Source organism: Erpetoichthys calabaricus, chromosome 17, assembly GCF_900747795.2.
Source record: "Erpetoichthys calabaricus chromosome 17, fErpCal1.3, whole genome shotgun sequence".
In the NCBI taxonomy this organism is placed as follows: Eukaryota; Metazoa; Chordata; class Cladistia; order Polypteriformes; family Polypteridae; genus Erpetoichthys; species Erpetoichthys calabaricus.
In genome coordinates this window covers 27749606-27893784 of record NC_041410.2, presented here as the reverse complement: position 1 = coordinate 27893784, position 144179 = coordinate 27749606, and the positions used below count along the sequence as shown (strand labels likewise).

General features: G+C 37.8%; 3 protein-coding genes across 6 annotated transcripts; 1 reads left to right on the top strand and 2 right to left on the bottom strand.

Moving 5' to 3' along the window:
• The first annotated feature begins 26496 nt into the window (after positions 1-26496).
• Positions 26497-72503, top strand: LOC114667608 (prestalk protein-like). Its single transcript, XM_028822976.2, has 17 exons — positions 26497-26664; positions 33312-33437; positions 34010-34165; positions 35239-35346; positions 38710-38847; positions 40696-40815; positions 44107-44256; positions 46323-46427; positions 50136-50267; positions 53400-53519; positions 55560-55706; positions 62826-62930; positions 63154-63291; positions 64280-64399; positions 65565-65714; positions 66822-66926; positions 71761-72503. Exons 1-17 carry the CDS (start codon positions 26616-26618, stop codon positions 71955-71957), a joined length of 2166 nt encoding a protein of 721 aa, XP_028678809.2. The 5' UTR covers positions 26497-26615; the 3' UTR covers positions 71958-72503.
• A 1048-nt stretch (positions 72504-73551) lies between these two features.
• On the bottom strand, positions 73552-101929 carry haus5 (HAUS augmin-like complex, subunit 5). 3 transcript variants are annotated; one of them, XM_028822940.2, is made up of 20 exons: positions 101819-101929; positions 99683-99781; positions 98259-98321; positions 97873-97905; positions 96757-96781; positions 96082-96214; positions 95772-95931; positions 95366-95453; positions 94956-95044; positions 93565-93619; positions 90687-90814; positions 88151-88229; positions 87868-88013; positions 87536-87698; positions 83144-83224; positions 81279-81424; positions 80546-80660; positions 79586-79724; positions 77911-78043; positions 73552-76115 (listed from the first exon to the last, which is right to left on the bottom strand). In XM_028822940.2, exons 2-20 carry the CDS (start codon positions 99778-99780, stop codon positions 75989-75991), a joined length of 2001 nt encoding a protein of 666 aa, XP_028678773.2. In that variant the 5' UTR covers position 99781; positions 101819-101929; the 3' UTR covers positions 73552-75988. The 3 variants fall into 3 exon arrangements, with proteins under 3 accessions (XP_028678773.2, XP_051776324.1, XP_051776325.1); XM_051920364.1 differs by having other exon boundaries at positions 99683-99800; positions 101819-101914; XM_051920365.1 differs by having other exon boundaries at positions 101857-101898.
• A 10195-nt stretch (positions 101930-112124) lies between these two features.
• ncam3 (neural cell adhesion molecule 3) lies at positions 112125-134789 on the bottom strand. Of its 2 annotated transcripts, XM_028823383.2 has the most exons (16): positions 134535-134789; positions 132459-132533; positions 131563-131775; positions 130064-130207; positions 128999-129136; positions 127665-127779; positions 127153-127316; positions 125740-125864; positions 125223-125364; positions 122828-122992; positions 122031-122150; positions 120644-120768; positions 119022-119184; positions 115856-116069; positions 114716-114823; positions 112125-112999 (listed from the first exon to the last, which is right to left on the bottom strand). In XM_028823383.2, exons 1-16 carry the CDS (start codon positions 134578-134580, stop codon positions 112948-112950), a joined length of 2109 nt encoding a protein of 702 aa, XP_028679216.2. In that variant the 5' UTR covers positions 134581-134789; the 3' UTR covers positions 112125-112947. The 2 variants fall into 2 exon arrangements, with proteins under 2 accessions (XP_028679216.2, XP_051776907.1); XM_051920947.1 differs by lacking the exon at positions 114716-114823 and having other exon boundaries at positions 134535-134787.
• Positions 134790-144179: the final 9390 nt, after the last annotated feature.

Here is a 144179-nt window from a genome sequence, read left to right as displayed (position 1 = left end):
TGATCATGTGTCATTTCCTTAAGGAGCTTGATGCTTCACGAGATACCCCATTCCCCAGACCATCAACCAAGTGTCTAAGCTTCATGGGGGACACATTTACAAGATTATTGAGATTTATAAAGGAAAATTTAAATTTTATTAATTCAGTTTGTTCATCTGCAGTGCTGTATGTTGTTGATTGGAAGATGGTATCAGGAGTATTATGTGATTGAAGAATTAAGGTGAAAGTTAAAGGTAAGGTTTTTAAGACAGTGGTAAGACCAGTATTGACGTATGGAGCTGAGATGTGGGAAGTAAAGGGCGAGCAGGAGAAGAAGTTAGAGGTGGCAGAAATGAGAATGTTGAGATGGACGTGTGGAGTTACAAAAAAAAGGACAGAATAAGAAATGAGACAAGCAGCAGTACAGTAAAAGTGGCTGAGATAACTCAGAATGTACAGGAAAGTCAATTGAAGTTGTTTGGACATGTGATGAGTAGAGACAATAAATATGTGGGAAAAAGAGAGATGGGAATGGAAGTATTGAGGAAGAGAAAGCAAGGGAGGCCAAAGTGGAGGTGGATGGATAAAGTAAAAGAAGATCGGAAGGAAAAGAGTGACTGGGGAGGAGGTGCAGGACTGGGCTGTATGGACAAGGTTGAACAAGCACATCAACCCTACATAAAAGTGGACAAAGAAGAAGAAGAAGAAGAAGAAGAAGAAGAAGAAGAAGAAGAAGAAGAAGAAGAAGAAGAAGAAGAAGAAGAAGAAGAAGAAGAAGAAGAAGAAGATTGTGATGTTTTCTGTTATAAGCAGCTCCAAAGCTTCTTCTTCTTCTTTCGGCTACTCCCATTAGAGGTTGCCACCGCGGATCGTCTTATTCCATATCTTTCTGTCCTCTACATCTTGCTCTGTCAAAGTTGCTCCAAAGCTACCAAGCTAAATTTCTGTGCATTAAGTACTGGAAAATAAAAGTGGTTCTGATTCTGACCCTGAAAAGTAAAGAAGGTCAAAGACACAACATTTTGGCTGTCAAGCCTTTATCAGGTGTGCAACTGAAAAAAAGACCAGGTAACAGATATAGGAGAAGAAGGAGGAAAGAACACCAGGGCAGACTAAGGTGAGAAGAGGTGAGAGGAGGTGAGAACAAGCTGCTGTTAGGGAAAATGTTGGGAGAGATTAAAAAGTTAGTCAGTCATTAAATGGAGAATTATACGATCCCAGGCTGAGAATGAACTTAGATTCTTCTGTTTTTCTTTGAAAAGTGTCTTTGAAGCCCCATGAAAGAACACAAACAGAGAGACCACTGTGCCTTTGATCAGGGGATGGGAAGTAATTTACAACAGGCCTTGTAATGTCTTTGATGTACTCCCTGAAATGGCCTGCTAGCCGTCTCCATGTCTCAGCTATATACAGTAGGTGAAAACTAATGTGTATATCATTGTGTCCACATGGAAATTAGCAGTATCAGTGGTTCAAGGAGGAAATCCGTGCTAACAAGAAGAGCACATACAAGCTCTCTTCATAACGCAATCCAGACAATAATCAGGCTCCAGTAGTAATGAGGCATATATTCTACCTTTTTCATCACCACTCAAATCTAAAATATTTATGCTTCTTTTATAACTATGATAGATTCTCGTCTGCAACAATGCCTTCATCAGCACTTGAATTCAGAAACATTGGAAAACTGAGAAAAAAAGAAAAAACTGAACTTGAATAAAAGTGTAGAAATAAATGTCCATAGCAGTATCGAGAACTACTGAGTCATGTAAAGGGAAAAACCTCTTATAGCGTACCCTGGCCCTTGAAGTCACTGGAACAAAGGTACAACTAAATAACGCTGATCAGCCTAATGATGTGTGTGTGTGTGTGTGTGTGTGTGTGCGTGCGTGTGTGTGCGTGCGTGTGTGTGTGTATGTGTGTGTGAAATTAATGTACTTTCCAACATCCGATGGTACACAGCAACTTTTGAGATCATCTTTGGCAATCAGCCATACTAACTGTTGGAAAATATTTAAGATGGGCTTGTCTCAGTTTATAGTACATACCCGTGACTCTTCAGTATCTCAGAAGAAGAGACTTCTGAAATAGAGCAAAAATCAGTTGCATGACTCACCAATTCATTTAATGGATTGGCTTTGACCAAACTGGGTGTATTATGTTAACATTTTCTGCCATTTCCCTTACTCCAGTGGACAAAGACTAAATTGCAGCACTTCACTGGTTATGAAAGCTGAAAAGAGAATTGATTGGTCAGTCACTAATTCACTTAATAAATAAATTAATCAATTTACACTAAGTGTATTTTTTGTAACATTTTTCACTGCAGGCAAGGTTAAAAGTATACTGGTGGTGCAATTAGAAAGAACTACTAAGAAGAAATCAAATCACTGGGGTACCAGTCAGTCACTGGTGAGTGGAGGTCAGTCAGCACTCACATTTACTTGATGGCCTGTCAATTGTAAAGCAAAATGGAACAAATGGAACCTCAACTTGGACTTGAAACTTGAGGCATACTGGCTCTTATAAGAACTTTTAAAGCCACTAAAAGGAAAGTGTTGCTTTTTAAGACTTTGGAATAATAGGTGGCTAACATCAGATGATCTTAACTGTCTAACAGGCATACTGTATATGGTAGATGCAGTCTAGATGGGAACTATAATGAATGATAGCTTCATAACTCAACAGCAGAGATCTGATGATCATTAGAATTCAAACAGGAAACCAATGTAGATAAGCCAACTGGGAAATGTTAATATAAATGTATGAACAATAATCCATACAACACACATAAAGGATTTTTTGGAAGCAGTTAATAAGGACTAATAACAAAACATATTGACAACCTACTGTCCATTAAGTGAGCAAGAAATGATGACATGGATAACATAGCAATGTCTGGGCAGGGATACCACCTGAACCCCAAATACAACAGCAAATACACAAAAGTAACAGGAGCAGTATAGATATAAAAACTCTAGCAGAACTAGGAGATATTCAAGAAACACTGCTTTTCAACATATTGAAAAATCATCCTATTGATTTATAAGAATTCATTTGCATGGCACATTTCATAATATTCTGACGTGTATGGACAAGGGTGTGTGGGGACCCTACCCAGTACACAACGTCATCAAGTGCTACTGTGAGCAGTACAAGGAAAAGTGGAACATATCTTGATTTTCTCTGCTGTGTAAATAAAATGAATCACTCAAATGGCATTTAGAGGAGGAACTATTTCATTTCACTTGAATTTCTGAAACAGAAACTCTGTAGCTTTTGCCATTCGAGACCAAACACTATTGTTTACTGATTATTGTGAAACACCACTGGTACCCAGGATTACACATACCCCTTTTCCATTCTTGGGTATTCAGATTTTGCATTTTTTTCAATTAAGGGTAATTATCTTGTTATTTTTAAGTCAGTCATTTTCTAACCCGCTATATCATAACACAGGGTCATGGAGGTCTACTGGAACCAATCCCAGCCAGCACAGGGCGCAAGGCTGGAACAAACCCTGGGCAGGGTGCCAGCCCACCACAGAGCACACCCACACACCAAGCACACACTAGGGACAATTTAGGACCGCCAATGCACCTAACTTGCATGTCTTTGGACTGTGGGAGGAAACCGGAGCACCCGGAGGAAACCCACACAGACACAGGGAGAAGATGCAAACTCCACGCAGGGAGGACCCGGGAAGTGAACCCGGGTCTCCTAACTGCAAGGCAGCAGCCCTACCATTGTGCCACCATACCGCCCTTTATCTTATTATTGCATATTAAATTACCTTGCTTTTTAATGTTCTTTCTTTCTTTCTTTCTTTCTTTCTTTCTTTCTTTCTTTCTTTCTTTCTTTCTTTCTTTCTTTCTTTCTTTCTTTCTTTCTTTCTTTCTTTCTTTCTTTCACTTCACAGTGGAGAGATGAACCAGGTCTCCTTACTTTAATACTTACTGCCCCACCTCAGAAAAAAGTTAGGATGGTATGGAAAATGCAAATAAAAACAGAAGGAAACTTTTACTCCTCAAAGGCTAATCTTTAATGGCTTGTGAGACTTAACAGAGATTCTCATGTATGTTTCATGTAAGAATCAACTTTGTCACAAACGTTTCTTGTAAAATTCCGTAGGAGAAATAGCTTTAGACAGAAAGGAGACATGAGATACAACTGAGGTAAAAGGAGTCAAAATTGAGAATTTTGTTAGTAAAGCTTGTTAGGTTTTGCGTGATCTCTTTTTAGTCTTTGTGTTAATTTCTTTCAAGATTTCATATTTTTTTCATCCAGAATGAGTATGATCTAATTGGAGGGCAGCAACATAAATTAGGGCAACTAATAAAATTATTCAGAAGCAAGGACTACATTTATGCAATCACATGAAAGTGTTTTATTACCACAATCAACTGTTCATGCATTTCACTAAATATTCCTGAGTACTGTGAAAGGCACTATATAGGTGCCCGACCTGGCACAAAGAGACAGGGAGGCATGCATAAAAATAAAACAAAGATTTATTGTCTTCACCTGTGGGACACAGTCCCGCAAAGCACAAAACAACAACAAAAGGCACACTATTCTTCTTCCACTACTCCTCCAAGGCAACCTTGTCCTCCTCCTCCCGACTCTGGCTCCTTGAGTGGTGGCTGCTGGCCCCTTTTATCAGGCACCCAGAAGTGCTCCAGGTGGTTGATTGCCGAGTTCTGGCTGCACTTCCGGGTGTGGTGAAAAGACTACCCACAAGGGCTCAGGAGTCCCAGCTGCAGCACACCCTGGTGGCGCCTGCAGGACCCAACAGGGCTGCACCAAACTCCAATTTCCATGGAGCCCTGTGGGAAACCGAGGCACTGCTCTAACCCAGGGGGGTTGCTGTCTAGCGTCCAGGGGGAGGTATTGCACAGTCCATGGCTGCTCCCCCTGAATATATAGTGAAGGGGCGTCCTGGCCAGGCATGGACCCTGGCCATTCGCCACAGTGCACAATGCAAATATTTTCAAATTGCAACAAAACCAAGACATTGCTCAGAGTGCAACCGTAATAAATAAACCTGATTAATCAAGGAAGTTACATTATCTCTGCAGTTTTAGGCCACAAAATAAAACTCTAATGTTTACACAAAAACAGTGACAGACATTTTAGGATGCCTTTCCTGCTTTGGATATCTCATTCTACACTGCTGAAGGGCTACAACCTAAAAATGAGAAGGAGGGCCCACAAAATGCTTTTTTTTGGTCTATGTATTTTGAGCATTAAGTAAATAAAAAAATACACAACAAAAAATGTTAAAAAAAACCTATTCTTATCCAGTTCACATGTATGAAATGATTTTTCTGCATGTAAAGGTTTGCTCTTGTAAAATTGCCAAATCAAAATAAATACGTTAGACCAAATTAATGTGCTTAGGTTTATGCATCAATTGGGCATTGGGCACTGTTGTACAATAAAGACATAGCGTAGTAAGAATGATATGTTGTCACCCATTGAAGCCCAGGGGACATCTTCCTGCCACTGATGAGGTAAGCAAGTCAGAGAAGGATAATAAGGGAACATAAAGCAGAAACAGTTTTCTGTTCCCCTTAAGAATTTCTTTCACTACCTTCAAATTAGAAACTTTGTTAAACAAAATCTGCCCAATTTTCCTCACCTCTCACCTACCTCTATGTCGGAAAAAATATTGATCAGTCTTGAGGACTCAGACAGCATCTCTGTAATATCCAACCATCCATTATCCAACCCGCTATATCCTAAATACAGGGTCACGGGGGGGGGGTCTGCTGGAGCCAATCCCAGTCAACTCAGGGCACAAGGCAGGAAACAAACCCCGGGCAGGGTGCCAGCCCACCGCAGATCTCTGTAATATATTAAAACATTTTACAGTCCTTCCCTTTCAAAGATCCTAGAGGGACAGTGGGAAAAGGATCTTTTACTCAACATCTCAGAAAAGTAGTGGAAGGCAGCCATGCACAGAATCCACTCGAGCTGCATATGTGCAAAGCATACAATTATTCAACTAAAAATTATATATCGAGCACATCTTTCTCGTTTGAAATTGTCCAAAATGTTTCCAGGGCAAGGTCCAACCTGCAAACATTGCAATCAAGTTCCAGCCTCACTGGGTCACATTTTTTGGGCCTGCACCAAATTAACATCATTCTGGACCAAACTCTTTAAATGCCTGTCAGACAGCCTTGGAGTCACAATCCCTCCTAATCCACTAACAGCTGTGTTTGGTGGACTTCCAGATGGGCTTAAAGTGGAGAAGGACAAGCAAACTGTGATCGCCTTCACTACACTATTGGCATGTAGACTTATCTTGCTCAACTGGAAGAATCCTAACTCTCCCCTTTTAAGTCAGTAAGTAACTGATGTTATATATTATTTGAAATTGAAAAAAATCAAATTCTCACTTAGAGGATCTGTGCAAAACGTTTTCAAAACTTGCCAGGATCTAATGAATAACATTTTAGAACAAGCATTTAAATTGAGGAAGCTGATTCTCTCTCCTCTTTTTTATTCTGTTTATTTGTATTTATTTATTAGTTTATCTATTTACTTGTTTTTACTACTTTAAAGTTTTACTCTGCTAGCCTAGCTCTCTTTCTCCTGGGTGGGGGTTGATGTGTTTCGAACCTAGTTTTGTTAAACTTGACTTGTTTGTATGGAATGTTATTTGATTTTAATAAAATCAATAAAATACAAAATAGTGGAGGAAGAGAAACTGGCAGGACAGTGATATCTATGACACCCAGTTTCGAGAAAGCCTGACCCTACTGGTCCACCCCAGGATATAAGCAACCTGAAGGCTGGAGGTTGGTGTTCATTTGGGAACCAGCTTCTTAAGAGGACTGAACCTCCATGGGAGAATCAGTTTTATTTGTGGGACACACAGTCCAAAACATTTTGTTTCACAAACTCTGACTTATATTTGGAAGCAATACAAATCAGTCATTAAACAGGGTAACAGGTTGTCCATCCATCCATCCATTTTCCAACCCGGCTGAATCCGAACACAGGGTCACGGGGGTCTGCTGGAGCCAATCCCAGCCAACACAGGGCACAAGGCAGGAAACAATCCCGGGCAGGGTGCCAACCCACCGCAGGACACACACAAACACGCCCACACACCAAGCACACACTAGGGCCAATTTAGAATCACCAATCCACCTAAACTGCATGTCTTTGGACTGTGGGAGAAAACCCGAACGCCCGAAGGAAACCCACACAGACACGGGGAGAACATGCAAACTCCACGCAGGGAGGACCCGGGAAGTGAACCTAGTTCCCCAGGTCTCCCAACTGCGAGGCAGCAGCTCTACCCACTGCGCCACCCATAACAGGTTGTGCCCCCAACAATTCATATGATTATTTATCTTGCCTTCTACAATCGGTAACATGGATTGTATGATAAGAGCAACACCAGGGTAGAATATATTTTTAGATGTTGGAAAATCTGAGCCCCTGGGGTGACTTTGCTGAGATCTCAGCTGAAACTCAACAGGAGACACTGGTGACAATATTGGGGTATTTTTTTTTTCTCAGGTGAAAAATGCGAGACGTGTGAGACAAAAGAACATGTCTCCGTTTTATTTCTTTCTGATCTCATTGTTGTCTAGGAGAAACCAGAAAGATATTATGGAGATCTCTTTTTTTATTCCTATGGGAAGCAGTGATTAAGAAATTATAATAAATGATCTTTGCAACATATTCCAAAAAATGTTTGGACAGTGAAGAATTTACCACTTTGTAACATTGCTGTTAGTTTTCACATCACTTGATAAACATTTAGGTACCGAAGACACCAATTTGTTGAGTGTTTTTGTGTTTCATTTGTCCCATTGTTCTTGCAAACAAGTCTTAAAGTATGCAACAGTATGGGGTCTTCGTTGTTGTATTTTGAGGTTCAAAATATGCCAGACATTCTCAAATGGGGTCATGTCAGTACTGCAGGCAGGCAGGCCAGTCGAGCACCTGCACCCTCTTCTTATGCAGCCTTGTCCTTATAATGTGCACAGAATGTTGTTTTGCATCGTCATGCTGAAATATGTATAGGAATCAATGGAAGAGATGTCATCTTGAAAGCTGCATTTGTTGCTCCAAAATCAGTATGTACTTTTTGATACTAGTGGTGCCTTCACAGAAGTGCAAGTTACCCTTGACCAGGGCAATGACACAACCCTAAATCAACACAGATGCTGGCTTCTGAACTTGTAGTTGGTAACAGTCTGGATGGTCCTTTTCTTCTTTGGTTTGAAGGACACAACCTTTTCTTCCATTTCTTACAAAAAAGACTTTAAATATTTATTCATCCAGCCACAATACAGTTTTCTACTGTGTGATGGTCCATCCCAGATGCCCCCGGCATTTACGCTGTTACTTGATAAAGGTTTGTCAAAGTCCTCCTGAGCTCCTAATGATGAATGATGGTTCTTGATTCAGTGACATCTGAGGGATTGGAGATCACGGACGGTCAAGCTTTCCACTGTCAAAGGTGAAAAACCCAAATCCCTTTCTATCCATCTTTGAGAAACATTGTTTTTAAATGTTTTAATGATTTTCTCATGCGTTTGTAGGGAAAACCAGCAATCTTTGTTCCATCTTTGCTCCAAAAGGACTAGGCATTATCACAATCACCTGCTGAACATCTTCAGTTTCTACTCACATCATTATTTTCTATTTAAAATTCATTATTGACCCTATACTGCCTCATCTTAACTTTTTTTTTGGAATGTGTTGCAGGCCTTCAGTGTCAGGAATGGTTGAATATTTAAGAAAAAATTAAGTTGAGCAGACTAAACATTGAATATCTTGTCTTTATACTGCTTGTTATGTGTCAAAGTGAATTCTGAAGTTGTTGCTTTCTGTTTTTATTTCCATTTTCCATACCACCTCATGTTTTTCTGAGTTAAAATTGTAGGTTAGAGAGTATTATTTAAAAGAATGGAGCCAAACGAGGCTATAGTAAGCTTAATTTTGCTCTGCTGCACCTTCCTACATTGTTTGAGGGCACAAAATGCAAATTCCTTTATAAATATAAGGTACGGTCACTTGGAGCCACAAGATAAGATTCCCAGGTATTTCAAATGTGACATTCTCACTAACTTATCTGTGTGTTGTTTTCACCCCCAAGCCGCCTTAACTTCAAGCAACTTCACAAATGACTTTACCGTGCTACTTACAGTTACTTAGTTTCATGAATTTACTTATAAATTTCATAACTTATATGGGATAGGTTCAAAAATACAAAAAGTACATAATAGAATTTTATGAATGGCAAATATTGTAGCATCCTGTGAGATGCTGGGGGAGGAGGACTGGAATTAGTCTCTTTACGCCGATTTCTGGTGAGTGGCCCTAAAGAGGACCATTTGGCTTCTTTAGTGTTGTTTCCACCCACCACTGACGTGCTCCAAGCTGCTTTGTCCCTTCATGCATGTTGCCTGGATCCACCTCACCGTGCTCCACCTGGGGTCTGAAGCAGTCCACGTGGCACACTGTTTTCCCTGCTCTCTGTGAGCTGAACCAAGCCCAGGACCCAATCTGAGTCTCACTGGCAGTCAAACATCTGAGACAATGGGCTTCAGCAGCCGAGAGATTAAGCGCTCTTTAGGTGCTGCATCTGTAACCCCCCTTACCTAATGCTCGTTGGCTGTTTTATAGTGGGCTTCTCCATTAATTCTGTCCCATACAGGAAGTCCATGGCCACCTTTGGAGCGTGTCCCTCTCAGTGCCAAGCACGTTGGAAAACAAATTATGCAAGATACTGTTTGAAAATAGGACAAAAAAGTTATGCCTTTTTAATAAGCATTTCTTGAATAAATGAGCTTGGATATTTATATTTGATTCATCATCAAGAGTTTCACAAAGGAGCATAGGGACTTGAGTTCACTTGCCAGCCAGATCCCTGAATGTGTAACATTTGCCATGTTCCCAGTGGGGTAGCTGGGGGGGGGGCAAGGGGGGACATCTATCCCCGGGCACAGCATCCAGGGGGTGCCAAATTTTCCTTCCCCATTGCATTTTGGCAAACAGGAGGGGACGCTAAATCTTCAGTTGTCCCTGGGCGCTGAAAACCCTAGCTACGCCTTTGCCTGTTCCCATCAGTTATTCGGCTTCTTTCCACATCCTGGAGACATCTAATTTCAACCAATGCAAATAATTCATTACCCCCCCACCACCTCATACAAACTTGTTTCACACCCAACAAGCTCTGGCTCCCAATAACCGTGTAGTAAAAAGAAGGTGCAGTGGATGAATTGATGAAGTGTGGATGTGTGGGTGAGTATCCCGAGTGATAATCTCAAATCCCAAAAAGTGGTACCTTCGTTTCACTGTAATTCTACAGGGTTGGGCTATAACTTGAAATGACCCTACAATGGAAAAGCAGGTTTAGAAAATGAATAGAAAAAATACGGTGCTGTTTCCTTTTCGAGTTTTAAATTGTTTTTGACCACTGATTAAGGGCCATTATGACATTACTCCCTAGGAAAGACACTGCATGCAGTACAAAGTGTCTGACTAATATGTGGACTCAGAAGGAATTGTATATTACATTACAAATTTTGTCCTTGTTTCTAAAAATAATTCTCATATGTATTATGATTTAAAACATAAGAATATAAGAAATTTACCAAACAAGAGGGAACCACTCAGTCTGTAAAGATATTATTTCTGGCCTTAGTCCTAAATTCACATCCCCTTTATTTTTACTGCTGTGCTCAAGGATGTGACACCCACTTAAGTTGGCTAGATTTACTTCATCAATGCCTTTGAGGAATTTGAAGACCTGGACTAGATCCCCATGCAGTCTCTTCTTCTTGAGACTAAACGGGTTTAATTCTCCAAGTCCGTCAGAGTAGGACATGGCCTTAAGTCCTGGGGTTATGTGGTTATTCTCCTCTACGCAGCATCAAGTGCTGCTAAGTCTTTTTTGCAGCGTGATGGCCAGAATAGCACAGAATACTCCAGATGGAGTCTCACCAGTGAAACAGTGTGTGTGTTACCTGGCCATTCATTTTCAATATGTAATATTAAAGTTTTGTACTGAGGCTGAATTTCTGGTTCATGCATGGACTTTGCATATTTTCCTACATTTGATTCTGTTTTCTCATGACAGTGCCTTTTCCCTTCCATTTCCAAAAAAACAAAATACGTCTGGACAACTGGACAACTTTTTAGTTTGAGTGAATGACAGCAAATTAATCCTACACTGGTGTCCTATGTAGTTCCCAGAAGCTGCTGGGATAGACTCCAGCACTTCATAAACCTGTTATGGGAAACAGGGTTCAAGGAATAGATGGAAATAAATATTACAATTGTTCAAGCACATCCTCCTCCTCATCAGCACTGACCAGAACCACTTAAAAAACATCACTGTCACATTCTTGGAGATCTGTTTAATCTATTCGTTTGTGCATTGTTAGACTTCTTGTGAGTAAACAGGAAAGACTTACAGAAAAAAAAAAAAGATTTGTCAGAAAATGAGAAGTAAAAGATCCCATCTGGTAATGTTTCTGGAAGCACCATGGGGTTGTATGAATTTCCTACCGGATGTTTAGTTTTCCTTGAAGAAGTGACTTTCACTCGCTTATCAGTATCGTTCATTGTTGTATACACTGGAGTTGTGCTTTTGTTCTGTGCCTGTAAGTGCAAGAATGGACCTTATTCTTATCAGACAGTTAGGGAGTAGACGATGTGTCGCCTTTTAAAGCAAATTGTAGTGAAACATTAGAAAGATTGCTGCACTGGGTCATTTGAAAAGCATATCTTCCGTTCCTTTCCTATCAATATAAATAGTAAATACTGCTTCTTTCTTGACACCACCTAATAATTAATTCCAATACTATCATAACAATACATTTGCTGAAATATTTGATATTTATCTTTTTTTAAAGAAGGTTCTCTCTTTTTAGGGCTATAGAAAGAAAATGATACTCTCTGAAAAACATGTTTAGGGCATTTAATACATTTGCTGTAAGCTATGTTCTAGTTGCCCTTTCCTTAAAGTAATTTTTCTATAGTAAAGTTAAAAAAAAACAGAGCATCAGGTAATGAGAAGTCAAACAAAATGACGCCATTTATTGGCTAACTGAACAAATGACAATATGCAATCTTTTGAGGCAGCTTAGGCCCCTTCTCATTACATCTATTATGGCTTTACCTCCTCCCTGCTAAAACAGACATACATATAGCATCAGGTAGAAATACAATCAGCTCTGGACACAACACTTGTCCATATATATATATGTATATGTATATGTATATTGTCATGCATGTGCACATGGGAGGCAGCTAAAGGGCTTGAGTAAGGGCAATTCTGAGTCAGACCGGGATGTGGGTATTTAGGCTACCTGGTGGGTCGGGGTACTGTGAAGCCACAGTGCTCCAAAGTAGATGCCATTTGAAATGGCAGGTCCAAGCCTTTCTCGGGTTGGCCGAAGAGAGCAGCGCCCTTGACTGATTTGACAAAGATGAGGGCCTCAAACATTGTGCTATGGACTGAAAAGACAGGCGCTGCATTTAGTGACTTGATGCAGACCCTTACGTCCGCACCTATTTTTAAAGCACCTAACTTTCCTTTACCTATCATCCTTCAGACGGATGCTTCGGACACAGGCCTGGGGGCCATGCTAAGCCAAAGTGTCCATGGTGTGGAACACCCCATCATGTTCCTGAGCTGGAAACTGTTGGAATGAGAGACCAGATATGCGGCGGTGAAGAAGGAGGCTTTGGCGATTAAATGGATGATTATGCAGCTGAAGTACTACCTGTTGGGCTGGAAATTCACCCTTATCACGGACAATGCACCTTTACAGTTCATTGTCGGGGCTCTCTCTATGCCAATGCCGATGCTCTTTCTCAGGTTCACGACCTCTCGATCAGGGTTGCATGACCGATGAGTCTGGGCTGAGGGGGGATCTTGTCACGCACATGCGCATGGGAGTCAGCTAAAAGGCTCGAGTAAGGGCAATTCTGAGTCAGACTGGGATGTGGTAGAGTGCACTGATTCTTTTTCTTGCTTTCCTGCAGACCATCCACGGGAGATTCCACCTGGCCCTGTTGACGTCACTTCTAAGGGTCCGAGCCTATGAAGGAAGACCTTGTTGGCTCCGGCCCTTTTGATGTCACGTCCGGGCTCGAGCCAATAGCTGAAGACCCTTATGAGCCTGACCCATCTGACTTCACTTCCTGTCTTCCCCTTTAAAAGCCTCCACCTTTTCCTTATTCCCTCAGTTCTGTTTACATTTTGCAGCTTTGCAGCCAGGATACCAATATACGGATGGCTGCCCAAAACCTTTTTATGCAAGTCGGCTAACATCCGCCACGGTGCCCTCTTTCAGTTGCGAGAAGCAGATCATAGAATGGTTGAAATAGTTTACTGTTAAATAATATAAAGAGTATGCGACAATGTTTCGCCCTAATTCGACCAACCACAAGCGTTACTTGGTAGGTAACCACCCATACAATCAGATTGTGATTCAGACTACGAATGCCATGAATGTAATTACCCCGATCTACATGCTGTCAAATGAACAAACCACACGCCATGGCGCAACGTTAGAGGCTTTGCCTCTGGTGCTGACGTCCGAGGTTCGGTTCCTCGAGAGGGGAGTGCAGTGAGTGTGTACGCCTGATGAGCCCATAATTAGGGCAAACATGTGTCGCGTACTCTTTGCATTATTTGACAGTAAAACTATTTCAACCATTCTATGATCTGCTTCTTGCAACTGAAAGAGGGCACCGTGACGGATGTTAGCCGACTTGCTGACCAACCACAAGCGTTACCTGGTAGGTAACCACCCATACAATCAGATTGTGATTCAGACTACGAATGCCATGAATATATATATATATATAGTCACTGAGTAGGGGGCAGCCAAAAGGCCCAAAAGAGCGTGACAGAACAACAGATAGGGGGTTAGAATGGAGTACAGTAATCCCTCCTCCATTGCGGGGGTTGCGTTCCAGAGCCACCCGCGAAATAAGAAAATCCGCGAAGTAGAAACCATATGTTTATATGGTTATTTTTATATTGTCATGCTTGGGTCACAGATTTGCGCAGAAACACAGGAGGTTGTAGAGAGACAGGAACGTTATTCAAACACTGCAAACAAACATTTGTCTCTTTTTCAAAAGTTTAAACTGTGCTCCATGACAAGACAGAGATGACAGTTCAGTCTCACAATTAAAAGAATGCAAACATATCTTCCTCTTCAAAGGAGCAAACAAATCAATAGGGCTGTTTGGCTTGTAAGTATGCGAAGCACCGCGGCACAAAGCTGTTGAAGGCGGCAGCTCACACCCCCTCCGTCAGGAGCAGGAAGAGAGAGAGAGACAGAGTTTGTTTTTCAGTCAAAAATCAATACGTGCCCTTCGAGCTTTTAAGTATGTGAAGCACTGTGTAGCATGTCGTTTCAGGAATCAGCTTTACAAAAGATAGCAACGTGAAGATAATCTTTCAGCATTTTTAGACGAGCGTCCGTATCGTCTAGGTGTGCGAATAGCCCCCCTGCTCAATCCCCATACGTCAGGATCAGAGAAAGTCAGCGCAAGAGAGAGAGAGAGAGAGAGAATGAGAGAGAGAGAGAGAGAAAGAAAAGTAAGCTGGGTAGCTTCTCAGCCATCTGCCAACAGCGTCCCTTGTATGAAATCAACTGGGCAAACCAACTGAGGAAGCATGTACCAGAAATTAAAAGACCCATTGTCCGCAGAAATCCGCTAAGCAGCAAAAAATCCGCGATATATATTTAAATATGCTTACATATAAAATCCGCGATGGAGTGAAGCCGCGAAAGGCGAAGCGCGATATAGCGAGGGATCACTGTACTAACTCCTGTTCTCTTTTTTCAACAGACCAAAAGAAGAATAAAAGTCTCACTCTCCACAATTTTGTGACACTAAATCACTTCTGGCTCCCCTGTGATGATTCCACATGATTCCAGTTCCTTCTCCAGAAGACGAAATTTCACATCCTCTGATGACATCACTTCCGGCTCCCATTGAAAAACGTAGTTTCCTGCCAACTCATTTACACTTCCTCTGTATTACATTTCCAGTCATTTTTACATAAAAGTCCCAATGTGAAGAACTCTGGTTTGTTTCTACACACTTTAACCGCTGTATCAGTCCTTCGTGACTAGTCAGCCACCAAATGACAGTATATGGGGAATTTTCCCTAACCCTTGATCTTTTGAGCTGTTTTTATTTCTTCACTATATCTCTCTATTATAAAAAAAAAATCTTGGAAGGTTTGGAAGGAGATGAGACGTGATTTTCTTGGAGACGCTTTAACGTCCCGCGAGACAAGGCAGTGAGACAAAAGGACAGCTGCTGTACAGGCTTTTAAATGTTTGAAGAGCTGCGCGACATGCAGATCACACGGTGCAGCAGAAGTAGCAAGCCAGCCGCTGATCGAGCAAAGAGGAGGTAAAAAACAATGTATTTGTTTCCCATTGTATCACCGTTTAAGAGGGGGTTTTGGAGGAGCGACCACATCTCCTTAGCATGCCCCCCTCTTCAAAACGCAAGTTGCGGAGACACGAAGTGGCTGTTGCATAGCGCGCCCCAGGGAGGGGGGTAGGGGGTGGTCTCCCGTGTCCCTATATATAGTGAAGAAATGAACGCAGCTCAAAAGATCAAGGGTTGGGGGAAATTTTCTGTATACTGTCATTGTACATGTATATGTATACCAGTTTGTTCATTCATCCAGTTTCTAACTCACGCTTTTTATTATCAGGTCAAAGGATGAACCAAAGACCATTCATGTAGCATTGGATAATGTGCAGGACTCAACCATGTACAGGATGTCAGTTCATAACCGAGTTTGGCCATTGTTTTACAAATTTCTTGAATATGTTTTTCCTATTATACAACCAGTCATAAGGTGGAGACCAACCCTGTGAAGGAATGCCATTTCCCCATTGGACATAATGATGCACACGCTCTCCTTTACATTTGGTTAATTTAGATATTGCAATAATATGATCATTTTGGATGTGTGCAGTCATCCAAGTACACAGAGAGACCCCACACTACAAAGAGACAATGATCCAAAGACATAAATATCAAGTTAGCAGCAGGCTTGGAGGCCAGGAAAAAATCCAAAGGGACATCTTAAACTTTGAGGTTGGTATTAAAACATTCTGAGAGGAATGAAACTTAGACACAGCTTAGGCCCCTAAGAGGCGGTAAACAGTCATGAGGTATAACAACTTACACAGACTCCATGCATCCATCACATGGATTTATCTCAATAATGTGTCAGTAACAGAAAATTCTTTCATACTCAAAAGCACACTAGCTGTTAGCCAATTACAAATAGGTAAAGGACAATAAATATGTGCTGCATTAATGAACTATAGGAGATCAGTAAAAGTAAGTATCAAAATCACAAAATCTTACACTGAAGAACTGAAGTAGACTCAACAGACAAAGACATAACACCAATCACCTCATGTATAACACAATCAGTGAAGCTGCATTGTTATAGTGAGTTTTAGTTCATCAAAATTCCTTCAGACAAGAAGATGCCTCCATTCTTTTTCTAACCTGCTCAAACCAGTTTAAGGTTGTGAGGTTTTATAATCTAACCTAGCAGTACAGGGGAGGAGACAGCATTGATCTGTCACTGGCCACCATCTCACACACACTCACATTCACTCATTCTTTGCCAATTGTGAGTTGCCTGTTAACTTAATGCATATACAGTGGAACCTCGAGATACGATCACCTCTGTATACGAGAAATTCAAGATACGAGGAAAGTATGAGCGAAAAATTCGGATCTAAATACGAGCATTGGCTCGCATAACGAGCCACGAGCCAGGCTGTGGGTATGCGTGACGCGTTTCCCGATCCGCCTCGACTCGGGAATTCACCCAAGCTGACGCTGCCCGCCCGTCAGCTCACTCAGTGTTCCTTGTTCTCCCGTAGCGTGCGCTTGTGATTTCATTGTTTTTTTTGCATTTAACGTGAAAATAATTATTCCACGATGCCTCTCAAGAAGATTGTTGCCTCAGATAGTGCTGCAAAGAAAAAATTTTTTAGCTATGGCCGTTGAAATTAACTTACTTACACCCTATTGTCTCCCTCAAGCCAGCCAGAACTTTTCATAAAGGTAAACTACAGTTATATTATTTACCAGTGTTATTTATTAGGAAAATTGATTTTTATGTTGATATTTTTGGGGGTGCGGAACAGATTAACTGGATTTTCATTATTTTCAATGGAGAAGTTTGTTCTAGGTACGAGAAATTCGCTATATGAGCTCAGTGCTGGAATGAATTAAACTCGTATCTAGAGGTTCCACTGTATTTGTAAGATGGAGAATACAAAACCCCCTCAGACACAAGAAGACCAGCTCAAACTACACACCCACAGAGACCAGGCATAGAGGCAAAGCCAATACACAAGCTGTGAGGCTGCTGTGCTAATCATAGTACAACCATGATGACCGGAGTCATTCAGGATTATTTCTTAACTTTATGAACATTTGCTGTGGTGTTTAAGTTTGATTTTTTTAATGAACGTTAAGTGTTTGTTTACAGTTTTCATATTTTAAATCCTCAAACACTCGAGAATACTTGTAGAATGCAGTTTTAAAATAAAAATGTGTGATATGCAGAGCTAAAGGAGCATGAGTTATATATACAAAACAGTAAGCAATAAATTACAGAATTAACCCCTGGAAAGGATTTTAAAATTAAAATAAAATACCAAAGGCATCTAGAGGAGCTGGACATCCACAGTGGACTTCTCATTTTAATGCCAATGATCCTGATAAACTACCGTATATGCCAGTTGTGTCAAATAATGTACCATCTTGTTGTGTGTCCTGCTATTAACATCCTGGAGGTTGGAAGGATGGAGTTGCTGACAGGTCAAAGGCAGTCCTACTGTTAATCTTCTTGATCAAAGTCCTCCCTTCTGCAGAAGAAGATGATAAACAGCAAGTTCGTAGTGTTACTTCAAAATCTTTCCCAGATGTCTTTTGAAAATCACCTCACTGTAATGTTGAAGACAGACCCCTTCATAAATGTAATGGAGAAAGACACATTTTCCTTGATTTACCCCTCTACTTCACAGTGGAAAATTACAAATCAAACAATTCTGACATTGGGATTAAAGTGAACATTGCAAACTTTAATTTAAGGCTACTTGCTTACAATTTAATCACACCATGTAGAAATGACAACACTTTTTATAAACAACGCACCATAATGTTTAGGGACATCTGACATCACAGGTGTTTGTAATTCCTCAGATGAGTTTCGTTTCTTCATTAGTGCAGGCATAAAATCCATCCATCCATCCATTTTCCAACCCGCTGAATCCGAACACAGGGTCACGGGGGTCTGCTGGAGCCAATCCCAGCCAACACAGGGCACAAGGCAGGAACCAATCCCAGGCAGGGTGCCAACCCACCGCAGGACACACACAAACAAACCCACACACCAAGCACACACTAGGGCCAATTCAGAATTGCCAATCCACCTAACCTGCATGTCTTTGGACTGTGGGAGGAAACCGGAGCGCCCGGAGGAAACCCACGCAGACACGGGGAGAACATGCAAACTCCAAGTAGGGAGGACCCGGGAAGCGAACCCAGGTCCCCAGATCTCCCAACTGCGAGGCAGCAGCACTACCCACTGCGCCACCGTGTCACCCGCAGGCATAAAATACCTAGGCTAAAAAAATCCAAAGAATTCTTTAGTAATTTACCCATTGAATAAAAAAAAGAATGCTGACCTATTACCAAGAAATGCCTTCTCACTTGTAAAGTAAATTATGTTTCCAAGCTAATTAACTAACTAGCTCAGGGCTATATTTGTACTGAATTATTTTAAATTAATCAAATGAAAAAACACTTCTAACTTTCACATGCATTATTGTATGGCATCTGCAAAAGAATGCCATGCTCCTGCAATACATGGGGGATATTCACAAATGATGGGCACCTTTTTTATCCGAAGCAGGTCAAAATAGGTCATTTGATAAACAATCATGCTAATGAAAAACTAATTGAAGGCATTTTTTAGAGAAATGAAAGTTGAATTAACTTATTGCACATAAATCTCTCTGATAGCACACAGCCCAAAGACATGCAGGTTAGGTGGATTGGTATGAACAAACAGTTTATTTAAAAATGAGTAACTCAATATAGTGTTTATCAAAAAATATAACATGCAATCATGATTTCATTTACATGCCAAAAAGCATAGAACAGCAGAATTAATTAAACATGTATAAATCAGGGGTCACCAAGTCCGGTCTTGGAGGACCACCGTGGCTACAGGTTTTTATTGTAATCCTTTTCTTAATGAGTGCCCTGTTTGTGCTGCTAATTAACTTCTTGTGAATTCCTTTTAATTGAATTGCTTTTTTAAGATGTGTTCCCCTTTTTCATCGTTCCTCTGAATTGCTTCATTTCTTTCCTTAAATGGCACCCAAACAGAAATGAAATGTGAAGTGAGGGAGCCAACGGAAGACCAGCTAAGTGAGGGCCTCAAACTCCAAACCAATTTCACTCCAACTAGCTGCTTAATGAGGTGCCGATTCTTGTTGTTAATTAAACCCGTTCTTTAATTTCGTGGCTTGTTGCTGCTCTCGTGGTGCATTAGCAGACATTTTCGAAATTGTTGATTTTCTCTTTTCTCAGAGCACTGGTAAAATGTTTTGGGGAACTGAGCAGATCGACATTCCTGAGACCTTAATCGTTCTCTAATTTTCAGATATTGTACTTTGGACACCAGTTGTTTTGGCTCATTTTGTATCTTACTATTGTTTGGCTGCTAATTAAGGAAAAAGAAACAATTAAGGGGTCTGAGTCTTCAAGAACAAGTCAATTAAATTAGTTCAAAAGAAGTTAATTAGCAGCAAAAACAGGTCACTCTTTAAGAAAAGGGTTAGGATGAAAACCTGTAGCCATGGTGGTCCTCCAGGACCGGAGCTAGCGACCCCTAATATAAATAAAAGACCTGTGTGTTTGAGTGTATGGAGCTGTTCGCTCTGCTCACGCTCAACCACAGTCACTAGATGGCGCATGCATGCACTTTTAAATTTTTTTCTGCGCTTGCATGTACCTCACATCTCACTGCGAAAGACCTGTGTGCAGCAAACGCCTCCGCACAACAACGACGTAATGCTAATGACAAACATGAAGAGATACAATGTCGAAATGAAGCAATTGCCGCAACTCAACAACATTCAAGTGAAACACCTCAGAAACGGAGGGCAAGGCTTGAAGTTTTCACTAAAAACATCATCTATATGGAGATATTTTCTCAAGACAAAGATTAATGCGACTCATATCCCAGCAATATGGCTAAGATATGGTATCGCCAGTTTTTTCTTATGAAAGGCAATGGGGCAGCAAGCATAGGTGGGTCTACGTCTTCTGCCCTGAGTAATTCTTAAAAGTTAGCTGACACCTCTCTATGTTCATGAATATAGTAAAACTGATTGGAAGTCTATGGGATGTTTTTTTTCGGGAAGACCACACACAGCTAGTCATTTAAATAATCAAAATAATCATCAAAAGTAAGGACACTACCTAGAAACTTGTGCTTGTACTCCACTTCCTGATGAAGCTTGATGCTTTGGGAGTTATCATTGCACATTAATTGTTATACTGAAACATACTTGAAAGATTCAATTTTAATCTTGCAAAGCTCAGGCGAGAACATCACTGAACTCCCCAGGCTAACGGCAGCCCTTGATTTTGCTTTCATGCTCAGCTGGATCTCTGAATCTTCTTAGTACAGAAAAGAAAATTAACAGAAGAGACGCAGACTGCGGCCAGATGAGAATACAGCTGTCAGATGGCCATCAATCCCAAACCACTCTGACACCCCAACCAATTGAACATGAGCTTCGATTTGAGTGGGCGGGGCAATAATAGGTAGCAGTTGAAAGGGTGAGCATGTTGGCTATTGCTGACTTTGCTGTCATTGAACATTTGGGGAAAAGGTGTTAGGTATGAAATCCTGTTTCCACAGGATGGAAATTCCCATGAAAAAAAAAAATCCTCCTTATTTTTAAGAAATCTCCCCAGGTTATATTTCCATCCCTCCATAATTCCTACTATGAAACCCTTTCTCTCATCTTATCCCTATGTCTCTGATTTCCTCCCAAAATGGGGGGAAATTCCCCTGATCTGGCAATCCTAAGTTCAAGTTCAAGTTCAAATTCAAAGTTTATTGTTATGTGCACAGTAAGGTAACACGTTTCCTTGAACAATGAAATTCTTTCTTTGCTGTAAATACCAAATGACAAAACCAACGTATAAAGATAAACATAAATAATAAGTAGCAGATAGATAATAAGTAACAAAGGCAGAATAAAGTATAAAAACAGAATATAAATATAAAGTGTAATGTGCAGGTAGGTGTGTGATGGACAAGTCAAATACAGTTGTGTGAGGTAGATAGAATGAGATGAACCATAGTTATAAACTCCAGTCAGTTATTTAGGAGTCTAATGGCCTTGGGAAAGCTTTAGCCTGGAAGTCCTGCATTTCATACTTCTATACCTCCTGCCTGAAGGTAGAAGTATGAATAGTTTGTGTTGGGGTAGATGGGGTCCCTGAGGATCGAGGTAGTTCTCCTGCAGACTCTGCAGTTGCAGATGCTCTGCAGAGAGGGCAGTGGGGTCCTGGTGATCTTCTCAGCAGTCTTTACCACTCCCTGCAGGTGTTTGCGGTCCATAGCAGTAGTGTTGCCGTACCACACGGTGATGCAGCTGGTCAAGATGCTCTCAGCAATGCAGCTGTAAAAGTTGCCGAGGATCTTAGTTGACATACCAAACTTCCTCAGCCTCCTCAGAAAGTACAGCCGCTGTTGAGCCCTCTTGACCAGCTGTGTGGTGTTAAGTGTCCAAGTGAGGTCCTCACTGATGTAGACGCCCAGGTATTTAATGCTGCTCACCCTCTCCACTTCAAGCCCTCGGAAGAACAGTGGCCAGTGAGGTTTCCTCTCCTTCCTCATGTCCACTATCATTTCCTTCATCTTATCTGTGTTGAAGAATCATGCATTTTGTAAACATCTAACTCCATACCCGTGTCTGGTCTGTAGTTTCCGTAGCTTCTTTCAAAGGCACAGAGTTTACATTATAATAACAGCAATGTAAAGCTATTTCAGATTACCAGATTTGGTCTAGTGCTGGTATAGTACTGTTTTAAGTATTTAGGGTTTTAATACTCTTTTAGTACACTGTGCAACACTGCTCTTGAGTAGGTTATGAACTCAGCATCAGCATCAATCAAAGGAGAGCTCAGGTCATTTTTTAGGCTCTTGGCTTGTTACAGGCTCACTTCCCCAGAGCCCTGTTAAACAAATAGATTTCTAGTTCTCAGAAAATCACAAATTATATAACCAACAAAATTATCATTTATCTGTCCATTAACATATCAGAATATAATTTTTAGAACAGAAACTTTGAAAACAGTCAAAGAACGGGGAAGTGCACTTGAGAGGGTGCCATCTCTTTTGCTTTCCTTTGCAATGAATCCATGTCTGTAAAGTCAACAGTGCCAACCAACGAGTCACAGTGCCAACTCTCTCAAGCTACAGAACTACACTATTGGGACCCCATTCCTTCTCAGGGCAGAAGCACAAAACAAACTTGATCTTATTGTGCCAAATAGGGCCATGCAACACAATTATTACAGAGCTGTATAAATTATGGATGAAGATAGATAGCTTCTTTATGTTACAGATTTTAATTAAAAAGGGAGCTGAGCTCTAGAAATGTCAGTGTTTAGGTTTCTTGCTATTTTTGTAAATCATAACTCTTTTAATCTGATAATAAGATCTTAAAATTCATTATTAAATACTGATATTTTGAAAAAAAAGGGTAAAAAAAGCATATCCCAAGTTTTTAACTAATATAAAACATTCAGGAAATGTCATGCCAAGAATCGATGTGGTTACACTGTGAAGCATTAGTTGGCCACTTACCATAAAGGGCACTAATTACACTATTAAGTAGCAATTTCAATAAGAAAATAATTTACTTCTAAATAACATAGTAATATTAATGACATATAATACATAAAATAAGATCAATTAAGAAGATACGTGCAGACCCAGAATGTCAGAAATTCTTACATAAACATGTCAGTGCCAAACAATACCACAGATTGATTTTGACTGGATGAACTGGTGTGACTGAAAATTCTTGTTTGCCACTCCCTAGGATCTTTTTTTTTATTTTTACATTTACTAACTGTTCCAAGTTATGAAGCCTTTCACCCACTGCCTGCTTGCACACTTGACTTGCAATATTTTTTGTCACACATTTCACAATCAAAGGATCTTAGTGGCTTAAGGAAACCAGGCTGACCCAATGGAGGTGTGGGAATGAAGTGGTGGACTGAGGAGAGACGCTTGCACCCACAGGCCTTTTTTTACTCCTTCTCTGACTTTTCAAAATTATTCTGTAGATACAAGTATAGGTTTTTAGTTTTCAAACTTGAGAGCACCTCTTAATTGGTAAATAAAATGTAATCTGCTGGCCCCTGCCCTTAATAACTTTGTAATGCACTACTCCTGCTGTTCTCAGATTGTCAGTATGTCATCATAAATGAAGTGAAGACAACAATCAGCTTCCTACTCAAATATGAATTAATAATTTATATTCAGTAAACTGCAAGTTACAGTATAATGGCCCACACAGTAGGTTAAGCCTTTGCAAGAGGCATAGGGGATGGACAGGCATTCCGGCAGGAAATTGGGGAGATCCGTTACCTTGACAGGAGGCCATGAGAAAACAGAAAAGCATCCCGGCCAAGAAAGGGGAGGAAGTCGCACCCGGGCAAGGCTGCCCTAAGCGATGGATGGACATCCCAGTTGGACATGATTCCACTACCTTCCCTGGCAGGGATAAAAGAAGAGAACAGGGAAAGACTGCCACAGAGGGATATTTATTCCACTCAGAGATAGATGGCAGCAGCCCTCCATATTGGCACCCATTCAGGAATCAGCAGGGAATGCCAGGAGTTGTAGTCCGGCAGCACAGCTGTGCTGGGTTCCGTGGGTGCCATAAGGGGGCACTGCAGGGAGATACTGCTCTCCAACTTCTGGGACTTCCATATGCCCCTGAATTGCTTCTATCAGGCAGTGACCCTGGCACTGGAAGTACTACCGGGTCCTCAATAAAAGGGATCACACTCCCTTATCCAGGCGAGTCGGAGCTGGGAGGACGTGGAGGAGGGTAGTGCGGTGGTGAGAAGAAAGATATTGTGGAAGAGAGATTTCTTGTTTTTTGCTTGTGCTTACAACTGTTTGGAGGTTTTGTATAATAAAACCACCCAATATTTGAACTCAGGACTGTGTTTGTGTGATTGTGTTTATGGCTCACTGACACCCCGGTTCTACCAGATCTTCTATCTCACAGCTACATGCAGATTGTTTACAAAGTATTCAGACCCTGCGACCGGGTGGACAGAATTACACGACCTGCTTCAAAATGTTGAGGGCACCAACTGGGTGTTCCCGTTTTAAATGATGCAAAAATAACCAACAAAAACTGTGCTTCATGGCACTGCTAACAGGAAATTATGGCGCGTTGGCCAGCTCAACAAAAAAATGCTTTAGAGCATTTCTGACAAGGAAATGTAATCTTTTCTAAATTTAAGCAAAACTTCATCTCTTAATTTGTCCGACATCCCATTCTGGTATGGCTTGTTTCAGTGCCAGTGGGAGAGACACTACTACTATAGGTTATCATTAAAAACAGCAAACCAAAATGATCTCTGTGCACACCACACATCATTTATGAAATTATCTCCGTCCATCCTTAATGACCGAAAAATGCATATGACGTAGATGTTGACCTACACTGCACAAGAGGAAGAATTATCATTAACAAGCTAGTAACACTGGCCACAGGAGCCATCGAAAAACTGTAAAGATGCCTTTTGCACAAGTCTGCAGCATTCAATCTGTACAAAACGCAACTTAGATGCATTCAGGTAAGCATTCACAGGCGGAGTGGTGGCTCTGAGGCTAAGGATCTGCACTGGCAATCGGAAGGTTTCCAGTTCGAATCCCTTGAGCAAAGCCCTTAACCTGCAATTGCTGAGCGCTTTGAGTAGTGAGAAAAGCACTCTATAAATGCAAAGAATTACTATTATTATTAACACAACTCTTCTATATTGGACTATGGTTTTCTTCCATGAACAGCAACCAATCAAGGAATGAGATGATGTAATCATCAGGGTCCAATCACGGTAGGGTTAGATTAAAAAGCACAAATTAGAACGTGATTAGAGTCTGCGTTTTTAGAAATCTACATTTCAATCACATTGCAACACTGAGCTGGTGTTTTCAAAAGTATACAGTCATGTGGAGCATTTTGAAACATATTTCATGGGTTGATAACGCCAAGGTAGTGTGGACGAAAGGCAAAACTGGAGACTAATGTCTGCATTTTTAAATGAAGATGTAGTGGTGAGGATGCAGCCTCTGGCTTCTTACAATCCTGTAACAGATAAAGAGAGATCCGAAAGTGGATGAATGTATGAATAAAATCTGCAATAGGAATAAGCAGAATAAAACCTTTTTTGGATAGATTGTTTTAAATGTTTGATTTAAATGTCAACAAAAATGAAATGCGTTATTTACTTTTATTCATTCATTCTACTCCCAGCCTCCCAAGAGTCTTACACCTGACTATCAACCTAGAAATAAAATTAGAGTATTTGTAGAAGCTGACTGCACTTTCTTAGTATAACTCTATAAATTGTAATTATAATGTTGCACATTTGTCTTTCTTAAACATTGGAATCATTGCTTGATAGTTGTCATACAGTATTAGCAACCTTTACATTATTTTGGCAGGCGGCATGGTGCCTCACATTAAGGAGACCTGGGTTCGCCTCCCGGGTCCTCCCTGCATGGAGTTTGCATGTTCTTCCTGTGTCTGAGTGGGTTTCCTCCAGCGGCTCCAGTTTCCTCCCAAAGGTTAGGTGCATTGGTGATCCTAAATTGTCCCTAGTGTGTGTTGTGGGTGTGTGTGTGTGCGTGTGCCCTGCGGAGGGCTGGTGCCCTGCCTGGTATTTGTTCCTGCCTTGTGCCCTCTGTTGACTGGGATTGGCTCCAGCAGACCCCCGTGACCCTGTGTTCAGATTCAGCGGGTTGGAAAATGGATGGATGGGTTAGGTGCATTGGTGATCCTAAATTGTCCTTAGTGTGTGCTGTGGGTGTGTGCCCTGCGGTGGGCTGGCACCCTGCCTGGGATTTGTTCCTGCCTTGTGCCCTGTGTTGGCTGGGATTGGCTCCAGCAGACCCCCATGAGCCTGTGTTAGGATATAGTGGGTTGGATGATGACTGACTGACATTATCTTGGCATGCCACATATGCTGCACATCTGAATATTTTTATCCTTAGAGGTTCACTTGTGATTATGTTATTTAAAATATATTTAAAGAAGGAAGAAACTAAAAAAGAATTTTCCTCTTAGACTTGTTGGTTGCGGTTTCCAGGAGGATTATAAGTAAAGTATTGTGCTTGCGCTCATGTAAATTAGTAAGGTGCCAGTAATTGTAAGGTGGGGCAGAGGAAGGGCAGGTAAAGTAATTTTATACTGCAACTTTGGTACAAACAGAACACTAAGAACTGTAGGTGAGCAAAGCCATCAAGACCATGGCAGTGCTTCTTGGTTTCTATGTTGCTTGTATGCTGCTTTCCACTGGTAAGACTAACATTGAAAAATATTTGATATTGACTATTTCATTTTAGGCTTTAAAAGGAAAGATTGAATGTTTCATTGCATTTTAAAGCTCTGACTCCTGATTAATTTTAATCATTTCTACTATCATTACATGAGATTTCAGCCTCCAGCTTAAAGTACAAAAATGTTACATTTAAAAATTTGGATTTTAATTCTAAAGAATATACAACATTTCAGTATGTTTAATTGATTAATTTTCAATTCAAAATGTTCAGATCTGATGTTACATCTCAAGCATGGCTTTCTAATGTTCTTATGATTCTTAGTCTCTTTGCCTTTAACATATGTTTGAATTTCTCATTTATTTATTGTAGAGAAAAGCCAAGCAAAATGACACCTTTTATTGGCTAACTAAACTTGATTACGTCTTGCCTGAAGAAGGGGCCTGAGTTGCCTCGAGAGCTTGCATATTGAAATCTTTTTAGTTAGCCAGTAAAAGGTGTCATTTTGCTTGGCTTTTCTCTACATTCGTAAAGGCTAACACAGTACAACACCCTAGTACTTCATTTATTTATTTAATTAGTTGTGCTAGTGGCATTTGTGGATTAATACTTTACAGTCTAATTTGACTGAGGCTTTTGGGTGTCTTATGATATTATTTCTTATTTGTTTTTCTTAACTGCAATAGCACTGCTTGAATACCGGGAAGACTGTCTTGTTTGTGAATTTATTTGTCTCTGGTAATTGTTCTCCTATAAACTTTATTTTCTATTTATATATTTACCAACCTACAACACTCATAAATTTAATTTAATGCTTTACTTACGGTTTTATTTGAGTTGTGCTTTTGATTGCCTTGCATTGTCATTTTTTCACAATAAGATATTTGTCACAGCTGGTTTCATTTACTTTATGGTTTATCTTTATGTATTTGTGTTGGTTAGTAATGGAACATGTAGTGCATTATTTCATTCATGGTTTATTTCTTTAATGATGGGAATGTCATCTGCTCTTCTACTGGATGTGTCAAGAGTTGTATGTTTGCGTAGCTCACAGTTCTACTGACATACATGACCTGACCACCCAGGACCTGCTGTTTAATTGTCAGCAGCCATTGAAATCTTTCATCAATAATATATTTATTTCTTTTCTTAATTTTTTTTTTATTCTACCTCACGGTTTTATTCTTTAAAGCGTACAGACACCATCACATTTCTCATAAAATAGTCTATTTATAGTAAATACAATAAACTTCTACAGCCAATACCTGAAATTTAATGTTTTAACTGAAGGCCATTAAAATATCTTAAATTTTTTCCAAATGGATTCAGATTTTTCTCTTTACATAATTACAATGGTTTTTAGATACCTAACCTAACCGTTTTAAACTGTTTTTATTTGTCCCCCCCCCCCCCCCATTACACTTTACACAGTTTTCATAAAGTAAATATTCAAAACGTTACCCCATAGCTGTTTAGCTAACTTGAAGATCGTGTACCTTTTTTTTACGTATATACAGACTGCATTCCAGTATTTGGAGTGAAGATTTAATTCTGGATGGAGATCATTGCCACTACGTAGTGTTTCGGTTTTCATATTTTGCACTTACTAATTACAATTAAAGGAATATGAAGCTCAGTCCTCATTCTCAAGTCCAATTTGAAAGTACAGGTGAGTCTCACATAATAAGCGTGTCTGTGACTACATGAGCTTAGTACACATTACTGACTATTATTTTGTAGATTACTGATGTAAACGTCTAATGGTAGCAAGTTGACATATTGGGGCACTGATATTGTTATCATCCTAGTTGTCACGATAACCATGTGGATGACTTTCTCATTACTTTTTCTAAATAAACGGTTTCTTGTCTTCTGTGCTCTAATTTTTTCATATCCACTGCGCTCTAATTTTGTCATATGCTTAATATTGTAATTAGGTGAAGCAGTTACATTACATTTATTTGACGCCTTTCCCCAGGGCAATTTACAACATTTGAGACACAATTGGCTCCATTTTCTTTGTTTTTCCAATTGGAGTATGGTGTCAGTAGTGGGATTTGAACTCAGAACCTCAGGTGTCAAAGTCCAAAGCCGTAACCACTACACTACACCACACTGCCAGCTATTGATTTGATAAGTTTAGCAGGTGTGTCTTGTAATAGTTGAGGTGTGAGTATCAATGGAACCTGAGAGAGAAATCCTGCTGTTACACACACGGATGCGTAACATTGCAAGTTAGGAGCTGCCTCGCCTCTGAGTGTGAGGACATTGGCCTTTAGCTTAGCTAGATGGCTGATTACTAATCCGAATAACTCTGGTTTGGGTCTGGCAGGTAGCATTTAGCTGGTGACACCACAGAGCAAAATGTTCTTCAGAGACATTCTACGTAATCAACATTTTTTGGTTAAGTGTCAATGACTCTGGCATCAGACTGACCTGGGAGTGCCCACAGCAGCTTTGAACTTCTCTTCTTCAGCATTAAGTACTTCAGCCATCTCCATGTCCATCAATGTTTTATGCACTTTAGATTTGCAATCTTTTACCGATGTCCAATCAATGTACATAGCAAGATTGTCCTTTTGTTGTTTTTACAGTTTTTCAAACTGTGATTTATAGGCATTGACAACACTATTGTCTTATCACTTTTATTTCAGAAATGATATAATCTGTACTTTATACTGTAGATGGTTTTCATTTAGTGGTTGATTATCTAACAACACTGTTTTCCTCTAAAATGAAGGATTACTGGGGTAGTGCGGTAGCAGCACTGTCGCCTCACAGTAAAGAGATCAGAGTTCATGGAGTCTCAATGTTCTCCCTGTGTCTGCGTCGGCTTCCTCCTGCTGTTCAAAGAAATGCAAGTTAGGTGAACTGGCGACACAATTTTGACAGTAGGGTTCGTGTGTTAGGTAGAATGCCCAGTGGGGACTGGGCGGTCTCGTGGCCTGGAACCCCTACAGATTTTATTTTTTTCTCCAGCCATCTGGAGTTTTTTTTTGTTTTTTCTGTCCACCCTGGCCATCGGACCTTACTCCTTTTCTATGTTAACTAATGTTATCATATTTCAGTTTTGTATTTTGTCTTTTATTTTTCTTTTCTTCATTATGTAAAGCACTTTGAGCTACTTTTTGTATGAAAATGTGCTATATAAATAAATGTTGTTGTTGTTGTGTGTTTGCCTTGCAATGGACCGGCATACTGTCCAGGGTTAGCTCATGCCCTGTGTTAGCTGGGTAGGCTCCAGCACCCCTTGAGTCCCTGGTCTGGATTAAGCAGCTTAGAAAATGACATGACATAAATAGTTACAGTTTCAACCAGTCAAATAACATCTGTTCTTCTGCACTGTAAAATTATCGAAGCATTGCTTTTTCCTTCCAGTTGTCACCTTTAATCTGATTTGTGCACTTTTAATGATCATCCATCCATCCATCCATTTTCCAACCCGCTGAATCCGAACACAGGGTCACGGGGGTCTGCTGGAGCCAATCCCAGCCAACACAGGGCACAAGGCAGGGAACCAATCCCGGGCAGGGTGCCAACCCACCGCAGTTTAATGATCATGTTCAGAGTTTTTTCAGAACTGCTTGTACTGAACGTCTTAAAATAATGAACATTTGCTGTTCACAAATGCATGCATTGTTATTATTCATGTTTTACTAGTATCTTGACATTTAAAACTTGTACTTAACTATTGTTCCTTTGTACGTGATTTTTGAGAAAATCCACAGCATTCCTTGGAGGTATAACATTTTTGTTTAATATTGCAGTGGAGTAGGCCTGTATGAATAGAGCAGAAGCATGAACTGCCTATGATCAATTTTTTCTAGAATTAACTGATAGTAGAGAATTATTTAAAATCAATTTGGGGATTGCTAATTCAGGGGCATTTTGAAATAATTATCCTCATATGAAGGAAATGCTTGTTTTCAAGGTTAGCATAAGTGTTATGGATAAGTCAGTTATGCTGAAGATGCTTTGGTTGATACCACCCCATACTATTACAGTATATTGAGTCTTTATATAGATGAATGTATATATCAGATTTACAATTTGTGTACCTGGGTAAGAGTATAAAAAAGTCTACCTAGCAAAGATAAGGTGAAATAAACTGCAAGTGATTGTCTTTCATGGCGCATGCATGTCAAGTTTGGTGTTAAGGATTCACCACTGTGGCAGGTCTTTACTGCAACAAATGTGCTTTATTCAACATACTGTATATTGTATATGATTACCTTCAGATGGGCTTTTCCATACATGTGCTTACTGAATTACAGGAAGCTACCCCTCCCCTGCCATTAGAAGAATGACCTTTGATATCTTAAATATTGAAATTGCACCACAGCATACACATGGCGAGTCGTATATTATTAGAATCATGACATGCTATTATATTCACCTACACTACAAAAATGATTCTCTGAATGTAACTGATTAATCTCCACTGCTGCTTCAGCTGGTCACCTTATGTTTGGAATATCAAAATGGATCGAGGTAATCGGTGTGTAAGTCATTCTTTGCAGTCAATTTAGTTTTCGACCAGAATGAGTAGGTTGATGATACGTGTCAGGTTGGAGTTGTATAACGAAAAAGCAACCCTGAGAAGCTGAGACACGAACGTAAGTCTGGAGAACTGAGGAGCTGAGAGTGCTCTGTGGTGGGTGAAAGAAACAATAGTGTGAGATACAGAGAACAGAATAACAAGTAAATACTGTAAATACATTATCAATGATAATACATACATTATTTTTAATACACTAGCCGTCCCCCAAGGCTCTGCCCACGTAGTAGTGAAACAGAACAAACTTTAAAAATCAATTAAAAAATTAAAAAAAAAATGTAATTCTGGCCAAGCACAAGGTAGGTACGCTCCAACATCAGATGTTGGCACTGCATCTGATTGCGTTCAGCTCTGACGGGAAAGCGTCCACCGTGTAGGGAGAAAAGCACGTGGCCGTGACATTTCTGGCAATCAGCAGCTACCCTCTAAAACACACGTAGCTCTGATCTCTCTCTCTCAAAAATGTCAAATGTTACTCTTTAACAATCTGTAGATGATAATGTCTGACAAACAGGTATCGCTAGCTAAGTGGAGGCAAGGTACGCTCCAACACATGGCGAGAGGTACAGCGACTTGAATGGAGGCTGGTGCTTGAGTGAGGAGGGCCCCCCACCTCCCCCTTCCTTTGGCCAGGTGAATCTCTCTTAGATGCGCGCAAATAAATCGGTACCGCAAGCGAACTACAGTATAATACTTTGTGCGATAAAAGAAGTCGCAAAATCAACCGGAATGTGCAAGCAAATTATACATAGAAAAGAACCCAATCTAAATCCGTTAAGTAGTTCTTTTGTGAAAAGCGGACAGACATACAGACAGACAGATGTTAGATTTATATATATATATATATATATATATATATATATATATATATATATATTGTGAGACTTGCCCGGACACCACCAGTCGGAAACCACATCTTTATAAAACACACGTTTATTGAACCACAAATAAACAGTCCCGAACACCTTTTATTGGCTAACTAAAAAGATTACAATATGCAAGCTTTTGAGGCAACTCAGGCCCCTTCTTCAGGCAAGATACGGTACAACACCCTAGTACTACAGTCCCAAACATAAACACAATGCACTCAGCACTAATCACCCCTTATTTAGACTTCTCTCAATGTCCTTGGCTGCCTTTCCTCTCCTCCTGGGAGCTTCGTCCTGCTCCCGCTCCCAACTCTAGTTCCCCGACTGTAGGAAGGTGGCGCCTTTTACTCCCTCCCGGATGTGCTCCAGGTGGCTGATTACGTCCTTCCGGCAGCACTTCCAGGTGTGGCGGAAGCGCTGACCTTTGCACCGGAAGCACTCCGGACGTCCCTGGAAGGCTCTTCCGACATCTTTCCGAGTGTGGCGGAAGTAAATGTTTCCCGGGTTCTATGTGGCTTGAGGCACCCCCTGGCGGTGGCCACGGGTCCCAAAGAGTTGGAATTTCTCTCCCGTGGTCCTCTCCTGATCCAGGGCGGTTGCCCCCTCATGACCCGGAAGACATAAAGGTCACATTCCGGTCCTTCTAGGTGTCCCGGCTGGGTCAGAACCCCAGCCATCTGTGACAATATATATGTATGATATATGCTGTTTCAGTCCCTTTAATCATAAGGCAGCAGCCTGGCTAATGGATCAAAGATATCAGTAGGAACAATTCGAAGAATACAAATAAAATCAGGATTGACAGAAGCAGAAGATGTTGATGAAGAAATCACCAAACTAAAAAACTAAGTAGAGTGCAGGGTAAAGAGAGAAAAATACAGAGACAAAGATGGAGTGCAACAAGAATGAGAGCAAAGTGGGGACCTCAGTAAAGACATGTTTGAAGGAATTGAATGAGAGAAGATGAAGGGCTGCAACTGAGCAGTTGGAGAACATCACATTATGAAATAATTCTTCTGAATAAGATATATGTTGTTAGCATTGCTATTTAGTTGAAAACCACAGGGATTCCTTACTCAAAACTGATTTAGAAATAAATTAAAACTGTAAGCACCACCATCCTCATTGTGACATAATAAAATAATTATGTTTGCTTTTGTGTGCTTTAATTATGACAAATTAAAATGCATGTAGGATTTTAGCACTGTTTTCATTGAATTTCTTATATTTCTTTTTCAGCCTCCTGCCTTACCTGCTACAGCTGCACTCCAAACAACAATGGAGTATGCAATTCAACACAACAGGTCTGCCAACAACTGGACACAGTGTGTGCTTCTGCTAGTCTTACAACTACCGACGCTTCATGTAAGCCCTTTGAGGTGAACATACTGTAATGAAACTGACAGAAAAATAAATGCAATGTCAAAGTTGACTGCCAGAACCATCATTGTGTTTCCCACGTGTATCAACTTCCATCAAAAAGAAACACGTTCCCTTTGGAATTATTCTGGAGTTAGTCTTTGGCACACTAAATGTTTCAGCTTTTTGCTGTGTAAAACCCACATGGCTGTGCTGCTATGTATTATAAAAAATTATTAAATGTAACCCACTAAAAATCTCTCATATTCACATGCTATGGTTCCGAAGTTCTGGATTCAAATCCATGCTCAGTTGTTGGACCTTGTTGAATCCCCCTGTATCTATGAGGGGTTTTCTCCAGTGAATGATTTTCCAACTCAAACCTCAAAAGACATGCAGGTTAGATTACAAATTATCAATGTGTGTGTGTGTGCTGGAGGGCCCAGCGGTGGACTGGCACCCTGCCCATGACTGTATCCTGTGTTTTGCCAAGTTCTGGATAGACTCAAGTTCCACATGATTATAAATTGGATAAAAGTTTGTTTTCAAAAAGCTAACCTGTTATTCACTTTTTCCAGCCATACAGTTGAACAGTTTCCAGCTGAAGACATGTACAACACAAAGCAGCTGTTCAAGTCCAGTTTCCATAAACTATGGAACAACTCGGGTGATTCTTAACTCACAATGCTGTGCCTCTAACCTCTGCAATGCAAACATCGTTCCAGCACCTTCAGGTAACTCAATGAAAGAAGTCCAAACTGTTTTATTCTACCTTTACTGAATTCCTAAATGAAAACTAGAGCTCCGTGTAAGCCTCTGCCGCCATACAACATTAAACAATGTTATTCTGCATCAGATATTCTCCTGGAAAATACTGCATTATTATTATTATATAGCCAGGGACTAACCCTAACGCTAATCCTAACCATCCCTGGGAGTGTTCTGCTAACACCTGCTTAATTCTCTTCATCACTCTAAGATAAGGATCGTCACATTATAATTTATGTTCAGTTATATAGCCAGAATGACAAGGTGCTCCTGCACCATCCTCTGCATGAAACACCCTTTGGCAAGTTTCTAGGGCTTTACAATTGATAAATTACATAGCATAAAAATATATTCTATGACCTGAGGCTCTTGACCAGCCCTCCATTGCCACACATCGTGTGCGTTTGTAACTATACAGAGTGTACTCGGGCTTGTGTGGGTGAGCCTGGTAAATGCAGAGGTGCCACTCCTCACTGGTATGAGCCCAAACAGTTACTCAGAATAATGCAGTTTTCTTATAACTCTGCTGGCAAGCAGACTTGTTTTTCCTTTGTTACAGGAAAGGCAGCTACAAATTATAATGCTGTATTATAATAAGTATACCATACATAAAGACTGAGATACCTGACATTGCTCAATAAATGCAGCGCTTAAAGACATATTTCATGTTTTTGAAAAGTGGAAAGACACTGTCTTTTTATTTTTAAGATAAAGACTAATATAAACAATATTTTGCTTTTCAACCATTATCCTCTACATGTCATTCCAAGTAATTTTGTAACCAGGTTAGTCATGTAATTAAATAAAAAAATGTCAAGATCATAATAGTGAGATAAAAAAAAAGCAGCTCACTGGAAACAGAATGAATCATATAATTATGGGGCCATTAGTACTGAAGTTCTGCAACCTCTGACATGATTTATGTCTTCTCTCGTCATATAAGTGTCATAATGCAGATCTTCAGCTGGAGTCCCCGACATTCCTCTGTATGTGATGTTTCATTATCATCTTAACCTTTCTGCCATGTTCTCTTGCACAGTATACCAGAGCAGCACTCTCAATTCACTGCTCTGCTGCGCTGATGTCAGCTGCCAAAGCATCGTCCAGTGCCTCGACAATGAGTACCAGTGCTTCACTAACATTCAAGGTGAGCAGAAACAAGACTAGTGCATCATTATATTTCAAAGGGTGCTTGTTTTCAGGTTAAGGCACTGAAGTATTTTGTGTATTTTTATTTGCCAATTGTATCTCACTTGAAAACTGCAAATATTGAGTTTTAATTTTCTGCTTCATCTAGTAAGCTTAACAAATTGTAAAGAAATATTAATGATCCTGGTTATTTAATGCATCCAACACGTCTTTTCTATTCTTCTTCTGGTCAGTGTCCAGATCTTAGCTGAATGGCTTGAGTTATGTTATGCTAAATCAAATGACAAAGACATGCATGATGGGAGAATTAGTATTGTTAAACTGGCCCTAATGTGTGTTTGTATTTGCCCTGCTTTGGACTGGTCTCCTGTCCAGGTGTAGGTCCTGCCTTGTGCCTGATGATTGCTAGGATAAGCTCCAGCTGCCCAGCGATCCTGCCCTGGATTGTCAGCAGCTTAAGCAAGAGATGGAAGGATGGGTTCATTTTGTTATATTGTAATCCCTCTGGGTGGTACATTGGTAGTATTGCTCTCTCACAGTTTCAGGAGTTTCAGTTTGATTTCCTGCCTCATCACTGTACTTGTGGAGTGTGTAAGATCATTCTCATTGTCTGAATTTTCTTCATATAGATTCTTTAATTTTCCATCCCACATTCTAAATACAGGCTAGCTGATGATACAAGTAAGTACAGTTGCCCTTCAATGGACTGACAGTTTGTTCAAGGTCAATCATTACCATGAATCCAGTGCTGCTGGAACTTACGTTACTCCCCCAGGACCCTAACATTTAATAAAGGAGGTTTTCTATATACAGAGCATTCAGAAGGTGTTGGAGTCCCTTCACTTTTTGAACATTTTATGTTGCGGCCTTGAGCTAAAATCTTTTAATTTCATTTTTATTCTCATCAAGCAACACTCAATACCCCATAATAGAAAAGCGAAAACAGAAATTAAGAAACTTTTGCAAATTTATGGAAATAAAAAAAACTGATTGAAGTATTCAGGCCCTTTGCTATGTTATCTGAAATTTAGCTCTGGTGCATCCATTTCTATTGATCATTGTTGAGATGTTTGGAGTCCACCTGTGCTCAATTCAATTGAATACACGGGATTAGGAAAGGCACAAAACTGTCTGTAGAAGGTCCCACAGCTGACAAAGTGTATCAAAGCAAAAACCAAGCCATTAACTCGAAGGAACTGCATGCAGAGCTTAGTTAAAGGACTCTGTTGAGACAGATAATTAGGGAAAGGCTACAAAAAGTTCCTGCAGCATTGAAGATTCCCAAGACCGCTGTGGCCTCTGTAATTCTTAAGTGGAAGACATTTGAAACAATCGCTACTCTTTCTAGAGCCGGCCATCAGGTCAAACTGAGCAATCAGAAGGGAAGGGCTTTACTAAGAAGAGAGACCAAGAACCTCATGGTCACTATGGCTGAGCTCCGGAGAACCTGTGTGAAGATGACAGAAATGTCTAGAAGGACAACCATCATTGCATCACTCTACTAATTTGGGTTTTATGGCAGATTTGTTAGTCAAAAGACTCTTCTCAGTAAAAGACAAATGAAAGTCACATGGAGTTTGCAAAAAGGACTCTCAGACTGTAAAAAACTAAATTCTCTGGTTTTTTGAAACCAGGATTGAACTGTTAGGCCTTATCTCTAAGTGTAACATCTGAAACAAACCAAGCACTGCTCATCACCTGTGTAATACCATTCCAATGGTGAAACATGGTGGAAGCAGCTTTGTGTTGAGGGACTGTTTTCAGTGGCAGGGATGGGGAGACTACCCAAGGTTAAGAGAAAGATGAATGGAGCAAAATACAGGGATATCCTCAGACTGGGACAAATGTTTACCTTCCAAAAGGAGACAAAGCAAAGACAACACAGGACAACTCTGTGAATGTTCTTCAATGGCTACCCAGATCCCAGACTTGAACCCAATAGAAAGTCTCTGGAAAGACCTGAAAAGAGCTGTCAACCAATGGTCTCCATTCAACCTCACAGAGGGTGAGAGGATCTGCAGAGAAGAATAGCAGAAAATCCTCAAATCTGGTTGTGTGAAGCTTGCCACTTCAGTCCCAAGAAGACTCCAAGCTAAAATTGCTGCTAATGGGGCTTTAACTAAGTACAGTATAAAGGGTCTGAGTACTAGTGTCACAGAGATACTTCAGCTTTTTATTCTAAATAAAATTATAAAAAATTCTAAAAATCTCTTGTTGCTTTGTCATTCTTGAGTACTGAGTGTTGCTTAATGTGGGGAAAATTAATTTAAATGATTTTAGGATAAGGCAACTGTATAACAAAATATGAAAAAATGAAGGGGTCTGAATACTTTCTGAAGGCACTGTGTATGGATGGACATTTTCAAAGGGCAAAGAAAATTTTGAATGTTTGTTCAACATATAAATATGTCATGATGACCTGAGAGCAACAATGGTCTGCAACTCCATGGAAGCATTGATGTTCAATTCTTTATACAATACAATACAATACAATACAGTTTATTTTTGTATAGCCCAAAATCACACAGGAAGTGCCGCAATGGGCTTTAACAGGCCTGCCTCTTGACAGCCCCCCAGCCTTGACTCTCTAAGAAGACAAGGAAAAACTCCCAAAAAAACCCTTGTAGGGAAAAAATGGAAGAAACATTGGGAAAGGGAGTTTAAAGAGAGACCCCTTTCCAGGTAGGTTGGGCGTGCGGTGGGTGTCAAAAGAAGGGGGTGAATACAATACAATACACAGAACAGAACAAATCCTCAATAAAAAATAAAAAAATAAAAATTTTAGAAGTATGGAGCAGAATTTAACAGTAGATGATATCACATAATAAGATTTAGATCATTTTAGACTCCTGGAGACCTCATCCATCAAGCTGCCTCCCCCATTTGGCCATTCCACGGCTGAAACAGCGCTGGGCCAGCCAATCCGATGAAAGGACCCCTCTACCCCACGATTCCTGCAATCCTCCATCAGGAATGACTTTACCTTAGGCAGGCAAAACAACTTGGCAGGTGGGCTGTAGCAACAAGTGTCACATTTGAGTACCGAGAAGAGAAACAGAATAGGTGAGGGTTAGTGTCCAATTATAACTATCATGTTTCTTATGTTTTAGTGCTAATGACTAACAACAGAGATGAAGTCTGTACAGTTAATCAGCAGCTCTAGTCAGGATATGCTAAACTGAAGTAGTGAGTCTTCAGCTAGGATTTAAAAGCTGAGACCAAAGGGGCATCTCTTATAGTAGCAGGCAGACCATTCCACAGTTTAGGGGCCCTGTAACTGTAACTAAAAGCTCGAATTATTATGTTACAATTCCTCAATAAACTAAAGCATTATGGTGTGTTTATTTTCTTTTGTCTGCAGCTGCTGCAGGTGGACAAACCTCAATCAACGTGGGCTGTGCTACCCAAGATATATGCAGCATGGAGTCAGCTCTGGTTCAAAGAATGGTAGCAGGGCAGATAACCTGCTGTACTGGAAACTTCTGCAACAACAAACGAGGTACTCTGCCACAGCAAAATAATTTTTTTTTGGATCTCCTATAGCTGGCTTAAAATGAATAATAAAAATAAGCTTTTAAACGGTTTTTAAACATTTAAAGTTATGCCATCTGAAGATTGTAAAGATGCAGGGGATTGGGGGGCTGAGGATTGTAGAAGTTGTTGATTGCACAAGTCATTTTTGTGATGCACATCTCTGGGTGATTTATATAGAATAAGCAGCTGCAATTAAGCTAAACCTCATCTGCCAGAGTGGGGGCTCCTGTTCATTTATTCCCTGGTGTTCTGCCACTAGACCGCAACTCCAGTCCTGGAGGGTCCCAGTGGCTGCAGGATTTAATTCTAACCCTTTTCTTAATTAGTGACCTGTTTTTTTCTGCTAATTAACTTCTTTTGGATTAATTTCAATTGACTTGTTTTTTTAAGATTTCGTCCCCTGAATTTCTTCATCGTTCCTCTGAATTGCTTCATTTCTTTCCTTAAACGGCACCCAAACAGAAATTAAATATGAAGTGAGTGAGCCAACAGAAGACCAACTTAGTTAGGGCATCAAACTCTAGTCAATTGCTTAATTAGGCGGCGAGTCTTGTCGTTAATTCAACCCATTTTTTATTTCCATGGCTTGTTGCTTCTCTCGTTGTGCAACAGCAGACATTTTCAAAATTGTTGATTCTCTCTTTTCTAAGAGCACCGTTAAAAAGTTTTATGGACCTGAGTAGATCAACACACCTGAAACCTTCACCTTTCTTTATTTTCAGATATTGTATGATGGACACCAGTTGTTTTGGCTCATTTTGTATCTCATTATTGTTTGGCAGCTAATTAAGGAAAAAGAAATAATTAAAGGGTCTAAGTCTTCAAGAGCAAGTCAAATAAAATGAATTCAAAAGAAGTTAATTAGGAGCAAAAATGGGTCACTTATCAGAAAAGGGTTAGAATTAAAATCTGCAGCCCCTGGGGCCCTCCAGGACTGGAGTTGGGGAACCCTGCCCTAGACTGTTACCCTTCCAATTCTTGTCATTTTGTACCTGTTTAAAAATACTTTACTTCGCCCCATGTCACTGCTGCACCTTACAGATCATTTTTGACCCGACTCTGACCCTCCCTTTAGCTGCCCAGGATGTCAGATATTTCACCCCAAACTTGTTTTATATTGAGCCACCATTGTTGCCTATAGTAATGATGCTAAGTTTTAGAACAGACGACATTTAGGATGTTTTTATGGGTTGGGAACAAACTACTTTAAATGCAATCCATTAAAGTTAAATGGACCGATCCAAAATACATGGCAAGGTGAAAAGATTTTAGAAGCTGTTTTCCCTGTTTGTTAATTGGAAGAAATGCCAGGAAAAGTCAAAAACATTTCATCCCTAACAGATTAAATTTAAAGTACTTTTCCTGATTTGAAACACAAAACTGGTTTAAAATTGACTGGAAGACATTGTAAAGGTTAAAATTTTAATCAGTTTGGACATTTGAATGGTTAACTTCCGGAAATGCTGTTCGTCAGCCCTCTCTGATGTTAGGTTCCTCCGGTCTGATCATATCAGCATCAGACTTTAACCGAAAGGTCTTGGCGCCACCTTCCTAGGTTCCTGACTAAGGTATTCAGATAAAGATGCGGCTTGATTATCTGGTACAGAAAGGCCACCTAATCAGATTTTACATGTTGCTTAGAAGTTCACATTTTGTCAATTTTGACTACACTCTTTGTACAGATTGATCACTTTTTAAATAGACTCTAATGCTTTTGCAAAAAATGACTTGTTTAATGGACATTTATACATTTTATAATGTAGATTTATGTTTTCTTTGCTTATTGAGTTATCCTTTTATATTTCCTCCTTAGTTACGCCTCTGACATGTTACCAGTGTGTACCAGACCTGACTGGCAAGTGCAACATGACTACAAATAAGTGCAGCAGTTCAGACACAACCTGTGCCTCAGCCACAGTGACCACTTCAGGATGTAAGATTACATTTTTTATGTCATTTGAAGAGAAATGGTAAAAAGACAGACAAAATATTATAAAAGCAATAAAATGAGCAACCCATTTGTGCCAAAATGTCAAAGAACCAGAATATTTGTCTATATGAAATAGGAAAATACATGTAAAAATCCATCCATTATCCAATCCACTATATCCTAACTACAGGGTCACGGGGGGTCTGCTGGAGCCAATCCCAGCCAACACAGGGCGCAGGGCAGGAAACAAACCCCAGGCAGGGCACCAGCGCACCATAGACATGTAAAAACCACTTAACGTAATTATAGGTTTATGAAATAGAAACTAGTTTGGTCTTTTGTTCTATAATTGGACTATCTGGTGCTTTACAAAGCTTGTTGTTTTTTAATACAACACTTTACATGACATAAGATACTCTTTCCTCTGTAGTCACTCATGTAATTTTATACTCATTTCTGGTCTGCAGCTTTGGGTGTTTTGCACTCATAGTATAGAAAAGGTGTGACTATTTGTGTGACACTGAAAGACCATTACCTTAATCCTCATTACATATACCATGACAGACAGACAGACAGACAGACAGACAGACAGACAGACAGACAGACAGACAGACAGACAGACAGATAGATAGATAGATAGATAGATAGATAGATAGATAGATAGATAGATAGATAGATAGATAGATAGATAGATAGATAATAAGTAGGGTCCCAGGACAACCAGAAAATATATAAGAAACGTATCAAAAACAACCCTGGAGCATACCATATTCTAACAATTCTTTGTTTGGACATGAGCTTTTAAAGATGAATATACAAGAGCATCTTTAGTGTATAGCTGATAGTGTGTTAATTATAGACAAGTACATTTAATTTAAAAGGTAAAAAGAGGATGAGCTTAAAATGAATAAGGAATATATTCTTGTTACTGAGGCTGAAAGAGTGAAAGGGAAGGTCTACAGGACGGTAGTGAGACCAGCTGTGTTATATGGGTTGGAGACAGTGGCACTGACCAGAAAGCAGGAGACAGAGCTGGAGGTGGCAGAGTTAAAGATGCTAAGATTTGCATTGGGTGTGACGAGGATGGATAGGATTAGAAATGAGGACATTAGAGGGTCAGCTCAGGTTGGACGGTTGGGAGACAAAGTCAGAGAGATGAGATTGCGTTGGTTTGGGCATGTGCAGAGGAGAGACGCTGGGTGTATTGGGAGAAGGATGCTAAGGATAGAGCTGCCAGGCAAGAGGAAAAGAGGAAGGCCTAAGCAAAGGTTTATGGATGTGGTGAGAGAGGACATGCAGGTGATGGGTGTAACAGAACAAGATGGAAAGGACAGAAAGATATGGAGGAAGATGATCTGCTGTGGCAACCCCTAACGGGAGCAGCTGAAAGAAGAAGAAGACTGAGGCTGAAAGCCACAGGCTCCATCTTATAGACGTATCTTCATACATTAAAGTGGATAGACAAAAGGCAGTATAAAGCACCTTTGTGTTACTGGCAATCTTATGGCATCCTTTCAAGGATAATTTTAAGCCAGCTGCATTCTTTTGAGACAGTAGTTGCTTACTTAACACAATTACAAACGTTGTGAACCTAAAAGACCAAGATGCTGAAGTGTTCCAACAACATATCTGTCCTGAATGACCAGGCTCCCCTCTTTTGTCATTTGTCCAATCAAGGAAGCTGTTCCACTACAACACTACAGACACACAATCTTTTTTTTTTCCCATAAGTTAGCTACTAAGATATTAAATACATTGCAAAGTGCGTATGCTGCATCAAATGAATTACTCCTAATTGGTTGTCTAAGTTACCTGCGATTTTAAAAATACATCAGATTTACAGTTGTTGAAATTAGCCCCAAAAAAATGTATAGCCAACCTAAAGTGTAAAAATTAATTGGCTTAAGATGCATCTGAAGTTTACTTAATTTTAATAAAATGAGGTATCAGTGACATACCACTTGCAATTTAGCTAATGTTGATTATTTGGTTTAATAGTCTGTTCAATGATTGCATGGACTGAGTGTTGAGCAAGTTTGTGGCGTCCAGCAGATGAGGGGTATCTGTTGATGAAGAGACATTTACTGATCTTGGCTTTGCTGATGATGCTGTGATGTTAAGAATCAATGGAGGCTCTGATCAGGGCTCTGGAGATACTAAGCGAGGAGTCTGAGTGTCTGGGCTTACGAGTGTCCTGATAAAAACCAAGATTAAAGGCCATTAATGACCCCTTAGGCACAGCCATCAGCAGTGTGTCTGTCTGCGGGGAGAATGTCAACCTTGTCAAGAGGTTAACTTACCTCGGCAGTGACATTCATGATTCTGGTGACTCTTCCTATGAACTCAGTAGACGTATTGGGAAAGCATGGGGGGGTCATGAGGTCGCTGGAAAGGGGTATCTTTGCAAAAGGACGAAGGTTCCAAGTTTTTAGACTCCTAGTGCTTCTTGTTTTGCTATATGGCTGTGAGACATGGATGATATCGAGTCACCTGAGATGAAGACTAGACTCCTTGGGTAATGATTCTCTTTGGACAATCAATGGGTACCATTGTTTTGACTTTGTGTCAAACGAGTAGTTGCTCACGGATGATGTGTGGCACTCCCGATATGCAAAAGGACGAAGGTCCACATCTTTACAGTCCTGGTGCTTCCTGTCTTGCTATATGGTTATGAGACGTGGATGTTATCCAGAGACCTGAGACAAACCCTGGACTCCTTTGGAACTGTGTCTCTTCAGATAATCCTTGGATGCTGCTGGTTTGACTTTGTGTCGAATGAGTGGTTGCTCATGGAGTCCCGAATGAGGTACATTACCTGCTTTGTGAGGGAGCGCCAGTTATGTCACTACGGCCATGTGGTGCGATTCACTGAGGGTGATTCGGCTCACAGGATCCTCATTGTTGAGGACCCAAGCAGCTGGACCAGGCCAAGGGGATGCCCACGTAACTCCTGGCAGCGGCAGATAGTCATTTCTGGAGGGTGGGACTGGACCATGTATCTGCCTGGAGGGTTGCCAACTAGGATCCTGAGCTGTTTTGTCGTGTGGTGGGTATGGCAACTCGCTATACCAGTGCATGCTCCCCAACCTGACTTGAAATGACCTCACAGTCTTAGATTGTTATTCATTTATGTTAAATTGTGGATGTGTTAGATATTATTTCTAACATAACATCTAATTTTATTATGTTTGTCATTTTGTTATAAAACATTTCACTGACTGATCTTAACGGTAAAAAAAGTGTATTTAATTTGATACAATACAATTTGATACAATGTTATTCGGATTTTTCAAGTAATTGCAGCAGTACAACAAACGGCACTGAAGACATGTACGATAGCAGTCGGCTGTGATGGTCCAATATCCATCAACACTGGAATTGTACGGAAGACGGTGATTTCACAGTGCTGTAACACAGACCTCTGCAACGGTGGTGCTCCATCTGGTAATGTCACAATACCTTGAATCTTACTAAAAACACCTCTCTTATTTCCCTTCTTTTTATAATTGATCCAGTGTCTTTGGTGTCCAGTCTAACAGAGAAGTTTAGTTATGCTTTATCATCCATTGTAGACACAAAACGTTCCATCAAAAGAGAACCCAAACAGTGCTTTTATAATGCCGTCTTTAACATACAACCTGTTCAGGGTCAGGGTCACGGAGGGCTTTAGCCATTCTTGACTGATGAGGCAGGAGAATAGAGGGCGCCATGCACCACTCACTTTCACTCAGTTTGCATTTTCTAGTTAATCTGACCAGCACATCTTTGCAGGTATGGAAGGAAATACAGAGTAGCGGAAAAATTACAGGCCACGGGATTCAAACTAAGAAGTGAGGTAGCAACACTAAATACTATTGCCACCATTATTACATACACAATGTAGAATGGGGCAGCTCAGTGATGGTAGCACTGCTGCCTTGCAGTTTAGGAGACCTGAATTCGCATCCCAGGTCCTTCCTGTGTAAAGTTTGCATGTTTTCCCTGTGTCCACATAGGGATACTCCAGTTTCCAGAGACATGCATGTTAGGTGAATTGTCAGTCAGTCATTTTCCAAGCCGCTTAGTCCTGGTAATGCTAAATTGGCCCGTGTATGTGTGTGTTCGCCCTGCGATGGATTTACTCTCACATCTCAAAAAAAGTGCGGGTTATCTTAATTAATACATAGGATGTGGTCCACTGTGAGTATGGAGTGTGCTACACCTGTGTGGTATAGCGGGTCCACAGCTCCCATCAAAGGCCCATTTTAAAATAAATAATCACCGCGCTCACGGCTTAGCGAGGGGGCGTGGTGGTTGTGTGGCTGAAGCAGTTCTCAGGGTGATGTGGGTGTTTCTCACCTACGTGCACATCCGTGATTGTTCCTGGGGCTGCTAATTTGCTACAACTGCCATGCCCTCTTGATAAAATAGAAGTGCCAGTCAGCTAAGGAAGAAAGAAAAGAGACAACGAGAACAAACAGAGGTTGTAGGAGAAAGCAGGATGCAGGGGAGAGAAAGAGAGAGAGGCGGTGCGGGAGAACGAGCGAGTGAGTGCAGGCTCGCATGCAGCTGTGCAGGAAGCCTGGGTTTTGGGCCGACACCTGGGGGTAGTAGTAGTGGTCGCTCGCGCTGAGTGATCATGTAGCGGGAGTGACCAGTGGTGAAGGGCGGATGACTCTCCGCGTAAGGCAGCGGGAGTCAGGACTTGGAACGTGGTGTCCCCAGCGTGATAGCCCTGGTCGTTGGGGAATCCCAAGTCGCTGTTCGGTGGTGCCTACTGGAGCCAGGGATTGGTGAGGCAATCCAAATGGCAGAGTGAAGAGAAGGCCAACTGCAGGAAGGGCGACTCCCCTATTGAGCAGTCCAGACCGGAGAAGTAGGGGAGCCGCTAGGTAATAAGGCACCGGGCTCTGTAAATGTTTTAAAGGACTGCTTCCAGCATTGTTTTGACCTTGTTTTTAAAGATTGTTTTTCTATATTTTTAACCTCCACTTTTCACTCTTGTTTTATGGATTATTTATTTAAATGACTTTTTGAAGCACTGCACTTTATTTAATTTGAACACTGTTTTGATTATTGTTTTAAATTAAAGCACTTGGCACTTTTGTACACCATCCCCTTGCTATGTTGTCGCCTCACTGCTTAGGTCATCGGTAACATTACCGACGGTGTTGGGTTTAAGGGCTCCCGGACAGCAGATGGGAGCATGCTGCAAATCCGCATCGTCACAACCTGATGGAACTGGGATTATCTCTTTCTCTCAGTCAGCCTAAAAATGACAAAGCAGATTCAAAAAAATGTTTGCATGTTACACTTTATAGACTTTAAAAATGGGCTTTTTCTTTTATTTCACAATTATCTTTTCATCAGACTGACCCAGAATGCGGCCCACTATTTAAATATGCAGTTTCTTAACTAATAGTTAAGGGGTGGTCTTCTGCATTATCCACATAGAATCCATTAATGCATAGATAAACATCACTATAGGTATTCTGATAATTTTGAAGATGTGCATTTCTTTTCACATACAGGATATCAGGATAGCTCTCCAAATGGACTTCTTTGCTGTAGGGATGAAGCCTGCATTGCCTTTGTGAATTGCCTTGGAGCAGAAAACCGCTGTGTGATAGCTAAAGGTAAAGTGCATCATAAACGGATTAAAAATGAACAAGAGAGTGTCATGTGAGGATATCAAACTGACAAATTATAATTTCATAAAAGAACTAACTATTCTTGACCTGTTATGTATCTGAAAGGTGGTGTTAGAGAGGGGCCAATTCAATGTAAATCTTTAAAAGGGAAAACTAGATAAGCTGCCTTGACATGAAATAAAAAGCTAATTATAAAATAAATAACCAGGTGCCAAGAAACATTAGGAAAACAAAACATCTAATATATTATAAAGGTGCTGACAAGTTGCATCATTCCTTGGGATGTCACCAACAGCATGAACTGGCACTCCATCATGTAAATGAGCAGCTTCTAGTGCCAGCTGCAAGGAAGCCAATAAAAATGGCAAGCCTGTCAAAGCTGAAAATGAATTCAAACTGGTGTGGCAACAGCAAGTGGTCCATCTAAGGGCAGAAAGCTACTTAAAAAGCGCAGTGTAGAGAGCAGGAATCCATTTGGTGAGTGTGTGTATGACATTACATTGGTATTAGAAATGGGATGAAAAGAAGACCCCCAATCTGGCTTAGCAAAGTGTCAAGTGCTGTGGACACCCAAAATGGACTTGCAGGACTCTTCTGAGGAGCTACTGGAGAATTGAGGTTGAGATGTTAGGTCTAGAATGACAGTTGCAGGATCAACACAGGAAGGAAAACAGTCGAGAGATCGGTTACGTATGCAGCTCCTTCATTTTGGAAACTTTTCCATTTGCTCAGATCCAGTGCCTTGGGTGTATGGCCGATGGCAGAGCTTCGGGTTGCTGGAGCTGGGGAAAAGTGTGGCAGATCAAGTTGCAGGTGAGCATTGTGAGGCAGGGCCAGGAGCGAGATTGTGTAGAGAAAGGATGAGGTAGATGGTAGGGGCCTGAAAAAGCAGCAACAGAGGGAAAGTCTCAGGAGCCAGAATGCCATTTCCATTGTCAATTCAGTGAACAAAGACAGCCAAAACAACACTGCAGCTCCAGACAAAGAGGTCACCTGTGAACTACTGATGGACAGATCGCTGCACAGATGTTCAACATCTCACATCTCTGCTGCATTGCATGACAACGAAACGCACAAGATATCTACAATTTCTACAAAATCATCACTGGCCATATGATCACAGTGGAGGACCACCACACTTTTTCAAAGTTGCAAGGAGTTGGAAATGGCTCCTGGGAACAGCTGACTTTGACGGTAGGGCTATGCAATGGCACTGACAGGTTGCATCAGCCTGGGGATGAATCATCAACTATGTGAGGTGGCATTCCAACATGTAAATGAGCAGCTTCAGTACCGGCTGCAAGGGGAGACTATAAAAACGGCTAACCTGCCCAAGTCGCTTATGAATTCCAACTAGTGTGGCACTAGCCAGCCGTCCTCTTAAGGACATTGAGCTATCTAATAGAGCGATGTAAAGAGCAGGAATTTAATTTCATATATATATGTATATCATCAATATATAAATATATATATCATAATTTTTTTTATCATTTTAGCTTTCATGTGATTATTCATTCCCTAATTGGTTTTTTATTTATTTAATTTATCACATATGGTATTTCATACTCAAGGAGATTGGTTCCAGAGTCCAAGCTGTGTGTCGAGGTGAGCCCGACTATATCTAGCTGGAACCTCTCAACCTCGCGCACTAGCTCAGGCTCCTTCCCCTTCAGAGAGGTGACATTCCACGTCCCAAGAGCCAGTTTCTGTAGCCGAGGATCGGACCAGCAAGGTCCCTGCCTTCGGCCACCACCCAACTCACACTGCACCCGACCTCCTTGGCTCCTCCCATAGCTGGTAAGCCCACGGGAAGGGGGACCCACGTTGCCTCTTCGGGCCATGCCCGGCCGAGCCCCATGGGTGCAGGCCCGGCCACCAGGCACTCGCCATCGAGCCCCACCTCCAGGCCTGGCTCCAGAGGGGGGCTCCGGTGACCCGCATCCGGGCAAGGGAAAACGCCATCCAAAGTTTTCATTCATCATAGAAGGTTTGTTTAACTGCTCTTTGTCTCATCCCTCACCTAGGACCAGTTTGCCTTGGGTGGCCCTACCAGGGGCATAAAACCCCGGACAACAGAGCTCCTAGGATCATTGGGACACGCAAACCCCTCCACCATGATAAGGTGGCGGTTAAAGGAGGGGAGCCGGAAAAGGGTGGAGTGCCCTCTCAGGGTTGGTCGCGAGATCCTGTCCCAAGTGGAGGAGTTTAAGTATCTCGGGATCTTGTTCATGAGTGAGGGAAGAATGGAGTGTGAGATCAACAAGCGGATCATTGCAGCATCCGCAGTAATGCGGGCTCTGCATCGGTCTGTTGTGGTGAAAAAGGAGTTGAGCCGCAAGGCAAAGTCCTCAATTTACCAGTCGATCTATGCTCCTACCCTTAGCTATGATCATAAGCTATAGGTAGTGACCGAAAGAACGAGATCTCGAATACAAGCGGCTGAAATGAGTTTCCTCTGTAGGGTGTCTGAGCTCTCCCTTAAAGATAGGGTGAGAAGCTCAGTCATCCGGGAGGGGTTCGGAGTAGAGCCGCTGCTCCTCCACATCGAGAGGAGTCAGATGAGGTGGCTCAGGCATCTGATCAGGATGCCTCCTGGACGCCTCCCTGGTGAAGTGTTCCGGGCACGTCTAACCAGGAGGAGGCCCAGGGGAAGACCCAGGAGATGCTGGAGGGACTATGTCTCACGGCTGGCCTGGGAACGCCTCGGGATTCACCCGGAAGAGCTAGAAGAAGTGGCCGGGGAGAGGGAAGTCTGGGCATCTCTGCTCAAGCTGCTGCCCCCGCGACCCGACCTCGGATAAGCGGAACAGAATGGATGGATGGATGAATGGTATTTCATACTTCCAAAATGAAAAATTAATAAAAATAATAAAGTTGAGGACTTACTTTTTCGGCTTTATGGGCTTCATCAGGCGTCCTGAAATGTGTTATGGTGTTCTCTGGTACGCACTACTTTTATAAGTTCATAAGGAGTGCCTCAGAAAACAAGGTGACCACATGTTTTCCTTTAAACAAATATGAGTGACCCCTGCCTCTTGTGTTCTTATTACAATAAGGGATTAGGACTGTGCTGAAGGAGATGGCTGAGCATGAGAACGGTCATATTTGGGTATCATCCAAGTCAGTTAATAAACATCTCACAGCACGGCCCTCACTCTGGCTTGCTGACTAGAACTTCATTTAAAGATTTATAGGGTCTCTAGCTGTTCTACCCGTCTAAGATAAGTTGATATCTAAGTAAGCAACTAAACTCAGCTTTAACATTTGCAGTGCACCATTTATCGGAATGTATTTTGTAATGCATTTAAGAATAAAATGCACTGCACTTGTCATTCCAACAGATAGCCTATCACAAACATTTGTAGAATAAAATGCATTACTACAAACATTTGTGATGTGCCATCTGTTGGAATGACAAATGCAATGCATATGTCTCTGTTAAATGCCATTTGATATGGGATTCACAAAAGCAGTGTTAATGTTTGTGATGTGTCATTTGTTGGAATAAGAGAGACATAGCAACCAGACAGACAAAGTGTATTCTTACCTTCATGTGCCTAGTTTAGTAGTGCCAGAGTAAAAAAAATAATTAAATAAATGATCAGAAAGTGTCAGTGTCATCGTGTAACATAGAGACCATCATTCTGTTCACTGTGTGGCATTCTAGTAATGGATCTTTCTCTGTGTCACTAGACACTGTAACAGGTGTCATCACTAGGGGCTGCGCAACTAGCAACGTATGTGGAATCCAGTCACCTCTAGTGGCAAGTGTGGTGACAGGAGATATAAAGTGCTGCACGGGGAACTTCTGTAACAATGACAAAGGTAAATACGTTTTGTTCTCTTTATGCTTTATTTTCTCTTTTACACACACCTACTTCAATAAACCATTTAGTTGTTGGAAGAAGAGTAATGTGACTCTCAGTTTACTCCTAGTGGAATTCTGTGTCATTGTGCCACAGAGCCTGCAGAAAATGTATTTAGGCAAGAGATTTATAAAATAGTTATCACAAAGTAATCTATATATATATATATATTTACATAATTTATTAAGGGTTGTGACGTAAAAACATGTCAACCACTGGGCCTTGAACCTTGGTCTTAATTAAAAGCTTATTATGTGATAAGTGCTCCTGTAGCAAAAAAAAATTGCAGGGGCAGGCTACACTGGCAATGTAATTGGGCTTCAAGTTATTTTATGGCAACTGGAGATGTAGGCACATGCATTGGCTGGCAGGAAATGAAAATTCATGCAAGCACCCAACATAGCTACAGGAAAAAAACCAGCAGCAATATATGATGAGAGTGAAGCACATTGCATAGGCCAGTCAGATGAGCATCAACTGAGGAATACACCATGCAGGCACAAAAAACAAGGAGAGCTGTCTGCACAAAAGGATGTCTACAGGGCCTTGATAACAGATCGATTGTCTTCATTTCAACCCAAAGTCATACACTGATTGCAAAACAAAGTCATCCACACTGTTATGCCGTGAAAAAAAGATCCGCAAGATCACCTCAGTGTCAATCCAAAAGCAGGAGTCTTTTCACTTATGACAAGAAACAAGAAACGATAAGACAGCAGGACACTGGCACACATATCAGAGTGAGGGGTCAGCCTGAATATAGAGCCATTGAGCAGCTTGCTAACACTGTGGCCCATTACCTTCCTAGACAACGTCTATGGTACAAAGCACATGGGTTGAATTCATAGAGAATTTTTCCAAAGAATACCATGAGAGCAAGTGGGAAAAAGAAGTACATGAACCTTCTTTTGTTGAGTGTTTCCTAGTAGCAAAAATAACAGCAGTAACAAACAGGGATGGCATAGTGGTACATTAGGTCAATGGTGACGCTGGGTCTGATGAAAGGTACTCTCCTTGGGGACCTTAAACACTGTCCTTATTAGCCTGGGGGTGGGATGATGTCTCTACTCACATTCAAAATTTTAAGTGAATTTTAGGTTAATAGGAGGTTTACAGTTGACTCAGTATGAGAGAGTAAAGTTTGCTCACACCATGCTGCTTGTTTTCTTTTCTTGTATTTATGTGTGAAAGATGTGCCCAAAAAGTAACTCAAGCAGCTGCTTCCCCACTCTTCATGCAGTGACATCTCCACAAAATTTTCATCACAGGGGCCAGGGAAAAATTTGAAGCGGCATGCTAGCATTAATGTATCCAACTGTCTAATTGCTTTATTCAGGCCCCCTGTTTTCAGGGGGGTTTTCAGGCTGCCTTGGTGACACCACCATCACCATGTGACTTTAGACTTTATCCTTTTTTATGGTCCCTGACTACTGGATAGTTTTTGGCCACCCTGTGACCCTGAACTGGATTAAGCGAATATGAGACTGTTGCATTGGAGTCGTACATAAACCATTTTATAAAGGTTATGGTGCCAGATTTTGTTTCACTTAAATTTATTTATTTTTTTACCAAATTTAACACCATCATAATGATAATCCTATGAATTTCATTAAAAGAATATCCATCCATCCATCCATCTTCCAACCCGCTGAATCCGAACACAGGGTCACGGGGGTCTGCTGGAGCCAATCCCAGCCAACACAGGGCACAAGGCAGGAACCAATCCTGGGCAGGTTGCCAACCCACCGCAGGACACACACAAACACACCCACACACCAAGCACACACTAGGGCCAATTTAGAATCGCCAATGCACCTAACCTACATGTCTTTGGACTGTGGGAGGAAACCGGAGCACCTGGAGGAAACCCACGCAGACACGGGGAGAACATGCAAACTCCATGCAGGGAGGACCCGGGAAGCGAACCCAGGTCCCCAGGTCTCCCAACTGCGAGGCAGCAGCGCTACCCACTGCGCCACCGTGCCGCCCTTAAAAGAATATTCTACCCAAAAATATATTTATTTTATTTTCTATTTAGCCCATGTAGTTTTTAATGATAGCAGAGAAAAAAAATTTATATCACCTTTCCATGAAGAGCGAAAGAAAAAGGTTTATGATATAATAGAACACAATGGTGGCCAGAGCTGTACAACGGAAAAGGATGGGAAAAATGCCGATGGAAAAAATTCTCACGTTATTTGTCTCGCATAATCCACATGTCTCTTATCCAGTTGTATGCTCAAAATATGCGAAACACACGTATTTGTTGCTAAAATATTATGAATAGTTACGTCGGGAAAGCTCTGTGTACAACACAAACAAAAAAGTTCTCTGCCTTTGAATTGAAGACCCACTTCTGCCCCTCATTCATTGGTCAAAAGTCTTGTCTTCAATCAAAAGTACAGTATTATGGGAATGCCTTTCCTTTTTGTGTTGTATGCTGATTTTTTCAGAAGTAACTATCAATGATATTTTAGCAAAAAAAATGTGCCTGGCACATTTTTGAACATAAAAATGGAAAACGGACATGTGGATTATGTATCATGTATAATGTTACAATTTTTTTTTTGTTTCCATGGATGTTTATCACATTGTTTGAAGCTACACAGAACTGGCCACCATTGGGTTCTATTATATCATGAAAACACGAGATTAAATAGTTATCTCAACCATCATAGATAATTAACATATAAAAAAATATGATTTTTGGGTGGCGTAATCCTTTAAGCTTTATCTAATTTTATGATGTATTTTGAAGCTTGACGCTCCTGGCAGTCAATACCTGTAACCTAAAAGCCAATACTAAGAAACAGATACTATAAGACACTAGTGACAACTTTTGGTTTCAGGTTATTTAGATGAAGGAATGTACCTTATTAAATTTTATGAAATAAAAGAACTTGTTTTTCTGTCTTTTTGGTATTTTTCTTTTCAGAAATTCCGCATATCTGCTGATGATTAACTATATTATTTCACTTTTGTTGTTCCTGAACTGGGCAGACTTTTATTTTTTTGTTTTTAATACATTTACTGTATGTGTGTGAGTCAGTGCTTCATTTCCTTGTATCTGATGTCTCTATTGTTTTCTTAGTGTTTAGCCTCAAGTGTTATCGGTGTCAAACGGATGCCAATGGGACCTGTATAGAGACACAACAAACGTGCAGTGCCCCCAACATGACGTGTGGCTCCCTAACGCAGCAAATCACTATGAGTAAGACCAGAATTTTTGTCTTGTATATCCAATGAAAATCAATACGCTTATAAGATAATAATAATAATTCTTTGCATTTATATAGCCAGCATTGTGATATTTGCTGAATTACAAATGCTAATTATGTGTAGTATGTTCATATAAACATAATACGAATACCAAATTAAAGACACTCAAGTCTGTAGTATAGGAAATGAACAAAATGACTTTGAGATCAAAGCAAATCACTCAGTGTTCATGCACTTCAGGCCTTGAGAAATTCAACTGCCACAGAAATATTCCTTCAAAAGTTAAAACATTCGACCAAACCATCCTCAAATGTTTTCAGGAAACCATAATGTGGGAAAATGGACCAAAGTAATAGTTACTTTGGTCTGGCTCACACTTGGAGGTGCTTCAGCATCACTCTCAATATCACTTTCTTTTGTACCTTCTGGAAGTTTAAAATCCTTATCTGACAGTGCAGAATCTAAATGATCAACAACATGCAAAATTTTTCTTGTTGATAGTAACTGCTTATATTTGAAGCAATACTGTAAAAAAGAGGCTTGAAATACATGACACTCAGTCCATCTCTTTGCAGCCATCTAGCAAATAAAATCACGAAACATGCACTAGGCAGCTGGAATTTATGCTTAACAAGGTTTTGAGCCGTCTGTTCCTTGGTGTCAATAACTTCCTTAAAAGTGTTAAGACAGGGCTTAAAGGTAGTAACAGGACTTGCTACTATGTATATTTGTTAGCAAATGTAATTTTAGAGCAAACATGTTCTAATGTTATGAAGGAGAGAATTGTGTCATACATACATACATACATACATACATACATACATACATACATACATACATACATACATACATACATACATACATACATACATAGATAGATAGATAGATAGATAGATAGATAGATAGATAGATAGATAGATAGATAGATATACTAATAAACAACAACCCCCTCCTTAAAAACACATGAGACGACTTGGCTAATAATAAGAGAGAAGTCTCAGTGAGGCATTATGCAGGCTGTTGGTGTAAAGGAGCTGCAGTGGTGTTTCTTGACACACTTCTGCTGAATAATTTGTTAGATGAAACTCCTCAGCGTTAGTGTGTCAGAGAGAGGATGTGTATCATGGTTCATAATTGCACTCAGGTTTATTTTACTTTTTTCCTTCACTACAACCTCCAGGGGGTCCGGAGTGCCTCCTATAACTGAGCTTTCCTTTTTAATTAGCCTATGGATTTGGTGGGCCTCTCTTGAAGTAATGTTACCAGTCCAGCACACCACAGCTTAGAGAATCGCACTGGCCATCACAGAGTTACAGTACAGAACATGTAGAGAATGTCACTATATTTTCATTTTTTAACAAAATGCTTTTGTGTTGTTGCAACTTTTCCTCAAATGTTTGATTTTTTTTAAATCTTCAACTATTCAAAATAATAATCAAACAACTGATCATTTAGCAAAACAGTTGTTAATTGTATCGATAGAAAGGATGAAGGAATATTCCTTTACTGACACTGAAGATGATTATGAATTGAAAAAGTAGTAATATCACCCAAATACTGACTTAATCCAAATGGATACGGTGAAAATGTAAACTGTCCAGTCTTCACTATTGATCAAGCTGCTCTGATAACAGAGGGCTAGTTCGCACTGAAACTTTTACAATTAACAAAATTATTGTTTTCAAATGTGATGGCAATAATGTTAGCTAATGGTAGTGAAATTCACATTTGTGAGCTGAGAAAGAACAAATCAAAGTGTAAGCTGCAGTCAGAGGACCAAGCATACACAAGATTAGCATAACAAGAAGGAAGTTAGTTTTCTATTCAGTGCTCTGATTTTGGAAAAGAATTTTGTGATATGGAGATAAAAAGGTGACTTAAAGCCCAGTCCACACTAACATCACTGTGTACAGTACGAGACTAATGTATCTCTATTTCAGTTTAATTTAAACGCTTGTCAACAGTCTGACTGCTTCATGGATTCTTAGTTTATTCTCTAAACATCCATACATAACACTTTCTTATCTCTTAGGTGGGTTAAATAGGACTACAAAATGGAGAACATGTCTAGCAGATGCAAACTGTGGTGTTCCTGTCTCCTTCAATAATGGAACAAGTCGAATAACGCTTGCTTCAAAATGCTGCAGTACTGACTTGTGCAACACGAATGATGTTCCAGGTAGGGTTGAAATGCTGATTGCTTTTTCGGTGAAGTGTAGACTGAATGGCGGCTGTGTACATCGTATTAAGAAGTTTTCTCCTAAACCAGAGTTTGGTCTTCCTGGATCTGGAAAAATGCAGTCCTAATCACTGATGTGGACCCAAGAATAATCATATTCTTCATTACACTTTTACACTGTTTTATATTCTCAACACATCCAAGACAATGAATAGAACAACACTGGCAAAACTGGGGCACATGTACTACTTGTTGTAAAAGAAACAGAACAAACCACCCTGTATATTGTCAATGAAACAAACAAAGAGTCGAATTAGAGTAATCAACACGGACTGAGTTAGCATAAGGCTGAAATGAAGGATGGAGGGATTGGTCTTACAGGAGCTGTGCAGAAAGAGGCGGGTTCTTAGCTGGAAGTGAGGTCTGTGGGAGGGCGTGGTCTAGCAAGGGAGGTGGGTGGAGTTCTAGGTTGGCTTCCCTTCTGCTGCTCTGTGGGACAGGGAGAAAAAGCAATAGTGCAGTTCGTCAACCCCTGACTCTGCCTCTTATCCCCACTTAAGCCCTTAGACTGCCTCCCATGCACGTGTGTATGACAATGTATAAAGGAAAAATTATACAGGTCAAGTTTTTGTGAAATTTAGTAAACTGAATGACATCTTATAGTTTAAATGCTCAAAGAAATAGCAATTTCCAAACATCAATGGATTGACAGAGGTCAGTTTTTAAACAAAATTGGGGTATTAACAAAGTGGCTACTAACATGACTACCTCAGACCTCTGTGAACATGGTTTCGACTCCCACTTCAGGTACAGCCTGTGTGGACTTTGTATATTCTCTTTGGGTTTTAACAAATTTCCTCCTATTTGCAGATTAGGATAATTGACAAAATATGAGTATGTGGTGCATTCTTTAATGGAATGGTGGTATTCCTATGTGGACCTTTACTTTTTGTGGGTCTGTGTGGGACTTCTTCTGTTACTCAATTATCCTCACACATTCCAAAAAAATGTCTGTATTAGATTAGTGGTTCCCAAACTTGGTGGCCCTGGGGCTGCAGGTTTTTGTTCCAACTAACTTCTGTTCTTAATTGGACTCCAAGCCTAATTAAATGAGCTGTTATTTCCCAGTTTCTGTGTTTTGGGGTCAATAAAATTATTACATAAGTAATTCTGTCAATACATTTTCATAAAAATTAAGCAGTTAAATGTGGATAAAGTATTTTTTTTACTTTTTATTTATGTCCATCCTGATTTCCATTCTGCCTTTCCATTATTGAGTAATTAGTGTATCTAACGCTGAAGCAACTGTAGCCTTTCATCATTTAGTGTTGTTTGCCCGGGTGTCTGCTTTGCTTGTTTCTAATTGTCACTATTAGGATACAATGAAAGGTACAGACTATACGGAATAAAAGAAAAATAATAGGAAAACAGCAAAAAGGTAAGTTTTTAAAGCTATAGGAAAACACAGAAATATTTCTAAATGTCCTATAATGTAAAAACCACACTGCTGTGCTTTTCTGAACACAGAATAAGAAAAGAGAAAAAAAAAAACAGCTGACTAAATGAGATCAATTATTATCACTGATTGTGAATCTGGTTGGAACAAAAACCTGCAGCCATATTGGGTCCCCAGGACAGAGAATGGGAGCCACTGTATTAGATGAGTATCAATGAGTGTGAGCAGAGCTGGACTGACGTTTACAATCAGCAGGAGCTTTCTCGGTGGCCTGCTGCCTGGCCTGGCCTGAGATTCATAGCAACCAGTGAAATAAACTAATGGTGAAATATATGATGTTATCATACTGGAAAACAAGCAGGCGTTATTGCTCTGTAGTAGGCACATGTCCTTTTGGTTTAACGTTGGAGGGTCTCTTTTTTTTGTTCAAGTCAAGTTTTGACTTCGTGTGCATCTTGGGCTCTGACAGTTAAACAGGAGCGCAAGGATGAGAGGTGCGTACGTCTTGTGCTTTTGTGATTAAAGTTAAATATGAAGATTGTTTAAAAGTTAATATATTTTGAATTATATTTGGATCTTGTATGGGTTTTGGTATTTGTTACTGTGTATTTAATTTGTTTTATTTTTGTTTCAAATTTTAGTGAAGTGTTGCGTATGGTCACATTTTTTTCCTTTTTCCCCTCAGAGTGACTGAATTGGCTACACAAAATGTTTTATTTTTTTTTTATTAATGGTACACATATGTGAGTGGAATGATTTGTGTTTTTAAAAGTACCCATTGTTCTTTATTTCAGGATAAGTTTGTTAATGAACGTGTCTTGTTTTTACTTTATTTTAATATTTTTAAAGTGCGTCTCCCGCACTCCAACAGTTAAACCTTAGCGCTATGATGAGAGACTGAATAGGCTACATGAAATGTTTCATAGTTTTTTTTGTTTACTAAGTGCATTCTTTAAAAAATGTTTGACAGAATTCTGTGGCACTGAGACATTTTTTGGGTCTTTTGTCTATTGAAGAAATTCAAAGTGGTCTTTTTTGACCAACACTTCAGACTTTGTGGAAGAGTATTCAGCATTACCATCCAGACACAGACAGCAAACTGCAAACATAGTCTATGCACTGTGGATTGCACTGACAAGTACTTTTTGTGGTTCAGTGCTTTTTGCACATTTGTTTTGACATAAATATAGAACTACATGGCTTATTTGTTTATGAACTGTTGTTCCACACTTTACTAGAGGTTGTCTTGAGACTAATATTTAAGAGTGAAATGTTTGTGTAAAAGCTGAATCTACTGTCTCCTCATTCATACAAAATTCCAAAACAAAATGGTGTTTGTTGGTTTTTTGAGTCTGTGCCAGTATAAGAAAACTGATATATATTGTGTGGCCTGGGTTAGACTTGGGATTCTCGGCCTGAATAAGCTTCGCAGTCCAGCCTGGAGTGTGAGTTTATGTTGTGATAGACTGGTGTTCATTCTGGAATCTGTAATGTCTATTTGAAGTTGGGAGATTGTCCCCCATATCTGTGTGAGTTTTCATTAGGGTATCTTGTTTCCTTATACATCTCAAATATTTATATTTTATGTTAATTTATGATATCAGTGAGTATGTGTTCATGAACAGTGTGTAGTCTGGCACCTGATTCAAGGACCCTTCAGGATCTGTGTGTGTTTTCCCCAAGGACTTCAAATTTCATGGGGAGAGTGAGTGTAGTTGCTTGTACAATATGATGGATTGGCAACCCATCGAGAAACCTTTCAGGGTTTATTTGGAGATTTGCTTTGTGTATAATTGTTGTGTCTAGGCAGGTTTCTTCTGGATACTACATTGGCCTCCTGCATCTCACTGTTTGGTAACTATTTTGAAATGGTCAGAATGGGCAGGAAGTGTGTGCGAGTATAACTAGTGTCCCCCATCCACAGTGGGACTTAATGCTGTTTGGATGTAAACAGTGATGAGTGAAATGGAATTTTCAGAGAATTCAATCTTTGATTTAAAAAAAATAAGCAAAACGAACGGGGTTTTGCTTCTAGTGAATTTCATGTTGCAAGGTTCAAAAGATTTTTTTATTCTAGAAGCATTTTCATGCATTACATCTGCATGTGTCTACCTGTCGTTAAGTATTAAATAAATAAAATAAAATACCCACTGGACTCCTTTTCCGCCATGGGTAGACATGTTGCTGAGCCATCGGACATGTGTTCCGTTTCTATGGGTATAAACCACTTAGTCAATTAGGATAACAATCCTGGCAAACAAAATCCTGAAGACGCATTAAAGACAGAAATGAAACTTGTAGAGTACAAATCCTTACCTGCAGAAATTAAGAAACAGAAATAGGTGATATAGAAAAATGTATTCTTAAAATTGGTAATCTCTATGTATTAGAAAAGTTTTATAAGCACATGAGAAAAGCAGACTCTATATTTTACTAAGCATTAAGATGTATGAGTTAGGATTAAAAAGACTTATGCCTACATATTTTTTTTATTATTCTGTATGAGCTAGAAACTACTAATAGTGTTTTAAGCCAAAGGTTAGATGTGCAGGAGAGCTGGAGAGAGATGGGCCTCGCGCTTAAAGAGAGGGAATGTGAACTCTTTGGCTGTAAATAATGGTAGGAAGCAAAGAGTTATTAGAGAGTAAGGACAGGCCATGTCAAACAGAAATAATGGACACAGAGGGGTTTTGACACTCCCTCAGTTAAGACATATTGGTAGAATTAATTAGAAGCAAGATTAGAACAGTGAAATGATAGGAGTCAGATGAGGATGAATAATGGCTTGTATGGTAAGAATTGTAATAAATGTTAGAGATGCCTATAGCTCAGGGCACAAGTCATCTGAATTGAGTCTGTACAATTAAACCTTGATTCTGCTGCCTGTCCTGAGACTCCAGGTGCCTTCTTTGGGGTTGATAGTGCCTGTGTGTCCTAATCTGTTTCAACGGTGGTTTGAATGTAACACTGGGGTAGACAGCAAGCGACTTTCTCACGTAGTGAGTTTTCCTATGGAGATACTGCATTAATGTGTGTGATGGTGCATTTTGGTTCATCTTCATGTGGAAAATATGTAAAACGTCCTACATATTTTTAAAAAGTGCACCGCACCTCCACAGTGATGTGGACAAGAGGCTTTAACAGAATTGATTTTACTGGTGTATAGGCAGTTACTTGGATTGTGCAGCTGCTGGGAAAAAATAAATAAAAACATGTAAACATGGAACTGTGAACAAGACTTTACACAGCAAAATGAATTGTTTTTTACCCCAAAAAACTCTTTAAACTCTTCTGAGGGATGGCCGGACATTTACCCCGGCCAATACCCCCAGGCCGCTAGATGGCGGCCTCCCTGTAGCATGGAAGTGCCCCGAAGACCAGCAGGGAATTATGGACAATGGAGTTTTTATTCCCAACCCTGCTGGCCCACCAGAGGACGCTGCAGGGAGGCTCAAGGACTCTTACGTGCCCTATAACCCGGAAGTGCGTCATGATCACATGACAAGAAGAAACAATGTGCTTCCGGGTTGAGGAAAGGGACTTTTACCCTGACCCAGAAGTCATAAGGACTTGTGGATTGTTGGACAGGAACACCTCCGGGTCAGGGGGTATAAAAGGACTGTGGGAAAGCCCAGACACTGAGCTGAGCTGGGTGGAAGGGTGGCAACGCGTCTGGGAGTGTAGAGGATTGTTTATTGATTTGTTATTGAGTATAGTGGAGTGGTGGTGCTTTGTGCACTTCATTATTATAATAAATAGTCATCTTTGGACTTTTACCTGGTGTCTGACGTGTGGTCTGAAGGTTCAAGGGGTCACGGAGACCTTAAACTGTCACACCCTTCAAAAAACTCTTTGATGAGTTTTATTCTTTACAATTGCAAAATTGACAGAGAAAGAAATTTTAATATCTGTTTCGTGAATGTGAATGGAAAACTTACCTATTTCATTCATCACTAGACATTAAATTCTCATTTTTACACTGTAATTGAATACCTATATTTGGGTTTAGAAAATTAGTGAAATAGATGGAAGCACAACAGTTCAATAAGTTTCATTAAACAAAATTGAGGAGAATCAAGGATGCATACAGCATGATCCAAAGACTGAAACATTCTCATATATTAAGTCCACTAATAATAAACAGAAAAAGTCTCAATGTCCTTTTTCCTATTTTATAAATATGCACTGATTTAATAAAATAAAGAAAGAAGATGAACTGATTTGTTTTTTTAATGTGGTTGTCCAGCAGTAAATATTTGTATGGACAACGATTTATAAGTTTCACCCGTGGCTACTGAAAGTCAGAACACCAAGTTAAAGTACATGTGTAAAGACTGCCATTACAAGTGGCCACATCTCAGAGGCCATAGAAGGCAGTCTTAAGTAAGTTTGCACTGGCAAGTACTGTGATGGACAATAGGACTTTACGGACCTTCACAACTCGGCTTGGTGTTATTTTGGAGGAACTAAGTCAGGGGTGTCGAATTCCAGTCCTAGAGGGCCGGAGTGACTGCAGGTTTTCATTCTAACCACCTTCTTAATTTGTGACCAGTTTTTGCTGCTAAAGTCTTTTGCCTTAGTTATCTCAGATCCCTTAGTTGTGTTTTCTTCCTTAATTAGCAGCCAAACAATAATGAGACACAAAATGAGCCCTCACATGAGCAGCTCACCTGTGCCCATCACGTAGTATCTGAAAATAAAGACAGGTGAAGATTTCAGTAAGGCTGATCTGCTCAGGTCACCAAAACATTCTGATGGCATTCTTAGAAAAACAACAGAATATCAACAGTTTTGGAAATGTCTGCTGTGGCAGAATAAGAGCAGCAACAAGCCATGGAATTAAATAATGGGTTTAATTAACAGGAAGAATTGGCTTCTCTTTAAGAAACTGGATGGAGTAAAACTGGCTGGAGTTTGAAGCCCCAATTTAGGTGGTCATCTGTTGGCTCGTTTCATGTCTCATTTCTGTTTGGCTGTCATTTAATAAAGAAAAGAATCAATTCAGAGGACAGACTCCTTAAAAACAGGGTTGATAAAATGAAGGAAAAGGACATTACTTAGCAGCAAAAACTGGTCACTCATTAAGAAAAGGGTAAGAATGAAAACCTGCAGCCACTGGGGCCCTCCAGCCCTGGAGTTCAACACCCCTGAACTCAGTGGATGCGATTGACGAGCTTTGTTGGATAACGCATGTAAAAAGTAACATCACAAACAGCTTCACTGTGGGTTGATAGCACAATCAGTCCTTTAGTTAGGGGTGTAATGAAAAGAAAATGAAAAGCAAGATCCTCCACAACTCTGTTGAAATGAAAGCAGACAACTAGAATCATTTAATGTAACATTCTGAAATGGGTCATGGGAGGCAGCATTGGTTTACACCCACTTGGGTCCAATTTAGTATCTTTAATTATCCTAATGTGTTTTGAGATGTGGAAGGAAAACCAGATATATAATAAGTGGAGAATGTGTAGACTCAACATACACAGTGAATGGGTTCATAATCTGAATGTGAGATGCTGGGTTTGTGAGGCAGCTGAACTAACCATTGCTACCAGCTATTATTTTACTGTTGTAATTAAAATAATCTTTTTATCCAGTAACCTACATTTGAGAAAGCATGCAGATTTTGTTTTTGACATTTTCACTCATTTTTCCAACCACAGCATACACAGAAAGTAATCAAAATGGACTGCAGTGTTGCAGCAGTGATTCATGCAGTACAACGGTGATGTGCCTTGGCAAGGAGACTGTCTGTGTAACAATCCAAGGTGAGCGAGGACCAACTGACATGATTACTTTACATTTTTATTAACCTAACGGTATATTCAGATTTCTTTGTTTTGCCTTTTTAATATGTGCATGCTCTACATATAATATACAATAGGAAAAAAAAGTTGGATTTTCAAACTTTGTTTCTAAATAAAATATACTGACTTTTTAAAAGGTAATGTTTTGAGATTATTTATGCTTTTCTTATTAATTTACTTTAAGATCAGGAAGACGGTGTTCTTCTTGTTCAAAAAGGATGTGCAACCAGCAACATCTGCACATCCAACTTTGGTGAATCCCAGTATCTGCTAACAGGACAGATTTCCTGCTGCACTGGACTCCTCTGCAACAGTCAAAGAGGTACTGGACTATGCTTCTTCTGTTCTCTATTTTATCAGCATTAGATGAAAGAAAAATGACTAATTGATTAGTTCTTCTGCTTCTTAGAATTATTATGGCCTGGTCAGTCTCACATTGCCCACATGGAATTTCAATGAATTCCATAAATTCTAAACTTGCTTAGTTATTAGACACCTCTGTCCATGCAATGTGTCCCACACAAGTCTAGTTCTTGATTTGTGCCCAGTGCTGCAAGAGTAGGTTCTGATGCCCAGAACCTCACAATGGAAAAAGTGTGTCTGGAAATGGAGGGATACAATAATGAGTCAGTTTTTCAAAATATACAGAAACCAGCTGTAGACAGCCTGTGATCAATGGGCACCACATTTAGGGTTGGCTCCTACTGTATCTTGCATCCGATGCTGCTGGGATAGGGTACAGTTCCAAGTGATCCTGAAGTGAGTTAAACAGCCATGAGAATGTTAATGTCATGTTAATTATTGGCATCATTTTAATTTATGTACTGTAAAAATGCATCTATTTCTCATATACTGTTAAGTAATTAGACCTTATTAAAGGCTTCGTTTAGACATAATAATGTTTACAAACCATAAATAAAGTAGCTATCCATTTCTACAAGATGGCCTACTGAAAATACTTCATGTCAAAGGTGGCTTGAGAAATAGATTTCTCTTAATACTGCACACTTCAGTTTATGACTTGTTAATCCTTCATCATATTCACAAGTAATTTTACCATCATATCTTAAGGTGTCACTCTACACTGTGATGAATAAAAAAGGTTGTGTTATATATATATATATATATATATATATATATATATATATATATATATAAAGAGAGAGAGGTGCATTTTTGTTGTATCTAAACTAAAAAGTGTCACCGATATGGAATTTTTATGACATTCATAAAATGCCTTACAAAAACTTTTTTAAGTGCTTAGCATATTGGATCAATGTCCATTCTTTGTTTTCTTTTTTTTCATCCAGTGGCCCCTCTGCAATGCTATCAGTGTTTTCCAGGCAATGGCAATTCCTGTGTGGAAGAAGTGGAGCAGTGTACATCATCAGCGATGTTCTGTGCGAGTGCTACAGTGGAACACTATCTGTGTAAGACATTTTTTATACCTACAACAAGTATAGAATATGATATACAGCCACAGTGACAATCAATTTGTAAAGAAAGAGGTTATATCTTAAATAATATATAAAGATTATGAAAAATTGTTTCATACACAATATAGTCTAAAGGCATGGGAATGCAGTCACATGGAGAGGCAAGCCCCTAAATGGGGTGGTACTGCAGACAGGCAGCCAATTTAGGGAAGATGTATCCTGGATTGATAAAGGTCTATTAAAAGACAAAGAAGTGGATGTCTAGGAAGTAGAGATGGTGTGGTCCCAAATTACTACCACTTGTCAGTGCCATACCTATGGGTTGCTTATTGTGTATGAAGGGTTTTTGACTCTTTACACAGCAGATTGACCAAATTATTAAGGGGGTCTTTCCCTGACATTAGCACTAAAGATTTTTGTTTCATGTTTTGAAAGGAGGATAAATTAAAAATGAACATTACATCTAATTAGTGAAGTTCAGGAAGAGGTACTTGCCTACACTAAGAACAGACCTTCTTGGAGTTTGAGATAAAAAGAAGGATGGATGCCAGCTGAATTGTCAGGGGAGCAGAATAACAGTATGTCTAATAGTATGAATAAATATAAAATGCAAAGTTGATTGACTTATTCACTCACTCATCGACAAACACAATTTCCCCTTTAATTAAAATGATGAAATTTGGCAGGATGGTACACCTCAGTCAGTACGTATCTGCTAAGATACAACATTTACATCTATCAGTATTTAGTGGTAAACTCCAACAGAAAACCTAAATATCCCAAAATCTCAAAAATGCTTTGACAGATTTAATTGGAATGAAAATTATCTCATGGGAAAGAAAAAAGACATTTTAAAGAACATACAGCAGACTTTTAAGAAATGGGAGTACCTCTCTAGTACACCTTTTTAGCAAGTTCTACCCAGCATTCTTGAAGGCAACACTGGAGTCAGAGTCTGGCTGATATATGGACAGGTGGCAGCTTCAAACACAGAAACATACATTATGTGACTTGGCATTAAAATTGCAACAGCTCAAATAAAATGTGCCAGTGGTATCATTTACTTTTGCAGTTAGCAGAAAACTGAAATCAAGAAATCACGTCTTTATCTGAATACCTTTTTAACTTTAACTTTTCCCTCCACCCAATTCTTCCCTAGCAAATCAATTTAATTTTAGAGAAGATCGAAAAGCATGTATAGAGCCAGACATTTGCAATCAGCAAATTTCCTTCAACAATGGAACACATCGCTGGAATACCAACGTGAATTGCTGCAACAAAGACTTCTGTAACAGTAAAACTGTTCAAGGTAATCATTACAAAATGTTTGGGAAACTTGCAGAAATGGTTAAATAGCAATTGGAAAGTTCACGCATTCAGGGCCTGAAATTGATATATGCATAAGAATTACAAATATACCACTTCCAACATTTTACTAAGAAGGCAAGCATGGTTCCCAGTTCCTCTTAAATGGGAAATACATTTTTTCTTCTTCCTCTCTATTCATGTGAACCAACTTCAGTATGAGACTGTGGTTCAAAGCACGTTAGAATTTGAATTATTTAACTTCCTTTGAACTTTATGTTCAAGGCTCCTAAATTAATTATGCATGTTCAATGAGGAAGGGAGGGATGAATAAAATTAGGGGCAACAAAAGAGTGTGTCATGTCTCTGACATGGAAGTGAAGTTAATAGAAGGGAACCACAAGGAACTCTTCTCTTACACAGCATTCAGTTTCCCTTGGAGTTGTTCAAAGTGCTTTCATTGGCCTTTAATTTCAGTTTTCCATGAATGTCTGTCAGGTTTTCAAACTGGGAACAAACAGCACAAGGCATGCAGACACCATAGGCAGCACACAGGGCACCACAAACCCATACATAGAAAGAGACCCTGTCATTGTGACAGTTGATACTGGTAGTCATGGCACACTTCACAAAGTAACCAATTTTAGGCATACGGAGTGATGAACCAAATACAAGTAGAACTGGGCACAAGACAAAAAGCTATCATAGATGCGGAGCTAATCTATTACTTGGTGCAGTCACTCATAACCGCAACACCAGTTTACAATAATACAAATTCCCCATACTCCGAGTTGGGCATTCCTTCTAAAATTTCCATTACTTTCCACACCAAATGAGAATCTCTTAACTTGTTATGGTATTTTTATATTCGCTCTGGCCTCAGGGTCAGAGTTTAACCTGAACTATCTACAGCCAATGTGTGTTATTTCTCTCATTTTTTTTAAGCAATTTACTAATCACCATGGAATTGTTTTTTTTTTCTAATTTTGTGCCCCTACAAAAGCAAGCCCCCAAATACTGGATTTTAAAAGATAATGATTTAAGAAAAAGTACACAGGATGGCAAATATGATATTTAACCAGCTTTACCTTTTTTTCCCCATTTGATTTAGTTAACAGTGACAACTCCCAGAATGGACTGGTATGTTGCCTGAATAACACCTGCACAAACATTGTCACATGTAGTGGAAATGAAAATAGCTGCGCAGTGATGGAAGGTAACCAAACTCTCTATTCAGATACTTTAGTTGAGTAATCACTTAAAATGCTTCACCCCAAAACATTTGTGTAAGAAAGAAATGGGAGTATTTTTCAAGTTTCAACTGTTATAGTTAAAGAAAAAAAAAAAACACACCCCTATTATCATCTTGTGATTCTACTAATAGAGGATCATGTGATGTTGGAGAATGTACCTTATTGATTTCCATACTTTCTTTTACATTCAAACCTGCTTAGTTCACTGGAATGCGACAGGAAGCCAAAACCATGTGACACACCATGTGCTTTAGTCGTTTCAACTTTTATCTTTTCTAGGTGCTTTCATAGTGTGTTGAAATTTGCAGTACGGAAGTTTACAGAGAGCCACAATTAAAAAATTCCAGGGTTAAGCAGGTCAGCCAATTTGGTGATCCAGAGGATTGAGGATTCAGTTGTTGTGGGGAATCAAATGTCAATGTGCAGTAACAATTCATGCAACATGAAGATAATATGTTGGCACAACAAGCAAATCAATGTCTAACTAGGAGTTTCACCACACTTTTTATATAAAATGTTTCTCAACATTTCACTTAGAAGAACCCAAGAATTACATTTTCACAGATTTACTTAGCACAATCATGTAAAAAGACAAGCAATGCAAAATAAAAAGGAAAAAAAAAAAAGCACTGCAATATTGTAATTAGTACTGATCGGCAAAATTCAATGAAGCATTTTGAACAGCAAATTTGCTGTATTCACCAATGACCTTGTTAACCAAAATTATTTTCCTGGAAATTCACTATGAGGCCGACGTAGAAAAACATTTGCTTTCCTCCAGTGCACCATGTGCGAATCTAGCATGACATCAGGGAGCTGTAGCTGTCAATGTTAGATGAGACAGCCCCCCAAGAACATAACACTGATTCCTGTAGTGGGCTAAAAGTTAGTGGAAAACCTGCAAATATATTTAAACAGAAAATGCACATGAAGAAGGAAACTAGAAATGTGTCTGTGTAATCATGTCTTAAAAGTAATGTTTTTTTCCGAACGGACTTGTATGTGATCTGCATGTTAACACGTGAGTCTAGCCTTCAATAATGTTACCCAGTGTGCTGTGCAGTTGATGCAACCAGGAAGGAGTGAAGAATCCATACACTTTATTATTGTGCTTATTTGGTAGCAGTAGTCAAGAACAAGCAAAAGCATAAAAAAAATAAAGCTGTACTTTTTGGTTCGAAAGAGGCAAGTACTGGTTATTGGATCTGTGGAGACCAAACTTTAATGAATTTATACTTTCTGTCTGCAAAAAATGATATTGTTCTGATATTTAATTCTATTAATTTTATCTCAGGGAGGCCAACACTGCTGCCTGCTGACCTTTAAATTTGCCAGTTTGTTTAAACAAACCAGCAAATTGTTACAAAGTGTGGTAATCATACTGCACAGTGTTCACCGAGGACCAGCTTTCAAATCAGAGCTGTACTCATAGCCCATGTATAACTTTCACCCAGAAATTATAGAACTTGAGCGCACACACCTCTCTTTAAGTGCATCAGTCTGTAAGCAGTTTTCATTTTGCAGTCACTTTCTACAACATACTGCAGGGGTGTCCAAATCTGATCCTGTGGTGCTACCGTGGTTGTGGGTTTTCCTGCATGCTACTTTCTTCATCAGTGACTAATTTTTGCTGTTAATTGACTTCTTTTCCATTCACTTTAAATGCCTTGTTTTTTAAGATTCAGTCCTTTGGATTTTCCTTAAATAGCAGCCAAACAAAAAGGAACTGTGAAGTCAGCCAATAAATGACCAGCTAAGTTGAGGCCTCAAACTCCAACTAATTTCTTGATTATAAGCTGATTACTGTTGTTAATTAAACCCATTATTTCATTCCATGGCTTGACGGTGCCCTCATTCGGCCACAGCCAACATTTACAAAACTGTTGATTTTCTTTTTTCTAATTGCACCATCAAAGCGTTTTGTGGACCTGAGCAGATCAACAGTACTGAGATACAGTACTTTCCCTTCCTTTATTTTCAGATAGTTTATAGTGGACACTGGCTTGCTGGTCATATGTTTGCTTGATTTGTATTTTTTATTGTTTGGTGGCTAATTAAGGAAAAAGAAACAATTTAGGACTTTGGCTTATAAATAACAAGTTAATTACAATTCAGGCAAAAGAAATTAATTAGCAGCAAAAACTAGTCACTAATTAAGAAAACTTGCACCCATGATGGCCTTTTGGACCATTGGACATACAGTAGCTGATATACTGTATGCTTCTACAGTAGTACCACAAGTTTCTAAAACAAAAAATATACACACAGTAGATCATATAGTATCAACAAATACCTCCGGTTAATCCATTATTCAAATCCAAGATCCAAGTGTCTTGTGCCAAATCAAACTGGAACAAACACATCTATTTTGGTCTGGCATACACCTATCAGTTTTCTGAGAATAAAAGGAAAACAAAATAAAACATATAAAATCTGGCTCATGCAAAAACATGCCTTTGAAACCATTTTCAATTGAAATATTTAGTGAGATATTAATGGAAAGGACTATGTTGTTTAAAAAATAAAAGCTTGGGACCTTTTTAATTCCATATTTCCTGTGTTGTCTGTTGACCATGCAGAGAATCATCATCAGGTTACACTGAGAGGCAGATTGCAGATTGTCAGAGTAATGGCATGTTAAAGTCATTTGATTCTGGGTTCGCTTCCCGGTTCCTCCCTGTGTGGATAGCGCTTTGAGTACTGAGAAAAGCGCTATATAAATGTAATGAATTATTATTATTATTTACAACTTTATAGATGAAAGATCATTTTAGTCTGGAAAGTTTCCCCAAGCTTGTCCTCTTACTATTTGTAATCTGAAAGCAACTGAAATCCTTTTCTTAAGTGTCAAATGTTTTGTCTTCATAACTCCTTTTGTTTTAATGGAGCTGCTTAGTCATGGACTATTAGTTTAGAATATTGTTAAATTAACTTGTTCAACCACAGATTGAACTTCCATTTGTAATAAGATGTACAAATTGACATAGAAAGTAGGGGGAGGAATGGTCATCAGTAAAAAGAGTTTTGGGTTACTAAAAGAAACTACGGAACTGCTGTTCTTTCCTTATCTTAAAGTACATGAACGACTCGAGAGAGTTCAAGTGATGGAAGAATGTATTCGGCCACCTTACACGTGACCACTGGTGTGGCCCTAAAAAGAACTTTTGGCTTCTTCAGCAACACCTCCAACACTGCTGTCTGGTGTTCTGCGGTGCCAGGAGCTCTGAATTGCTCTGTCATCTTGGCCTGCACACACAATTCAGTCAGCTCTGCCCTACCCAGGGTCAGAAGCAACCCGACTGTCACACAATCCCTGGTTCTATGAGACGACCCAAGGCCAGGTTCCACATTCAAGGCTTACAGACGGCCACACACACCGTCCAATACTCCTCATCATAAATAAAGTGCTCTCTCACAGTGCCATGTCTGCACTCCCCCATGCAAGCTGTTCACGAGGCTGCTATATAGCCTGCTTCTTTCAGTATCCCCATCTCTGCCGATTGCAGACACCTGAAGAGCATGTCCCTCTCAGGTTTAGATCCTGGGTCGTGATTTTGGTTACTCTCTCAAATACAATTCATAATTCTGGTGTTATTATCTTTATTCTACAATCTTTACTTAATTTAACTTGCCTATGTAGCTCTCCACCTAGCTTCCACAATGCTGAAATCCTAATTCACCCTTTCTTTACCTTACACCTGCATTACTGTCACTTTGTTTATGCTGATCTCTCGGTTATAAATTACAATATATCCAAAACTCAGAAGTCAGGCTTCTCATTCCTGGGAGCAAATCTACACATATTATGCCTGTTTTTTTTTTTTTTTCTTCTAGTTTCACTGGCTTCCTGTAACCAAACAAATTCAACTTAAACCAAAGCACTTAATGATCTTGCCCAATCTTATCTTTTCTGTTTTTCTTCAACCTTATGGCATGATTTTCTCTCTTTTCCCCATTTAAAATTGTCTGCTGTGGGAGCCTGATCATTTAGTGCAGTTACTCCTAAACACTTTTCTCTTTTAAGTCTCATTTCAGAACATAACATTACTATACCTTTATTAGGACCTAACAGTTTTATACTTCAAATTAGATATTTTGCTGCCCTACAGTTTTATATTTACCTGTTCATGTCTGATGTTATTAATTTTTGTGCTGTGTTGTGTTTTATTATCCTGTGATATTCTCTAAATATTTGCAATTTAATTTGGGTTTGGGATAATGAATTAAAAAAAAAAAAAAAAAAAAACCTCTTTGTCTTACTATACTGTATTAGTGTTATTTCACTATGTTCCAGTTCATTTTTTGCACCCACGTTTTCATCAAAGCCTCCAGTTTTCCCAGCAATGCTGGTTTCAAAATAGAAAACTATGCTGGAAACTGGACAATTGTGCAACAAAGTCGCACCAACACTAACACTTACTTATGCACAGATAGTGGAGGAAACTAAACTACTTTGAAAAACTTGGCTCTTCTCACTTATGTGTTGGCTAAAAATACTATTCCAAACTGACAGTAATAGGTGGTGAAGATTACTGTAAAGTGAATTCTTTGTATTAGAAATACTTTAATGGGGTTTGTTCAATGCTAACTCTAACAGTTATATATGGTGCATGTTGTATCTCAGAACTTTATATGAAGAAAACGTCAAACAGTAATTCCATCATTAAAAAACAAAATTATCCATTTCGCAAAATAGTAACAATAGCACAATGTCTGTTGTGCGAACACTTTATGTGATATTAACATCTGATTATTTATTATCCAAAAATAACTTACATGCTTTTTTTTTTTTTAAAGATCCAACTACGGGTGACATTTTCAGAGGTTGTGCAAGCCGGAGCCTTTGCAACATCAACTCATCTTCTTTATTGCTTGGCGAGTTGGCAAAAACAGCTTCCTGTTGCAGTGACAACTTTTGTAACAGTGCCAACCAAGCTGGATTTCACAGTTTACTATTTTTATTAACTTTTATCACTTTTCTGTTCACATACTGATAAACTGTGTTTGTTCTGTTATGAAGGTGCTATTTATGATTTAGCTAGTAATATTTATTACACAATATACTAAAATGAGCCATGTTCTCAGATCTTGGAATTTTTCGGATCTGTTAACTCATGCCCTGCACTTTGTACTTGATCAGATTTGTTTGTGGGGATGTGCCTCTAACTCCGGTGGGAAAGCTTCTGTAAAAATAATTTTGTTACCTGTTATGGAGAATCACTGCATCTCTTCTAAGCGCACCTCTTGATTATTTCAAAGAGATAGTATCTAAATTTAAAAACAGTACAAGTGATTTTTGATAAGTAAATGTATGGCTAATAAAAAGATAAAACACTGAACATCATCTGTAACAAACTGTAGTTCACTGAATGCTTCTAATAGCTTATCACAGAAAGCTGCAGAAAACTTTATAATGCTGATGAAAAAGTGCATGTGTAAGAAGTGACACAAGTCCAGTGCCTCAATTAACTATGAGCTGAATGCACTTGCACCTTTTTAGTGATGCCAATTGAATCATAATCTTAGAGAGAGAGAGAGAGGTCAGGCAACCACCAAATGACAAACCAACTCAGAATCCCAGATAAGGACCCAAGTGCAGCCATGCAACGGGTGACACCTCAGCACCACACTAGTTCAAATGGAAAATGGAACAGTGTGAGGTATTTTATGGTGGCTGGAGTGCCAATTCTTCCACCAACCCCCAGGATTTTTCCCTGCAGGGCCAGGTGCAGATTAACGTCATACTCAGGATGGAGCAATTGCAGATTAAAGGGTCTTGCTCAAGGGCCCAACGGAGTAGACTCACTTTTGGCATTTTACGGGATTCGAACCGGCAACCTTCCGATTGCCAGTGCAGATCCCTAACCTCTGAGCCACCACAATCTTAGATCTATTATAAACACATCCTACACTAACTAAAGATGATTTAATTTTAATAATTTTTTTTTGTTTTGGAGACTGAAAAATGGTAACCTTTTATTATCACCCTTTCCAAATTAGTTTTTGAATATACAAAATTTACCGTGTCTCTATTGCCATCATTTTTCATACCATATCACATATTCAGTTTTTATTATACATAATGGCACCACAAGGGTGCATTGGCAGGCAGTGTGGCGTAGTGGTTAGTTAGGCTTTTGGACTTCAAACACTGAGATTGTGGGTCCAAATCCCACTACTTACACTGTGTGACTATAAGTGAGTCACTTCACCTGCCATGTGCTCCCACTGAAAAACAAAAGAAATGGAACCAATTGCATCTCCAACACAAGGTGCCTTATACAGTAAAACTCTTCTGATCAGTACCGTAAAAGACAAAACCACACATATCACTAAAAACAAAATATAACATTAAAGTGGCTTGGCCTTCTGCCTAAGAGCAACATCACATCTTCTTAAATCATTATTATTTATTTTTCATTTAAATTATTGTAGTACTTTATTGCATCAAAATTAACTTTGTAAAACGATTTTATTTTATATGGTGTTTAACAACTGTTTAGTAAAACATTTGTATTTTTCATTCACAAAGACAAAACAGTGTTTTTCACATTTAAACCATTCTAATTGCTACCAATGTGCCCTCAGTTATTTTGTGCAGATTACAAGTTGTTTGCATAGTAAAAAACTCAACACTCAAAGTAACAGCAATTACTTTTAAACTCAAGAGAATTTCACAAAAATATAGAATATTTCGACACAGTTCCCTTGCTGCTCTAAATATTTATTTTATTAATAACATTAAGAAAAATGTTTTTCTTAACCAGTTTTGTTTAAGCCTTTTACACTGTTAGTAACTGCTTTATCAAAAATAACTGGACTCTAATTAAGAATTGGGGGGGGGGGGGGGGTTTGACAAAAATCTTCAGTTGGTGTTGCCCTTCAGGACCAAACTTGAGGACCCCTGAACCAATGTGTAATCTCATTACAGTATATTGTTCACACATTGTGCCACTGCTGTACTGACGAGAAGGTACTACAGCCCAGGGGAAAGATACCAGAGTTATTGGGACTGGAACCCAAGAATGACATGATTTAATTATCCTATAGACGGCAGGCATAAATTGATCTAATACTGTAGAATGTCCAGGATTGTGAAAGTGTCCGATATAACTGACCATGGATCCCACAAAGGTTTATTTTCTTCGGGAATGCTTCTGACTAGTTAATATTTTAGTCCCCTGCCTGTATTGCAATACTAAAATTAACAAACTTGCACAGCCTGTTTATGTTGATGAATTTGAAGTTGCTCTTCTGCTTTATACGTGACCCAAATTTATAGTTTTGCAGATGTTCACCCTGTATGTAATTTGTACAGCAGATGTAGATATGTGAATAAAGAGCACTATACAAAAAGATGATGCTGACCTGAAATTAACATAATACATTGACAACACAATATGAAATGAGTGCAGACGGCTAGAGAGAAAAGTTGTGTCAGAGTAAGAATAATTTTATTTGAAGCATATTGGTTTTACAAACAAATTGTCACCCTCGTTTTGCAATGAATTGACTGTTTAAGCTACTGAGATATAAATTGTTTACACTGAACTGTTTATCTGGTGTAATATTCCCAATGTTTTTTGTTTGCAAATTAGTTTTCATACATACATTGTGTTAATTCTATAGTTTATAAAAATTATTTTTCATTATCAAAAGTAAAATGTGTTTCAATTATGTTTGTATGCTTAAAAGTCCAATGATTTATTCTTGCATAAATTGTCTTTTACCCCCCCAAAAAAATCTTCTAAATAATCATAACAATATTAAAGCACTTAGTAGTTCCTCTAAATTGCAATTATAATACTACTTCATTTTTTAGCAGCGCCATGCCTGTAATAACTACATCCTAAATATCATGGTCCCATCCTAAATATTATGTACACTTTTACAAGTTATTTATCCAATAGTAGCAGCCATCACATGGCTCCGATTACATTATGTTTTGAAAAATATATTTCACCAATAATTAGCATTGTGATTTTTTTATTGTAAAACAAGTAATATATAATAAAATATATTTTCAAGCAATTGTGTAATTCATCAGTGCTCTGGACATGAAGTTTGCATGCCCTCCCTGTATTCACAGGGGTTTCTTCCAGGTACTCCCATCTCCTTTCACACTCCAAAGAAATACAGGTCAAGTGGAATGCTACATTGGCTTTAGTGTGTTTGTTTACCCTACAATGGATGGACGCCCCATCTTTGGCTCGTTCCTGCCTTACGCCTGATGCAGGTTGGGCCGGGCTTTAGCTTTTCCACAACCCTTTCCTGGAAAAGTGGGTTTAGAAAATTGATGTGGATGGATGGTCTAATTTTTCACCCATTAGTTTCTCTAACCCTGTTTTTAATGATTTGGATTAAACAGAATTTGCACAATGCATAAACCACTCCTAGATATGCATGCCACTAATCCATCAAAGTGTCTAGCAGTGAGCTTTTTAGGGACAAATGTTTAAAATTCTATCAACAAAATTCTAGAGGTAAAACTTACATAGACAAGAGAAAACTATGCAATAATAACAAATAGTGAATGAGCTGGGGTATGAACCCCATTTGATTGAACTAGGAGGGTGCAACACCAGCGAATAATATCACACACTCTTCTAGGTTTGATTAAATCATAAATAATGGAAAAGATCTATCCTTCAATGTTATTTTCAGATGGTACCACCTTAAACAGTTAAAAGAGCAAAACGAAGATCTGGGTTTTATATTGTTCACATTATCTTACATCCTATAATACTCATGAGTGAGTGTGCTTACTTTTTCATGCCAATGCACCCTTTCAAAACAGTACAAATCATAAACATTTCCACATTAGGCACTGGATTTTTAATAAAAATTCATTCTTATTGATAAAGACATTTCTGTTTACTGTGATCTGTGTAAAGTAAGATTATATTAATTTAGTTCTCACTAAAGACAAGCTATACAAAATTTATTAGCTTCATCGACAATATATCCAACTCAATAAACATGCTTAACAAATGTCAAATTCTTGAACAGTGTGATTTATGTGCACTTAGTGCAAATTCCCCTGGCTCTGCTGCAAAGCCTTTGCTGCCATTGACCACCTTTCAATCCACTGTTGAACTGTAAGACCGTGTCTCCTTTCTTCTGGCAAGGCAAACTGAGCAGGCTGTTCCCACCTACAAAGAAATACAGTGCAGTGTGAGTTAAGTAGTTTAAAGAATTGTTCTTAATATAGTTACCTTGTAAATTATACAGAAATATTAAACAACCGTGATTGCAAATACTTACTTGTAAATAAAAAAATATTACAAAGGTTACTAGCTTAGAGAGCTTCCATGCCTCATAAATTTCATAAGCGTAATGCATGTTTATATAAATACTGGCTGTTCTAATCGACATTGCCCAGGACAGTAATAAAATGTACAGTCCCTGTGTTAAATAAATAAAAAATAAATAAATAAATATTTATTTAAATAAATAAAACCTGTTCATTTTGGCAAAAAAAAAATTTTTTATTAGTATTATTTAGCATCCAATGCTTCTGAGCTTATTAAAGCCCTTGTACAATTCTACCATGAAATTAAGTATGAAGTGAGTTTGCAGCAAAGAGCCATTCATACAACAATAACACTAATTATCTCAATAGTCCATCCATCCATCGTCTCCCGCTTATCCGAGGTCGGGTCGCGGGGGCAGCAGCTTGAGCAGAGATGCCCAGACTTCCCTCTCCCCGGCCACTTCTTCTAGCTCTTCCGGGAGAATCCCGAGGCGTTCCCAGGCCAGCCGGGAGACACAGTCCCTCCAGCATGTCCTGGGTCTTCCCCGGGGCCTCCTCCCGGTTAGACGTGCCCGGAACACCTCACCAGGGAGGCGTCCAGGAGGCATCCTGATCAGATGCCCGAGCCAACTCATCTGACTCCTCTCGATGCGGAGGAGCAGCAGCTCTACTCTGAGCCCCTCCCGGATGACTGAGCTTCTCACCCTATATTTAAGGGAAAGCCCAGACACCCTGCGGAGGAAACTCATTTCAGCCGCTTGTATTCGCGATCTCGTTCTTTCGGTCACTACCCATAGCTCATGACTATAGGTGAGGGTAGGAACATAGATCGACTGGTAAATTGAGAGCTTCGCCTTGCGGCTCAGCTCCTTTTTCACCATGACAGACCGATGCAACGCCCGCATTACTGCGGATGAACTATCTCAATACTGAACTATCTCAATAGTTCAGTTATAATATTGAAATGCTATACAGCATATACTGTAGAATGCATCACAGTCATAACAATCAACTCGATTGCTGAGAGACGAACAAGGGCCGAGCCACACACATACCCTCCTCTACTCTAACTCTTAAAGTTTTTACTTTTAACCTGTTTCTCCAAAATACAACTTTTAATTTTTTTCCTAGATAATGAAACAGTTATCATTAAAGGTGAACCTGAAAACAGACTTAAGGGAGTTAAAAACATGAATATTTGGATAGGAAAAGGAAAAAAAAAAAAAAGTTTTGAAAAAGACGCATGAAATGTACAAAGCACCTTGACAAGTTAACTCCATACACACTTTGTTGCTACTTATTTTTTCATTCATTCATTTATTCATTCATTTTCCTATTTACAGTTCTGCTAAAAAACAAAACAAATTAAGAAAAAACAAACTTAAGTTGCTAGAAAAAAAGTTTCTGTTTTATTGACAAGAAAAAATCAAAATTAAAATTAATTTCATTTAGGCCTTAAGAAATAGCACAAAAGCCAATGTGCAATATACAAAAGAATAGAGATATTGCAACATTCTCTATTTGGGTCATTGTTTCCTGAAATTCTAATCTAAATTCTAAAAGTATTTTCATCTTAATTTATGAACTTGCTATTGGCCTAGCCATTCTTAAAATACAACTAATCGAGAAGAATTTTGCATTTTTTCCATTTATTTAGCAAATAAAAGGACTGTAAACATTGCAATTGGACTAACCAATGAACAATTGCTTTCTTCACTTCTGCTCCATATTCTATACACCGGGAGCTCTGCTGGGAGAGACGTTGGACAGTTGGGAGGAGTGTTGTGACCAGTTCCTGGTCTTCTGCTTTCACTTGATCAAGAAGTGCTACATACAGGTGAAGAACAAAAAGTAAAAAATAAGACATTAAATAATATGGGATGCTGATGTCAAAAAGCTATCTATAATCAGTGTGACTATGCTGTACCCTTCTACTCCATGTTAATCAGCATGCTCTTTGCATTAAAATTACCTCAATACATACATTTGCTGACTTGTGATGTAACAGTGGCAAGGCAACCAAATTCTGTTTTACTTCCCATGTCTTAGACGTGAACATAAAACCTCTGTAAGCTTCTGCAAAAAACTGTATTACGAAGAAAATATGCAACACTAGGTTCGCCTTTTCAAAATGTTTCCATTATTTCTTATGGGAGAATTTGAGATAATCATCTAGCAGTGCTATATCCCATTTTTTGTGTCATGTTCACATTGTATAGTTTGGGACTCCTTTAGATAAATATATAAATGAGAAAGGATGGAGGGAAAACAATAAGAAGGAAATTTAATAATAGTCAATACAATTCAGGAAATCATAAATAATAAAGGTAAATTTAGTATGCTGTAGATGAGGCAATGGACCTTAAACCTCAAGGACATCACATTCAGTTCCTACTTGTGACTAAGTTTGACACTGAACAAGTCACTTAAAGAAGTATCCACTCAAAAATTATTATTATTTTGTTTATTTACCTTTTGCAGGTTATGGTGATAGAGTATGAGACTAAAATGTTCTCTCTAATGCAGAATGCAGATAAAGAATCTGGTAGAACAAGTGCCTATGGTGACCAACAATAGTCAATAATATAAAAACATCCATATAAAATCTCACATTACTTGTGTTGCCTAATACACTTGTTCAGTCATCCAGTCAAATGCTGTCAATATTCCATTTTTTACTAAACACAATTGTTAAACTTTCGATAAAATGCTCTCATGAGCTAAACTGAGACACGCTTAAGCGTGCCCAAGCATTTAAACTGAAGACCCACTTCCCACCTCATTCATTGGTCATGATGAGTCAAGCCCAGTATCCACTTATTCATTGGCTAATACTGTGCTTCACAATATCAGAGGTGTAAAGTTCACTGAGAGATGTATACAACTAAAGATTAAAAACAAACTAAAAAGTGAGTAAAACATTATCAGGAAGTGAATAAATAATCCCATGGCACTCAGCTGTGGACATGAATATAAATGTAATTATGGAGGACGGGTCTACAATTCACATGCTCATTTGCATCTGAGGTGAATCTCATTTTCATTTTCTGGGTGGGGTTTACTTAACAATATTCAACCACAAACCACACAGGGTAAATATAAAAAATAGATATTTTTGGGTGGAGTAGTCTTTTAATGTGTCATTGTTAAAACTGAAAAGAAGAAAAAAAAATCTCTAGGTTGCTCTTACACATCACCGCTGATAAAAGTGTCAATAAAATATATAATAAAGTATATTGGATGATTACAGTCCCATGTACAGAGTTAAGTGAAATTCTTCCATGTATGTGCTAATCAACCTATTACATGATAGGCTAATGTACTTGCCTCTAAATATCCAGTTAACATCTTAAGCTCAGAAATGCTTACCTTGCAGATCACTAGCAGGTAGTTTCCCTTCCAACTGTTTAATTTTCTGCAAACAGTTCTTTTTCATGTTAAGGAGGTACAACAGCTCCCGATGTTCCCTCTTCAAAGCTACGGCACTGAATACCAGCTTTTCTGGAGCCTGGTAACAGAAGTATGGGAGATATTCCTTTTAATAAATGACACATTAAGGTCAGGGATGTTTTAATGGGCATTGATCAAAAAATACAGTACTATATATGGCCAACGAAAGATACTTTGCAATGAAGAAGTGATCTATGGAAGTAGGAACAGTTTTCAAACTTTATCGCATTAATAACACCTTATAATATAGAATAATACTTGTCACATTTTATATAGTATGTTTATATTTGCATAGTTGGAGTGCATCACTGCGAGGATGAAAGACCAATGCAAAAACCATCCACATCTAAGTGGTTTTGCACCAGCCACCCTAAACTCACTTGCTTATCATTCCCATTTACATTCTAGCCATGTTATATCTGTACATGGCAAAGGTGCTTACATAAGTCAACACTCTTTTTCTCATTCATTTGTTAAGCCTGCTTACACTTAATTTGGTCTTGTTGCATCAAGCACAAGGCAAGACCCAGTCCTGAACAGGGTAACAATCACCATAGGACAAAGTCATACACAAAAAAAGAAGGCCAGATCACATTTGCCAATCAATCTAACTGCAAGTATTAAGGGTACTGGAGGAAAATAAAGTAACTATAGAAAACCAGCACAAACACAGTGAAATTGAACAAACTTTACACATGGAAATAAGAATTTAAAACAAAATAAACAAAACCCAAACATACATGATCTAAATTAAAAGATAAGGAAAAAAAATAATTTCACGTACAAACATGATGCTATCTAATGCTCTAGCATGAGGTATGGCTTAGTATATGCTTAGCAATGAGAGTATTATAATGTTTTACATATTAATTTATTTACCATATAATGAGCAAAGCGTAAACTCTGGCATAAACTGTCAAAAACAGACTTTTCATAAGGCGATGGCATGTCTATCCGGTAAATGGAAAACTTGTGTGCTGGAACCAGTTGCACCCTTTATATAAAAAAAAAAAAAAAAAAAAAAAGTATTTATTTTATTGTGTTTAAAATATTTACAGTCTTAGAATAAACAATGTGTTCTCTTCAAAGCAATAATATAAAAATAAAATGTATGAATTTAATACGTATACATTATTAATATCATAATACATAATTCACCAGCCTCCTCACTCACTCACTCACTCACGTCCGTCCAAAGCCTCCTGCGCAGTCGCCTCCTGCGCAGCTACCCGAAAAAACCTTACGAGACCGACATCGCGGCAGGCGGTGGATTTACGGCCATGAAAATTCAAAGAGAAAGGCGACTTCTATTAAAGCTCTAGAGGCCTGAAAGGCAATTTCGACTACAGCTCGAGGCCTAATTATGCATTCTGATTCAATTACGCATTCATTCAATACACCTATATCAGGTTTGTGGTGCTTATACTTGTATTACTATTCCACTCGTGCCGTTTCATTTTACGTTGTCGAAACGGGCTCTTTGCCTAGTACGATATAAAATATTGCAGGTAAATATTTAAATTGATGTTTATTATCCAACCTTGCCATGTTCATTGTAATCCATTCTAAATACATTGAAAACTTAAAATGAAATACAATACTTAAAACTTACTCTTCAAGGCATCTCCTGGAAAGTGTTGTTAATGTGATACCACTAAACTGCCGAAGTTCACGGCTTACTGAGTTTTGATGTTCTCCAGCGACTGCAGCTAACTCTGGGTGGTGTCTCTGCAATTTTTCCTGAACAAACAGCTCTATCTAAGGAAATGCATAGAAAACATCTTAAATGAAAGCCTTACAGCAGTCATGGGTGTTTTGCTCAAATAAATCAAACACTTATACTTAAACATTTTGAGTTTATAATTCATGACAGAATTATGTGAAAAAGATACAATTTAACCAAAACATTGTATACTAAAATATACAATGATATGGACACCAAGTTAATCCAAAGGAATAATTTAGGGGAAAAAAAAAAAAAAGATTATAGGGAGTACAGCAGTTTTACTTTTGAGAGCATATTATAAGTTTTTATCTTTGCTGACCATTAAAATAATGACTGAGGTGAGGTTATTTATTTATTATAAAGGGGACAAGGTGAAAAACATTTAGCTCTACATTTGATCTTCTGTCAAAAAACAATTACTCTATCAAATGCTATTTTTATTTCCCTGATTAATTTTTTACATTCAACTGGCTTGGCCATATTGAAATTCCAATTAAAAGTCACAAGGATTACAAGGATTCAGCATTTATAGATAAAGATAGTTGCTAGACATTTTTTTCCATGATACTAAATTAGCATATGTTTACCATTCGATAAACAGTTGCAGATATGAAAAGTTAACCTACTTGGCCAAATCTGTTATAAACTTTGCTTCCAGTCAACAATACCTGTTTGTTTAAATAGTGATGAACATCCTGTAGGTTGCTATGAGAAAACTCCCCCCCCCAACAGCATACTGGTTATTTGTTTGGTACGCATACATATGAATGACACTAGCAATTTTGAAAGTGTCCCTTTGCTTCATTTTATTAGGATTATTTTCCCAGTGCTTCTAAGCATACTGCACATCTACTATGATTTTACCCTAATATCTGACCATATAATCACATCACCTCACTTTATCATATACACAAAAGAACAGAAAACTTGTATAAAGGTTACTGTCATTGTCGAAGAGAGATAATTCTTTTAACCTGCCTTTCTTATATTTGTAAAAAACATATAAAATAACCTGTTCAATTTCATCCTATCAACTTTTGCATGGCTTTGTCAAATAACATACCAAATGAATGGAGTTACCTAGTAAAGGCACAGAGCATTCATAAATCGGGGTTAGTAATTTATATAAACTACCTGAAAAAACAATTACTTTAATTTAAGCAGTTGAAAAAAAGATTTTTGCTATAAAAAAACATTTAAGCATTATGAGTAACTGTTTTTGGATAGGGCGGCACGGTGGCGCAGTGGTAGCGCTGCTGCCTCGCAGTTAGGAGACCTAGGTTCGCTTCCCGGGTCCTCCCTGCGTGGAGTTTGCATGTTCTCCCCGTGTCTGCGTGGGTTTCCTCCGGGCGCTCCGGTTTCCTCCCACAGTCCAAAGACATGCTGGTTAGGTGGATTGGCGATTCTAAATTGGCCCTAGTGCATGCTTGGTGTGTGGGTGTGTTTGTGTGTGTCCTGCGGTGAGTTGGCACCCTGCCCGGGATTGTTTCCTGCCCTGTGCCCTGTGTTGGCTGGGATTGGCTCCAGCAGACCCCCCGTGACCCTGTGTTCAGATTCAGCGGGTTGGAAAATGTATGTATGGATGTTTTTGGATAAGCTATAGTGTCAATCAAATATATATAAATAAATAAAAACATTCACATAATGTTTTGTAGTTGACTATGTATACACAGCAGATATTCATATATTATGTAACAGTTTTTTAAAACTATGCATAGGCAAAGAAACATACAAAAAACAAAAATGTTTACCTCTGCTTGCACTTTCAGTAGCTCTGATTTGGCTGAGGAGTTCCCTTTTATTAAGCCCCGAATCTGTTCTTGCTTCTTATCCTTTTAAATAGACAAGATCTATTAATATTTACATTATATAAAACTGACTTCTCTACCAAGTGCCAATAAATATACCAGATATTTTTAATGACAATTGATTCACAGTAAATAAAAGTAGTAAGACAGACCAATCTTTTTTATATAGATCAAACACACTAACAAGAAAACTTTATATTTAGATTAAATTTAGTGCTTTTTTGAAAGCACATGTTGTTTAAAGTATTCGGTGCACTACATCTCATTGTGTGTATCAAAGTAGGTTTTCTTATGGTTGAACAATACAATTACATTCTACATTTCAGAGATTGTTACATTAAATGAAAATTCAAACACTAAACTGATATGCAAGTGAGTGTGTAGGTTTGTATGATCACAGAAACCATAAAACCAAATTTCAGTTAAAATATAGGAGCCATCTTCTACAGTGTGTCTAACCATATATTGATAATATGTTAATCAAAACACAAAAAAGCAAATTACTTTATAATACAACAAGGTCACTCTGGTATAATATCATAACTTTTCATCGCTAAAAACTTTGTAGTTAATGTCAGAACATTTCTGAAAACCTATAAAACATTTGATAAGATTCTTTTTTGTTTGTGAAGTCCACATCCCACATGCTGCCTCACTGAGGTACAATCAGCTACACCTTTTTCACAACCTATTTTTTCCTTTCTGTTTTAGTACATAAAACACAAAACATCAGACAGAATTTTATCTTTGATTTGCAAGGCTCAAAACACGCATGTTCCTTACTCATTGTCACTACATTCTATGCATTGTACTTTCAGATGAGCACTCAGTGGTTGCGAGTTCTCCTGTATATGCAGTATGCCCCACCGAGGAACCAGAAAAAAAAAAAAAAAAAATCAAAATGGTTTGATTTTACCATTACCTAGTTGCAGACTACTTGGTCTCAGTTCTTAGGTATGTCATATCTGGCAACTGAGCAGGACATCGACTGCCTAAGATTATGTAAAGGAAGGCAATAACTAAAAGATGTTGGAAAAATAATTTAATGCGACAGCTGTGTTAGGGTTACTTGGAATGCTAATCTAATAACTTTAACATTCCAGGGAATTTTTCATTTGTTGAGTGTCAGATATGACAACAGAATCAAGAAAGACCTAACATTACAGTAGACCCCCACGAAGAGTTCAGAGTTCACAGCCTCAGTCATTCGCGGATTTTTCCTTCTAACCCATCTAATAATTATTAGCGGAAACCACAAATATCCTATGCAATTTTTATGGCCTTTTTCGTGGCAATACTGTACTGTAGAGAGAACAGGAAGCAACTGCAGCGCAAATGCGGCTTGGGATGGTGAAAGCAGCCAATAGAATTTGAAACTGCGACTCCCAGCAGTCCCTGCAGTGGCTCTGATTGGTCTTCTGCTGAGGGTGCTGGGGCTATTGGGGTCAAAGGATGTCAGTGCGGCTTTTACAAAGAGGGCCGGTGACCAAAAGCAAAAAAAAAAAGTTTTTGTAATTTGTGTTTCAAGTTTCTGTCTCTCTGCCTGCCTTCTGTTGGGTTACCTGTACTTATTCATTTTGTCCTGGATCATTTCGTGTTTGGCATCTGCATTGTCTGCCTGTGTACATGATGACTGGAAGTGCATTCATGGCCTTCCTGCAAAGAAGCACTCCTGAACCCATCTTCACCATTTCAGAAACTAGCAGTAGGACTATCTTTACATTCCCATTCAACGTGCGGATTTCTGAACTATCAATTTTCATCATTACATTTCATCCGTTGCCGTTTTTCATAATTTACTGTGTGTGTTTTGTTGATGCTTTGTTGTATTTAATGTGTAATCGCTGTAAGGGGAACAGGGGTGGTATCGATTTCATTATATTCTTTATTTGCTGTTTGATTACCGGATTGCTTTGTTTTTGTCTCCGTTTGTGAGTGCGTGCGGGTTGGGTCAAAGTCCCTGGAATCGCCACAATGAAAATAAATAAATCGCTGTCTTCTTGAAGGTGTGAATCTTAGCGGCACCGAACCGGTACAGCTTATTCATTTCTCCTTGCTGTTGATTGACTGTGATACAAGAACACTCAGCTGGAGATTAATTTTCCATTTTGTTTTAAACCGCCACAACCAGCTATAGTCGTTTCCCAGTGCCATTTGCGAGCACGCAGGAGCTGACTTAAAAGCCTGAACAGCACCTGTCCTTTTTGGCCGATTGCTTTGTTTCTCTCTCCTCCCCCAGACATCCTCTGCTCCTGTTGGGAGTTGTGCTCCCCTATGATGTTTGTCTATTCTTTAATCGATAACTAACTGCATACTGAGCTTGTTTTACTTCTGAAAGAGACATGTTTGTTTGTTTGAAGTGTTTGAATAAAGTTCCTGTCTCTACAATCTCCTGTGTTTCTGTGCAATTCTGTGACCCAAGCGTGACACACTGGGATTGAGACAGTGTCAGCGTTTACCTCTGTGTGTTTGCGTGCTGCCAGTTCAAGCGCAGTTGGCTCAGTGATTTACTGAGTTTCATCCGTCAGTTGCACTGTGTACATATTGTTCCAGTAGTTTTTAAAATAGTTTTTACAGTTCATTAGCAGTGTGTAAAATGATCAGTGTTGCAGTAATTGTGATGCTCTTTGCAAGGAAAAAAATGTGTTCTATTAAAATTTCACTTTTTCTTTGTAAATTGTGACATTTACTTAAAGTACAGCAAAAAAATATTTGGTGTCCAGGGATGCATTAACCCCCAAGTATGTGGCAGTTTAATGGTTAAAGCGCCAAGATGTTGTCGAAACACCCTGCACCTTTTAAGGTTTCTGGCAATGAAAACACGCTTGCATGAACTACAGTACTAACTGCAACTGCAAAGTTATATAGCGGTAACATTGGTAATTAACATTCTAGCACTGCGGGAGATATACAGTAGCAGTACAGTATACAGGTTTACCTTTACATTCTTTTTTTAGGTAATGTATTAAGCTGAGTTTGAAATTAAAGTGTTTTGGGGGCATATTTAGGGTTTAAACTATAAGAATAGGCATTTTTTTTAACCACATCCAAAATTCGTGGGTGCTCTAGGAACATAACCCCCGCGAATTTTGGGGGTGTACTATATTCCTCATTCTTATGGAAGCTTATTTTTTTCTTTTTAGGCATTCATTATAGTAAAACAGTTGAAATAGGTTATTTCAATAAACACATACTGTAGATGTGAAATGATCCGTTTTTTTATACAACTTTAGATGAATTTTACAGTAAAACAATAGTAGTAAAAGTATACATTAACTCAGTAGAGCAACTTTTTGAAAATACATCTGCTTATTAATACAAAGAACCTGATATTCCAAACAGTCTATCATGTTGTTAAAACTCCACGTGGGTTTGTATGTATTTTTATATACACAAAATGTAAATTAAGTCATAAGGCCAAATCCATAGTTTAACCAAACAGTTGAAGTTTCAAAACACGATTGTTGGGCCAGATTTAATAAAAAAAAAAATTTAAACTGTTACTGAGATACTGGAAGGCGTAAAGTTGTAACTTTAAAGACAATATACTGTATTTACAAAAGAAAAATCAGAAATTTCGCACTGCATAAAAACAGATATAAAATGTTCATAAGTGCTTGATGAAGAAATGCAAGTTATCTTGTTTTATATTTGACTTAAAATCATATTAATCAGTTCCGGTCCTACTCAAAGGAGTGACATGTCATAGGATTGACATAAAGGAGTGAAACCTCAGATATAAATTTCAAAGGAGTGACAACCAACCAACCATCCAAGTAGTAGGTGAGACGACAACAATTTTTTTGGCGAACGTACTTTCAGTTGTGTGTGGTCCAATAAAATGTCACTCCTTTAATACGGTATTTATGTCACTCCTTTGTTATGTCACTCCTATGAAGTGTCACTCCTTCGATACAGACCCATTGGTACAACTCACCAGTCATATACTGTACGAGTCATCAAGTGTAAAAACGTAAATAATCATGGCTTTTTTTCTACCTACTCTCTTAAAATCTAGCTATGTATATAAATACAGAGGTCTATTATAGGGTGTTGAGCAGAAATTTGGAAGACCATACCGAATTGCCATGGAAAACGTTTGAAAAGCACCACTACTGAGTAAGCGGAGAATGCTTAAATACTGTAAACAAAACTTTCGAACAAGCAATAGCGCTGTACTGAAAACCGTTAATAATGAGGAAGGTAAGAGGAGAATGTCCAGGGTAATTCATGCTAAGATAAAAGTCACAAATAAATACTCAAATAAAGAGTCAATATAAGAATGGTAAACTAAAGGGCATTGAACTAAGATTAGTGATTGTAGTTGAGCCTTACCACCAGCTGCCTGAAGCTCATTATACTTTGCCACTTATTCTGTAGCTTTAGTAAGGCCTCTTCTTTATCTTGGGCTATTTCTATTAAGTCTTGGCACTGCTTTTGCAACCCGTCCCTCAGAGCCTTTGACATTTCCAACTGCAGCTCCAGATCAAAAGCAGACCTGTACAAGAATACACACTTAGCAAAATTAACATTAACTAGAGTCAGAAAATTCATAGAATGTCAAAGACAAAAAACTAATCGGCCAAAATGATTTCAAACACATAAAATATTTTAGAAATACATTTTTAGTTTTCAATAAATTTTAAACTGGTTAAACAAAATACTACCGAGATAAGTTGACCTTCTCAGAATCCATTGATAACTGCTGAAATGCTTCTTGCTTCTTTGAATTCAGAATGGATAACAGTTCACGATTGTGGGCGTGTTTTGCAGCCAGCTGCATATTTTTATCATGGACATGATTCCAACCTTCCTTTAAATAAAGACCATAGAATATAGTAAAGTTTCATTCAGTTTAATTTTATACAAAATAATTTAGATAAAAGTATGCCAAATCTCTTTTTTTGCATATTCTTGCCTAATCTTATTCTCTTTTACTCATCAACTAACCTGAAGAAGCAACTTTACAGAAGGAAGGAAATCATGTTTGTTTGAAACATCCTGGAGATGCTTGCTCTCAATGCGAAACCTAAAAAAAATGCAAAAAAAAAAAAAAGTTAAAATTATTTTTCCATATTAATTACTGGAAAGGGCAACACTGCCCAAGAAAAACTGCTTCTAGCCATTACTACCATCTTCAAACAAATACATTCTTATGATGTATGTATGTATAAAGCACAAACTTACTCACCATTTAAAATCAAGTAGCTGATCAACTACTATTGGAAATGCTTGTTTCATTAAAGTCAATTATGCTTGCATAAACATCAAAATATTTTCAGATTGCACTAAAACTTTAGAACATATTGATGATGCTCAGAGGTAAGGAAAGTTGTCAAAATAAAAAAGGATCTCTTGATTTAATGGAAAGGTACTTGTGGGCTATGATAATGACACTTGTGCGAAGGGTTGAAGAAAAGGCCTGAATGTGAAAGGAGTCTGGCAAATCTGTGGAGAATTGTGGTAGCGTCAAAGTGATTCTGGCAAATCTTTAAACAGATTTTGAAGATTAGACTGCATAGTTCTGAAGGTGTTCTTAAACTGTGCTGCTAATATATCAACCATAAATATTACTGGAAGCATGCTTACTGTACTGTTTGAACAATTATTTAGTGAAAACATTGCAGAGGTATATGAGATCTGAAGAAAAGCCCTAGATATTTTTGGAACTTCTTGTTTAATGTACATATTGATATTGTACAGATTGCAGAGATAGTACCTCCGCATTTGTTGATGAGGACAACTAACAGCATATACTGATTTCTAATAACAGGGATGTCATACTTTACTGCCATCCTAACAAATGTTTAAGGTTGAATGTGGGAAAGAAATCTTTAACAAAATCTCAAACCTCTAATTTCAAGCAATAGTAAAGGTTAAGTTTTGCTGGTGAACCAGTGACTTAATTCATCCTTCTTATATAGATATTTAATGTGCTGAACGTGATTTTTAAAGAGAGCATCCCAAGACATCCTGTGGTGGACAAAAGATATTAACAAGCTATATGAGCCCTTAAATTATTGTCATGTGAAATATGTTCAAAGTGAGTACATGTCTTCAAGGGTATGCTTTTTCTTTCCTCATGTTTGGAATTTTCATGGACGTGATAGTATGGTGCTATTAAAACTTAAATAATATTGTGTCAAGAGATTCAAGGAACATATCAATACCATTTACAGATCACGCCTTACTAAAACCTACATATGCCACCAAGCAGCACACAGTAGACAACAAATTGCTTGAGATGAGTATAGGCACTTCCAAAGAAAGCTTATGTAATGGTTCCTTATGACAAGAGTCTTGCTCTCTGCACTTTAAGGCTATTTAGCAGATATAAGAGGAAACATTTATGTTCATGAATGAAGGCTGTAAATATAGTCCAGGGGGTTTGTATTCGGTGGTGATGAAGAAGAAACCTAATTGTCAATATATGCTTTCATTCTAATCAATGGTCAGGAGTTTTAGATGGTAACAGAAAGTGAGATTATATGGGCATGACATATCTAAATTAGAAGATGTGAGTTTCAGCTTGGAAGGACAAATTAGTCGCTATCCTGTTGCTCTAGATCAGGGGTGGGCAAAGCCTTTCCTGGAGGGCCGCAATGGCTGGAGGTTTTTGTTCCAACCCAATTTCTTAATAAGAAGCACTTATTGCTCTAGAAACATCTTCTGCTTCATTTTAGTTATGTCCCTCATTAAGATTTGGAACCCTTATTGCTTATTTAAGTCTTAAACAGCTGCATTCTTGGTTTTTAATTCCTCCTTATTAGCAATAAGATGCAAATGACAAAAGAAACCAGCAGTTATCCACTTTGCTTGTTACCCTTTACACCTGTGTGTATTTATCGTGCACTATTTGGTTTAATTAAATACTTGGAAGGAAAGAGAAGAAAAAAAGTGAAGGATTGAGAATTACCTATCTGTTTTACACTTCAAAGTATTTGGATTATATCCTTAGAATGGAAAAAAAATCTAGGATATGAGAATGACTTAACATAGCGGAGTTAAAGCACTAACAAGCCATGAAATGTAATTATTGGCAAGGATTGTTTTCTAATTAAGCAACTGGGTTGGAACAAAAACCCGCGGCCACTGCAGCCCTCCAGGAATGACTTTGTCCACCCCTGCTCTAGATTGAAGGTATCAAGTTGTGTTGTTTTGGAAACCTTGGGGTCCTGGAGAAACAAGAAACAGACCTAGGGGGAAACGCTCTCTCTCTCTCTCATTTTTGTGCCATTAAAAACTTTACAGCAGTAAAAGATGATGAATTTGTTCAGTTCAGCTTGCTATCACAGTGAGATTTAGAGATTTACAGTTGGAGGGGGAGAGAGTTGGAGCATGACTAAACAGCATTACTTAATTGATTCTGATACTCAAAAATAAAATAAAAACACAATTTAAAAGATTATTATATTTACATAGACTTTTTCATTCACTTAAACCTTTGTTAGATGCAATGTATTAAAACAATATATACAATCCATACCTGAGTTTTTCTATATCTCGGGAGACATCGATATCTGCAGTCTTCTGTTTCAGAAATTCCTGTCGCAACAAAGCTAAATGCTCCAGTGCTGCCAGCAAATGACTGGGTGGGTGAGAGCGAATTAGGTCCTGTTAACATAAACACTGAAATATTCAGACCCATTATTCAGCTTTATTAATATTAAATCTTTAACAACTAGACGTTGCAATTTTTTATTTTTAAATATTTATTTCAGGTATATACAAGTACGGGCACAACAGGTTAAAAAATGCTTTGTAAAAGGAAACTGTCAATCAGTGCATGCATTTGAAATTTCTTATGTGACGCAGACTTGGCAAATTTATTAAAAATAAAAAAACTGAGAAAGCACATGTACATAAGTATTCACAGCCTTTGCTCAATACTTTGTCAATGCACCTTTGGCAGCAATTACAGTCTCAAGTCTTTTTGAATATGATGCCACAAGCTTGGCACACCTATCTTTGGCCAGTTTTGCCCATTCCTCTTTGCAGCACCTCTCAAGCTCCAGGTGCTCAGCCATTTTAAGGTCTCTCCAGAGATGTTCAATCGGATTCAAGTCTGGGCTCTGGCTGGGCCACTCAAGGACATTCACAGAGTTGTACTGAAGCCACTCCTTTGATATCTTGGCTGTGTGCTTAGGGTCGTTGTCCTGCTGAAAGGTGAACCGTCGCCCCAGTCTGAGGTCAAGAGCGCTCTGGAGCAGGTTTTCATCCAGGATGTCTCTGTACATTGCTGCAGTCATCTTTCCCTTTATCCTGACTAGTCTCCCAGTTCCTGCCACTGAAAAACATCCTCACAGCATGATGCTGCCACCACCATGCTTCACTGTAGGGATGGTATTGGCCTGGTGATGAGCGGTGCCTGGTTTCCTCCAAACGTGATGCCTGGCATTCACACCAAAGAGTTCAATCTTTGTCTCATCAAACCAGAGAATTTTCTTTCTCATGTTCTTAGAGTCCTTCAGGTGCCTTTTGGCAAACTCCAGGCGGGCTGCCATATGCCTTTTACTAAGGAGTGGCTTCCGTCTGGCCACTCTACCATACAGGCCTGATTGGTGGATTGCTGCAGAGATGGTTGTCCTTCTGGAAGGTTTTCCTCTCTCCACAGAGGACCTCTGGAGCTCTGACAGAGAGTGACCATTGGGTTCTTGGTCACCTCCCTGACTAAGGCCCTTCTCCCCCAATCGCTCAGTTTAGATGGCCGGCCAGCTCTAGGAAGAGTCCTAGTGGCTTCGAGCTTCTTCCACTTACGGATGATGGAGGCCACTGTGCTCATTGGGACCTTCAAAGCAGCAGAAATTTTTCTGTAACCTTCCCCAGATTTGTGCCTTGAGACAATCCTGTCTCGGAGGTCTACAGACAATTCCTTTGACTTCATGCTTGGTTTGTGCTCTGACATGAGCTGTCAACTGTTGGACCTTAAATAGACAGGTGTGTGCCTTTCCAAATCATGTCCAATCAACTGAATTTACCACAGGTGGACTCCAATAAAGCTGCAGAAACATCTCAAGGATGATCAGGGGAAACAGGATGCACCCGAGCTCAATTTTGAGCTTCATGGCAAAGGCTGTGAATACTTATGTACATGTGCTTTCTCAATTTTTTTTTATTTTTAATAAATTTGCAAAAACCTCAAGTAAACTTTTTTCACGTTGTCATTATGGGTGTTGTGTGTAGAATTCTGAGGAAAAAAATGAATTTAATCAATTTTGGAATAAGGCTGCAACATAACAAAATGTATAAAAAGTGATGTGCTGTGAATACTTTCCGGATGCACTGTATACCATTCAGATGCTTGCAAGTCAAACAGACAGATACACAATTGAAAATACACAGCGTTCTATTATACCTGAGGATCAATATTAACTCTTGCCCATTTTAGAATATGATGCAATTACAATGAAAGCACTTATTAATATGCTATAAGAATGACTCTCAGAAAAAGTTGGATACATTTTTCACAAAATGAGCATTTATTTAAAACTTTATGAATGGTGTTAGTATATGGGAAACTTCAATATCTGCAGTCTTCTGTTTTAAAATTTCCTGTCATAACAATGCCAAATGCTCCAAATGACTGGATGGGTGACAATGAATTAAGTCACTATTAACACAAACACACAAATATTCCAACCCATTGTTCAGCTTTTATTAAATCTTTAATAACTAGATGTAATTTTTTAAAATTTATATTTCAAGTACAGGGTCAACAGATTAAAAAAAAAAGCTTTTTATAGGAAGCGGAGTTGATACGTTCATGCTTTTGAAGTTTGTTATGCAACGCAGAGTTGGCTAAATACAATTCACATTGAGCTCAGTTATACATGAGAAACAATATTAACTCTTGTCCATTTCAGAATATGATTTAATTACAACCAATGCATTATTAGCATGTGTTCAGAATGACTCTCAGAAAAAGTTGGTTGCATTTTGTGCAAAACTACATTAGCTTAATATAGCTCTGTTTGAACTTAAAGCTTTAAGAATGGTGTTTGTGTACCGTAATTCTCTCCTTAATGTTCTAGTCATTCATCTTGAGCCTAAATAGTAGGCTGCAAGAGAAAGATACCGTAATGAGGAGTACTGGAAGGTGGTTGGATAGTTTCATTCTTCGCTTTACTTTAGTTGTGCTTGTATTCACTGCAAGAAAAATAAGAAACACACACACGCATGCACACACACAAATATGCCCCCTAAAACAAATGTTTGCAACTTAACCTGTATAACATAACACATTAACCAATTGAATTTGTCATAATCATAAACAGTGTAATCTAAACTAATCTCCAATCCTTTTCTGATAATTATAAAAAAAAATAAACAACATTAAATAAACTGCTTATTTTCAATATACATACCTCAACAGCACTAAGCCAATGTTGAAATGCTGCATTGCGCTCTTGGTGACTCAGGCTGTGCAGGAAGACAAACAGAATTCACTGGGGGAAAAACAGGTAGACAGCCTGGCTTATATATTAAAAAAAATATAGTTCCACCTTTTTGTGCAGTTGATATTTTATTTGAAACTGATTTCTTTATATTTCTTGCACAAGTCCTTCTTTCAGAGAAACCCAATACAAGACCTAGTGTAAAGGGCTCTAGTGACACAGAAAACGTTATATTATGGATTAATGTAGCTTCATAAGCACTATGATTAAAACTGTGATCACTCTATTATATGAAAAGGTAATCTAATTATTTGGTGCATTCCGATGTAATATAGTTAGGCAAATTTTTAGTTCATGAACTGGCTTTTGCATCTTGTCATACATTGGGCATAATATTTATAGTGCTGAAAAAAATTATATGGAATTGGATAATGCTAACCTATACCAAGATTGCTGAAGGCTAGAGAAATCTATTTTTCGTATCTGTTTTAATATTAAGTTTTCAATTCAAACAACAAACTTGCAACGATATGCTAAACCTTTCAAACATTAGTAGAGAATGTCAAAAGTAAGAGATTTTCTCATCTATCCATTTTGTAACCTATCCAGTATCCAGGGCACAGCTGGGGTGCTCAGTGTCATTCCCAGCAAAAATGAGTGCAATAAAGGAACTAGACAGCTTAGTATTCTCATCTTGGAGATGTCAGAGTAAAACCCACACAGACACAAAAAGAATGTGCAGTCTCTACACAGGCAGTGTCTGGGCCAGGATTTAATACCAACAACAACTGTACATATTGTTACTGTTACAAATATAAATATACCAAGAACTTAAATGAAACAAAAAGTGTTCTTTTTCCTTGCCATTTGTGTAGCAACATTTAAAGCAGGCATATGATTTAGATACAATAAAACTTGTACCACTTAATGTACATATTTTAATATGGATGCCACCTCCCTAAATACTTGTCAAAAGTGTTAAGTTTTATTTTTTCCAACTGAACATTCAATATCTAACTCAAAGGCATAACTCAAAATAACCAAACAAAGGCATGCAACTTGCAAATTCAATGATTATGAGTACTTTATTAGCTGTTAATACCATACTAAACATTTGCTTTTTTACTGTTCAGGTTCATTACTTCTGCATCTCTTACTAGACATACCAAAACACTTTGTTCATATCTTTTCAAGTCCAAAAGCGAATAATATATTCATAGAGTAGTTTATCTGCTGCAAAACATGACAAAGACTTAGTCAAAAATGCCCTCGTAAAGAGACATTTAAACCTGAAGGTAGTCTGTAAGAAAATCTGTTGTCATTTGAATTAATTGAAAAAAGTTTATGGTCAAACAGTTTACCGTTTGCACAAAGGAGCCATTCCCAACTCGCTTTCCAGCAGTGTATGAAAGAAATTAAATCTCTCCTGACAGATTTCCTTTACTTCACGCTAAAACAAAAACAAAAACAAAAAAAAAAAAGACTATTCTGATTTCATAAAAGATCAAGGGGATTGCGGTTGTGTTGAATGGTGCAAAGTTATCATTAACATTAGATAAGTTATAGTGTTTAAATTATTAGAGAAAGAGTAATAAGATAGTTATTTGATAAATAAGCTTTATCCTAATTTTTTATTGATTAGCAATTTCAAACACTTATGCCTTTAAAGTTATTCAAAACACAAATAGTAATTCATATTCAATACATTTTTTTCTTAAGATAAAGATTTTAAGTTTTAGCAGAAAAGTTACATTTTATCTAGAGAACTTACCAGAACCTGGGGCTCTAACCCCACAGATGGAATGCTCAAATTTCCTTCAGTGTGATTCTTTCCAAAAACAAGTACTACTTCAGCCTTCCTGAGATACAGGAAACAATATAAACGTTTTAACAAAAAATAAAATTTAAAAACCTGTAACTTAGGTCTACTTCACATGTCTAATTTAATTAACATTCTTAACTTATAAAGAATTACCTTGGGATGGAAATACTAGAAACAATGATTACAATGTCCGATTTAGAATGCATACAAAATGAACTTGCTGCTCAGAGTAAACATTAACCTAATGTTATTAACTGTCGTGAAGCACAATTACTGAGAAAACAAACACCTGAAAACTAATGAAATATTAATGTCAAAAAATCCATTCAAGAGAGAACATCACAATCCATCTTACCTAGCAAGTTCTTCCAAAACTTGGGTATGATTATTTATTTTGTTAATGTAAGTGCTTAGCTTCTGTCGATTCTCGATGCACTGTTCTGCAAACGATCTCAACAAAATACTTCTCTTTCTGGATTCAGTAATTTGCCTCCACATGTCTTCAACAGATTTCTCTGTAGATGATTTAGTGATGTAAAAAACAATTTTTTTCCATGAAAAGTGTGAAACAAAGCAATTTTTAAAAAAATGTAAATTTTCCATCTGACCATATTTTAAACTTAACTGACAAAAGGAAGATGTAATATTTTTCCTAATTCGCTTACCTGTGCTGAGAACCTCATTTTGTGCCAAAACAATCTGAGAATCAAGTTGCTCTAATTCCTCCCTCAGTTCCTGAACCTCTCTTTGCATTGCTTTTCTTCGATCAGCTCGACTATAGCATTCTCCTTTCTTTACCTGAACATACATATGAAATGTTACTGACTTACTCTTTAAAATGTGCAAAATAAAGTGAGACTAACATTCAGATTTTTAATATCTCATAGGAAAGAATCATTGCTAAGAACAAGAATTATCAAAGCAGTTATGTATTTAAATTTGGGTATCTCAGCCCAAATTAAATAGCTGAAACATTGTGGGTTTGAAGATTCAGCACATAGTTAAATATTTGCTTTTGTAGTTAAGATGCCATAAGGTTCACATTTCAAACACCACCAGATATTTAACTTTGTGCAAATGTATGGTAGTTTTCTTTTAAGTATTTCATATTTTACTATGTCCAGTATGATCAAATATTTGCCTTCTTTTCAAATTAAATTTTACATACAACAAAGCATAAAACTAATTAGGATTTATTTTCCATTTTAGGAAAATTGGACTAGGGGCATTTAAATAACAAAGATCTCTCCACCTTTACCCATAAATAAATGTGGTAATAAATACAAGTGTCCAGGCCAGATTCTTCCTCAAAACCCTCCAATCTCCTTGCCAAGTCTTACCTCAAGATTTTCCATCTCCCTGTACCTTTTAGGAGAGTGTTAAGGTAATAATAAATAAATAAATAAATATATATATATATATATATATATCAAATACCAGGAGAGTATGAACAAAAGGAACAGACAATTAAACATTCAATAATTTAAATATACCTATTAGACTAAATCCTTAAGGAATACCAAAATAAAACAATTTTTCCATAAACAAAATAGATGCTTAGCAACATCTAAACTATTTTATGAATTAGTATAATCATAATATTGTAAATTAAATAATGTCCAGAAAGCTTTCTTTGTAAGATACAGGTCATTTTAAATTCAATAAGTCAAACATGCTTCATTATTGTTTTAGATGGAAAAAAAGAAATGTATGATTTGTTTTTTCCTCAAACATATTACACATCCTCTTTTGCTATTTTCTTTTCAGAGTAAATATGAGCAGAGTTTTTAAGAGAGAAAAAAAATGAAAGAAAGAAAAACGTTACATAATGCTTATTTAAAAAAAACAAAAAAACACAACACTTTACACTAATTTAAATACTCCATAGGCTAAATAAAACTGTATCTAAAAACATTTTGACTAGAAAGTATGATGCACCTTAGCCTGATCTCAGCTACAATAAAAACATATTTGTATACAAGAGTGAAAAGGTACAAAGAGCACCAAAAGCGAGCCTGCACTGCATTGCTTGAAAGCAGCATGCAAGCTATTTACAATATGTACAAAACGAACACTACGGAAAAGGCTAGTCAGTCCGATTCTGCTCTTACAGGTCAATCCTGCTTAGCTTATTTATCGTGTGCAATTAGTACATGCAGTTTTAGGGTGAAAACAAAATTCAGCTGGAAAGAGCACAAAAACAAGACCATGAAGTATATTTGCTAGGAAAGGTTCAAGCTCACAGAGACAATGACATGCCTTAAAACAGATTTAACAATGCTGTTCATGTTGTTCTAATTAATTTAACTACCCATTGATACATTTTATTAGTTAGTAAGATAAAAGCCATGTGTATATCTTCCTTAACAGGAATACACCTTTAAAAATGGCAAAAGAAATAAATAGAATTTAAAATCATTAGACACACAGCATCAAAGACCCCCTAGAAAGGATACCATTGTAAATTCCCACGTATGGTTTTTACATTTCTGTAATAAAGGAAAAAAAAAATTACTTCAGCATGAAGTTGATCATTACAATGAAACTTAAAGGAACAGGATTTCAATGGCTGAGACAGTTTTTCTTTTACCATCAAGCTATCGACATCTACAACTTAGGAGTTACAAATTGTGGTGCTAAAAGATGGGAAATTTAAATTCATCTATACAAAAGGCAAAATGGTTTTCTTTCAAAGCTTTTAATCTTCACATTTTTCAGTTCATTTCAGAAAGCAAGAAGCTAAAAATTGCTCAAGAACTATATTTTATTAAACCTAAAACTTAGATAATGCCCAATGACAGAATGACGAAAAATACATTGTATATGCTCAGGCAAAACTTACTTTTGATGGTAAACATGCCGAGTAACATACTTCCAGATGTCCACACCTTGGCCAAGACAAAGCCTAATTCATGAAAATGAATAATTAACACATAACAAAGGTTAGAATACAATTAATCTTTATGACACTTTACTTAAATCGGTATATTTTGTATGTTGGTGCATACTGCACACTACTTTCACCGTTTATCTACAGCCAGAGTCAAACCCATTAAGTGAACGACAATGGTTAATTCACATAAGTTTTTGCTTAATTTAAATACAAAGTAAGTTTCACATACAGTAGCTACAGAGATAATTGAAGATTACGTTTTACCCATACAAGCTAACATGTTAATGGAAGATCCTTCATACTCTGATATTTTCCTCTATTTAGACATTAGCATGATCTCAGATTGTGACAGACAGCTAGGTAGACACTATTAGAAATGTATAAAGGCATCCAGTTTGTTAACCGCATGAATGTATGTCAAAAGCAGGTGCTAGTGAATAATATAATTATTATTCATTATAATAATAACATATAGAAACTTTAAGAAATGTAACCAAGCCACTTAAGCTTTAAATGAAACATTGTAGACAATGTTTTTCTTCTTCGTTTTGTGTGCATTATCAACTTTCTCCTTTATTTTTTTTTTTTTTTTTTTTGTGAACTGCTTACTTTGAATTTCATTAACACTTTTGAAATGAAGTCACTTTGACTGTAAAATATTTTTTACACAAGTCATACCAATTGCACGAGCTTTTCAAGTAGCAGTATTTTGATCTACAAGTATTTTGGAAAACCTCAGCAAATGCAGCTACACCCAACATAAACTGTCACTTTCCACAAAAAAAAAAAAAAAAGCTCCACTCATTTCCCTATTAATTATTGTTTTAATTTAATAAGGAGATGCAACTTGTTCTAACCTAACACTGCTTTTCTTCTAATATTATTTCTTTAATTTAACACAATATATAAATGAACAATAGTTTGCCCTAAAAACAGCTCAGTCACTTTCTGTTAACTGAGAGAAAAGGTAATGTTAAACAATAAAGTTAATGAACCTTTCTTCACTATCTTTGTTAAGGTCAAAGTAGGAAAGGAGATCCGAGTCTGATATGTTGCTGCAGGATCCCTCAGTCAAGAAAGCATATGTCATAATGACAAAGTTTAACTGACCAGAATAAAGAGCCACATTAACTTGGTTTGCACTATAAAAATAAATTAAGGTTTGATATTCAACGTTTACCTTTTAGTATACACAGATCAATTAAGAAGTTAATAAAATGTATCACATTCCTAGAAACTGAATGTTACATGACTCCAGGAATATAACCTCTTTGCAGTCAGAATATTCAATGCATTGCTACAATAAAAGGATTATGGTTAAAGTATTTTTTATAAAATAATGATAGGCAAAAAAGTAATAAAGTGGTACCAACTTTCTAAAAAAACTGTCAGAAGGCATCTTGCGAGCAGGTAGCTGGAATTCCTCAGTAGCCCAGCGCTTTAGTTCCTGTGGTAAACTCTTCACATCCATCCTAAGAAAAGAATGAAGTCCTCAACAGCAAAGAATTTATGAGTAGGAACATACTGAAGAATCATAAAATTGCGTATGAAGGCTACTAAGTGCTTCTCTTTTTAAAAATCTAACAAAATTTACCTTTATAATGATACAAATTATACTTCCACAAACAAACATACATTTGATCATTTGTATTATAAAAAAAGTTAAATTTAAACACCATTCATGTTCTTTTTTTGGCATGAGATTTCTCAGAAGGCATAATATGACTTATGCACTGAGCTCTATAAATACAGTAATTAGCCCAACATTGAATGTGCTTCAATTGAACAATTTTAACTCTGCCTGGTGACAGTTTATTTTTTTAATAATCAGAAACAATCCACATTTAACCAAGCAAAAACTTGATATCATACTTTCATTTGCAGTGTACTTAATGCTGATGAATGTAATTAACTAGAGTTTACAATAATTAATTTAGGCAAGCTTTATATAATTTATAAACTATAGAAAAGCATCTTTTACAGCAAGGAACAAACAATTTTACATTGTCACAATAACACCTGAAGTCCATAACTATAGTATTACTTATTTCCCAAATATCAAACACAGAGTACATGTCATTTTGATATCATCTATAAATATTACACTTAACAATGTGTTTGAATTTTATTAGATAAATACTTTCTCAATTTAAAAAATAGAAAAACAAATCAGTATTCAAAAAGCGTAATTTACATTGCATCTTAATGAAACATCTCTACATCTTGTTTACTTACTGTACTTTAATCCTTTGTGCATTATTTGAAACCTTACAGTAAGAGTCTCAGAAGAACTATGTCCAATTTAACTGGCATTATGAAAAGTTTCACAGTGTTATAGAAGAATCATGGCACAACATGCTACCATTTAAATACTAAATACTTAAATACTAATGAAGCATCCTTTACACATCCATGTCTGTATGTTTTAACTTTAACAAAAAATGTATGTATTATTCTTCTTAAACTTTATTTAATATTTTTTCTGAATGTGTGCGTAGGACAAAGAGTTTGTAAATACCCATTTACTGAATCCGCTTAATATAGTTTTAGGATCTCGGCGTGTCTATCCCAGAGCCTGTCCTGGTAGCGTCAGACGTAAGTCAAAAACACCCTGAACAACACTACGGTCCATAGTTGCCTTCTCACTCAAACAGACTAATCAGAAGTCACTTAATAATTTTCAATACAAGACTATGGCAAATAAAATGAAAATCAAAATTTTACCAGTAAAGTGTTAATCAACAACTGTTAAGTTACGAGATCTCTTTAAAGATATAATTATCACGTAGCTGCACTTGTTTTGGTATGATAAAACACACTCTGGCGACTTGTCCACAGGAAAAACGCAATGTAATTTAAACAACCTTCACAAATAAATAAATGGCCGTTTAAGTAGAGGTGTTACTAGTTGAAGTAAGGGATTATATAATAGTTTTCCATAAAATTACTGTATTACACAAATATTTCGATATACTTCTAATAAAATTACTGATGTGATATAGGTGGAGGGGTTCTGCACCACCAAAACTCAGATTTAATGCCCAAAGCACTAAAAAGGCTGAAAGACTGTGGTGATCCTCTGAGATGATTCAAGTAAAGCATTAAATAATAATAATAATAATAATACATTTTATTGATATAGTGCCTTTCCCATGCTCAGTAATCAACCGATATCTATTTTAAAACGTAACCTGTATTGCATGCACAGCTGACAGAACACAGCAAACCCCTGACAAGATACATATGGAAAAACAGTTGATAGTACACTAAGACTGCCTCGGGTTTAATACATTTGAACATACGGCTGCACCTCTATACAAAAGTAACAGGACTTCTTAATCGTTGCAAGCTTACAAAAAACTAAATCTTATATCCTTTATGTAGAAAAATATTTAGATGCATCCAACTAAACAAAACATATGTTTCGAATATATTTTTTCATTAAATGTACAATTATGCATTGTAATCAAATATTTTATTGCAAAAAACAAAAGGAATCTTCTTGTTACCTTTAAAAAGAAAAAAGCATAAACTCCGGAAAACTGACTTTGTTTTCTTCTAAACTTTCCTCATCTTCCCGCCGTCAGATCTGGAACAAATTGCGCTTGTCCCGGAAGCTGAAGTGTTGTATTTCGGGTAATGTAGTATAAGTGTGTGTTGCTGGTGATTGGTTGCATAGACATATATAGATAGATGCCGTATTCACTGTGTTGCCCTTTGGACACGATACGTCATCGCGTCCGCCATATTGCGGGTGGCAAAAGTGCCATTTAAACTAATACAGGTAGACGTGGAAACCGGGTTTTCTGATGAAAGACAATAACGTCTAAAACAGTATCGAAAACATACAACAGATTTTGGCGAATCGTTTAAATGCAATTATTTATATCCATTTATACACTAATAATGGCAATTATTAAATAATAATAATAATAATAATAATAATAATAATATTATTATTATTATTATTATTATTATTATTATTATTATTATTATTAAATAATTCCTCTCATATAAGTAACATTTCTCGGACTGCCTTCTTCCATCTCCGAAACATTTCTAGACTTTGTCCCGTTCTTATGCAACACAGTACTGAAGTATTGGTTAATTCCCTAGCCACCTCACGTATAAATTACTGTAATGCTATTCTATTTGGCATGCCACAAAAACGTATCCATCGCTTACAACTTCTTCAAAATTCTGCTGCCAGGATAATAACCTGCTGTTCTAAATCCACTTAACATTTTGCACCTATTGCATTCTCTCTCAACTTCACTGGCTCCCTGTTAATTACAGAAAACAATACAAAATACTGCTCTTAACATTTAAAGCTCTCCACAACCTCACTGATCTGCAGACTTACACTCCCTCTCGCTCACTCAGATCCTCATCTGCAGCTCGACTTTCTGTACCGCACATCAAACTCAGTTCTATGGGAGCTCGAGCGTCTCTCATAGTGCTCCTCAACTCTGGAATTCTCTTCCCTCTCATATACGTCAACTCAATTCAATAACACATTTTAAAACTACCCTCAAAACTTATCTTTTCAAACTGGCATACCAATTGGGAATTTTGCACTGTTACTGTCAGTTATCTTTGTCTTTCTTTTAGCAGTGAAATGATACACTCAATGACAAAAATAAACAATTTTATTGTATACAAATTGGCTTAATAATTTCTGAAAACATTCCACTCATTCCTCTCTTAATCTCTCTCTCTCTCTCACACACACACAATGTGGTTACTTAAATATATACAGGAAAGGATCTAAAATCCATGAAACAGAACTGTCTTACATAGCTTTTTCCGTGTGTTGCCACTCTGTAATTTGAGAGAAGACAGACACAACTAAACACATGAGCATAAAATGATGGTTGTCAATTTCAAACTGTGTTTCCTCAATGAGCTCCTTGAGAAAAAACACATCATCTGAACCAATCTCAGCACGAACAAACTGATCAAAGATACCCTGACAGCTTGCCCTAATGTCGACTGACAAAGAGGACTATTTCATTTATGTTAGGTAGAATGCCCAGAGGGGACTGGGTGGTCTTGTGGCCTGGAACCCCTGCAGATTTTATTTTTTTTCTCCAGCCGTCTGGAGTTTTTTTTAGTTTTTTCTGTCCTCCCTGGCCATCGGACCTTACTCTTATTCTATGTTAACTAATGTTGTCTTATTTTAATTTCTTACTTTGTCTTTAATTTTTCTTTTCTTCATTATGTAAAGCACTTTGAGCTACTTTTTTGTATGAAAATGTGCTATATAAATAAATGTTGTTGTTGCTTTCGGGTAACACAATCAGCTACTTTGACCACCTTGACTGTACCCTCAGAAGGAATCATCAAACCTCCTTTGTTTTTTAATGTGAGCAAGTGGTAGCTTTGATCATATGATGCCAGTACAGTATCTGTTACCAAACTAGCACGGCACACATCACAGGACAGCTTTCTCAAAATCCCATCTAAGGGCTACCTCCCACTGCTTCCTGAGGTGGATTTCTTTGGGAAACCTTTAAAGTTTGAGAAATGTTATCAGCTAACAACAATCTACATAGTTAGTGACTAAATACGTTAAGCCAAAATGTTGTTTGGAGGCTCACTTGAGCACATAAATGCATAGCTTTGTTATTTTAGCCTGTCGTAGCTAAAATTAAGATTATAAAACGGGATTTTCTAATGGCCAAATATAACCAAAACAAATGTTCAGCTTTACATATGAAATGTAATCCCTGTGATCTGGTATGGAGCGTACAGCGGTTTGTACAATCCCAAGCAGCACATGCGTGAGGCATCTTTATCCATTACTTCACTCCACAGCAGTGACACTCGCAATATGGCGGCGGCGTTGACGTACGATGCTGCTGGTCATGCGGCGTCTCGTAATTCTATGTCTATGATTGGTTGTACAAAAAATGACTGAAAACAAATTATAGTTGACTAGACAACTGAAAACCGTGTATATAATTAAGTCAACCCCCCCAAAAAACATACTACCTGGAAAAAATGTCAATCAAACCTCGACATCTGTGAAGTTTTAAGATCAGGGCTCGCGCCGTGTCACAGGACAGGGGACGAGACTCGGATAGGGTTAGAGAGAAAATCATTACTGGAGCACTCCCTTCTCTACGGATTAGCGCAAGGTCTAAATGCGATTCTCTTAAAAAAAAGTTACAGTACTCTCCTTTACGAACGCCCAGCCAAATACGCGCGAACGCGCTTTCTGCAGCTCACTCAATTTACTCGCTTAATGCTTGTTTTAAGGTACTGCATAGAGATCAGGATATGAACGAAGAGGTGCCTGTATAAATAAAATATATACAATGATTTACCAACCTTTTCTAAAACAATTTTTGTGTCGGTGGCATGCTGCCTCTCGAACTGTAAACGATAGTTACTGGACAGGCGCAGGATGATTAACCTGTGATGCGATAACTTTACTTATATCTTTAACTAAAACATTTTTTCTCTTTTGTGACTTAGTTGTCAAGCGTATGCCATACATCCGAAATATATAGGATCGCTACTAGAAGGGAACAGGATGATTAACTTGTGATAATCCCAAATTTACTTCTTATCAATTACCAGTGTACCCGTCTGTTCTTTACATGCCATCCGTGCCTGCAGCCTTCTAACGAAAGCCATTGAAGCATAATTAAAATGCGAAAGATCATTTCTCAGAATATTGTCCCTGAAAATCCCCTAATTCTGTTTTTCTAGATATGTAAATTTAAATGAAATGAAGAATATTGTATTTAACAAGACGTTGTGCCTCGTAAGAGTTGAATCTTAATATCTAAAATAAATTTTGAGATTTACATTTTTTAGATAGATAGATAGATAGATAGATAGATAGATAGATAGATAGATAGATAGATACTTTATTAATCCCAATGGGAAATTCATTTACGCCTTTATCCAACGCGACGTATACCATTTATGATACAATTGGTTACATTTCCTTTGGTTTTCCAGTTGGAACGCAAGCAGGTCTAGCAACTTTCTCACGGTCCATCCATCCATCCATTTTCCGACCCGCTGAATCCGAACACAGGGTCACGGGGGTCTGCTGGAGCCAATCCCAGCCAACACAGGGCACAAGGCAGGAACCAATCCCAGGCAGGGTGCCAACCCACTGCAGGACACACACAAACCACACACTAGGGCCAATTTAGAATCGCCAATCCACCTAACCTGCATGTCTTTGGACTGTGGGAGGAAACCGGAGTGCCCGGAGGAAACCCACGCAGACACGGCGAGAACCCAGGTCCCCAGGTCTCCCAACTGCGAGGCAGCAGCGCTACCCACTGCGCCACCGTGCCGCCCCTTCTCACGGTCACACAGCGTCAATGCCAGGATTTGAACACACAACGGCAGGGTTTGAAGTCTGTAGCCTTAACTACTACGCCTCACTGTAGGGAAAACACAAAATGTCAGAAATGCTAAAATGCATTTTAGTTATTATGCTTCATGTGGCCGGCACCTTTGAGAACTGAAAATGGTTCTCCCATGGTATCGCTCCGAAGAACCAAAATGGCTTATTTTTAAGAGTGTATGGATAAATCAAATGTCTTCCACGACTGCTGTTTAGATCGCCATGACAAGATGATTGCTTCTGGACATAAGGATATTTTCCATTATTTATCCCCAAGTTGTATTACTCAGATGTAAGAACTTTTGCACATTGCACCACATTTATACAACATTTTAAAAGGTTTCAGTTGTTACTGAAGTGCACTTGCTCCACATCACGTTTCAAACCAAAAATCACGTTCCAAAATTAATCAATCAATCAATCAATCAATCAATCAATCAATCAATCAATTTCAGGATATATCTTCAAGAAAGTCAAAAATTGAAATATCCTATGAATATTTAGGACCCACCTCTCCATTAATATTTCATTTAGCCACACTAGGTGTGTGCCTGCTTTGCGCTCTTTGTACATGTATTTTCATCCATTTCTCATAGCATATATTCTGAATTTCTCCTTTGGATTCATAAAATTTATCTGATCTAATCTAGGGCTGCACAGTGGCGCAGTGGATTTGCTTCCTGGGTCCTCCCTGCACAGAGTTTGCATGTTCTCCTCTTGTCTACGTGGGTTTCCTCCGGGTACTCCAGTTTCCTCCCACAGTCCAAAGACATGCAGGTTAGGTACATTGGCAATTCTAAATTGTCCTTGGTGCGTGTGTGTGTGTGTGTGTGTGTGCGCACTGTGGTGGGCTGGCGCCCTGCCCAGGGTTTGTTTCCTGCCAGGCGCCCTGTGTTGGCTGGGATTGGCTCCAGCAGACCCCTGTGACCCTGTAGTTAGGATATAGCGGAATGGATGGATGGATGATCTAATCTAATATTTGACTTTGGGTCAATGCTTCCCTGTAGTAAGAAGATCAGGGTTCATGTCCTTTTTCCTCCCTATATGGAGCTTGCATGTTCTCCAGGCACTCCGGTTTCTTCCCAAAGACATGCAGGTTAGGTAATGGTGGTGTTAAATTGGCCTGTGTGTTCACCCTGAGATGGACTGCTTCCCTTTATCTAGTCTGTTTCTGTGTTGCATCCTATGCTTAGTGGGATAGGGTCCCAAGACCCTGCTCAGTTTTACGTGGGTTTAGAAAATGGATGGATAGCCAGTAGTTTTCTATCCAAATCTAAAATTTTAGTTTTCAAATTAAAAGAAAATCCTAAATGATACTGTCAAAATGTTTGAAGAGTAACATGCACTGTATAAGAGTATGACTTTTTTTGTGCTTTTCTGCTCCAGGTTTTCTTTATCACATTTTGAACATCAGCCCTGAACTCAATACAGGAAAAAATTGAACTTCCGAAATGTAGAAGGTCACTCTAAATGGCACAGCTGTTTCTTTTGGACTTTACTACTATTTTACTCTCTTGTCTTTTTCCTGACAATAAGGCTAAAAATAGACACGAGAGAGATCTTAAAATGTTCTATTAATAAAATAAAAAAAGAAAAACACCCAACACCCCCAAACATCAAAACAATGAAAGGTTCTCAGAAAGAGGAAAGCCTAAGATGTTAACAGTTATTGTTCTCCAGCTCACTGGATTTCCACTGTAAGACCAGAAATAGCTAAGCTATCAAAACAGCCCCTTCCTAGCAATTAATACAACCTGTGAGGTAGAAGCCTGCCAAATTGAAAGGGCTGTGGAAGGATGATTCCTATCACAATTGTTAGTGGATGTGTTGTAGAATTTGGGTAGTGTGTTTGATAATACTTACTGGACCAACAGGTCCAAACATCCACCAGTTTGTAAGTCCATCCATCTATGTTCTTTCTTGTTTAATTCAACTCAGTGTAGTGAGGTGCCAGAGCCAATCCAAGCATCATTAGGTACAGAGCAGAAACCAGACAGACAGGACACACTCAAGAAACGCCTATACAGTACTCAATGATTCTGGGGCAATACGAAATTGCCAGTTAATTTAACAAGCATATCTTTGAGGTGTGGAAGAGATAAACAAGCAAATACTTAGGGAAACTTTGAATTTCACACAGACAGTACCTGGATCAGCATCCACACTCAATATTGTGGATCTGTTAGACACAAAAAAATAACTATGACACCGTGCTGCTCTGAAACCCCTAAGTGAGGCACTTAGGGTTTTGAATTCTGGTAGTTTTCATTCTCTTTTATAAACTGTGTAAATATAATTTTCTTTGACCTTTCTTTAATTAAAATAACAAGTATGCTTGTGTTTGTCCCAATTTTACCTGTAACTGTACTGGAATTACTCTTGAACCCTTTGTCTTGTGGGTGGTGATGTCAGCCTACATGGCAGCACTATGCTATGTGGGTCATCCTCACCTGGGGTCAGAGTTATAAAACTTGCATATGCATAAAAAGAGATTTGAAATGTACATAATCAGTTTTCCACACAAACTTCTGGATTTATAAACAAAAACTTGGATACATGCGTATGTTTATGGCAACTCTGACCATGCTGTCCGCAATATTTTGGAAAAATTGGGAAATGACAACATCAAGTGGGAAAATGCAGCTTAACCAACTAAATAATGATTCATATGAATAATATATCAAAGTTGTTACCTTTGATAGTAACCTCTCTTTTGAGAAACAAGTAAATTTTGTAGTCAAGAGTTGCTTTTTCCAACTTCGTCTATTAGGTAAGATAAAGCCTTTTTTATCTTCTAGGGATCTTGAGATAGCTACTCATGCATTTATTTTTTCTCACCTCGATTACTGCAACTCGCTGTATTCTGGGATTAACAAATCCCTGATACACAGGTTACAGTTGGTCCAAAATGCTGCCGCTCGTTTTCAGGTTGGGGCAAGAAAGTATGACTCTGTTTCTCCTATTTTAGCTTCTTTACACTGGCTGCATGTCAGTTTTCGAATTGATTTTAAAATCTTGCAGCTAGTTTTTAAATCTTTACATGGGCTTGCTCCTGCCTATTTATCTGAACTGTGTGTTTTACAGCAGCCATCTAGAGTGCTTAGATCTTCTGGTCAGTTGTCTCTTGTTGTCCCTCGTACCAAGTGTAAAACCAAGGGGGACAGGGCTTTTACAGCTGCTGCGATTCGCCTGTGGAACTCTTTACCTCATCATATAAAGGAGTCGTCTACAATTGAACTGTTTAAAATGAGATTAAAGACTCATTTCTATTCACTTGTATTCTGTGACCTTCAGTAATACTGATGGTTTCCTCTTTTTGATTATATAACATTACTTCTATTTTTTATGTATTTTATGTTCATATATTTTATTTCTATTTATGTTTTATGTTAATTTGTTTTGTTTTTCTTTTATTCTATTATTGTAAAGCACTTTGGCCACAGCATTACTATGTTGTTTTAAAAGTGCTATATAAATACATTAACATTGACATTGACATAAAAAATCATACATCAATAAGTTGTTATTAGACTGTGTTGACAAGACAGACATAGTACACCTCAAAAGTGATGAATATGATGTACTGACTGTATTTCAGTTTCCATTATAGACGGCCAATGCTACATATCTGTACTGAGGGACTGTTTTGTTTTTTAGTCAGTGTACATCGGATACCTTTTATCATTTCTCAGGAAACTGGCCTACAGGTCAGGAATATCTCAGCCAAGCTCTATCATGCCCTCTGCTTTGGAAGCCATTAACTGACTAGTGAGGCACTAAATCCAGTTTTTGTTTGTTGTGAGTGTACATACATAAAATATAACATGTTCTTGCCCACATAAAAAGGGCAATTTATAGCAGTGCCTGGTTCTCCCAATGTAATAGGAGCATTTTGCTGCACTTGTATTACAATAAGATAGATAAAGGCGCCTAGCAAGAATAACGCTTGTTTTGTTAACTGCAAGCAGTTATATTCCATTAACACCCAAGTCATCTCTTATGCCAAGATGAGACTGATAAATGTTGTGGCTCAGTCGACTAGGTCAGTCTATGATTCATTAATTTTGAGGCAAAGTAACATTGGAAGACAACTTGCTGAAGGTGTTCTTTGAGGTTCCTGACTTAATCATAAGGTAACTTGCTGAACCCTCAGTTTTTTATGTAGCCTGTACCATTCATTGTAGCAACAGTAATATCATTTCATGTGCCAGGTGATAATGGCTACCCATTCAGACACCGGCAACTTACACCTTTCCCTGACTCCAGAACACAGGGGAGAAAGTGCTATAATGCTACACATAATATTGCATTCTCAATTTTGGAGCACAGCAAGATACTCGTTAATGCAGGTTGCGGGGTCTCGATGCATCAGATGAAGGGCTGCTCCACTAACCAATGACGTTCTGCAGCATTGTGATTGCATATGTATCAAGTTGATCAGTTTGATTCATATATGGTTGCTTTAGGACAACAACCATGTGGGGTATGTGACATGTTCATGTATGCACATTTAAAAGATGATTGTGATTTATAAAGGTAAATTTCATAGGAATGTAGTTTTATAGATCAGATTTTTTGGTGTATACTATTTTTCTGTTTTAAAGTGTGTGCAAAAGTTTTCACTCTTTAATCCATACAAAGTTTTATAAATGAGACCCCTGCACTTAATAGCAAATACCATTGTCAGACTCGGGTCCTGGAGTGATTCTGAATATTCCAGGTGTTCTCTTCTATTTAATTGGACCTTTTATTAGGTTCAGTTATAGACTGCTGTTTGTCTGGCCCCTCACATTAGACCAGTGTATCGTGGGTAATATTAGCAGTACCACATATCTCCAAGCGACATGGCCCTAAGAAACATTGAGCAACACAGGCCACTCTGTGAGAGGTTTGAATTTTAAAGAAGTAGCTGCTTTTCCAGATTCATAGGAGTACACAAGTACTGTAGTCGGCCTCATCTTACAAAGCAGGTTATTAACAAACGCAGATGTGACTGGTGAGAACTTAGAGAAGGAGCTGGATGGAGTGGGAAAACAGGGAGAGATATAAACAGATGATGTATTTATATTAGTTGAATTATTTAGATCATTAATTTTGTTACGGAAAAAGTGGAGTAATACCTCACAGACTTCAGTAGAAGAGGTAGTTGGGCCAGATGCGGGTTTGAGTAATTTATTAACTACAGAGAACAAAACCCTTGGGTTATCATGGCCACTTTCTTTTATTCTGCCGTAATGGGTGTTCTTGGCAGAAGTTAGTGCTTCTCTGTAAGCTCTAACTTACACTTCCATAAACAATGATGAATATTTGATAAGAGATTTCTGAAATAACAATGAGCTCATGATTTTAAAAGGGATCTTATTGCAGGCCATCACACAGGCAACGTGCAGGTTTTCTTGATCTGTTAGAATCCTACTAAATAGCCTACCATACATTAAACAATTCTGTTTTGTTGTTTTCAAAGCCCAAAGAAGCAATTTCGCATGTGAAGAACCCTTCACAGAATGAAATTGTTCTTTGTCAAGCAATGAATTTACAAGGACAAGGACCCACACAAACCAAGGGTGGAGTGGTGGCTCTGAGGCTAAGGATCTGCCCTGGTATCCCGAAGGTTGCTGGTTCAAATCCCCGTCACTGCCACAAGAGATTCTACTCTGCTGGGCCCTTGAGCAAGGCTCTTAACCTTCAATTGCTCCAGGGGTGCTGTACAATGGCTGACCCTGTGCTTTGACCCCAAGGGGTATGTGAAAACTAACAAATTCCTAATACAAGAAATTGTATAAGGTGAACAAAAAAAAAAAAACAGTGGAGTGCCTTTGCAGAACAAATACTTTAAAGAGTGTAGTATAGGCTGCTGGTTTCTTTTTTATTATTGATTTATTATCTACAATTGTATTTAAGCTGACTTGTAAATCATACAGTCCATCCTTATTTCTATACATTTCTTGAAGCATTGGTAGTGTGTCAGCCTAGGACCTTTTTGCACTGTACTCTACACTTTAGCCATATTGCCAAGGGACCATAATGGCTGCCCAAAGTAGATGATGCAGTAACGTAATTAAACTGAGGTCACTTGTTAGCAAAGTTATCAAGGCTGAAGATATCTCGTTTATATATTTATTTCCACGTTTGAAAGTAAGTATTCATTTTAACCATTTGGACAAAAAAATAGCTGTTAATAGCTGTGTTAAAATTGTCTCAGTGTCAGTGTGAGTATGTTCATATACAGGGTTGTAGTGGACTGACATCCCACCCAACCTGCTTCATGCCTGTCTCCCTATCTTTAAATTACTGTATTTCTACACTGCTATTGCCTAACATTCCAAACATTACTTGTGTTTCCTGATATTTATATGCACAACAAAAAACTAATGCATGTCAAAAATAAATCTTCAAAGAAAAATATGAATGGTTCCAATAAATAATAAATGCTTGACAATGTATAAAATGTATTTAGTACAAAAATGTTTATTATCTTACATTTTCTTTTTTTTAATTACTTTTCACTTAGAAATCTATAAAAAATTCCATCTCTATAAACTTCAGGTTAGTGCTTAAGTTTCTTTACTATTAAAGCAATTATTTACATAGCATATAAAAAATAGCTGCCAAAATTAGGAATCCAACTTCATTTGCAGCACTGCAGTATCAACCAGTTCTGCATTTTATCAGTGCAATAAAAGAAGCGTAACTTCTATTGATTCTTTTCTCTAATCTAAATATGACAGATTTTAGAAAAAAAAAAGTAAATACATATGTATATACAGAATTATAAATAGGGTAAGAAAAACGGACAAATTAGGAGGAAATGTTTGGGAAAAATAACATGCTTCCATGGAACAAACATTTCAGTATATATTGTTATACAGTATATTTACAAGTATTTACATTGGTATTGACTGTGTGACATGCAAGATAAGGAATTGTTATCTCCACTCTACAGATTAAAAAAGTAATGTCACAATTCATATTAAAGAAATAATATTTGAGTCTTTTAATAATAGTATTGCAGTATAAGATTACACTGCCTCTAGTTTTTTGATCTAATGTCTTTGAAAATCCACATCCATTTATGATTTTTCTTCATTTGTATTCAATTTTTGCATGAAAAATCCATTACATTTTTTTTCTTTTATGTATTGTGACTATGCATGCCATTTAACTTGTGATCCAGGGTCATTTCAATTCAATAGTTAGTTCAGCAGCTGCTTGGTTTATCCAAAAATCATATGTATTCATTGTTCAGACTGAAGTACTTTTGTAGTGTCAGGCTTCGGTGAAGGAAGAGGATCCATTTTCTCCTTTGTGTGGCAGTTTTCTGTTACCAAGAAAGTAAATTTTACACAATTAAGCCCCACAAGTCTTTAACATTCTATGCATTATGGGGTGCACAAGTGGTTTAATAATGCTAAAAAACAGGGCAGATTCATTTTTTTTCATATTTCAGTGTTTAATATGGGTAATGACACATATAATTAACTGTTAAAGATTATAAAATAATTAGAGCTTATATAAGTTATTTACCAATTTTTAAAATAGATCATTGAGAAAACCAATGGTACTATTCATCAGTTACACATGTTGATACAGGAAACAAAAAATGAACTGAAAACCAAAACAGGCAATTTTTTACCCCAAATAAAAATTAAACATCATCTCAACTGAAACCTCCAGTACTCTTGGACAGCTGCACTGTTTCTCATTCTAACTAAGGCTAATATGAACTTTTATGAGAAATTCTTCCATAATTTAGGTTTTTGATCCTATTTTCTGGAATTAGCATGTGCATGCTGTGTGTCATTTAACTAAATCATCTGTCTAGTGTCAGTTTAACGTATAAGACTTCCGTTCTGCCACTTGAACGGTCATGTCAAATGTTTTATTTTGTTATTTTCTGTTTGCCAGTTTTTTGTATGACGTCAATTTCAGATACACTGTACATTATGAGTACAAATGAGTTTTTCATTAGTTTCTGATTTTCTTCAGATAATATGATGTCATCTCCACTGGCCTCAGCATATCATGAAACTGACATCCTTCCAGCAGTTAGACATCTTTACTCAAAGTAGTCACCAGATACTGAAATATAGTGCCCTTTGCTGAAATGTCTACCTTGTAAATATTTCTACACTCTCCAAGTGAAAGTCTGGAAAATGTGGGTTCATCTCTTTAAATAAAACAAAAGTATTTAACATCCACCTCTCTCGAATGCAAAGTCATGTTAAACTTCTATTCCTACGTGACTTTTAATGCTCTAACATATTGATTTTTTAAAACAATGTTTAAATCAATGGTTAAAAAGTCTACTACCACATGATATTATCATTCACTCTATTCAAATCTCTTGCTTCAAATACAAAATTATTTAAATCAAATGGCTACCTGGCCATTTTCCCCATAAGACCATTTTTGTAATATCTTGTAAATTTATAGAAATCTAGTTGTCTTACATTAAGACAACCCAATGAGGAAAAAAAAGTTAATGTTTTTTAATCTTAAATCTCACACTCAATCTTACTTTAGCCACTCTGCTTCCTGCAACATAAATAACTCCATCTGGACTGTTGTTGAAAAAATATTTTTTTCTTTCTAGTGGACCTGAAACTAAACTATATATGAAACTGTTATAATCTATTGCCATTATTTTTAATCTTATGCTATACTATGAAACTATTAGTATTATTATTGTTGTTGTTGTTAGTGATACTAGTAACATTTACTGTATGTATCTGTGTATAATTATTTAACAGTACAATTCCACATGTTTTTTGAATATTGATTTTTACAAATAAAATGCATATTTTTATTTTGTTTTTCTGTGCTTCATTAACATCTATCTATCTATCTATCTATCTATCTATCTATCTATCTATCTATCTATCTATCTATCTATCTATCTATCTATCTATCTATCTATCTATGTTCATTAAATGGGATTATTGCTCTGTTTTCAGCTCCCAGGTCATTTTTTGTGGAACACTGTACAGAACATAGCCTGTAAGTGTCTCCACCTCTGCTTTTGCATGCAACCTACTCAAATCGGGTGAGAGGAGCCTTGTCACATGTCATCTCACACTGTGCCCCATTCAGCTGTTTCGAGACACTTCCCCGTGGCAAATTTAGCCCTTGTAACTTCACTTCACTGTTCAAGAAGATACAAATAACAAATGCAAGCAAAGAAGTGAGTAAGCAAGAAGTTGGAAGGAAAGAAATAGTACAGTTCATGATATTAAATGGATAACATCTCTGGAAATTAAGAATGACATATTATGTTTAAAAAAATAAGTGTAATTGTTTAATTAGAGATCAGGAGTCAATCAATTAAGCCTCAGCTTTACAGCTAACTATTTTTCATACCTGATAGCACTCAATGGTTTTTCCTCCTTCAGTTCCTTTATAGGCTCTGAAGCAACAGCTTCATGGACATGGCCTTTAACCAGCTTATAATGATTTTTACTTGAAAAATACAGATTTATGAATACTTTTCCTACATTTAGCTTCCCATTAAAAATACTAGATATGTTTGAGGTTACAGATGAAAGGAAAAGTTTTGGTCTTTGGTTTTAGTTTTTGAAGTAAACATAGCATTATTATCCAGCCTGTAACCATGACAAAGAATCTCTAAACTAATTTCAATTTGTGTTGTTTTAAAGGAAGTAGTGGCTAAGAAGTTCAACTAGCAGTTACTTTTCCCACTACTGGCCTTCTGCCTGACTGTAAGGAGGCTATTGTGCTCCTGTAAAATGTTATACTAGATTATGAGTTTCTCATGGAGGACATTTCAAAAATTAATGCTTCCATTTTGACGTCTGAGCTGAGGCAGTTACAAGAAAGGAGTGATAAAAGGTTTTTTGAGGGATGAATGAATGAATGAGAATTATTTGCTAAATTCAATAGAAACTGCCTGTTGGTATCTTTATCTTGATTGAAAGTGTGATTTTGAAAATGATGATGTATGTGAATTTTAATATTATATCTTGTCACAACTAGAACAAAAAACGGAGGACTCGGTAATAAGATGGATGTGTTCACAGTTATGATGGTGGATGTAAGTTGGATGACAGCAAAAGAAAATATTATTTTAAATTAAACAGTTTATCCATTCAATGTGAGACAGATGACTGGTACTATACACACCCTGCTCTTGGACTTTGCAAAAATACTAGCTTCTTACTTTGTGAATCTGCTGCCTCCTTCAAAGTCATGCTGTTTGGCTCCTGGTGGTCTCTTTCCAAAAACATTGACAGCAATGCACATCATCATCCCACAGTGATTGGTGTAGTAACACGCTGTGTCCACAGCAATAAGCAACACTAGAAGTATGACCATGACAATGGCCACAATGGCCCCAATGCCCATGCCTTTCTTCTGAGATACAGATTTTAATTCTAGAAGAAAATGGGAGATTTAAAGATTCATAACTGTTAGTTTATTTCTTTACTCAAAGTAATTTGGAATTTTTAATGTGACTTTATTGTACTTTTGTTTGCAGAAATTCAAATGGAAATTCTAAAATGTTTTAAATCACCGGAATAAATTAGCAATATAGTAAAAGTATACATTAATAACATTTAACCTTTCAATATACATATATTGAAATTATCTTGGGATTCTGTTTTATAGGCTTGGTTTAATTCACTATTTTAGTAATATCAGTTATCCTTTTGGCAAAGAACACAACCTACAAGAAATCAGCATAACCCTAACCCTAACCCAACCTTGCAGTCATAACTGAAATTATTCTGACTAACACTTAAAAAATAAAATTAAATTAAATTAATGTAAGAATATTAGCATATAGTTGATTATAATGCTATCATAAAAAATACATTTTATAAAACAACAAAGCCTGCTTGGCTAAAGGAATTCAAACACTGTAAAATTATTAGATAGAAAAGATTCTTCTCATTTTAATTACAGTTTTATAATAGGTTATGACATTAAATGTCTAATAGGAAAAAGGACCTATAAGTTATCATCCAAAACCCATTCACCTTTTTCTTACTTGGATAAAATTTTTGAAATTATTTGAAGCCAACATTGAAATGCTGTAGAGATACTACACTCCACTGTTTGAAGAATTTGAGCAATTTGTCCTAAATTTACCCATAACCAGCTTTCATCTTTGCTCCTGTATCCTTGTTAAAAACCATATTTACTGTACTTAATAATAATTCTAATAAAAATAATAATTTGAAATACTTTTTATTATGTCTCTTTTTCTTGAAATTCTTGAACTGAACATATTAAACTACAGTAATCCCTCGCTATATCGCGCTTCGCCTTTCGCGGCTTCACTCTATCGCGGATTTTATATGTAAGCATATTTAAATATATATCACAGATTTTTTGCTGGTTCGCGGATTTCTGTGGACAATGGGTCTTTTAATTTCTGGTACATGCTTCCTTAGTTGGTTTGCTTAGTTGATTTCATACAAGGGACGCTATTGGCAGATGGCTGAGAAGCTACCCAACTTACTTTTCTCTCTCTCTTGCGCTGACTTTCTCTGATCCTGACGTAGGGGGATTGAGCAGGGGGGCTGTTCGCACACCTAGACGATACTGACGCTCATCTAAAAATGCTGAAAGATTATCTTCACGTTGCTACCTTCTGTGTAGCTGCTTCCTGAAGCGACATGCTGCACGGTGCTTCGCATACTTAAAAGCTCGAAGGGCACGTATTGATTTTTGCTTGTTTGTTTTTCTCTGTCTCTCTCTCTCTCTGCTCCTGACGGAGGGGGTGTGAGCTGCCACCTTCAACAGCTTTGTGCCGCGGTGCTTCGCATACTTAAAAGCCAAACAGCCCTATTGATTTGTTTGCTTTTCTCTATCTCTCTGACATTATCTGCTCCTGACGAGCACTCCTTTGAAGAAGAAGATATGTTTGCAGTCTTTTAATTGTGAGACAGAACTGTCATCTCTGTCTTGTCATGGAGCACAGTTTAAACTTTTGAAAAAGAGACAAATGTTTGTTTGCAGTGTTTGAATAACGTTCCTGTCTCTCCACAACCTCCTGTGTTTCTGCGCAAATCTGTGACCCAAGCATGACAATATAAAAATAACCATATAAACATATGGTTTCTACTTCGCGGATTTTCTTATTTCGCGGGTGGCTCTGGAACGCAACCCCTGCGATGGAGGAGGGATTACTGTATTTTGTTATTCTTCATCTAGCAATTCATACTCTGCGGTGCTCTAATATGTCTAGCACTTTTTCATTTTATAATATGGACATCAAAACTATAAACAAAACTGCAGATGTAATGTCACAAATCTATTTTGTGTTCTTCCATTAACAAATCCTCATAATCTTCATTAACTTACCCTTCATACAGCTTACTATGTAAACCATCATCCTATTAGCACTTTTAATTAACCAAAAATCTTTTTGTTGATAGTTCCTGAATGTACCTTCTCAGGGTTCACACTATGTAATTGTATGTCTATTTACAAAACTTTACATTAATTTAACTAAATATATCCACATGTATGCCCATAAAAAGATATTTTCTGTATTGTACAGTTAGTGAAATTTTAAAAAATGTTAGTTACATTTTTATATAAGTAATTTATGTAAAATAAAAAGAAAAGCAGCCCCAGCCATGACCATTCTGAAACACTTTGTTATCTCCTAATTAGGAAAATGTTGCCCATAACCTAATCAGCGTTACTCTGAATGTAAGACAATTCTGCTCCTATTTACACACGACACTCTGAATCCCTGCCTGCTGTACTTGATGATAATCCTTGCATGGGTATTTGTTTTTGAAATGCAAAGTAAATTATATTATATCCGATACTGCTGTTAAATGATTTTGTTTCTTCATCATAAAACTCCAGCACATTAGTGAAACAAAGCATTCACAGTCCAAACTCATGATGGCTATCTACTAGCACTCCTGTACTGCATATCTCTTTCTTTATTTGTCTTTTATATTTAACTTATTTGCTTGTCCACACTTACTGCAATATATGACTGCAGAGAGTGGAGTCTGTTTCAAGACAAGGCAGAAACCAGTTTTTGAATGTGGCAATAATCCATAACAGGAACACACTCGTGCACACATCCACACTCATGCACACTGAGCCAATCTAGATTTAACAATCAGTATAATATATTCCTCTGACGTGTGAACTACATAAAGATTATCAATGTAGATATACAGTTCTCATTATATCTAGAATGGGGGCACTGCTATTAGTGTCCAGTCTTCACTAGAAACTTCAATAACCATAATTCAAACTGTAATTATTAATACCCCCTTCTCACTCCCCAAGACATAAGCAGTCTTCCAATTACATGTTAAATCAGAAAATAATGGCTCTATCTGTTAGCTAACCTTGTGGCATGTTGAAGTTGTAAATTGATGGCTTGGATTCGCCTCGGTTATTGACAGCCCTGATTTCCACTTCATATTCTGTGCTCCATTCGAGGTCTTCAAGGATGACAAATTTAGCTTCAGGGTCTAACATCAGCTCCTTCACGTCCTTATTTCCTGATACCTATCAACAGTCAAAGCAGTTATGTATTACGTACAGGAGATAAGTGTCCCGAGACATTGTGTATTAACAATGACTGAATGTTTAGTGAGAGTTTCAACCAATCTAAAACAATTTGGATTTGTAAACTCAAGGCTACAGATTTTTAGTCCAACATTTAGGTTGTAGTTTCATCCAGAGAAGCTTACCTCTTCAGCCAAAATTGACCAAAGCTGTAACTTACTAAAATTACTTGATGTTTATATTGAATCAGCTATACTGTTTTAGTATTAGAAATACAGAATAAAAAAAATTATAACACATGAAGAAGCCTTTACAGTTAATACATAACATAAAAAGTAAATATAACAAACTAATCAGTTTCTAGATTAACTTCTTATTTCATGAATTACATTTTTATATCAATTAAGGCGTAAAACTATTGGTTCTGCAAGTACTGTAAATGATTTGCGCCCTTTCATAGGAGAACTATTTACTCCATAAAACCTTTAAAGTAGTTATTGTGTAAAATACTGTGCAATTCCATAGTTTGCTTATTCCTATCAGTCCCTTCATTTTCCAAGCCTACTTTTTCATTTCAAAGGGGACCAGAATCTACTGCAGTACCACCCTGCCACAAGGAAAGAAATAACTCAAATGGGGCATCATTTTAATCAAAGAGCACATTTTCACATGAACACACACGTCTACATTCACTTGCACTTTGGAAATTTAGTTATCTGCGTATAAAGAACCCACATTTTTAGGGTAGGGTAAGACAAGGGAAAACATGCAATCTCTATACAAAGAGTTAATGAAGGTGACAATGAAGCCCAAGCCCATTGCATGTTTAAGGTAGCAGTGCTAATCGGTGTGCCATCATTCTGCCCTATTGTGAACCAATGTCTATTATTTTAAAAAATAACTAGTCATTTAGTGAAATAAGTAAGTAATGGATAGAATCTTTAAAATACTCTGCACACTAACTAGAGTAGGTTTGTTACTGAATTGAATAATTAATACAAGTACTAAATGATTTCTCCTTGTAAATTTTAGCAGGATATTTTTATTATATTATAAAATAAACAGGATTTTCTTTAAACAACAAATCACATACTCAACCATCCAGCCCTAATTCAAATCCTCTTATTTAGTTGAGGTTTATTGTGGTAGAAACTTATCCAGACAGTACAGGGCTCAAGAAGAAATCTGGTCCTGAATAGGGTGTCATTCACTCATAAAAGGCTTTTCACCTAACTTAAATGTCCTTAGGATATAAGAGAATATGAATACAACAAAATATATAAAGTTTTCTTTTATATTGAGTTCATTGCCCCATTACAGATGTAGTATTGCCCCCTGCCATTGCTGGGACTGGCTTCCATTGTCACGTATTCCCTAAGAATGATTACATGGAAATCAGAATAACAGGGTTGCTTGATATAAACGGCATGGTCCATTAGAACAAAAATAGGATACTCACTGCGTGATAGCGAACAATATAATGCTGAATGGGAAATCCCCCATCTTCTAGTTGCTGAAATGAAATATTGTAAGAGTTTCCTTCAACTGTGCCCTCAGATGAAATCACAGGCTTGTCTGGTTCCCCTGTTGAAAGACCAATTTAAGCACTCAATACTTTGCTCTTTGGTGCCATGCCTTGTCATTTTTTACTCTTATTTCATAATTGCTACATTGTTTTAGCCACTGCACATTTATTTAATTATAATTAAGAGTGACTCAGTGAACCTTCATTATTACAGCAAACATTTTAATACCGATTCCATCCATTAGTAAATAGCTACTGAAACAGATTGGGATAAAAATACATTTTATTTAATAGTTTGCCACGTACACATGAGAGTTAGATTATCTTTTAGTAATTATCTCAAAAGACATTTTTTGTGACTTTTGGTATATTAATTATGAATAAATATATTGTCAAAGTAGTTTCAGTATAATCAAAGGTCAAAGTTTCAGTTGAATTCACTTCCAAAAGGGAGTCAGATGCTATAAAGAGACACCCAGCCACTCTTCTTTAACTTGATAGTATAGGAAAGATCAACTAATGCCAAAATTACTGATAGGTTGTGCAATTGGGAAACCAGTTACCTTCTGCAGGTTGATATGGGAAGCCACAGGATGAGGCGGGATTGATGGGGCCAGCACAACAGTGGACGAATGGAGACAGTGCAGTGGAAAAGATGTCATCAAAGCAGAAGATGTTGGATGGGAAATCACATGATTGCAATGAATGATGGAGGTGGAGATGAGCCAAGGAAAATGTTCAGAGAGCATTGAAAATAAAACATGAATATGGATGACATCATTTGATAAAATACATTAAAAAACAGCCAAACAAGTACTGAAACTTATAATCTCACATGCTTTTTATACTCAATGTGTAGTTATTATCTGTCTCCAATTTATTAAAATTTATTACATCATTTGTAAGCAGTGACAACAGGCTATCAGAAATAAATGACCTCCAGATTTGGAGACTACAGGAATGGATTTTTATCTTAAAAATAGTTATTACTTTAGATTGTGTAAAAATACTAGTATGCAGCATACAGAAGTAAAATAAAGTCATTTTCATAGTAATGGGATGTATGCAATCATCTAAGTTTGTAAGATGTGAAGAAGCATGATAGTGAGCAAAGATTTGATATTTTCTGAATGAAAATATGGAAGGATTTTTTAATAATTCTTTGCATTTATATAGTGCTTTTCTCACTACTCAAAGTGCTCAGCAATTGCAGGTTAAGGGCCATGCTACTATCAGGAGCTTTCCTTCAGATGTTTCCAAGCCTGCTGCAAAAATGAAAATGTTTCGTAAAGGTGTCAGCGAAGTGTGCATTAATACATACGCAGTGCCTTGGTCTGTGCTGTCGTGATTTCTGAGAATTTGCTTTGCCCAGCAGTGTTACTGGCTGATACTCTAACTTCATATTTTTCATATGACTTCAATCCAGAGATTCGCAATGGTTCTGTAAAAAAGAAAAAGAAAAAAAAAAGAATATTTGTCAAGATTTACATTGCTTGCACAACAAAGAAAATAAGTCATGTAAATTAAGAAAATTCACAACCATTCATTATATGAAATAGGCTTGTTTGTATAACATTCATGTGAAATGCTTGTGCTTTTGTTGAAAATATTGTATATGAGGCATGGACCAGATCAAGAGAGGTCATCAGTCACAGGGCACACTTGCTATCACATTTGCTAAAACTTAATTAAAATCAAAGATACAGTAGATCTTTATGATATGTGAGAAGGCATGTGTGGTAAAACCTCAAAAATATTGAGAGAATGAGCAAACACCATTCAGGCATTGACCATGAGGAGAAATGAACCAAAGTCACTGGAACTAAACCCTCAAAGAATAGTTAACAGATGTAAGTACTTCTGCTTACAAATTCATTTTTTATATTCTACATTATTTTTTTTATTGTACATGTTATCACAGCCTTAGTTTTCCATTTAACTTTAGTCAGTGTTGGGGTGTGTGTGACTGTAACCCACAATTGACTTATACAGGTGCTACTTTTCCATGACTTTGAATTGTAAGCTAATTGAATGGACATGTAGATGGATATAGTTTATTATATTTGAGATAGATTGATGGATAGTATTGCTTATCACATTTGCTTCCATAATACACACCTCCAGCTTTCAGAGTTGTGCTTTCCCAGTTGTTCTGTCCCTTGAGTCTCCACTGCAAAGTGTAGCTGACAATTGGTGCACCCCCATCCAAAAGGCCAGAAAAATTAATTTTTAGAGAAGCCGGTCCAGGAATGACCATCACATTAACAGGAGTAGAAGGAATAGCTGTGGGAAAAGATTCATACCGTAATTAAAAAAAAGATTATTTTACCCCTCATAGTCCAGATCAAAGAATTAACTGATCTCTTCAATGAAATGTATTTATTTCATCTTCTCCTTTTAAACCCTTTTCCAGATGAATATACTTCCAATCATCACGTTTTAAGGATGTAGTAATCCATCCATCCATTTTCCAACCCGCTGAATCCGAACACAGGGTCATGGGGGTCTGCTGGAGCCAATCCCAGCCAACACAGGGCACAAGGCAGGAACCAATCCAGGGCAGGGCGCCAACCCACCACAGGATGTAGTAATATCATCCTGAAAAGTTTATTTCTGCTGCCTTATGACAAAGGATCTGAATTACCACCTTGCTCTTTAACAGAAAGCTGTACAGCAGTTACAATAAGTTTATTAAAGAACAGGCGTGCCATGGAGGTTACTGGACTCCAGCAACCTTGTAATCATTTGAATATAAATTATGAGTATATATTAAGAAAACAATAACTTATGCAGTATAACATTAATTGCAGTGAGTTATTTGATTGAAGCACATGTTGCTGGATATCTGTACCAAATAACAGAAGAGTTCAACATCTCAACACAGCCATAGAGTTTCTGATCTAAGAAAGCACGGTACAGCTCTCTAGAATGACTGCCTATGGAGTGAACTGAAATACTACACAATTATAAAAGTGCACAAGAAGCTGCCTCAAATGAAGAAACCAGGAGTATTCCCACACTAAACACCATATCCCACTCTGAAAGGAGGGGAACTGAAACTCTTCAGTCTTGAGAAAAGAAAGCCTTTCTTTAATTTCAAAGATATTGCAAAAGACGATCAAGAAGAATTTTTATATCTACATTTTAATATCTGGGAGATATGAATGAAAGACTGGTATGTGCATTCAAGATGAACACCAAGACATAATAAATCTTAAAAATGAAAATAAACTTCTTACTTTACATTCTTAACCACAGAGATAATTGTAAAGTTGCTCATCCAAAAGTCATCTTGTTCACCATTTAAGCTAAGTGACTCAATAGTCTGCTTTGGATGTCCCCAGACCCTTTTAATGAAAAAAAATTTCGCCAAGGAATTTCAATAGTTTTGGAACCAAAGACCCTTTCTGTGTAGACGTTCTTTCTACTTTCCACCTTAAAGGCAGTTGTTAATTTTAATTAATGTCCTCAAGTAGATGAAATAGTTTAGCTGCATCAACTTTGTTGATGCCTTTCAGCATTTTTGTATCCCTGGACCACTTCCCCAGATGCCTCCTTTCATCCATGAGCACACATTTACCCAGATAAAATAGTGAAGTAAAAATGCTTTATAAAACAAATGATTAAAATGTAGCTAGTAGTTAGTTGAATGAGGCAGACGGTATGCCTGTACTCCTCGTGTGTGTTAACTGTAATGCTTTTATTTGAGTATGGACTTGATGTCATTGTGCAGAAGAGCACACAGACAATTATATTTTTGTACGTATATATAATACCTGTACAAGTAAAATCTTTATGTTTTGCACACTACCATCATATTTCTTCATTTTTCTCTGACATTTGTATCGAAAGCTTTTCAACAACTAAGTAGTTTGAGGAATCTATATGGCATAATAGTGTGCTGACAGAGAAAAAGCATTCAGCTAATAACTTCTTAACATATGATTTTGCATTCATCAATGTAGTATTGCAGTGAGCCAAAGCATATTCTGGCAACACTGGGCACATGGCAAGAACCAACCCACAATGGAGTTGCCAGTCCACACTTTCTCATATTGAGCCAATTTACAACTGCAGTTCATCTGGCAGAAGGAGAAAATGCAAACTCCTCACATGAATTATTATTATTTTTTCAATACAATGTGAAAATGTGGAATTCAGTGGTTTTAACAACTACCACTCAAGTCCGAAAACCTGGATTGATATCTGGTTTAGGTCTTGCCTGTGTGGAATTTGTAGGATTCAGCTGTGTGCTCATGGGATTGCACTGGGTACTCTGGTTTCCTTCTATATCCTAAGTTCTAGTAAGTAAAATGATTAGGAACTGTTGGTTGACTGTCCCTGTATTAGTGAGTGGAACTTTGTGAATTAGTACAGCTATGGATAGACTGGCACCCTACCCAGTGTTCATTCTGCCCTATCTAGAAAGCCTTTGGCTTCCACAATCATATAATGGAATAAAGCATGTTTATAGAATTGTAAATCTGGAGTATTACAAAATATCTGTGCTTACTAATCACTTGGATTGTTTTTGAATCTCTTCCAGCCCAACTAGTAGCAGAACATGTGTAAACTCCACCATCACTTGGGTTCATGTTTTTGATAGGCAAGCTGGCAATGGTGGTCCCATCTGCATTTTTCTTTTCATCTGATTTCTGGAATAGAAAATATTGAAAGAAAGTATTATCAGGGAGGCAAAACTGAAATTTAAATAGAACCTTTTTTATTGTTGTTTTCTGCTGAGGGGTTTTCTATTGCCGAAAGAAATACTAACACTTTTAACACAATAATTTCATCTGTCATGGTGCATCCGACTGATTTAATGTTAGGGTTAAAAGTGTTATATCAAAGGAGAAAAATTAAATAAAGCAAAAAGATTCAGAATGCAAATTTCTTCTTGTTGGAATGCAGCTTCCCTTTTATTTTGATTCTTGGACACATACTGTAGTTTAGAAAATACTAAATGTCAGGCATATGCCATCGTTTTAGAAAGCTGATTAATTTCACAAAACATAAAACAGGTGTCTTACCAAAGTTTTGCCATTCCTGGAAAAATTGATGGTTGGCAAAGGATCACCTGTTGCTTTGCAAGCGATATCGATGTTTTGCCCTGGCATAACAACTGCAGTTTCAACCAGCATAACCTTTGGCATCACTAAAGAGAAAAGCACAATAATAAAATAAGATCTCTCTCTTTCTGTCCGTTTTTATGTATATAAGAATACTTTAAATGTACAATATTTCATCTGCATTGTGGACAATACTCTGTATGTATTTTATTTCAGTGTTGGTAGAAACCAACACAGAGTGGTGGCTCTGAAGCTAAGGATCTGCACTGTAAGGTTGCCAGTTGAAATACTGCTACTGCCAGCAAGGATCCTTCTCCATTGGGCCTTTGAGCAAGGCCCTTAACCTGAAAATTGCACTTTGGATGCTGTGCAATGGCTGACTGTGACCTCCAAAAATCACACAAAAAGACAACTTCACTTACTCGACATTTTAGAAACAGTAGTGGAAGGTAGCAATGCATAAAATTCATTCCAGCTCTATATGAGCAAAGCATACAATTACTCAACTTAAAATCTTTTATCAAGCACATCTGTCTCATTTAATTTTGTCCAAAATGTTTCCAGGTCAAGGCCCAACCTGCGAAAGTTGCAATCTAGCTCCAGACTCATTGGGCAGTATGTTTTGGGTGTGCACCAAATTAACATTATTTTGGACCAGAATCTTTAAATGCATATAAGACAGTCTTGGTGTCACAATCTCTCCTAATCCATTAACAGCTGTGTTTGGTGGACTCCCAGATGGGCTTAAAGTGGAGGAGGACAAATAAACTGTAATTGCCTTTACTACACTTTTGGCATATAGACTTGTCTTGCTCAACTGGAAAAATTCTAACCCACCTCTTTTAAGTCAGTGGGCAACTGATGTTATATACCATTTGATATTGGAAAAAAATCAAATTCTAATTTGGAGGATCTGTACAAAACTTTATAAAAACCTGGCAGGATCTAATCAATAACATTATAGAATAAGCATTTATATTGGGGTAAAGGATTTTCTCCCCCTTTTTTTTTACTCTTAAAGTTTTACTCTGGCTGTTGGCCCTGCTCTCTATCTCATGGGTGGGGGTTGATTTGAACTTAGTTTTGTCAAGTTTGACTCGCTTGTATGGTATGTTACTTGCTTTAAATAAATTCAATAAAATGTAAAAAAATTTAAAGAAAAGACAATCTCCTCACAGGGTTTAATAAAGCATATCAGAAAAAGCTCTGGTTTCCCAGTTGATTTCATTAAACTGGCCTTTGGACATAAAACTTGTCTTTGGAAATTAAATATTGTAACGTTTTGAAGGTGAGGCATTATAAAAATCTGTAAGACACTTATTATCATTAGACCATGTATAGAACCACATTGAATATTCCTATCCTAAGCTTTACCTGAAATGTTCAGCCATGTTTTATCACTGGCCTCTCCAATCTTGTTAGCTGCAATGCAGGTGTAGTTTCCTTCATCACTCTTCTCAATTCCACGAATGTTTAGTTCACTTTTATCAGAGTTAAATGAATATTTAGAAGTGTCCATCATCAAAGGTTTTTCATTCCTGAAGTGAAAGTGAATATATTTTATACAAAATAACAATTGCAGGAAACCAAGTGATCAACAGAATTAGCGAATGTCCCAGATAATTGCCATCTCAGTTTAGTTTAAGACACACATGCACAAACATATTTCAAGGTGAAGTCATTCATTATTCACATTGGTCTATATAAATGCACATTCTGCAATATAATTTAATGTTATTTTCCTATAAGTTACCAAATTAAACATTTATCAACAGAAATTGCATGCCAAATGAATCCCCAAAACCCCAAGTAACACAATTTATTTACACATTAGAGGGCAATATAAAAGTAAAAAGTGAAGTAAAATTTAATAAAAGGTAAATTACTTCTTCCAGGTAATTGTAGGTTGGGGTTGTCCATTTACCAAACAAATCAGGGTCAGGTTTTTGTTGGGTCCAGCAATTATGTTTTTCTCCTTCTGAATTTGTGCAGTGGGTGGTACTGCAATAAAAAAGAAGGCAAAGCAGTGAACCACATTAAACAAAGCGTATATGCGGTGTGGTAAATCAGAAGAAAATCTATCTATCTATCTATCTATCTATCTATCTATCTATCTATCTATCTATCTATCTATCTATCTATCTATCTATCTGTCTGTCTGTCTGTCTGTCTGTCTGTCTGTCTGTCTGTCTGTCTGTCTGTCTGTCTGTCTGTCTGTCTGTCTGTCTGTTACATAGTGCCATATCTATCTATCTATCTATCTATCTATCTATCTATCTATCTATCTATCTATCTATCTATCTATCTATCTATCTATCTATCTATCTATCTATCTATCTATCTATCTATCTATCTATCTATCTATCTAGAGCATGTAATTACAGATTACTGTAACTAACGTGAAGTTACCTGGTGGCTAAAGCTCTTTTATCTTATTAAATACCCATTCAGTATGCACTAATAAATCTGTACGTAAACCTGTTACTTATCCTGCCCTGCATTCTAAATGTACAAATTCCAATTAAGCTGTAATTATTTTCTTTGTGCTTTGAAACAATGAATTAAAAAAAAAAACAACAAAAAAAAAAAACAACTAATCATTCCATGTGCAATAGTTTATGTGTGTCACAGTAGTTAGCCCTGCTGCTTCACAGTTCCAGAGTTCTGGATTTGAATCCTGGCCCAGACACAGCCTTCGCAGAGCTTGCATGTTACACCTGTGTTTGTGTACTTTGGGTTTTCCTCATACATACTAGGAAAGTGTATTTTGTATTAATTTCTTACTCAAAGTGATTGAGTTTGGGCATTTATATGTGGCTTGAAATTAATTGGCTTGCTGTCCAAGGTTGGTTCTTGCTTTGGACCCAGTACTGCCAACATTAGCTCCACTTGTCTATGATACTGACCTGGATGAATAAGGCTTAAATAATGGAGGTTTCAAGCATTTTTGTTACAAGTTACAATCACATCAATTTTGTGAACCCCAGGAACAAATTGCAAATGTGTATTGCAATTGTTCACCTAATTCTCAAATTATATGAACCTGCATCCCTCAAGTGCACAGTTCAGTACTTAGGTATTAGGCCACATTCCTCAAAAACAGTCCGTAAGGCCTGATTCTTCCTGTAACACACTAAACATTTTTTCCAGAGTGAATAAGTCATACTTTTTTCTTTCAAGATTTTTTAAAGATGATCAAGAAAAGGATGCATTTTTTTACCATTTACCACAACTGAGAAATCCCTAGATAGTTCTTCATTTCTCTGTTTAATTTGGGCTTTGCAAGTGTAAGTCCCAGAGTCCGTCTTGCGAATTCCGTTTATTTGAAGGTAGCGATTGCTGATGACCTTGATCCTATCTGTATTAAAAGAAGAGACCGAACTCTAATAACCTGATTACATTTAAGATAAGATTTAGAATTACATTAATATGACTATAATAATAATTAGAGGCTACCATATAGAATTCTTGCTTTAAAATACAAACAAAACCTCAATAATATATTTACAGCTTAGACAGGTCAACTCATGTGTTCAATGATTACTGGCTAAGGTAACGTTCATCAACAACAACAACAGCAACGTTTACTTATATAGCACATTTTCATACAAAGAATGTATTTCAAAGTGCTTTACAAGATGACGAGGAGAAAGTTACAAGAAAAGAAAAACAAATAAGAACAGGTAAGAATAATAATGAATAAGTAACAAAGAAAAAAAGTCCATGCAATCTTATAAAACATTGATATGTTTATATACGATATCATAATATAAGTGTCTAAAGACGAGTGTGGTGATAAGATCAGATAGCTGGGGGGGACACAGAAAAAACAAACAATAAAAAAAATCCAGAATTGGAAAAAAAACTGGTGTTCCAAGGCCAAAAGACCACCCAGCCCCCTCTGGACACTCTACTTAACATAGTCTTTTGAAGAGAAGTGGGCTGTAAGTAAAGAAAGTACAGTTGACTATCCAAAACAAAAACAAGCAAACAAACAAACAAACAAACAAAAAATAAATTAATAAAAACAGAATTTTGGTCACTTTCCAAAAGATTTTAATGAGTAGAGATAAAATGGAAGCTCACATATTTTTATATTCTGAATGTGTGGTGATTCTCTTCTCTTGAGCTTCCTGACTCCTTTATTATTGTCCTTCCCCATTATGCTAGTACTAAACTCACAGCATAAAGTCGAAGGAAATAAACAAAACAAATGACACTTGCACATCTTTTATATTCTTAATGACTTTACCACGACTTTCTCTGATTTATACGGTATACACACCATCATTTTTTTTGGTCACATCAAGTCTGTCATGCAGCCAGATGATATCAGGAGCAGGAATCCCAGTTGCATTGCAAGAAAGTACAGCATTTGATCCTTCTAGAAATTCCTTATAAGTGTCTGTGTTTGTTATAGAGATCTTCTCTGAAAGAAAAACAAGACTTTGATTTTAGCAAGTGTTATGGAAAAACATGCATTATGTATAGAGGAATTAATATTGATCTTGTGTAGTTGATTATAACTGCAACATTATGTTAAGGATTTCATAAAATCAATGAAATTTGTTGTGAAAAATATTAGAATATTGGCCCTTGTCTGCAATGCTGGAATTACTTTGGCTTTTTAGTTTCAAAATTTAAAAAAAGCAATGTCATAAAATGTCTGAGCATCCACTTATTTTATGGATTATGACTCACTCACTCTTGAGCAGAATGAGCGGGTGTTTAACATCAGACTAAAAAATGAGTAAACCACCAGCCTACTGAAATATTACTATTTAATCTTAAATTTGTATTTATTAGTTACGTAATGATATGTGTCAAGGCCAAGGAACATAGTCAGAAAATGAAAAACACTTTGCAAATAAAGAATTATATTGCTATACCTAACTGCAAGTCAACAATACAAACTGATCTGCCCAGGCAAGACTGTGGAAAAACAAAGGACTTAGCCAGCTGCTATGTAATAGTAACATAGCCCAACAATCTACAGATGATTTTTTAATGAAATCAAACACATTTACAATTATACACCCATTCCCCCCCCCCCCCCCCCCCCCTTAGGACAGTTCTTCAATTCATCATAGCTCAGAGAGATTCCCACTAACATACAGCAGGTTGTGAAAACACATACTATAAATGGATACCCAAAACTGAGTTATTTTTTTTTCATATTTTCTTTCATAATGGAACTGCTGCTATTTTCAGAAAAAAAATACAATTTGTTTGATTTTCTACAAGAAAATGAAATTCAGTTTGTCTTCTGTTATTGGCTTGAGGCTTCTAAAGCGGTTCAGAGAGCTTTCATCCAAAAGACATCTCAGTCCAGTAAAGCACTAATGTTCTAATTTGGGTAATGTGCTGCCTTATACTTGCTGCTGGTGGAACTCCTAAGTTATATGATTATTGTATGTTTAGTTAAATCAGCAAGCTGAGAGAAGAATGAATGAAAAGACTTTGTAAGAGATGTAACATCCTTTGTTTCATGTGACCATCTGTTAATGCTAAAATTTGGAATGGACTACAGTGTGGTACGGTAGTTAGTGATTCTGTGTCATAGCTCCAGGAGAAGTCTGGTTGATTTATGACTCAAAACTGATCTGAACTAAGTTAGTGTGGGTGGTTGCATAGTCAGTATGATCACTACTCAGAATTGCAAAAATTGGTTCAAGAAGATATTTTGATAGATTAAGCATTGATATTGTAAGTTATCATAAACCATTTTCTTTCTTTCTTTGGCCCAATATATTAATTAATGAAAACAGCAGTAAGATTACTTACTGGTAACACTGATTGATATAGAGGCGACTTTCTCCTGGTTATCTTCAAATGTGCTTTTGCACTTGTACACTCCATTGTGTTTCAATTGTATGTTATCAATGGTCAGCTTAGAAGTTTCTTCATCCACCGGTTCTACCCGAAGATCATCATCATTGCCAGAAATTTCTTCACCATTAGGTTTGAACCATTGGAATTCTGCTTCTCCTCCCGAAGCTTAGAAGAAAGCACAAAACCTTTTAACACATCTGGCTTGTATTGTATATTCCTAGCCTTTATTCTAGCATTATATAAGAAATATCTGCAAATTATGTCTTCAAATGAAGTGAAATATTTTTAAATTTACAATATGAATTAAACTGTTCATCTATAGTTGATCATTATTTGTAACAAACAGCAAATTAAAGTACATTTGTTTTTGCTTCCCTCCTTTGCATTTTGCCCATAATACTGTATATATTAATAAATTGTACGTACAGTGTATACAACAACAACAACATTTATTTATATAGCACATTTTCATACAAAAAAGTAGCTCAAAGTGCTTTACATAATGAAGCAAATAAAGTAAAAATAAAAGACAAAATAAGAAATTAAAATAAGACAACATTAGTTAACATAGAAAAAGAGTAAGGTCCGATGGCCACTGTAACTATTAAATACATTTTTCTCTATTGTAATTTGTCTGTTGTTAAAAGCAGTTACATTTCTATAAATGTGCTGCACTGTATAAATAAATGTTTCTGTTTCTCTTTTAAAGAAACCACAAAAGGGAAAAGCATTTCTAGTTCTAGTTTACAGCAAAGAACAACCCGTACTAACCACTTAGACTCCATGACACTGTATAAAATATTTAATTAATACAATGACTTATTTTTAAAATAGAATAAAATCCCAACCTTTGCAGTAGATTGTCATTTCCGTGTTGATCTCAGTACTAGTTGGAGGAATGATAAACAGTTTCTTAGCAGCATCTGTGAAAAACGTTTATGATAATTTTTCAGAAATGTATATTCTACTTGAATCCTCGGTCTTATCTAGAACACGACAATACTGAATTCATTTTCCTCTTTATTACATCATGTCTCCTATCTCTTTTGCATGCATACAGTTTCTGGTTGGCAAAGATTTAAGACGAATATGATATAACTGTTTTTTGTAGTGTTATTGACAATTATTTGAAATATTTCTACTTTGAATCAGTCTGCTTCATCTGGACAGTGTACTGATCTTTCATCCTTGATGTTTTCAAGCCACTTTTTATGCAAAAGCACTTGACAGTTGAAGGATGTTCAGTGTCTAAACACCAGTAACTGTAACCTCCTTACGCATTGAATTTAACAGTACAATGAATTTTGAATAAACCACACAAAAAATGGTAATGTCTTTTACATATTTAGGTATATTGATTCTCTATGAATATAGCGCCATAGTGTAATTTTGGTGTTCTGTTATGTTTTTCACATATTTGCTGCTGTAATAAATTCGTATTCTTTATTATATATGAATTGGACAGAAAATAACTGAACAATGTGTTGTCTTTTAAATCAAAAGTTTATATAGCAAATTATAAATGTCTGGCTTTTGTATCGTTTTCTCATTACCTCATTTTTAAATGGGATTATGTGTCATTATCATCATCATCATCATCATCATCAATTTTATTATTATTTAGATTTGGAAATTCATGAACTGTAATTTTTCCTTTAAACCTTCATATATATATATATATATATATATATATATATATATATATATATATATATATATATATATATATATATATATATATATATATATATATATATATATACAGTAAATATATATATATATATATATAATGTCCTGCCAGCCCCGCAGTTATTAACACTCATATTTTACAGTTCCATGCTCCAAGTTAAGTTTTCTTGAAGCAGTTTGAAAAATGGGCACAGTTTTCATAGATCATACTACAATATATTATACAAAACTAAATTGATTTTTCATAGAGTTCTTAATACTGCCATGTATATATTAAAATGAAAAAAAAATAATATCTTTCATCTTATATTATATTTTTTTTGTCATGTCATTTTTTTACCCACTTAATCCAGAATAGGGTTGCAGGGTATGCTGGACCCTGTCCCAGCTAGCATAGGGCACAAGGCAGGAACAAACTTTGGACAGGGCGTCAATCCATCACGGGGTGAACACACACCTGTGCCAGTTTAGCATCACCAATTCACCAACCTTGCATGTATTTGGACAAAGGGAGAAAACCATAGCACCGAAAAGAAACCTACACAGACACTGAGAGAACATGCAAAGTCCATGAAGGAAGGACCCAGGGCACAAACCCTGGTCTCCTTACTGCAAGGCTACCATTGGCACCCATCTTCATTTGTGTCACTTGAAAAATGACCCTTCCAGAAATAATTGTTTTAAAAATTTGGATTTTGTGTATTAGTCATGATTAATTTAAAGCACCTATAAATTAATATTGATAATAGACTAAAATAGTTTAATTTAATCAATATTTATCTAGATAAAATTTTGATGCGTTTTTAAAAATATTATATCATATAATGGCTCAACTGTCCTCCTCAGCACAATTGCAGCATTAATGTATGTTTATTTTTTAAATAGTTTTCTTACCTAAAATGTGTTTGTTTTACTGCCTTTAATTGCTATTATTCACATTGCTCAATAGTCTAAATACTGTAATTTAATAATCAATGTTGAATTGCATATATTATATAGAATTATATTGTATTATTTTTGGTATTAGGTATTTTAATGTACTATTTCATATTGCTCAACAGCTTACTATATAAAAATTGGAACAATAATTGAGGTTGAATTTTTTTATATATTTGTTGAATGTAGTTACTGCAATTTAACATCTCATATCAACTACAAAATATTGCAGTGTTGCTCAAAAAAATAAATTTTATAATAAACCTTTTGGGCATTATAAAAGTTACGAATTTACTTACCTGAATTAACTACCAAGATGCTGATCCAAAGTAAAATTCGAAGCATTTTTCTGTTACTTTGCACTTGCAGTTTCTGTTACTTTGCAGTTTTTCTTTTTGCGACTGAGAACTTCCTGATGCTTCAGATGTTTTCAGTTAAGTCCTGTGCTCAGTTGGTCTGAGAAGAAGGATTTTATAGGAGTTTTCTGCATCACAAAGAGAGGATCCCTTCCTGCTAAACTCTTATCTCTGGCATCTCTGCACGTCCTCCATAAGCATTCACAACAGCAGGAGCTTTCATTTAAAATTATTTTAACTCCCCTCCCGAAAAAAAAAAAGAAAGAAAGAAAGATGACCCTACCCTATCAGGCGCCAAAACTCCCCTTTCAGTCCCCCTGTACAGCATCACAGGATATGGTGGGTTCTCAACTCTAACAACATGAAGATATTTTTATTGTCATAGTAGAAAAATATCATGTGATTGCTTCTAATTATTTCAGATTATTATATATTTTATTAAATGTAGTTTAGATGCATTTGGGAATGTACTTACAGTATACATCAGCTAATTGGAATGATATTGAATATTATTGAGGGCGGCACAGTGGCGCAGTTAGGAGACCTGGGTTCGCTTCCGAGTTTGCATGTTCTTCCCGTGTCTGCGTGGGTTTCCTCCGGGTTCTCCAGTTTCCTCCCACAGTCCAAAGACATGCAGGTTAGGCGCATTGGTGATCCAAAATTGTCCCTAGTGTGTGCTTGGTATGTGGGTGTGTGTGTCTGTGCCGTGCAGTGGGCTGGCGCCCTGCCCGGGGTTTGTTTCCTGCCTTGCACCCTGTGTTGGCTGGGATTGGCTCCAGCAGACCCCTATGACTCTGTAGTTAGGATATAGCAGGTTGGATAATGGATGGATGGATGAATATTACTGGTCATGCCTGCCTAGCATTTAGGTCAGTTAAATTACGATGGCACTGCATTTAATATGAAAAACACAAAAAGCTATGTCTCTATGCTGCAAATTCATTTTAATAAATTACATGAGTGGTACATTAATAATTAAAAGTAAGGCACTATTTCCACATGAATGCGCTATGCAGAGTACTTTATTTACTCTTCTTTCCTCTATAGAGCTTTTCTGTCACTATAAAACGGTGACGGGGCCAGTGAAACTAAGTGCAAAGACATGCAGGTTAGGTGAATTAGTGATGCTAAGTTGGCCCTAGTGTGCGTTTGGTGTATGGATGTGAATGTGTGTTCACCCTAGAATAGAATGCCGTCCAGTCCGGGGTTGGTTCCTGCCTTGCTTCCTATGTTAGCTGGGATAGGCTCCAGGCCTCCTGCAACCATGGTCTTGATTAAGTAGGTAAGAAACTGACATGACCTGTCCTAGTTTGGCACCCATGTTTTGACAAAACTGCTAAGAGTAGAAGACTAACCTTCATGGCACAAAGGCACTGTGATCAGAGTGGACAATGATCTGTATGCAAGCAAACAAGGAGATCATCCGGGTGTTTGGGTAGCTAGGTAAGTGTCACATTATGTCATTTTCTAACTCGCTTTAGTCCAGACCAGGGTCACGGGGTATGGGGGCAACTGGAGCTGATATCAGCTAGATAGGTAAGTGTCAGTAATAAAATTGGGACCCTCACTGATATAACAAGGACAACATCTTCACAACCTCTGCAGTTCTAAGATGTGTCATAATGGTGGCTACAATGCTGGGATTTTGCAAAAACATAATGCAAGATAAGTAAAACATTCATTTTAGCATAAGGGGTGCTGTTATGCTTTTTCATATTAATTTTTTATTATTTTGACGTAAATACGATATATGTTTTGTAAACAAACAAAAGAAATGATTTTAAATTAAGTAATTCAACTAATTTTTTCTAGTAAAGAATATCAAAAAATGACCAAAGGTCATGGCAGGCAGCCTAAAGAGGAATTAGTTAACTTCTGGCAGGCAGTCAACAAGGGAAGGACGTTAATTGGAGACTCGTGTGCTGAGTCTTGGGGCCGGTGATTCTGAGCCTTTGATTGCAAATGCAGGGTTTGATCCTAACAAGTGGGTGGGAGCTGCCGTCAGTCTGCATAAACGAAGAGGCAGGAAGTTGAAGTGTCTCCTTTACAGAAGACGTTGTTGGGGAGTTTGAGTAAGACTGTCTATGAAGAACGTGAGCCATTGTCACGCTGACCCCGCTAGACTGTGGGGCTGGCGGCACAGCTGAGACAGGCACCGGAATTGAAATAGCACTCTTATAATATCATTTCCTCTTGAAACGGGAAAATCATTATAACTTGTTCAAACTGATGAATTACAGCTGGCTTAGCTTTCTGTAATAAACAACCACTTGAATATCTGCTTTAAATTTGACTGTCACTGTGCTCATTAGAAGCCTTATGGACTCATCATGGGCACACAGCAAATTATGAACACTCACAATGTTGCGTGCACTTGAAAATGAAGTTTCTTCATTTTCCACCTCATACTACTGACTATAAAGTTCTCTTATTACACTTCTTTCTTTTTAGGCACCAGTTTTTTGGGTGTCTGTGAATTGCTTACCTGCTCTAAATTGTTACCTAAGCACTCTGTTCTCTGTATTTGTACTTTTTTTAGAGTGTGAAGTTATGTACTGCTAGTTTTACATTTAGTGGTCCTTGGGCATTACGATCCATTTAATAATGTGAAGGCTTATGTGTAATCACACATGAAGAGGCCAGTTTATTAGATATACCTGCCCTTTCCAAGTGATTCAGTCCTCTGTAAGTGACACAATCATATATGTAGGTGTTGCTGTTTAGACACCAATGACCCATATTTGCAAAATTCATTTCAAAGGGAACATGGAAAACACTACAGAGTGGACATCAAATCTGCTTTGGTGGATTTATCAGCAGCAGAGAGCCTGCTGTGGTTTTCAAAAAAGAAACATTATGGTTGTTTTGGGAATGAGCAGAGGTGGCCCTTAGGGGTGTGCAGGGCCTAGGGGTGACCAAACCCACGTGGGGCCGGTTATGTCAAACGCTGTTACCGGTATGTGTGGACTGTATAAACTTGCGTGTGAATTTAATAAAAATAATGGTAACATTTTCTCATTACAGTATTCATCTACATTTTTACAAGATAACACGCAGACTTTATCAAAATATAATGATATAATCTATTAAAAAAAGTGCAATTCATAATTCATGACAATACCACAACAGTGTGAAATGCAATGCGGTGTCATGCGGAAATTAGCAGGGCCTCTTCTAGAAAACGTACCCAAATTGCAAGTATTCTCTGAGTCTCGATATGCAGGATGTCACAGTCATAACTCCTGTTGATGTCATATCAGCCGGTTATCATTAGCGATACATGCTTTTGTGCATTAATATTCAGACATGTTTATGGCCTACAAATAAAATGTGAGTTTCAGTGCTTCGACAGAAAATATGAAATTAACGTAGAGGTATCATCATGAAATATCTTACCGGTTTCCAGGTTTAGAGACGAAAATCCACTTTTCTTGCCTTCTGATTGGAAAAGTCGTTGATGACATCTTCATAGTCTAATTGTAGTCTAATGTCTTTTTCTATAGATAGGACCACCAGACTGCAAAGCCTGTCTTGAGACATGGTTGATCTATGCTAGAGAATATAAGTGAAACGGGACATGCAGACCTCAACAGCCGGGCCCCCTTAGACACCGGGACCCCACTTGCCACCCCCAAACGCAGGCTCTTGGGAATGAGTCTCTTGCCCAAAATGCATACAACCATCAAAAACACACAAAAGGAGGTCTACAAAGGCTGACACTGTTGATTTTGAATGCCTGGTTGTTTATGCCACCTTACCATTTCACATTTTTTATGACTCCATTCCTCCATTGAATTTCTAGAAATTTGGGTTTTATCTGGGCTGTGAAGTGGTGCAGTGGTAGTGCTGCTTTCTTGCAATAAAAACATTGGTGTTCACGTCCCTGTGTTCTCCTTCTGTCCACTTGGGTTTCCTCCCACGGTCCAAAGATATGCAGGTTAGGTAAATTGGCATTGCTAAATTGGCCTGTTTGTGTGAGCCTATGATGGACTGGCACCCTGTCCAGGTGTTGTTCCTGCCTTGGACTCGATGATTGCTGGGCAGACTCCTGTTGCCTTGTAACTCTGTCCTGGATAATGTGGAGGACGGCCAGGGTCCATGCCCGGCCAGGACGCCCCTTCTACTTATGTCCCCCGGGACGCTTGGTGATAGCCTCCATGGTTGATGATGATGTCTCAGTTTCCCATAGGGTTTCATGGGAGATGGAGTTCTTTCCAACCCTGTGGGGACCTGGGATGGCCGCCAGGGGGCGAGGCAGAGATAGTTAAGCCCAGCTGGTCTAATCATGGGCCCCACACGGGAATGCAATTGGGAACAGGTGAGCAAGCACCAGGAGCACTCCCGGGAGGGCCATAAAAGAAGCCAGCAACCACCACTCGGGGCCAGAATCGGGAGGAAGAGGACGAGGTGCCTGAGAGCAGGAGCAGGAGCAGGAGCAGGAGCAGGAGCAGGAGCAGGAGCAGGAGCAGGAGCAGGAGCAGGAGCAGGAGCAGGAGCAGTGATGGTGGTGGTGGTGCCAATGGAAGGATTGCTGTCTTGAGAAAGAGGTACTTTGGGACTGTGTTATACCTGTGGGGGTTCACGGGGAAGACATGCCCCACAGGTGAAGAAAAAGATTTATTTGTATTTATTGCATTAAGTGCTTGTGGGACTGTGTTGGGCCTGTGGGACACGGGGAAGACGTGCCCCATGGCTGAAGAGAAAATAAAAAGATTTGTGTTCAATTTATACGTGCCTCAGTGTGAATCTGTGCCGGGTCGGACGCTTATATAGCACCTTATTCACAATAAGCAAATTAAGAAAATGCATGGTTGGTGTTTTACCCAGTACTTGCAACCCTTACACCAAATGCCATTCTCCACAAGTAAATGACTCCTTAAATACGTTTCTAGAATAAACTTTCTTTTGTGTCAACTGTTCTGGATTCAAATATTTCTTTTTTGTAGACTGTATGTATGTATGGTGCCAGGACAATGATCTCACCCTCAATGTCAGCAAAACCAAGAAGCTGGTTGTAGACTCCAGGCAGCAGGAGGCACACCACGCTGCCATGTAAATCAGAAGAGATGCTGTTGTAAAGGTGAGCAGTTTTCAATTTCTCTTTCCCTATTACCGATAAGCTGAAATGGACATAACGCATTTCAGCTTTCATCACATAGGCTCACCAGTGCCTCTTCTTTCTCAGACATCTGAGCATTTCCCCAGACTCCAGTGTACAGTGGAGTCCATTCTTACTGGCTACATGACATTCTGCTCTGGCACCTGCTTAGCTCACGATTATAAAGCACTATGAAAGTGCCACAGAATATACATCATACAGATGAGCTTCTCTTCTGGTTATGAGGTCCAAAACACCCATGTTTCATATTCCTCATCACTGCATTCTATGCATTATATTTCCAGATGATCATTCATTGGTTGTCAACTCTCATGCACACAAAGCCCACCCCTATGACTAAAGGCAAAGTCAACCCTTTTGAAGTTTATCAGAGTGAGTCGCAGACTAGTTGGAGTGAGTGGCTGGGTATGTGACAGTGAGTGATCGATTTTCAGGGAGCATGCTGACAACTATTTCTGACTTGCTAAGATTAAGTAAACGAAGTCTATGATCAAAAATCACTGGGAAAGTCATGTAATGTGACATAGCCTTAAGCTTATCCTTAATTAGTTATGTATAAATGCTAATTGGTTATTAGAGAATTTTATGTAATTGTATTAGCATCACTTACAACTGTTATTCTGTTCATGTACATTGCAAGGTACTGGAATTCTTGGTTCAAAAATGGCCGGAATGAAACAGCTTTCTCAAAGAAATCAAGGCAGCCTGTTGTGATTTTTTATTTCTTTTTTTGCAGAATGACGGTTATCTAATTTGACACAAAGGTGTCCGTTACTGTGCTGAGAGAAGAGGGCGTGAGTGTGTGGATGGTAGTGTATGTGCAGTATATATACAGTGTATATTGAACATGCGTGGGTATGATATTTTTATCAATATTTATCAAATATTTGCCCGAATGACCAAAGTAACTTAGAAGTCGTATTTGAAATATTTAAAATCTGATCACAGTCAGTTAACATGTATCTTTCTGGCTCACACATGGAGTCAATGACAGCAATTAAATCAACACCCTTGCGCTTCATAACCCAGTACCTTATCAACCTGACAACATTTCTTGACAAGTGGACTTTATTGTCAGAAGAGGACTCCATTTTTTTCAGTGTTCACAATTGAGACTGCAGTTTCACTTCACTGTATGAGTTTTTCCAAGTGAACCTGTTCTTAAACTCTGAGTTCCCTCTTTTAGCCTAAGAAATGTGCAATTGCCCTGAACACTCAGTGTGTCTGGAGTTTGTGTTTATGTGGGAAAAAATAAACATCTATTTTTGAAACACCAAAAATAAATATAGCATCCAAGAAGTCTGCCTATGCTTCCTCAGGGGGACCATTGTCTAAGGTGCATGTTTATCTGAGCTCTGCAAGATGAGATGTCTATTTATGAGGACAGGCGAGGCTCAAACTCCTGGCTTACTACTCTTCATTGTTTGTCTTCTATTGTTTGTTTATTTACAGATAATTGGGCTGTTAAAGCCAACCAGCTCCAAAGTCCTGGATCTATTGTTTTAGAAGGAGAGAGACAAGAACACCTTTAAAACATGGGTTGGTGCTGAGTCAGTCTATTATTCTGGCCCTATATTAGTTACAAGTTTTTTTGAATCCTTAATATGAGCAGTCTGTTTTTTCCAGAGCAACATGATCCTTTAAGCTGATGTAACATCACAACATTTTGTTACTGATCTGAAAATGTCACTTTTACTGACCAAGTGCCAATTTTCCAGAAAAGTTATGTTTGTCCCTTTTTCTGATAGCCAATAGGATGATGCCTGATGAAGCTGGTGCTGCACTGGCACTGTACGAAGAATTGATAGCAGTGGTGCATTCAACTGTAGTCTTGGCCCTTTTTGTGTTTCTATTCTGTTTTAGTACATAAAACATAAGACATCAGACAGACAAGCTTCTCTTCTATTTGTAGGGTTCAAAACATGCATATTCTTTATTCCTTGTTGCTACATTCTACACATTGTACATTAGCTGAATGCTCATTGGTTCTCATCTTTTGCATGCAAAAAGCCCACCTCTCTGACAAACCTCTTTGATTTTATCCTAGCCAGTAAAGAGACTAGTTGACCTCAGTCGTTGGGTATGTTACGTTAGACATTAGGCTTCACAGGAACGCACCACCACCTGCCTTCGACTGGTTAAGATTACATAAATGATGCTAAAACTGAAAATTGCTGGACAAGTCATTTAATGTGACATGGCTTTTACTGTTTTGTTCAGATCATACAGGGCATATAATGCAAAAGTGTGCACTGTTTGAAGGTAAAAAGAACTCTATAGCATGTAAAACTGAAATCAATGGAATATTGTTAAACAGGATAAATGTGCATTGTTAATTATATCTTATTTTATGCATCTTTTAGTCTTGAGAACTGTACTATAATAAAAAGAAATCATATTGCTGATTGGAGCAGAAATTTCAGTTGACAGTATAGAAAAATGTATTCTTAAAATTGATAATCTCTACGTACTAGAAAAGTATTATAAGCACATGAGAATGTAAGCATTGTATTTCACTAAGCATTGAAAATGTAAGAGTTAGGATTTAAAATGCTTAATTCCTACATATTTTTATTGCCCTGTATAAGCTTGAAACCACCAATAGTTCATAAGGCAAACATTAGACGTGCTGGAGAGCTGGAAAAGGATGGGCCATTTGCTTAGAGAGGGAATGTGAATTCTTTGGCTGTAAATAACAGTAGCAAGCGCTGAGCTAGTAGGGAGTACAGGTGGGCCTTGTCAGAAAGACATGATGGACAGAGAGGGGTTTGACACCACCTCAGCTGTGAAATAATGGTGGGATTAATTAGGGGCAGAACTAGAGCAGTATAGTGTTAGGAGACAGATGAGGATGACAAATGACTTAAGATCTTAAGATAAGAACTGTAATAAATGTAAGAGCCGCCCAAATCAAAGTGAACTTTATTGTCATCTCAACCATATACAAGTATACAGATAGACGAAATTGTGAAGCTCAGGGTCCACAGTGTAACAACATGACGTACAAATAATAATTTAAAAATAAAATTTAAATTTAAATTAAAATTAAAACACAAACAAGACAAGACATTGCGCAAAGACAAGACAAAGACAAAGAAGAAGCAGCAATATTGATGTGTAAGATATGTAATATAATAAATAAATAATAAATAATAGATATAGATAATACAGAAATTATCAGCGTATGATAATAGTTGTTTAAGACGTGTGTAAGCAATGACAGGTCACAATGTTTCACAGCAGAAGGATAACAAGAGTGTCAAAATCCTTAAAGGTCAGTATGAGATTTTCAGTTCTTCTCTACATGCACACTCGTCTTTGCAGGACAGTGGCTCACATGTATAAAAGTTCTGTTTTTAGAGGTGGTTGAGGCCGTGTGGAAGGTCCCTTGGGGCAGCCTGGTGTTAAGGAGTCTAACAGCTTGGGGGTAAAAACTCTCCTGCAGTACGTTTGTATGTGCTCCTTACACTAAATCTTGATTCTGCTGCCTGCCCTGAGACTCCAAGTGCCTTCATTGGGACTGAGGGTGCCCGCACCAGTCTGCTTCTACAACAGCTGGAGAATCCTCTTGGTGTGACGCTTCAAAGCAGATGCTTCAAAGGACGCCTTACACATCACACAAAACAGAGAGGGCGGAACCTATAAAATATCGCGTGGCAGAACCAAGAGGATTTCGGTAAATAAGGTAAGACCTAAAACAGAAAACACGAAAAATCCAATACTGAGACGCAGAGACCAGCTTCCCCATTGTTGTGCAAGTGTTCACTCTGAGGATGTCAGATTTCCAATTAAGAAGCTTGGCCCGGTAAAGTGTAAAGTGTCAGTCATTGAAGGGGTTTTACTAAATATACGAATTTTCATGATATTACAATACGATGATTTTTAAAAGTAGATTTATTTTCGCGCACATTACATCAGTTGCAGGGGAGAATCTGCTGATTGCCCACTGTTGTGACAGAAAATTAAACGCATATTATGGACAGCAAAGCCAGTATTACTGTCAGAGAAAATTACAGGCATTTTATGGAAAAAATTTACTGAGGTAAAAGGTCCCTTGCCATTTAATATAGACTGTTCCTACTAATGTTTATGGACTACTGTTCTAGCGCCCGTTATTGTAACGGGCTTACTGTCTAGTTATTACATAAAAGTATTATTGGTCAACACTCCTATTGACAATCCTCTGTGGCATCTATATTATTTTCATCTTTCAGTTCTTGCCTGTATTGAGAGACTAATCTAGTTCTTTAGAATTCTCAAAGCCTTCAAAAATGATCTAGCAGGATTCTTTTGGTTAAACAGTGAATTACCAATGTGTAGAAGTTAAATAAAACCTATTCAAGGTGGAAACCAGAAATCACTTCTTCATACAAAGTTCCTAGGGAATCATACACCATCTCTCCAGACATGGTGTTAAAGATGACTCACAGATTGCTTTTAAAAGCATATGAATAAAATTTTGCAACTGG

Coding starts and splice junctions, on each gene's coding strand:
- LOC114667608 (XM_028822976.2), top strand. CDS start 26,616: ATGGCAGTGCTTCTTGGTTTCTATGTTGCTTGTATGCTGCTTTCCACT. Junction 55,707..62,825: donor CAACACGAATGATGTTCCAG/GTAGGGTTGAAA, acceptor TTCCAACCACAG/CATACACAGAAAGTAATCAA. Junction 65,715..66,821: donor TAACAGTAAAACTGTTCAAG/GTAATCATTACA, acceptor CATTTGATTTAG/TTAACAGTGACAACTCCCAG.
- haus5 (XM_028822940.2), bottom strand. CDS start 99,780: ATGGATGTGAAGAGTTTACCACAGGAACTAAAGCGCTGGGCTACTGAG. Junction 83,225..87,535: donor TGAGCTTCAGGCAGCTGGTG/GTAAGGCTCAAC, acceptor TCTATTTAAAAG/GATAAGAAGCAAGAACAGAT. Junction 79,725..80,545: donor TACGCTTTGCTCATTATATG/GTAAATAAATTA, acceptor TTCTGTTACCAG/GCTCCAGAAAAGCTGGTATT.
- ncam3 (XM_028823383.2), bottom strand. CDS start 134,580: ATGCTTCGAATTTTACTTTGGATCAGCATCTTGGTAGTTAATTCAG. Junction 127,780..128,998: donor TTTCTCAGTTGTGGTAAATG/GTAAAAAAATGC, acceptor TTTTTATTGCAG/TACCACCCACTGCACAAATT. Junction 119,185..120,643: donor ATATTGTTCGCTATCACGCA/GTGAGTATCCTA, acceptor GACTGTTGATAG/GTATCAGGAAATAAGGACGT.